The sequence below is a fragment of the Cheilinus undulatus genome, linkage group 18 (genome assembly GCF_018320785.1).
Source record: "Cheilinus undulatus linkage group 18, ASM1832078v1, whole genome shotgun sequence".
Taxonomy (NCBI): domain Eukaryota; kingdom Metazoa; phylum Chordata; class Actinopteri; order Labriformes; family Labridae; genus Cheilinus; species Cheilinus undulatus.
Window position 1 is genome coordinate 419,757 of NC_054882.1, and position 137,416 is coordinate 557,172.

The following is a 137,416-nucleotide window of genomic DNA, read 5'->3' on the forward strand; positions in this document are numbered from 1 at the left end:
CTTAAAATTTTGAGTTTTAATTTCATACCTCGAGCACTTCAACTCATAATTTTGACTTCTTATATATTTTGAGTTTTAAGATTCATAATTCTAATTTTTAAGTGATATTTTGTATTTTACCAACACCAAACTTTGACTTCATAATCCCATAGCTTGACCTTTTAGACTCACAATTAAAAATTTTGAATCATATTTGACTTTTAATTTCATGATTACAAATTTTATTTCATATTTTGACCTTTTAAACTCATGATTTTGACTTTCTCTATATTATATTTACCTTTAAAAAACATTATTTTTCAATTTCATGTTTTGAACTTTTTGAACTAGTAAATTTACTTTCCTCAGATTGTGAGACTTTAAACTTATCTTTATAACTTTTTAAATGTCAAAGTCATTTATCATCAGTGCTAAAAAAAATTTTCATATTTTATTTCCGGTGAAACAAGGTTGACAGTTTCTGGTTAAAAAGGTGGCCCTGTTAGGCCCTCAGGTTAGTCCTGAATCCAGAATCCGGCCCCTGCTGTGACTGAGTTTGACACCCCTGGTCTACAGGCTGCTGTATCTCATTCATGTTTTAAGCCAGTAACTGTGATGAACCACAACTATTCTCTGACACCAGCCACACATTCTGTCACCAAAACTCTGCCCCCCCCCCCTGGGTGCCGTGATGTGGTGGCTCAGGTTGAGTGGAGATTAAACGTCTTGCTCATGTTTGATAAGTAGTTCCTGGAAGGTTGATCAGCGAGTGAAATGAAGTCAAAGAAAAGGATTTGATGATACTGATCTCTGATTATTCAAATGCTGCTCTGCTCCATCGGTGTGGTCTGAAACCGTGACGCAGAGCTAGGAAACAGTCTCAGAGAGCTGCTTCAGTCAGAGACACTGTTAAAAACACAACGAAATCTGCAGTGCATGTACAAAATGACTCGGTGTCGTCCACTGATCCTGGTTAATGTGAGGGCATTTCAAAGTCTCAGACGTAAACTATAATCATAACCCATGTTTAGCTACTTCCTTTAAGTAAACGTGTAAACATTCAAGACCAGAGATTGTAACCAAACACTGCTCTTTGGTACCAAATCACACCCTTGTTCTTACACTGTATTATAATAAAGGTAAGGCAGTACAGAACCCTTACAGCGGGTTGGTCCTGTCCCAAACCACACTGCTGTTCTGCCCCAACCGGAAGTGATGATGGTTTAACTGCCCTGGTCTTCTTTTTTACCAGCAAGTAACGAACAAACTTTTGGGGAATAAAATCTGAAATTGCTGATAATGTTATCCTCACTATTAGATTCATGTAACTTATATGACAAGTTAACGTTGTTAGCATACAGACAATTCACTTAATTTGCCTTAAATGCCCTTATTTTTATTAAAATCTGTTGCCATATCTAATGGCACCTTAGACAGCTAGCGGATGCTAACATTAGCTTGCACACTAGCCTGCTAACAGTACAACATCTGCTACGTTACTACTGTGGAGTTCATTGAGGGATGTAAATGTCCATCTCTGGCGTTTATAAATGTGTTAGTAGACTACATTAGAGAATACTTCTCAGTCTGAATGCAAACTGTTTAGGATTTAGGACAGAAATCAACGATTTGGGATACCGTTTTAAGAAAAGGATGCTTTACTTCCTGTTTGGATAAAAGCGGGCTTTTATTTTGGAAGAAAATGAGGAACTTGTGGGAGTAAAAAGTGCTACAGATACTCTGAAAGTGTATTTGACTAGGGTTTACTTAGACTGTTCTATTATTTATCCGGTAGAGGGCGCTGTCGCATGCTCCATATGTACCTCCTTACAGCAGAAAGACTAGAACTCAGAGCAGCTTGGCTGAGGAACCAGAAAGAAGACTTAAAGTTCATAACTAGTCAGTGAAATAATACACCATGAGTTTCCTGTTTCTCGTCCATGAGTCATGACGTACCTCGGTCACGTTTATCGGTTTATGCTAGTGAGCTAAAGTTAGGATTACCTCTCTAAACATTAGCTAACTATCAACTTTAGCTGAGTCAGCAACCACACAGTGAACATAATGGTGGAATATCTCACAGTAATATTAATACTGCTATATTTCTGGTCTGGGTTTGACTCATAATGGATTCATGGTTCTGAAAGAGGAGACCAGACTTATGACGTACTGTTCCACTAACCTTTGACCTACAGATCATTAATCCTCTCATTCATCAGACACACTGTGCACGCTAAAACACAACAGACATCTCTACCATGAATTCTACTGCAACAAATGTCTGACTGTGTAAATGTTGCTGACTCTGTCAGAGATAATTCATTCTTCTTTACTGAGGTTATAGCTGGTGTTGCTGTTGTTAGAGGTGTTCCTAATATTTCGACCCTCTGATGTGTGTGAGTGGGTTGGTAAAATCTCCCAGACTCCTCAGTATGATGTTCCCTTAAACCAACAGCACTACCACCTCAATACGAAGCACACAGAAGAATTATCCGCTGTCTGACAGTCTGGCTATTTGTTTAATTAATAATTTTTTAAAAATGGAATTGGCTGATCGATCAGTCAGCTGAATTTTTTATTCTCTAGTATCGGGGTCTGAGCAGCAGAAACAGGCCAAATACTAGAGCAATCTGATTTTTACAGGGCTGTTAAATATCAGCAGGGTCTTTCCACTTGTCCTGGTAGGGCTGGGCAACATGGATCAGTGACAGATTATATTTAAACCTATATACGGGGGTTACATTGGTACAGAAACATCACGTCTAATGAAACAGGATGATAAACTCCACAGCAACTGTCTAGAAATTGTTCAAAAACATGAACTTGTCCGTATATTAAGGTTGTAAAAGGTTCTTATATTTAATGATCACATCTTCTATTTTAATGCTCAGTGGATCAACATGGACACAAACTCCATGGTCTTCAGTCAGACTTTAGCTTTTTAACGGTTTAAATTGTACACGTGTGTTAGCAACATTTTGGAGAGAGGGTGAAACTGGTGAAAGCAGCTCCAAACGGGTTTCAAAAGTTGCCAACATATTTCTGCAATCTTGACATCAAACAGTAAATAATCAAATATTGGGACTAGTGTTTCTGCTGCTGTAGGATCAAATGAGTATTAATTTGGTTTTCACTGATACTGAACAAAATAATTCCCTAAGTCTAGACATTTGTTTGTGATCAATAGTTATGCACCTTTTTACTGAGGCTGGGGCCTGACAGACGGTTTTAATATCAACATAATCTACACTCAAACAATGACTATTCCTTTACCTCCTTTTACATTTATTGGTGGGTCTTACAAACTCCATATATTGCCCACCCCTAGCTCCAGCTATATTTATGATTTCATGGACAAACACAGATTAAATCAGGCTATGAAAATACCAGTGACTCTAATAAAACACCTTAGCAGGACTTTATTGATCTCAGGACGTTACCTGTGCAGCATCACCTGTCCCACCGCTGTGCTGCCTGTTAGCTCACCATGACAGAGAGCCCCCCCCCCCCCCGCCGGGCCCATCAGGAGGAAGTCAGAGGGAGACTCGGTCAGGGAGACTCCGAGAGATGGTTGTGGGAAATAGACAAAACATCATATCACTACAGACGAACAAACATGTTCATTTACTCAGATCTTAGATGTAATGTAAATAACAGACAACTCCAGCCAATCAGAACACAGCAGCTGCCACGGATGTCAGTAAGCTAATGTAGAGCCTAAATGATCCCTGAACCTCCTCTAAAAAAAACAGAAAAAAAGACTTAAAAAAGACTGAATTAAATGAATGAATACATAAATTAATGATCCAAAGTGATTTTAGGAGTGGTATGGCTGATCTTTCATGGACAGCAGGGTCTCTTCTATGGGGGTCTCCTTATGAGGACCCCTTTTAAAGGGTCCTTAGCAGAGTCTGGGGGAACCCTGTCTCTCTGTTAGCCCAGAGCTAAGTCTGAACGGCCCTATAGATGGCGCTGTTGCACGTTTCAAACTAACTCTAGTCCCATCTGAATTAAAGCTGTGGGATGCCATCATTTGGCCGTGTCCCGGTCGCGCATGCGCTTTGGTGAACATTATATTAACGCATTTTGACGTGGTTATGGTTAAAATCCGTTTAATATGAGCAGTAAGACGGATATTATCCTTTCATAACTGTTAAATAAAGAGTTCCGTTTTACAGTTAGACACAGAGGCCGGGCTTACTGCAGTGATATCAGACTGTTTTAAAACTCTGGGAGAAAAACACGAGAATAAAAGTATAACACAGAAAGGATCATGAGTCAGCTCATCGCTAAACATCGATGTCTGATAGGATTACAGGGTTACTGACGACTGCTGAGGGGTACTGAGGACTGTGGGGGGATATTCGAGTCTACATGAAGAATCTTCTACTAGGATCCAAGATGGCGGCTCCTCTGTTATATTCTCGGCTGTTTGTTCGTTAAATCCTCCGCCAGTTTCACACCTACCCGTCTCCCGGTGGCTGTAAAGTAAATAAAATCATCTATAAGGGTCTACAATGAACGCTTCCGTTGTCTAATAACGGACATTAACGGTTACCGACATCCCCGACATCAGCAGACATCTGACCGTCTCTGAGCACTCACAGCCCGGGCTGCTGCCTCACGAAGCCCGGCCACAAGACGACCTATCCACCGCTGATTGTCCCGGTCCGACCCGGGCCAGAGGCCAACGGTGACGCGGAGATACCGACAGACTGCCGTTATTCTGTTTAACCAGCTTGGGTCGGTGCGGTACCGTGACGTTACAGAGTATGAAGCCGATCTGGGTCTATGAGTGAATCTGCCTGCTGTTAAACGGAGATTGTCTCTATAGTCTCTTTATCAGCAGTTTGGCGGGCTCAGGCTCCGGTCCCATTGTTTTCCTCTCTGTTTGTCGGTGCCGGTGTCTTCCGTCCAGGTGTTCGGTCCAAACATGGAGAATATTCCAGACACGGGCCCGCAGGTGGAGCTGGTCCTTCGCGCTCCTTCGTAGCTCTTCCCGGGCAGCAGTGCCCGGGTGTCGCCGTCCGTGATGAGACCCGCCGGGGCAAGTTTTGAACCAGGTGGCGGCAGTAAGATGGCGTCGGAGGCTGCGCAGTAGGAAAACGGGCGCTGACGTCACAGTGCAGGAGACCGCATGCAGTTTTTCCAGAGTAAAGAGCCACGATGTCGACGATTTTTGGTCGACGGAACCACCGACACTACCGCTGGGATTAACGGAGAAACGGAGGAAAAAACACGTGATCTACCGGCTGAAGGTAAAAAGAGCACGAGCCCCGGTGTGTCAGGGAGAACCGAGCAAGAGGGACAGGTTTGATGGAGGCCACGAGGCTGAGCACGAGGCCTACTTTTAGCTCCATGTTACACCATATTTATCCTGATATACGTGGATTGATACGGATTACTCCTCATATGAAGCCCGAAACACGGCGAAATGACGGTAGACATAAATACTATACAGCTAAAAATCAATATTATTGATAAATGGATGATAACATGATTGGTTAAGTACAGCTAACATGGCGGCGCCATGTTACACTATAATCAACCCGATATATGTGGATTAATCCAGATAACTGCTCATATAAAGCCTGAAACACAACAATATGATGGTAGACATTAATACTGTATACATTTAGATTAATATTATTAATAAATGCCTGATAACCTGATTGGTTAGGTAAAGCTAAAATGGCGCCTACGTGTATTATGTTATTTATCTGCATGTAAAGACTTAACAAGACTAAAATTGACCGGTGTAAATCAAGAGTACGTTACAGTTTAAGATTAATGCAAGTGATATGTGATTTTTTGCATATTAGATAAAGTTAAGCTGACACCACAGCTTCGTCTGTTTATCCTCCTATATACTAAACCAGAATACCAACTACTGTATGTAATGTCTATTATCACTTTGTTCTATGGTGGCCAAGGGGGCTCAGATCACAGGTACAAAACAATTTACAGAGAAAAAAAAAACAGTTTTGATTGAAATCCAAGAAGCTGCAACACATCCATAAGGCACTGAGGACCTAAATACTAGTCGTTGAGGACCTAAACACTAGTCGCTGAGGACCTAAACACTAGTCGCTGAGGACCTAAACACTAGTCGCTGAGGACCTAAACACTAGTCGCTGAGGACCTGAACACTAGTCACTGAGGACCTAAACACTAGTCGCTGAGGACCTGAACACTAGTCACTGAGGACCTAAACACTAGTCGCTGAGGACCTAAACACTAGTCGCTGAGGACCTAAACACTAGTCACTGAGGACCTGAACACTAGTCACTGAGGACCTGAACACTAGTCACTGAGGACCTAAACACTAGTCACTGAGGACCTAAACACTAGTCACTGAGGACCTAAACACTAGTCACTGAGGACCTAAACACCAGTCACTGAGGACAAAAACACCAGTCACTGAGGACCAACCACACTAGTCACTGAGGACCAAAACACCAGTCACTGAGGACCTAAACACTAGTCGCTGAGGACCTAAACACTAGTCACTGAGGACCTAAACACTAGTCACTGAGGACCTAAACACCAGTCACTGAGGACCTAAACACCAGTCACTGAGGACAAATACTCTAGTCACTGAGGACCAAAACACTAGTCACTGAGGACCTAAACACCAGTCACTGAGGACAAAAACACCAGTCACTGAGGACCAACCACACTAGTCACTGAGGACCAAAACACCAGTCACTGAGGACCTAAACACTAGTCGCTGAGGACCTAAACACTAGTCACTGAGGACCTAAACACTAGTCACTGAGGACCTAAACACTAGTCACTGAGGACCTAAACACCAGTCACTGAGGACAAAAACACCAGTCACTGAGGACCAACCACACTAGTCACTGAGGACCAAAACACTAGTCACTGAGGACCTAAACACCAGTCACTGAGGACCTAAACACTAGTCGCTGAGGACCTAAACACTAGTCACTGAGGACCTAAACACTAGTCGCTGAGGACCTAAACACTAGTCACTGAGGACCTAAACACTAGTCACTGAGGACCAAAACACCAGTCACTGAGGACCTAAACACTAGTCGCTGAGGACCTAAACACTAGTCACTGAGGACCTAAACACTAGTCACTGAGGACCTAAACACTAGTCACTGAGGACCTAAACACCAGTCACTGAGGACCTAAACACCAGTCACTGAGGACCAACCACACTAGTCACTGAGGACCAAAACACTAGTCACTGAGGACCTAAACACCAGTCACTGAGGACCTAAACACTAGTCGCTGAGGACCTAAACACTAGTCACTGAGGACCTAAACACTAGTCACTGAGGACCTAAACACCAGTCACTGAGGACCTAAACACCAGTCACTGAGGACAAAAACACCAGTCACTGAGGACCAAAAACACTAGTCTCTGATGACCTAAACACTAGTCACTGAGGACCAAAAACACTAGTCACTGAGGACGAATACACCAGTCACTGAGGACAAATACAATAATCATTGAAGAGCAAATACTCTAGTCACTGAGGACCAAAACACTAGTCACTGAGGACAAATACTCTAGTCACTGAGGACCTAAACACTAGTCACTGAGGACCTAAACACCAGTCACTGAGGACCTAAACACCAGTCACTGAGGACAAAAACACCAGTCACTGAGGACCAAAAACACTAGTCACTGAGGACAAATACTCTAGTCACTGAGGACCTGAACACTAGTCACTGAGGACGAATACACCAGTCACTGAGGACAAATACAATAATCATTGAAGAGCAAATACTCTAGTCACTGAGGACCAAAACACTAGTCACTGAGGACAAATACTCTAGTCACTGAGGACCTGAACACTAGTCACTGAGGACGAATACACCAGTCACTGAGGACAAATACTCTAGTCACTGATGACCAAAACACTAGTCACTGAGGACAAATACTCTAGTCACTGAGGACCAAAACACTAGTCACTGAGGACAAATACTCTAGTCACTGAGGACCAAAACACTAGTCACTGAGGACAAATACTCTAGTCACTGAGGACCAAAACACTAGTCACTGAGGACCAACCACACTAGTCACTGAGGACCAAAAACACTAGTCACTGAGGACCTGAACACTAGTCACTGAGGACAAATACTCTAGTCACTGAGGACCAAAACACTAGTCACTGAGGACCAACCACACTAGTCACTGAGGACCAAAAACACTAGTCACTGAGGACCAAAAACACTAGTCACTGAGGACCAACCACACTAGTCACTGAGGACCAAAAACACTAGTCTCCGATGACCTAAACACTAGTCACTGAGGACCAAAAACACTAGTCACTGAGGACCTGAACACTAGTCACTGAGGACGAATACACCAGTCACTGAGGACAAATAGAATAATCATTGAAGAGCAAATACTCTAGTCACTGAGGACCAAAACACTAGTCACTGAGGACAAATACTCTAGTCACTGAGGACCAAAACACTAGTCACTGAGGACAAATACACTAGTCACTGAGGACAAAAACACTAGTCACTGAGGACAAATACACTAGTCACTGAGGACCAAAACACTAGTTTCTGCGGACCTAAACACTATTCACTGAGGACCTAAACGCTAGTCACTGGGGACCAAAACACTAGTCACTGAGGACAAATACACCAGTCACTGAGGACCTAAACACTAGTCACTGAGGACCTAAACACTAGTCACTGAGGACCAAAACGCTAGTCACTGAAGACCAAAACACTAGTCACTGAGGACAAATACACCAGTCACTGAGGACAAATACACTAGTCACTGAGGACCAAAACACTAGTCACTGAGGACCAAAAACACTAGTCATTCAGGACCAAAAAGCACTAGTCATTAAGGACCAAAACACTAGTCACTGAGAACAAGAACACCAGTCACTGAGGACCAACCACACTAGTCACTGAGGACCAAAAATGCTAGTCTCTGATGACCTAAACACTAGTCACTGAGGACCAAAAACACTAGTCACTGAGGACCTGAACACTAGTCGCTGAGGACGAATACAATAATCATTGAAGAGCAAATACTCTAGTCACTGAGGACCAAAACACCAGTCACTGAGGACAAATACACCAGTCACTGAGGACAAATACACTAGTCACTGAGGACCAAAACACTAGTCACTGAGGACAAATACACCAGTCACTGAGGACAAATACACTAGTCACTGAGGACCAAAACACTAGTCACTGAGGACCAAATACACTAGTCATTCAGGACCAAAAATCACTAGTCATTAAGGACCAAAACACTAGTCACTGAGAACAAAAACACCAGTCACTGAGGACCAAAAACACCAGTCACTGAGGACCAAAAGCATTAGTCACTGAGGACAAAAACACTAGCCACTGTGGACAACAACATTAGCTACTGAGGAAAAAAACAGTCGTTACTGTGGGCAAAAACACTACACACTGTGGACAGTGGTGTTTTTGTCCACAGTAGCTAGTATTATTTTCACAGTGGCTAGTGTTTTTGTCCACAGTGGCTTGTATTTTTGTTCTCAGTAACTAGTGTTTTTGTCCTCAGTTGCTAGTGTTGTTGTCAACAGTGACTGGTGTTTTTGTTGACAGTGGCTAGTGATTTTGACCACAATGACTTGTGTTTTTTTCCACAGAGACTTGTGTTTTTTTCCACAGGGGCTAGTGATTTTGTCCACAGAGACTTGTGTTTTTTTCCACAGAGACTTGTGTTTTTTTCCACAGTGGCTAGTGATTTTGTCCACAGAGACTTGTGTTTTTTTCCACAGTGACTTGTATTTTTTTCCACAGTGGTTAGTGGTTTTTTCCATAGTGGCTAGTGTTTTTGTCCACAGTGGCTAGTGATTTTATCCGCAGTGGCTAGTGTTGTTGTCCACAGGGACTAGTGATTTTGTCCACAGGGACTAGTGTTTTTGTCCACAGGGACTAGTGTTTTTGTCCACAGTGGCTAGTGATTTTGTCCACAGAGACTTGTGTTTTTTTCCACAGTGACTTGTGTTTTTTCCACAGTGGTTAGTGTTTTTTTCCACAGTGGTTAGTGTTTTTTTCCACAGTGACTTGTGTTTTTGTCCACAGGGACTAGTGTTTTTGTCCATTGTGACTAGTGTTGATGTCCACAGTGGCTAGTGATTTTGTCCACAGTGGCTAGTGATTTTGTCTGCAGTGGTTAGTGTATTTTTCCACAGGGACTAGTGTTGTTGTCCACAGGGACTAGTGATTTTGTCCACAGGGACTAGTGATTTTGTCCACAGTGGCTAGTGATTTTGTCCACAGGGACTAGTGTTTTTGTCCACAGGGACTAGTGTTTTTGTCCACAGGGACTTGTGTTTTTGTCCACAGGGACTAGTGTTTTTGTCCACAGTGCCTTGTGTTTTTATCCACAGGGACTAGTGTTTTTGTCCACAGTGCCTTGTGTTTTTTTCCACAGGGACTAGTGTTTTTGTCCACAGTGCCTTGTGTTTTTTTCCACAGGGACTAGTGTTTTTGTCGACAGGGACTAGTGTTTTTGTCCACAGTGACTTGTGTTTTTTTCCACAGGGACTAGTGTTTTTGTCCACAGTGACTTGTGTTTTTTTCCACAGGGACTAGTGTTTTTGTCCACAGGGACTAGTGTTTTTGTCCACAGTGACTTGTGTTTTTTCCACAGTGGTTAGTGGTTTTTTCCACAGTGGCTAGTGATTTTGTCCACAGAGACTTGTGTTTTTGTCCACAGGGACTAGTGTTTTTTTCCACAGTGGTTAGTGGTTTTTTCCACAGTGGCTAGTGATTTTATCCGCAGTGGCTAGTGTTGTTGTCCACAGGGACTAGTGATTTTGTCCACAGGGACTAGTGTTTTTGTCCACAGGGACTAGTGTTTTTGTCCACAGTGGCTAGTGATTTTGTCCACAGAGACTTGTGTTTTTTTCCACAGTGACTTGTGTTTTTTCCACAGTGGTTAGTGTTTTTTTCCACAGTGACTTGTGTTTTTGTCCACAGGGACTAGTGTTTTTGTCCATTGTGACTAGTGTTGATGTCCACAGTGGCTAGTGATTTTGTCCACAGTGGCTAGTGATTTTGTCTGCAGTGGTTAGTGTATTTTTCCACAGGGACTAGTGTTGTTGTCCACAGGGACTAGTGATTTTGTCCACAGTGGCTAGTGATTTTGTCCACAGGGACTAGTGTTTTTGTCCACAGGGACTAGTGTTTTTGTCCACAGGGACTAGTGTTTTTGTCCACAGGGACTAGTGTTTTTGTCCACAGTGACTTGTGTTTTTTTCCACAGGGACTAGTGTTTTTGTCCACAGGGACTAGCGTTTTTGTCCACAGGGACTAGTGTTTTTGTCCACAGTGGTTAGTGGTTTTTTCCACAGTGGCTAGTGATTTTGTCCACAGAGACTTGTGTTTTTGTCCACAGGGACTAGTGTTTTTGTCCACACTGGCTAGTGATTTTGTCCACAGAGACTTGTGTTTTTTTCCACAGTGACTTGTGTTTTTTCCACAGTGGTTAGTGGTTTTTTCCACAGGGACTAGTGTTTTTGTCCACAGTGACTAGTGTTTTTGTCCACAGGGACTAGTGATTTTGTCCACAGGGACCAGTGTTTTTGTCCACACTGGCTAGTGATTTTGTCCACAGAGACTTGTGTTTTTTTCCACAGTGACTTGTGTTTTTTCCACAGTGGTTAGTGTTTTTTTCCACAGTGACTTGTGTTTTTGTCCACAGGGACTAGTGTTTTTGTCCATTGTGACTAGTGTTGATGTCCACAGTGGCTAGTGATTTTGTCCACAGTGGCTAGTGATTTTATCCGCAGTGGCTAGTGTTGTTGTCCACAGTGACTAGTGTTTTTTCCACAGTGGCTAGTGTTGTTGTCCTCAGTGACTAGTGATTTTATCTGCAGTGGCTAGTGTTGTTGTCCACAGGGACTAGTGTTTTTGTCCATTGTGGCTAGTGTTGATGTCCACAGTGGCTAGTGATTTTGTCCACAGGGACTAGTGTTTTTGTCCACAGTGACTAGTGTTTTGTCCACAGGGACTAGTGTTTTTGTCCACAGGGGCTAGTGTTTTTGTCCACAGGGACTAGTGTTTTTGTCTACAGTGACTAGTGTTTTGTCCACAGTGACTAGTGTTTTTGTCCACAAGGACTAGTGTTTTTGTCCACAGTGCCTTGTGTTGTTGTCCACAGGGACTAGTGTTTTTGTCCACAGTGCCTTGTGTCTTTTTTCCACAGGGACTAGTGTTTTTGTCCACAGTGCCTTGTGTCTTTTTTCCACAGGGACTAGTGTTTTTGTCCACAGGGATTAGAGTTTTTGTCCACAGGGACTAGTGTTTTTGTCCACAGGGACTAGTGTTTTTGTCCACAGGGACTAGTGTTTTTGTCCACAGGGACTAGTGTTTTTGTCCACAGTGCCTTGTGTCTTTTTTCCACAGGGACTAGTGTTTTTGTCCACAGGGACTAGTGTTTTTGTCCACAGTGCCTTGTGTCTTTTTTCCACAGGGACTAGTGTTTTTGTCCACAGGGACTAGTGTTTTTGTCCACAGGGACTAGTGTTTTTTTCTCTCTGTAGTAATTGTCTCATCTTGTTCTTATTTCAGGTTGTCTTTAAACTGACAAGTGCCTTTTCCTGGAATGATTCATGAGTAGAAACTAAAGGTTTTACGATTATAAATTTAATTTCATGTTTTTTTTCAATGGTTTTATTTGGAGCAGAAATGCACCATTTTGGCTTTAATTTCAGCCTCCACGTAAGAACAAACGCTGAGAGTTTGTCGTTTGTTTTTCAGGATGCTGTCCTGAAGCCGGTCTCAAACTGCAGGATCATCCTGCGCTGTAGATGTCCATCACCTGTACATGGCTTCAAAGAAGAAGCAGAGAGGGATGGGGTGTCATGAAGAGGGGGGGTCCACACCTGTGGGAGAACGCCCACCTGCGTGCTTTGCTGCTCTCAGACCTTGTAGGACCTATGAAGGCAGAAAACACTGCTCTGGTGTGACCAATGAAGAGGCAGCTACGATGGCTAAACCCAACACAAAGCCATCAGAGGAAACTGCACCTGTCAGACTTTCTGACGGGAAGCTTCTAGCCACTTCAGACGGCCTGTCAGCCGCCTGCGTCTGCAAAGGAATCAGAGTGACGCTGGACAACAACAGCATGTGGAACGAGTTCTTCAACTGCAGAACGGAGATGATTCTGACCAAACAAGGCAGCAGGATGTTCCCCTACTGTCGTTTCCGTCTCTCGGGCCTGCAGCCGTCCAGGAGGTACTCGTTGCTGATGGACATTCAACTGCTGGATAATAATCGATATGAGTGGACAGGCAGCAGCTGGCAGGTTGCTGGGAAGGCGGGGCCTCAGGTGAAGAATGCCCCATTTGCACATCCAGAGTCCCCATCAACAGGCCAACACTGGATGCAGAGCCCAGTGTCCTTTTACAAACTGAAACTGACAAACAACCCGACGGACCAGGAGGGCAACACCATCCTCAGTCCCATGCACCGTTACCTCCCCCGCCTTCACGTGGTCCAAACAGACAAACCCACTAAAGACATAAACCTGAACAGCACTGCTGTCTGCACCTTCACCTTCCCTCAGACGGAGTTCATGGCGGTCACAGCGTATCAGAACCGTCACTTTGCTCAGCTCAAAGTGGATTGTAACCCGTTCGCCAAAGGACTGAAGGAGGACGTCTCCACGCTGAAAGGTTCAAAGCTAAAACTGAACACTAAAAAAGATGCAGACACAACGGCCAACAAGCTGCTACCTGTGAAGAAGAGCTTAAAGTCCTTGCTGGAAAACCACAAACCTAGGACCTCAAAAACAACAGGGTGGAAGCCCTCGGTGTCAGGTGACCCACACGCCACAAACAGCACTGAGTCAGTGTTAAAGATCTCAGAGGAGCATTCACGGTAAGATGGCACCCTCTGTGGGGGATTTACTAATGTCTGTAGAGAACACAAATGAAAAACAGCCCCTTATAAGTAAAGTCACTGTGTAAATGCTCTGATATTCAGTTATGGTAGACTCTAGGGGTGTAAATAACTGGTTTCATCCTGATACGATTCAATATTGATATTTTGGACAACGATACAATATTTTCCTATAACAAAGTCTGCCACGGTATGATTTTGTTTTGATATGGGGCCTACGATCGATAAAAGGAGATTTTATGCCCAATAACACAGTTACAGAGAAAAACAGTTTCTACAATTAAATTACTGACAGGTCTCTCTGTTTAATAAAAACATCTGCTTTAACAGAAAGAAGAAAGACCTGCATTTTACCACAGTAACATGTTTTCTCATTTCTTTATACTACGACCCCTGATATATTATGAAGAACATAACTGTGAACATTTGTGTTTAAAAACATGTTGATTTAAAAACATTTTTATTTGCTCACATCCTCAGATCACTCTAAGGCACCAATGGGGACGTTTGCTGCAACCCTTTATAATAATGATCAACATTTTTGGCCTGTTTTCCTATTTTAGATTTTTTTCTTTAACTTAATTACACAGATGTGGACTTGAACAGATATTTCTGCTCTAGATCACATACTTTCCACAGGGGCCTGTTAATGTGGCAGATAGTTCATTGGTCTTTTTCTGTGTTCATCCTATTTACTGAAATGGTAATGTGTTCTAGAGACTCAGGACTGTTGCTGTGTTCATGCTTAAACTGTGTTTGAAGGACTGAAGTGTTTGGTCTGAACTATATTTATATATTGGTATTGATATTGGCTAAAATGATTTATAAATTTCACCATATTGAATAAACCGCAATATTGAGCATTCCTCGTCAGGCTAAGAAACAAAATAAATGATAAGTTTTATGTTCTTATGTGGGCCTTTTTTATGGATTTGTTGCAGGCCAACTTATAAAGACCAAGGACCACAGTTGGCCCACGGCCCATAGTTTGGACACCTCTTACAATGCCATGAAAAAATGATTTGCCCACTTTCTGATCTTGACTTTTTTGTATGTTTATCACACTTAAATGTTTTGGATCATCAAACCAGTTTTAGTACCTCACAGAGACAACCCAAGTAAACAGAAAAGTCAGTTTCTAAAAGATGATTTTATTTATTAAGGGAATAAAATCCAATCCTCTCTGCCCCTGTGTGGAACAGTAATCTCCCCCTAACCTAATAACTGGTTGTTCCATCCTTGGCAGCAATAACTGAAATCAAGCGTTTGTGAAACTGCTGATGAGTGTTTCTCATCGCTGTGGAGGAACGTTGTCCCACTCTTCTTCACAGAGTTGTTTGAACTCAGCCATATTGGAGGGTTTTCCAGCATGAACTGCCCGTTTAAGGTCACACCACAGCATCTCAGTTGGATTTAAGTCCAGACCCTGACGAGACCACTCCAGAACCTGAATTTAGTTTATTCTGATCCACTCAGAGGTGGAGTTGCTGGTGTGTTTGGGGTCGTAGTCCTGCTGCATAACCCAAGACTGCAATTTTTAGAGGTGTCCCAATCCGATATTGATATCGGATATCGTTCCGATATCAGCAAAAAAAAAAAAAAAAACGACTATCGGATTATATTGGATTACATCTAAAATCTCCGATTTAAGCACTCCGATACAAGCAGTCCATTCCAGACTCCGCTCCAGCATTTCTATCCAGCGGCGCCGCAGGATCACAACAACAGCCTGCTTGAGTGCTAACCGGTGCTAACCGCTAATACAGTAGCAAGGAGTAGGAGTGATATCGGCCATGTCGCAGTATTTTCGTTAAAGTCAGTTAAAGTCGTTGCAGCTGGGTGCAAAACTTGTCATGCACAAGTTCCCCGTGGTGGCAAAGAACTGGGGAAGTTTAATACGACCAACCTCATCGGGCATTTGAAGAAGCATCACAAAAAACAGCATGAGGATTTTCACAAGACCACGAAGAAACAACAAGGCTCTGGCTCCTTCAAACGACCGACGCTGTCCGAAACATTTGGAAAGCGTGATAAACTCCCACGGGACGGCAAAAAGGCATTAGCTATAACAGAAAAGATCCATGACCAGCCCCTGTCAGTGGTGAGTAATGTCGGGTTTAAACGCTTGATTGAACCTCGAGCCGATTTTTAACCAATGGGTCACATAAACTTTGACCTTAAACATGAGCACATTCTACAGTTGAATAGAAAACAGCAAACATAAATTAGACAAGCCTGAAAAATGACCTCAGTAAATCCAAGAAAAACAAATCAGACTTTTAAAGTGCAAAATAACAAATGAAGTTCACCTCAGTTATTTTTTACTGCCAGTATCTGGTGGGAACAACTGAGGGCAGAGAGAAAAAAAACCCACAATATTGTCTATTGTCCAACTGCTCAGAGTTAAGAGTCCACAGCTCCAATTTCAAAATCAACATCTCACTCTAACAACAAGAGCAGAAAACGAATAATAATCAGTCAGTGAACTAAATTCCTAACTAAACCCTTCCTACTCCTCCATCTCCACTGTCTGCAGTCCCAGCATGATGTGGAGATTCTTTTTTAAGAAGATAAGCATTTTGGCTTTTCACACCCTGTCCCCACACGTTCATGCTCACAGAAACAAACACAGTAAAGACAGGCTTTTCTAATTTATTTTTGATTTATTCTATTTAACTGTAGAATGTGCTTATATTTAAGGTCAAAATGAACGTAACCCATTGGTTAATAATAAATGGGTCAGTTTTTCTCGTACCTACTGTTGCTGACTTGTTCTCTGAGTAATATCATGCGATCAAGCCTTTTCTAACATTCCATACTACAAAATAAGCAGTAAAAGTACGTATGATTGGTGCTGATATCGTATCAGCCAACATCGGTATTGGCCGATACTCAAGTCTAAAATATCGGTATCGTATCAGAAGTGAAAAAATCTGATCAGGACATCCCTAGCAATTTTGGCTCAGTGTCTCTCTGATGGTTGAGTCATGACCTCTGACCTTAACTGAGTCAGTGAGGCCCACAGGTCTTTGGATGTGGTTCTGGGTTCTTCTGGGACCTCCTGGATGAGTCGTCATTTTTCTCTTGGAGTCATGTTGGTTGGCCGACCACTCCTGGGAAGGTTCACCACTGTTCCCAGTTTTCTCCGTTTGTGGATAATGGCTCTGACCGTGGTTCTCTGGAGTCTTGTAAATGTCTTTGTAGCCTTTTCCAGACTGATAGATTTCAGTCTCTTTGTTTCTCATTAGTTCTTGAATTTCTGTGGATGGTGGCCTGATGCGTTTCTTTCTGAGATCTTGGAGCCTACTTCACTTTGTCTGACAGCTTCTATTTAAGGGATTTCTACATTAAACAGATCTGGAGGTAATCAGGCCTGGGTGTGGCAGAGAAACTGAACTCAGCTTTACAAGAACTGTGGTTAATCACAGTTAACTAGAGGTGTGACAGGATCTCGCGAGATCAAAATGCCACGAGATGTCTCGTCAAGGTGAAAAATCATCTTGCGAGATCAATATTGCCCAGACGCCAGGAGCAGCAGCTCTCCTGACAGGAAACAGTACCTGACAGGAAGTTATAAAAGCTCATTTAGATCTAGCAGACTCGCTCATAGTGCTGCTGTCTGTGACTGTATAACTTTGATTCAGTCTCTGCTCCTCTCACCGTCTGTCAGCCACACATCCATCAGCTGTTGGCTGTGCTATCATCAGAGGGTTAACATGTTTAGTAGGGGTGGGGGAAAAACTCAATACAGCATAGTATCGCGATATTTTTTCTGGTGATATATTGTATCGTCCACCAAGTATTGATTTTTATCAAGTTGCTAATATGAACTGAAGTCTATGATAATGGAAAAAAAATCATTTGTTTGTCCAGTGAAGTCTGCAGAGGTGACGGTCATAGAGCAGGAGAAATTTAGAACAACAAACACGGCAGCACCAGGAGAAGGACATTAGGGATGCAAGCAGGGCAGGAAATAGACGGACATGACACATGAGGTTAGCAAGAAGTGCTACATGAAAAAAATACTGCAGGAATACGACAAACATGAGGGCAAGACTAATGCTGGATCAGCTAAACTGTTGAAAAAAATGGTATATATTGCAATATATGGCATCGCGATACTCAGTGTCTTGCAAAATGTTTAAAATCACAATATCAAATAATGACCCGAGTATGGTGATAATATCGTATGGTGGGGCCGCTAGTGAGTCCCACCCCTAATCTGTAGCGCAGTGGGCCGTTGTCTACTGCAGGAGTAAACTTAGCTAAACAAACTCTGTTTGAGCGCCACAGAGTCCACTATTAGCTCCAGTTTAACACGCCACACCCGCTCACCAACGCACATTAACACACACTCTCGTCTATGAGGACAAAAGACCACAAAACTATGAAATAATCTATTTCTCTAAATAATGGTAAAAAAACAAATGTGTTATTGACAGATGTATTTATTTTGAGTCTTTTAAATATGGATGTCCTTAAAGAGGATGAGAAATAGTTTGATCTTACTGGTGCAGCTCTTTATATTTCAGTCTGTTGTAAACAGTGTTGAAAGTAGTGATGCATGATAAGTATTTTTTTGAACCGATACCAGTAACCGATAATTTCCTACTCCTGATGGCCGCTAACCGATAATAACTGATTTTTTTTATTTTATTTTATTTTATTTTTTTTCAATTCTGTGATTTTGAAAAATAAGTTTATTCCATGTATTTATGCACATCTGGGGGTAAGAAGGGGTTAATATGTCGTGAGCAAAGATGTTTAAAACTAATTCTAACCGACATTATCCCCTTTTCCCTTGGAATAAATTCTTGAAAAGTGGTCAAATCTGACATTTCAATTAACTAAACAAGGATTCAGCCGACTCATTTCAAATCAGACATAAAAACAGATGACAACAGGCTGTCAGGATTAACAAATGGAGATGTTTGGGGTCTTTTTTTATGTTTTTGCTGCATAAGTCAGAAATAGAGCTGATGTTTTACATAAAGATTAAAAATATGCATTGACATAAGTCATATCAGAGATAGGTTAAAATGTAAAGTCCACCGTGGTCTGTAACTTCTGTTCCTAACGTGGATCAGACTGAATGAAAGCACATCAATCACGTGAAAGCAGCGGTGGATCAGGAGACTGTCAGAATGATTTGTCATTATTAGCGTTGCCTTTTGGCTCTGATGAACTTTCTGCAGTTTCCAGTGTCTGCTCAATCAGCGCTCTGCCTCGTCTTAACTTTTGTCTAGGTCCTAATGCCCACGGCTACGCCGCTTCATTTTAACGTCGTTAGGATGATGACTTTAAGTGACTTGAAAGACCAGTCGAAGACTTCTTTCCACTCTTCAGGACCTTTGCAGGGCAAATTTTACACACACTGTCATGTTATCCTCCCAGTAAATACTGGATAACTTCGCCGTGTCGTCAGCTCTTAGCACAGAGGCCGCTTCTCTTCTTCTCTGGTGGTTAACAGTGGGTTGTGTACTGCTGCGCCACCTACTGTTTTGGAATGTGTAGTCTCATGAGAAAGAAAACAAACGCCTTTATTATCGGTGGATTTTATCGGCAAAATTAAAATATTTAAAATACATGCGTTATCAGCCGATAATTTATCGGTGCTGATAATTATCATGCATCCCTAGTTTAAAGTCCTTTCAAAATAATCTAAATGCTTTTATTATTATTATTATTATTATTATTGTAGCAATGACTGCATGGTGTAGTTTAATAAAGATGTGGTAGACTATTAAAATGAAAGGTTTGATTTGAAGAGCTTTAAAACTTTAAAAGAGTTTAACTCAGAGTTAGACAAACTGTCTGATAGCCTGTTCAGTAGAAGAGGAGTTAGTTTAAACATGGAGCTGGGCAATTAATCGAAAAATAATCTAGACCCACATTTAGAGCCCCCAACTGACGTAAAACTGCTGTGTTGATTGTTTCAATTTTTTCCCCTTTTCTTGGAAAACTGTGACTTTTTACGAAAAATATTTCCATTTCAGCTAATATGTGTTTTGATTTCAAATATTTCAATAAATAACCATAAATTGTTAATCTGTGCCTGTTCCTTTCAGTTGTTTGTTATAAAATTATACAAATATTTACAGAGCAAACAGAGTCGGAAGTTGGGGTGGAATAATCGTTCATCAATCATAATCGAGGTAAAAAGTTCAATTAATCGTGATTTTGATTTTTGCCGTAATCGCCCAACCCTATTCTGAATTGACCCGAATGTGTTGCAGCTATGACTTTCAGCCATATAAATGACATATTTTCCACTCATCTAATTTTTTCCAAAATTAAAAAAAAAAAAAGTGTAAAATCCCGTCAGGTGAGATAAGCATCCCGTCACACCGCTGCAGTTAACGCATGATTTAACAAGGGACAATTACTTTTTCACACCGAGCCAGGTATGTGTGGATTTTTTCCCTTAATAGAAAACTACATTTTTATGAGTTCTTAAATAATTTGAACATGCCACAGAATAAACACAAAAAAATAATAAATGATTTTAGAAAAATGAAAATATGTTCAACGTTTCTACCGTGCCTCCCTCCTTACAAACAGACATGAACACTTTAAGATCATACTAATGACAGCAGCCTGGGGATGAATGAACTCTTTCAGTGGGAGACTTTTATTATCTACTCAGTTTTTCCACTAATCATCAGATCACAATCAGAGAAGTACTAAACTAGGCGAAAGTAAAGTTGGTCAGCCGTCTGTGTGTGACACTAACAGCTCCACGCCAAGTGACGCCATAATCGCCTGAAACAACAAATCGATACATAAATTCTAGGAATGCATGATATTGGATTTTTTACAGGAGGATTTTGAACTCTATTCTGAACTTTTATTCAGAGGGCTCTGTCCTCTACTGATTGTTCTCACTGTGACCATCCATGTGTAACTGGAGAGGTCAAGGAGAGCGGAGTAGCTAAAATAAAATAAAGCACACTGTATGGAGCGACATAGACGGGGGTTCAAAAAATAGTCGGGTTTTGCTGCTCTTGAACGTAGCATCCCAGACGAATGTACCGGGTCTGTAGCAGCAGCAGCTTAAGCACTCTCCACCTGCTCGTGCTGCACCAGCGGAGGTTTACGTTTGAGGAAGAGATAATCAGCTCATATAAATAACACCCAGATGATTAGGCATTAGATTTAAACCTTGAATCAGAGTCTAACGCTTTTAGAAGTGAGTGTAGGTCAGCTTTCAGGCTGCGCGAGTGACATAAATCAGAGACTGGTAGTGCAAGGAGCCGACAGAAGAGGGAAAAGGCATACATTAAAAGATCGATCTTTGGATTTTATGGAGATATCAGATATTAAAAATAAAAAAGAATGGATCTGAATCAGAGAATTGATTTTTTGAACCTAGGCGTAGTCAGAAGTTTTTGCGGCTACAAGTTAAACTGAAAGTCACATCCGCACACCTGGCATACGGTGCCATATTTTGGTACCCTTGGATTTTAACACATCCTTGTGACTGGACGAGTGTGGAAGAGAAGTCAATTTTCCATGCAGGATGTGAAGGGGGTTAGCTAATGCTGCTGGAAGTCTTGCCATCAATGTTTGAAAGTGTAGTGGAAGTGTACGGATGGATAGCTTTGACCTGCGGTGTGAAAGCACTTTGAGTAGTCAGACGACTAGAAAAGTGTTCAACAAGCTCAAGTCCATTTACCATGAATGTGTTGGGTTGAACACAGGTTCTGTAGCTTGGTCTACCGTGAAATCATGCTGATGTTTCTGGTGTTTTCTGGTTTTCTTTAGTTCTCCTCCAGCTCAGAAGTTAATCTCCGAGCTGATCCGCGAGGCACACGTTTCTCTACAAAGATGCAGCCTGGACCAGCTAAGCATCCACAACAACATCCTTCACACAACCGAGCAGAGAAACACTAACACAACAACTCTGAAACACAACGGACACAAGAGCAGTAAATCTGCCACAAAACCCAGTGAGACACCGCCGGCAAATCAAGGAGAAGATGGTGTAAAAACCAGGAGGTTCAGGCAGGACTCTGGGAGGTCACTTAGCTGCAGGAACAACACCCGCACCAGCCACATTGCTTCATCAGCTCCAACACCTTCATCAGCTCCTTCACCTGCTCCATCAGCATCTCTAAACTCCTCTGTGGACTCTGACCTCCATCCAAAGCCTTCACCTCTGTCAGAGGACAAGGTTAAACTGCACAAACGTCCGGCCCCGCTGCCTTTGCCAGCTCTAGCTCTTTTTTTAAAGCAGCACTCCACAAAAACTAAAAAAGTCAAGAGCACGCAGGATTCTCTTACCAAAGCAACTCCATCTCAACCTGCAGCTGAACCTCCATCTCAACCTGCAGCTGAACCTCCATCTCAACCTGCAGCTGAACCTCCATCCCCGTCTGAGCCTCCCTCTGAGCTCTTGTCTAAACCTGTCAGCTTGGATCCTGGTCCCATAAAGGACCTCTCCCGTGAGCTCATGAACACAGTGTCCTCTCCTGCTGATGAGCATGTCTCTCCTGATGCAGCAGTCCTTAAAGTTCACGTTCAGGCTGATGAACCCTGTCAGTCAGGTGTGGAAGCACCAGCCACTTCAGACTCAAATGAACAACAACCTGTGGAGGCCTCTGTTTCAGATCCTGAAGGTGACTGTCCAACACCAGATGATAGTTCACTGGTATTATCCAATTCAGGTGATCCTTTATGTCCTTTCTCCATGTCCTCATCTCTTATCCACTCGTCGTCCTGTGAACCGGCGTTACCCGTTCACATTTCACCTCCATTAGACCAGCCCGCCCTGAAGGCCGACTCTCTGCTCCCTGATCCAGAATGTTCTTTTGTCTTTGAGTCATTATCTCCTGTGAGTTCTCCCTCGCTGTTACCTTCCCTGCCTGTTTCTTTAACATTAGATCTGGACTCTCAGACATCTGAACATGAAGCGTTACACAGTGAAGACGACTCTGCGTCTGTGTTTAAATGGCACACAGTATTACCTCAACCTGAGCCCTATGTCGGCTCATCATTCACTACATTTCAGCCCACGCCCCAAACACTACCTCTAGCCTCCGATAGCTCACCTATGCTGCCTTCAGAGACCACCTCCCTCCCTGAACCACAGTCTCTGCACCCGGCCACACCCCAACCTGAAATGACACCACCCTTTCAGGTGAATGAACAGTCGCTGCCTTTCCCTGCAGAGCTGTCCCCCCTGGCTCTCCAGCTGCCCCTTTCTCCAACCTTCTCCTCTTTAGATGGAGATGCTTTGTCACCCACTCCTTCACTTGCAGACCTAGTCCACTTTTTCTCCATCGATGATGACCTTGGAATTGGGGTGGAGTTTTCAAACTCGGAGGTGGTGTCTGCAAACTACCCACCTCCAGTTACAGGGGAAGCAGTTACACAGGAGTCGCCTCAGCAACTGCAGACAGTGCAAGCAGGCAAACCTGGAAAGCGTAAGAAAAAGTCGAGGCGGAAAAAGGTCTCTAAGACCTTAACAGATCAGGAGACGGACATCTCCACCTACACCTGCATGCAGCCAAACCTGGAGAAGGTGGAGGAGCAGCTGTTCATCTCCTTTACATCAAAGGTAAAGCCTGCTAGAGCCACCGCTGGTAAACGTGACAAAATAATCTGAGACACACTAAGAATGCCACTAACAGCCTTAGACCTACCAAGAAAGACACTTGGACAACCAAGAACAGCCTTAGACCTACCAAGAAAGACACTTAGACAACCAAGAACAGCCTTAGACATACCAAGAAAGACACTTAGACAACCAAGAACAGCCTTAGACCTACCAAGAAAGACACTTAGACAACCAAGAACAGCCTTAGACATACCAAGAAAGACACTTAGACAACCAAGAACAGCCTTAGACATACCAAGAAAGACACTTAGACAACCAAGAACAGCCTTAGACCTACCAAGAAAGACACTTAGACAACCAAGAACAGCCTTAGACATACCAAGAAAGACACTTAGACAACCAAGAACAGCCTTAGACCTACCAAGAAAGACACTTAGACAACCAAGAACAGCCTTAGACCTACCAAGAAAGACACTTAGACAACCAAGAACAGCCTTAGACATACCAAGAAAGACACTTAGACAACCAAGAACAGCCTTAGACATACCAAGAAAGACACTTAGACAACCAAAAACAGCCTTAGACCTACCAAGAAAGACACTTAGACAACCAAGAACAGCCTTAGACCTACCAAGAAAGACACTTAGACAACCAAGAACAGCCTTAGACCTACCAAGAAAGACACTTAGACAACCAAGAACAGCCTTAGACCTACCAAGAAAGACACTTAGACAACCAAGAACAGCCTTAGACATACCAAGAAAGACACTTAGACAACCAAGAACAGCCTTAGACATAACAAGAAGGACCCTGGTGATACAGCGTATGATCAAAGCAATACCAGTAATATAATTACAGTACCAAAACAGACCACCAAGACTGAGACCAACTTCAGTGATACAAAGATGTGTAGTCAGGCCCCCTCATCCTGCTTGTCTTGGTAAATCCCTTATCCTCCCACCCCATTGATTCAAACTTTCCCTGCTCTGGCCCTTTGCCATAATAAAATATACAACCGCAATGATAGATTTGGCTGACACAGCACAGCTGGTGTCACATTGTTTTGGTTCTGTGCGGGTCTCGCCAGAACTAGCGTTCCATCTCCGCATTTGCATACAACAACAGCAAACAGGGTGTAGAGGAGGCTTCAGGATTAATAAACTGTGACGTTTTTAACTGCAGTTAACCGTGACACTGTATAAATGTCTCATCCCTTGATGTAATACAACCTGCAGCCTGTAGGGGGCACTGATATATTGGAACGTAGATCAACATGTTGATATTTTAATGTCTAAAAACTAAAGAATGGCTTTTAATTTTTCAGGAGGCCCTCAAACTTCACATCACAGACTCAACTAGAGGATCTGTCTCTCAGACAACACCTCAAGATCACCTAAGGACACCTGAAAGTCAAACAAGGACACCTGAAGGTCAAACAAAGGCACCTGAAGGTCAAGCAAGGACACCTGGAGGTCAAACAAGGACACCTGAAGGTCAAACAAAGGCACCTGAAGGTCAAACAAGGACACCTGGAGGTCAAACAAAGATACCTCAAGATCGAATAAGGATACCTGAAGGTCATTTGATCACACCTGAAGCTCACCTGCAGACACCTGAGTACTCCGCTGAGCATGGTAAGCTCTGATTTTCAGTCAGGGGTTTTAAATGTATATTTAGCATTAGCTTAGCTTGCACCAGTTCTATCTAAAATTACTAAACCCTACAGATGAGCTAGCCATGCTGTTGCTGAAGTTGTGTTGATGTTTGGTTACCATGACGATGTTTATCTTGTTTGGTACAGCACAATGACCAAAATAACAGGTCAGAATGAGGTTTGAGCAGACCAATCAGAGGTCAGTGTTCACAGTCAGACAGGAGAAGCAGATAAAAATAACTTTGGATCACTGACCTTAATCACATAGGGAAATGTTGGTGGTATGTCAGAGCATTCTGATCAGCTGATAACTGAAGCCTGCAGTCAGAGCAGTTAAACATGAGGTAATGGTACGTCATGATTGGACGGCACCGTGAGTCCACAGGAAGGCATCCATTGGTGAGGGATCTAACTCATTAACTCAACGCTAACACCAAACAGCCACTGAAACTACTACTGCTCATCCTGGTTTCAGACAAAAACATTTAGCATGTTTCATATTCCAGCAGACGGTCTGGAGGAGGAGGTGGCTTCCTCCCAGAAGATTCTTCTCAGAGACCTCAAGGTGATGAGACACCGACAGGTGATACATCCTGTGCTGCAGGCAGGTATGTTCAGCCGGAGTGGAGCTAATGTTAGCATGCTAGCTGCTTTAACATGAAGTCCAAAGGCCTTCTCAGCTGGTGGGTCAGGACCCAAAAAGGTCACAAGTCTATTTTCAGTGGGTCCTGAATGTGTTCCAGAGTCCCTGAAATTATTTCAAAACATCCTCAACATATGCTCTACTCCTGATCATCTGATAACTAGCGGTTGAACGTTCTGTCTCTGCTGAGTCCGTCTAGTTTCCCTGGACTCGGTCTTGATACTTTTTTAATGTTTCTGTTTTTAGTTGGTTTGAAGATGAACCTGCTGGATCCAGCTCAGGCCGTAGACCTCCAATACCTTGGAGTTCGTCTGCCCCTCCCCCTGCCTGGACTCTCAGAGAATCCACCAAACCCAGGTCTGTACCCCCCTCAAGACCTGATTTAGGGGTGTACTCCCCTTCTGGAACTGAGCCAGTTCTGAAACCCTTATAACAGCCTGATCCAAGTCCACCAGGTCTGAAACCCCCATCAGGACCTGATGGGGCCTCTCACTCCGCTATCAGGAACTGCCCCCCTCCCCCCAGTTAGGGGATCTGTGTAATCTTTACCTGAGACCATCACGCCCCCACTCTCATTCTAAGGACCTGTTTACCCGTGTTTGTCCTACAGGTGTCTGCAGTGCCTTTGTGTCTCGAACAGGAAAAACCACAGATGTGACCCAGATCAAAGGCTGGAGAGAAAAGTTCAGTCCATCGGAGACTCCGGTCCCTCCTGTTCTACCTGAAGGTGATCAGACTCAGTCACGTTGATCAGATAGATGCCAGACTCCACCTGTAGTCAGTTATCTCATCATGAATGTATCTCATTCCTGATTAAACCATCTAACAGATCAGCTACATCATTATTAACATGTCATTAGGTTGTCTGATAGATGCCACCTTAATGCAGGTGGATCAGTCTTTAACCAGAACCTAGCCAGAATGTTCTAAACCACATTGATGTTTCTGTCCCACAGCTGGGCCCAGTTCTGACCTGCAGAAGAAGAACCTGTCAGCGTTCTGCAGTGACATGTTGGATGAGTACCTCGAGAATGAGGGGAAGCTGATTGATGAGCGGGCTGACAGCTTTGCTCAGCCCCAGCTGGACCCCCCGGTCTACCAGTTGCCCACTACCAGCACCAGCTACGTCCGAACCCTGGACAGCGTCCTGAAGAAGCAGACCACTTCAGAACTGATTTCTGGATTCATTCCCCCCTCCAAGAGACCCAAATTCACTCTAAAGGAGTCCCGAACCTCCAGAAGAGAAACTCCCAAGCCAAGGGGTCCAAAACCACACAAACCCAGATTAGAATCTACCCCTGTTGGATCCAGTCTAGCTGAGTCAAACCTGGACTCTAAACAGCACACAGTCCCAGTTCCAGATGCCTCCCCTCCTTCAGCAGCCCCGCCTATGTCAACAGCCCCCTCTCCATCAGGGCCCTTGGTCCTCTTCAGCAAACCTAAGAGACTGAAACCCCACCCGAGGGACCCCTTTGGATTACCTCAGACCCCCATGGTAAAGAAGAGGAGGAAGCTCAAATCCATGTCCCAGTCCCCCTTCCACACAGGCTCCTCTGACCCATCTCTCCTTAACAAAGAGGGTCTGGATCCTCTGGAGTCAGACTCTGAACTGACAGAACAGGGTCGTCTTCCACTGATGACAAGGGCGCTGCTGAGACAGAAGGACCTGGAGGAAGGGGCGGTCTGGGAGGGAAATCCAAGAACCAGAATCACTAAAGACAGGGCTGCCATCGCTCTGACGTCACTGTTTACTCTAAAGGTAAGATACGTCTACCTGTACCCGTCAGATCCACAGTACTCCAAGTCCGGGGCAGGAAAAGAACCAGAGCTGGTGGAGGGTTATGGTCAGCATGCAGAAAGCATGCAGGACCTGATACAGAACCAAAACTTGGAGTATTTGAGAACTGTTAGTTAATATGACAAGTTCCATCAAGATCCTGAGTTTAATGTGGTGCTGTGGTTGCCATGGTTCTGTGGTTGATGTGGTTCCATGTTTGGTGTATCCTGTGGTTGACATGCGTCACCCTATTAAAATAATGGCCTAAGTCATATTTTCAAGTTTTTTGGGAAAACACAGAAAACTTAACCAAATGCAGAGCATGTGATATTTATGAATCATTTCAAACAAAAAGGCCTTGACAGTGGATGACTGTTGACATACATAGAACGTTGTGTGTCAATTATGTAACATTAAAGAATAAAGTGACTTAGGCCAATTTTCGAACATTCTAGTGTGACTTAGGCAACTTTAAACCTGGCTTAAACTGCCCTTTTATTTGATAGTGCAAACTCAAAACTGAAATTACCCTGAGTTAAATTAGACAAATGTCAGGTAAATCAAATTGGTCAGGAGGCAGTCCCTTTCCTCACTTCTCCAGCTCTTCTTTGCTGGTTTTTATTGAACTTAACCCAACATCCAGTTTTGACAACTTTTTGAAACCTGACTATTAACTGTCCTTTAATTCCATAAAGCAAACTCAAAAAGTAAATAACTCTAACCTAAATTGAACAAATGTCAGGTAAGTCAAACGCTGAGGAGGCATGTCCCTCTCCTCACTTGTCTAGCTCTTCTTTGCTGGGTTTTTGTACCTGTCCCAGTTCTATTCAGTTTATCCCCTGAATCTTCGTTCTTGGTCGTCTTGATTTGCCTATGTGGCAAATTGTCAAAGAAGTGATGACACTCAACGGGCATCACATGTTTCATGGACTGAAGTTCCTGGAACTTCCTCTCTTTGATTGGCGGAGCATGCTGGAACACTCTGATTCATGCCATCGGCTCACTTGGCACCTGTACCCTCTGTGGCAGTGCATCCCACTCAGAGCTCTCAGAGAAGGATAGCTTGTACTGCACCTTGCCATCAGGGCTAAATTGAAGAGCCCGCAAATCATGTACAGTTGGGTCTCCTGGTTTTTTGCCTGGTCTGATACTTGAGAAGTAAGATCCATTGAGTTTCATGATTTCATCATGTTTGACCACCTTCACTTGGTAGGGTTTTGGTTTGAGTCTTGCAGTCTGGAGGATGATCGTGTAGTCTCTCGGGGTGATGATGTCCGCTGTCATTTTGCACTCGATGGTACTGTGCATGCTGTCGCATTCCATTTGTGTATGACCAGCGACAAGGTACTTTTGTGTTGTAAGAACCCCATGTTTTCTGGAGAGCTCAGAATATGCGTTTGCCACACTTACATTCCGGTTCTGATAACCGCAGCCATCACTCCATACTACTATCTCCTTGATTTCAGGATTTTCTTTGATCACTCTTTCAAAATGGTGGTACCGAAGGTGTGCAAAAACATCGCTGCTGAGGTCCCCCTCTGACTCATCCCAGATGTAGCATTACCCTTCCTTTGAATGCAAATCGAAGAGGGTAAAGTTGTGGACCTGCAGTTTTGTTTTGTAATACAGGCAGCTGGCTTGGGTTTTTGGACACAGCTTGCAAGTCCATTGTCTATACAGATTTCTCTTTGTTTGCAGACTCCTTGTCATGGGATTTCTCTTGCCTTGCTTCATCTTTTTTGTTCACATGTGCATCATATTCAGCCCTACTGATATTCCCATGCTTGAATGACACACAAACGTCACACTGATCCTTTCTCGGAATGAATACAGAATATTTTCGGCATGGAACACATTTCTGAAGTGATACTCACTCACAGCCCTCATTCCAGCAGTTGCAGCTGCCTGTTGGTATTCCCGGTGTAGCTGAGCGATGGTTGTGCCTGGGTATAGGAACTTCTTGTCTTTGTAGGTCGCTATGTTTCTGCAGTAGTGTGAATCAACAGTAGGCAGCTCCTTCAACCAGTCCTTAAGAAAACCAGTGACATTGGTTTCCACTTTAGAATGCTTGCCACTTTTTGGTCCAGATTTGGTTGACGGGGCTGCTGCTTGTTTGTCAGGGCCTTCGTCAGGATCTTTGTCAGAGTCTTTGTTCAGCCAATGTGTGATGGTTCTTTCAGGGAGACCAGGTGTAGATGCAAAAAGTGCCTTGCACACTTTAAGACTTAATACATCCTGAAGTTTCAGCTGGTAGCTAAATGATGAATTGCGCCTGGATCCCTCAGCAACTTTCTTTTGCTTAATGGCAACCTTTGTGACCAGAGTGGTAACATATAACTTCCGTTCTTCCCACGTTTCCATTGACCACACTCTCTCAAATATCCACTGCCTCTGCTCTTCTGTAATGGCTTGGCAGCCTCGAGCCTTGATTCTTTGACAGAACTTCGAATTGCAGGGAGGACCCTGAGCCTTCGCAGTCATTTCTTTGTCACCTTTGGACTTGTATGGCATTCTTTGAGACGTTTTCCCTTGGATTCATTTTGCTTCCATGTACCTGGGCTGAGGTGTTTCTGTCATTTTCTTTTGACCACATTGTTTTCTTTAACATCCTCACCATGCTGTTCTGGTGTTGCTGCCCCCACGGCTTGGCTGTCTTCATGTTCAGGGGCAGATGACTCATCAGAGGATGGGTTATAGTCTGGATCTCTGATATTATCATCTGTGTCCTCGTCAGTGGGAGTGTTTAAGCTGTTGTCTGCTCCAGCTGAAAGAGGGTCTTGACTTGATACATGCATCTCAATCTCTTCAACGATGGGCTCAATTTCAAGGATGATATCATTTTCAGTGAATAAGGAGGTGTCAGAATAGTCAAATACTTCTCCTACCAAAAAGCAAAAAACATTTCTTTAATTTTAAAACTTTGAGGGGTATTATTGCCTTGTGCTCATTTATATTTGGAAAGAAGTGGGCTAGGAATACATAGCTAGCTAGAAGTAGCTAGCTTTGTAATTAAACTATAACTTGTGAAATTTAGACATTTAGACAACATTATAGCCTAGCCTTTATGAAAGTAAACCTTATCACTCACCAGAAGTAACTGATTCAAGAATCATGTTTAGAGCTTCTTCTGCACTATAGATTCTGTTGCTTCTTGAAGCAGCCGCCATCATGAAAGCTTGTTAATTGCCCAAGTCAGACATTTTATCCTTAAGAATGAAAAATGTTGACTTAAGCAAAAAATAAAATGGCCTAAGCCACCCTCTTGACATAGGCCATTGTCCTATAGGGCATAAAGAGCATGATCCTTTCAACGAAGGATCTAGGCGATTTTACCAGAGATGGCCAGCATTATCAAGAGATGATTTAGGCCAAAAACTCATTTTTGTCAAAAAATGATTTAGGCCATTATTTTAATAGGGTGACGCATGGTTGGTGTGGTTCCATGGTTGATGTGGTCCTGTGGTTAATGTGGTCCTGTGGTTGACATGGTTCTGTGATTCCTCCACAGGGTTTTGTGGTTGAGAACCCGACCACACCGGTCCAGGTCTCTGGCCGCCCCCCTCCTCCCTGCCTGAATGAGTTCTGCCGGCTGGGTTGCGTGTGTGTCAGCCTCTCCTACTGCTACAGGATCAGCCACTGTGGACGGCCCGCCTGCATGCTGGGCTGCAGCTGCCTTAAACAGAAGGTGGTTCTGCTCAAAAACCTGGAACCAGACTCCAGCCCATCCCACCAAGGAGCCAGGAGGAGGAGGAAGAGGAGGATGAAGATGGCCTATGGTAGGTCCAGCCAGTCAGAGAGCTTCAGGCTCTGATGTCACCAAAGGAAGGGAACGAAGTTGATTTTTTTAAAACAATCAATGTTTTAGTAGTTTTATATATAATCAGAATTTATAACTTTAGTGTTTCCTGTGTTTATAATGCAGTTAGAATGTGTATTATAATCATGGTAATAATTGTGACTGGTGGTGACTCTCTGTGAGTCACACCTGTAGACCAACCAAGGTCACGTGACTTCCTCCTCGCCTTTGTAGTTTTAAAGGAGGCCGACAGCGTTTCCCAGCCTGCAGAGCGGGTCCGGACTCTGTGGAAGAGGTCTGCAGAAGACTCAGAACCGATCCACACCCCTAAACCCGGTCATCGGCCCCACCCCCCATCTGTAAGACACACCTTTACCTGCAGACATTTCAAATTAAAGTTTCAGACTTTCCGTTCTTCTAAACCCGTTTGTCTGTCGGCAGGAGAGGAGCGAGGCAGGCGGCTGTGCCAGGGTCAGAGTGTACCATCTTAAGAGGCGGAGCCACAAGTTGAAGGTAAGCACCTGATTGGCTAGTTTTGTGCTATTACTACAGCAACAGACGAGTACCTGGTCTGGTGGTAAAAGTACATAGGGCCCGAGCACCGAGTGGCCATGAAAATTTTTTATTTGCCATGTGACATGATGTAGAATTATCTGATGCCCAGTAGCAAAACGAGATGATTGATAGGATGATTATTGGTGGGCGTGGCTTTTTGGCCCAGTGGCGCCCCCTACAATATTTAAAAAATTCAGCCCCTGCAGCAGGTTTAATCTGATATTTTGAAAATTATTGAGCTTATACATTATTTTAAGAGCTACAAAAAAGCCTCTTGGACCTATGCCGTAAAACAAACAGGAAGTCCACCATTTTGATTTTAGTGTTCAAAAATCAGCATATTGCAGACATCACAATTTTCAAAATTCCTCTTGGGAGATTCATCCAAACACCTCCATGTCAGGTATATTGTAAGAAGACATGTCAAAGTTGAAAATTTTATTGGAACTTTTTTATTACTCAAAGGGGTGTGGCCATGGTGAATTTTTCGTTGCCATGAGCAGGAAGTAGAATTATCCTGGGATTATAATTTTGTAGAGTCATGAAACCTTGAACAAAAATTTACAGTGGGAATCGGAATGACTGCCTTTTTTGTTTTTGGGTGGGCATGGAATACTGGCTCATTGGCACCCATACAATATTTTTAAAGGATCAGCCCCCGCAGTGCATATTTCCTAGGCGTTTGAAATGCTTAAGCATATCTGTCATCTCAGGACCTTTTAAGAAGCCTCTTGGACCCAAATTGTAAAACAAAAGCAAGTCTGTTTTTGTTATTTTCCATGTTGAAATGTTCTAAACTCTGTCCTCTTAACAGAACCAAAATCACCTGATGTTGTGGTAATTAAGGCATTGAGACTTGGATAGGCTTAAAATGATGGGAAGAATCACTTACAAGTGGGTTTATTTGACTGGGACTACCTGTAATTAAAAAAATCAGCAAAGTTAGAATGGAATTTATTGTTCTGATTGGGGAATGGGATTTTTGCTTGGGACCAGCCTCCTTGTTGCTGGCACCCAATGGTTGCTAAACATACGCGGTCGTGACACATCCCAACATGCAACAGGTTATCGCAGCTTTAATTGGTTTATTGATTTTAAAATGTTATTGTGAAAGTTGACCTGACAGGAAGCCATTTTTCTCCCAGAAAGCACCTGAAGAAAGACGGCCTGAGCATGCTCGTTTAAAATGTGTAAAACTGAAGGAAGCTCACAGCCCCACCCCTTCAGCAGGTAGGCACAAAACTGTTTCACAAACCGGCTTTTATTGTGAAAATCTGTATCTGTGACATGGCTCTTATTGTGAAGAATAAACATATGCTGCACATACAGATACAGGTACGCTTCAGGCTCTGGGTCCTGGCTCCGAGTTGGCCCCGAAGCCATCGAAGCGTCTGATCATCTTGGCGGAGGGAAAGTGGGGCAGTGCTGCGGACAGGAGCCAGGTGTTGACTCACCTGTGTGAGCGGATGGCTCGTGACCAGCTCAATCAGCCGTTCATGGTCAGAGGTTACCGCATCACTCCCATCAGCCAAACTGCCGAGGGAACCGGAGCAGACAGCTGCGTCCAGTACAGAGTCCACATCTCCAGATTAGAGCGAGAGAGAGATAACACACCTGGACAGGTGAGGAAAAATCTTAATCACGTCATCAAAATCAGAATCAGTTTTATTGGCCAAGTATACTTAAATTATAGTTTATATATGAACAAGCAGTATTTTATTTTCCTATATTAAAACCTGTGAGCAGGGATAGTATGGTTGCATTAATCTTACTGTTGAGGGGTTGTCAGAGTGACTGTGCGACTGTTGAGGGGTCATCAGAGTGACTCTGTGACTGTTGAGGGGTCATCAGAGTGACTCTGCGACTGTTGAGGGGTCATCAGAGTGACTCTGCGACTGTTGAGGGGTCATCAGAGTGACTCTGTGACTGTTGAGGGATCATCAGAGTGACTCTGTGACTGTTGAGGGGTCAGCAGAGTGACTCTGTGACTGTTGAGGGGTCAGCAGAGTGACTCTGTGACTGTTGAGGGGTCATCAGAGTGACTCTGTGACTGTTGAGGGATCATCAGAGTGACTCTGTGACTGTTGAGGGGTCATCAGAGTGACTCTGTGACTGTTGAGGGGTCATCAGAGTGACTCTGTGACTGTTGAGGGATCATCAGTGTGACTCTGCGACTGTTGAGGGGTCATCAGAGTGACTCTGTGACTGTTGAGGGGTCATCAGAGCGACTCTGCGACTGTTGAGGGGTCAGCAGAGTGACTCTGTGACTGTTGAGGGGTCATCAGAGTGACTCTGCGACTGTTGAGGGGTCAGCAGAGTGACTCTGACTGTTGAGGGGTCAGCAGAGTGACTCTGCGACTGTTGAGGGGTCATCAGAGTGACTCTGTGACTGTTGAGGGGTCATCAGAGTGACTCTGCGACTGTTGAGGGGTCATCAGAGTGACTCTGCGACTGTTGAGGGGTCATCAGAGTGACTCTGTGACTGTTGAGGGATCATCAGAGTGACTCTGTGACTGTTGAGGGGTCAGCAGAGTGACTCTGTGACTGTTGAGGGGTCAGCAGAGTGACTCTGTGACTGTTGAGGGGTCGTCAGAGTGACTCTGTGACTGTTGAGGGATCATCAGAGTGACTCTGTGACTGTTGAGGGGTCATCAGAGTGACTCTGTGACTGTTGACGGGTCATCAGAGTGACTCTGTGACTGTTGAGGGATCATCAGTGTGACTCTGCGACTGTTGAGGGGTCATCAGAGTGACTCTGTGACTGTTGAGGGATCAGCAGAGCGACTCTGCGACTGTTGAGGGGTCATCAGAGTGACTCTGTGACTGTTGAGGGGTCATCAGAGTGACTCTGCGACTGTTGAGGGGTCATCAGAGTGACTCTGTGACTGTTGAGGGGTCATCAGAGTGACTCTGCGACTGTTGAGGGGTCATCAGAGTGACTCTACGACTGTTGAGGGGTCTTCAGAGTGACTGTGTCTGTTGAGGGGTCATCAGAGTGACTCTGTGACTGTTGACGGGTCATCAGAGTGACTCTGTGACTGTTGAGGGATCATCAGTGTGACTCTGTGACTGTTGAGGGGTCATCAGAGTGACTCTGTGACTGTTGAGGGGTCATCAGAGTGACTCTGTGACTGTTGACGGGTCATCAGAGTGACTCTGTGACTGTTGAGGGATCATCAGTGTGACTCTGCGACTGTTGAGGGGTCATCAGAGTGACTCTGTGACTGTTGAGGGATCATCAGAGCGACTCTGCGACTGTTGAGGGGTCATCAGAGTGACTCTGTGACTGTTGAGGGGTCATCAGAGTGACTCTGCGACTGTTGAGGGGTCAGCAGAGTGACTCTGTGACTGTTGAGGGGTCATCAGAGTGACTCTGCGACTGTTGAGGGGTCAGCAGAGTGACTCTGACTGTTGAGGGGTCAGCAGAGTGACTCTGCGACTGTTGAGGGGTCATCAGAGTGACTCTGTGACTGTTGAGGGGTCATCAGAGTGACTCTGTGACTGTTGAGGGATCATCAGTGTGACTCTGCGACTGTTGAGGGGTCATCAGAGTGACTCTGTGACTGTTGAGGGATCATCAGAGCGACTCTGCGACTGTTGAGGGGTCATCAGAGTGACTCTGTGACTGTTGAGGGGTCATCAGAGTGACTCTGCGACTGTTGAGGGGTCAGCAGAGTGACTCTGTGACTGTTGAGGGGTCATCAGAGTGACTCTGCGACTGTTGAGGGGTCAGCAGAGTGACTCTGACTGTTGAGGGGTCAGCAGAGTGACTCTGCGACTGTTGAGGGGTCATCAGAGTGACTCTGTGACTGTTGAGGGGTCATCAGAGTGACTCTGCGACTGTTGAGGGGTCATCAGAGTGACTCTACGACTGTTGAGGGGTCTTCAGAGTGACTGTGTCTGTTGAGGGGTTGTCAGAGTGACTGTGTCTGTTGAGGGGTCGTCAGAGTGACTCTACGACTGTTGAGGGGTCATCAGAGTGACTGTGTCTGTTGAGGGGTTGTCAGAGTGACTGTGTCTGTTGAGGGGTCGTCACTGGGCATGTCCGATAACATTAATGAATGTGATGGTGTAACTTTGTTCTTTTTTTTATTTCAGAATCAAAGGAAACAAAAAGAGGTGAAGGAAGGTTGGAAGCAAAACGTTGAAAAGGAAGAAGCTAATCCTATGGAAGACTTCCAGCAAGAGGTGGAACAGGATGACGCAGAGCCTATGGAAGATTGGCAGCGAGAGGTAGAACAGGATGAGGCGGAGCCTATTGAAGATTGGCAGCGAGAGGTGGAACAGGAAGAGGCAGAGACTATGGAGGATTGGCAGCGAGAGGTGGAGGAAGAAGAGGTGGAGCCTATGGAAGATTGGCAAAGAAAAGTACAGGAAGAAGAGGCTGAGCGACAGGAAGTTACCCGTGGGGGGGAGGTGGAGTCTGAAGGTATCAAGGCGGATGGTTGGAGCATCAGAGAGGAGGAAATAACATCAGAGAAGGAGAGGATGGTCAGTCTTGGTCTGCCGTTCCTTACTGGAGTCTCACCTGCAGGCTTCCTGTCCACCAACAGGAAACAGCCTGGAGGAACAGACCACCTGATCCAGGTAAGAACACGTGACCCCATACATCTATAGTAGGTCTATGGACCTTGAACACTGTCCACTGATTAACTCATTCAGTCACATGCCATTTATTTAGAGTGATTCTCGGGGATGCTAAATTCCTCTTTCAGGCCCTGCCCCTTTTTCCCCACCTTACCTGTGAGTTAACAAGTTCAGGTGCTGTGGTTAAAACTCACCTGTTACAGACATTAATAATCGATTACCTATAAGGGATCATTGACTCTGACCACAGACACAGATATTGATATACTAAAAACTAAAGAGGGTGCTAAAGGCCTGCTCAGGTGCAGGAGATGAGATGTTTTAATGATGCTGACCTTCATCGTTCACCTGTCCGTTACCTGTGTGTCGGTAGGTAAATGGGAAGCCGTATCCACTGGCTAAGATCCAGCTGGGACTGATGGGGGCGCTCCATCCTGCTAACAGGTTAGCAGCATACCTGACGGGGCGGGTTGGTTCAGCCAGGAAGCAGCCAGGCTCCACCCCCACACCTCCACAGAATTTAAGACTGCCCCCAAACCCCACGGCCTCCTCTTCTTCTATGGCGCTCATCCCCTCACCCAAACCTCAGTCATCAGTCACAGTTCTTGCCATCCAGGCTGCACCCACAGGTGAGCTATCCCCTTTGTATACAGCTGTATGACCTAAAATAAGCTGATGAACTGCTCCAGGGGTTTTCACCTGCACAGGTATGGTATGGGTATGTTATGGTTGGCTTGACAACACAGAGGTAGCTAATTATCAGTTTCTATGGAGCTTTTTAGCATTAGCATGCTAGCATTAAGAAAAACAGAAGGTTAAGTCTGTAATCATGGTTCTATGAATCCAGGGTGACAGCCAGAGGTGGAGCTTAACTGGATAACAAATCACACATGTGCAGGTTGAGAAGTTATACCGACCTAAATCAACTGGATGCCACCTCAGTCATGTAGGGCTGACAGACAAGGCGTGAAGCTTCCTGACTCCCTTTGATGTCATAATGGTGACGAGGACAGAAGCTTTTACAGATGGTCACCTCAGCAATGCCTGTGCCAAAGGCTAAACAGGAGACACAGAAGGTCCAGTACGCGGGTTAGGGTTAGGGTTAGTTGAGGGTTAGGGTTAGGGCAGCCCCTAAGCTAGCACTCTCAAATCCCTCATAGCTCTCCTCAGGAAAAGTTTGACCAACCTGTGGCAACAGATTGTGCTGTTGTCAATTATGATGAGAGGAAATGGCAGAACCGTGAACCCTGGGGTAAACTGGGAACCGGCAGAATCTTAGAAGAGTTGTAAGAACTAAAGGATAGATGGCACAGAGCAGCGCTCTGGGTCCACATGCCTGTCTGCACTCTACTTCAAGAACAACCGCCACCTGTTCTCATACTGTAAACGAGCAGACAGAGCTCTGGCCTTACAGACTGTCTTGTGGACAGCAATGGAGAAGTGTCAGTATTGGCCTGGGCCCTGCAGCGGCCAGACCCACAGCTGAAGGCAACAAGGGCTGGGTTGCTTTCAGGGTCCAAAACTAACACTCGCCACTCGCCAGTTACGGGTAGATTTTGTCTCTGGCTGGTAAATTTTAAGACCACTCGCCACTCTGGCAAATTATTTTTTTACTAGCGAAAATTCTTTTTTTTTTTTTTTTTTGTTACTGGAGAATGAAGCTGGTATCGGCTTGTTTCCTGGCAGAGTAATGTGTATTTCAGGCCGAGACGATCTTTGGTCACGTAAGTGCGTTAGCCATGACGTCATTCACAGCAAGCCAAGGTGGACAGCTGCAGTGCCAATGGCTTTTTCGCTATATTAGCGAGTTTTCAGACCCCTGTAGCGACTCCTCAAAAAAAAAAAAAAAGAAACTAGCAACAAAACTAGTGACTTTTTCTGGTGTTACTGGAGACTTTTAGAGACTTTTGGAAACTTTTGGAGACTTTTAGAGACTTTGACGTGATGTACATATCGTTTTTGCTCCTCTAGCAGCGGGTGCCGCCGTCTGCCCCTCCCCGTCTCAGGGCTCTCTCAGGCGGGCTAGTCCTCCTCAGCAGTCTGTCTCAGCTTCAGTCAGAGCAGGAAATGTTCACCCCTCCAGGTCCAGGCTGCAGATTAACCGCACTGTGAAGGCGCCTTCACAGTTTTCTCCATCGTCTCTTTGTTCCATTTAGATTGTTAATGAAGACTGTATACAAAAAAAACAAATTATTAATCTTATGGATAAAATGTAAGTGTTTCACTGGGATTTGGTGTTGGCTTTTAAGTGGACCATAAGGTTAAAAACTAAACCAAACATAAGAAAACTAAACTTCTAAGAAAAACAGAATAAAAAATAGAAAAATAAACCAAAAATCAAAATTAGAGTAACTCTGCCAGAGTATTTCTTGAGTCATTTTTACCGGTCCCAATCCCAGAAAAAGGAGGAGTGTTAGAATTGTGACGTTATAAAATAAGAATCAAAAGAAGGAAGTTCATTTGTAGTTCTACACATATTTAGGGTTTTTTTAACTGACATTATGTCTCTCTCATGACATTGTTCCTCTCTCCTACAGCGTCCTTTAGTCTGAATTTTGTCGACTGAAACTTTGACTAAAAATGTTCATCAACAGCCGGTTTTTCCATGACAAAAACTAGACTTAGACTAACAAAAGTAGATCTGTGATGACTAAAATTGACAAAAACTAAGTTTAGTTTTCATCAAGATGACTAAAACTAGACTAAAATGTAATGTCGTGTCATGTTTATATAGGGCTGTTGCCGTCTGATCGAGCTAAAATCTCATGTCTCAACTGTCCAAAGGAGACTGAAGTCAGTGATTCAGCTAAAATTCCTTACTGAAAGATTCTTTTGCACTGTAGTAAGAATACTACAGTGCAAAAGAACCTGCAGAAGAATCTATCTAGAATTTATTAACCCAAATAATACACTTAACTTTTGAAACAGTTATTCATAATTTAGCATACATTATTTCTAGTATTAGTGCATACTATTAAAATATTGATTGAGAATTGCATACAAGACCCAGATGACGTGTTAAATAATACTGATAGAAAATCTGGTTGGCTGGTAAAAAAAAAAGTTAGTTTTGGACCCTGGGTGCTTATATCTGACCCCACATCTATGACAGGCGGCCCTTCCTCTCCGGTAGGTGGGCTGCAGCAGTCTTTGCACTAGTGGAAGCCATGACCCCCCTGGCCAGAGGGGACCACAGGAGCAGCCTGCGGGCCTCTATGTGATCCCTGTGTATTACAGCCTGAATCAAAGGGAGTGGAAGAAAGGTGTAGAGAAGACCTTCTTGCCAATCGTGTTTCAGGGCATCCCGCCCCAGAGGATTGGAATCTATTAGATTAATTTTGGCCTCTGAAATGAAAAGTTTTACTTCTGCCCTGCTGAAGAAACCCCAGATGGTGAGCACCACCTGTGGGGGAAGCTACCACTCCCCTGAGCAAGGTTTATTCCATGACAGGAAGTGGGTTAACCCTAACCCTGCTCCCTTGTTCGACTCTCCTGGCAGGTACATTGCCCTTTGGCTGGTTAGGCATGCTGCTGCCCAAGTCAGAAGGTCCCGGGTCACCTGCAGTAATCATGGGCACCTGGTGCCTGATGTGAGACACCTCAGTGACATTGTCCAGGCGCACAAGGACATACTTCTTGCTGAGGAACATAAGGAAGCATCTTAATGTCAGATGTAAGGCCAGCAGCTCCAGTACCTTGACATGGTCTAAACAGGCTCAAAATGGCCACAGTCCCTGAGCTGTTTGATTTTGACAAACTGCGCCTCAGCCTGCAAAGGAACTGTCGGTGATGGTTTTGCACTGGGACAGAAGTAAGCCCGTGGTTACACCTCTTTTCAAGATTGAACTCCTCCTCCATGAGGCCAGAGCAAGGAGGCACTGCTGAGACTCAGTGATTGACCTGTGTCTGTTTACCTGTGTGTCTACATGAAAACTGTTGAGTCACCTTTGTAGGGGGTGCAGAAACTGCAAAACCAAAGCTGGTGCAGTTACTGTCAACTTCCCCAGAAGTCAAAGGAATTTGACATATGGGAGGTCGTTTGCAAAAAGGGGAGCAATGACTTGCCTGTTAACTTATCAATAAAAGTCCATGGTAAAGATGGCAGTCAGACCTGAGAATCTGAGGCACTCTGATGTAATAAAAATCAGAGTCGAAACGTGTAGATATCCCCGTTTAATAAAGGATTTTTACTACATCAGTGCCTCGGATTCTCAGTTCTGACTGCTGTCTATACTATGGACTTTGATAAGTTAACAGGCAAGTCATTGGTCCCTTTTTTGCAAACGATTTTCTCGTCCATTTCCTGAAGAGCACCTGATCTTGACAACACAGTGTTGGATACTTTGACCATGTAGCACTCACCCACCTTTTTTCTGCGTTGACATATGGGAGCTTCCCCCCTTGAAAGTCACCTAAATCTATATGTGAAGGGCCAGATGAACCCTCAATCTGTAGACCTGTCCATGTCTTAAGGTGTCATGTGACCTTGTTTTTATAGCTGCTTGACCTGCACATGTTCGATATTATCCAGTGCTTTAAGCTCCACCTCTAGCAATCAGGAAGGAAGAAACAGAAACTGATTTCTAAACCCACACCTGACACAGACTCTCACCTGCCCGTCACTCTGCACCAATCAGCAGCCTCATCTCACCAGCCAGCTACTGAGAAGGCGGGGCCTCGGCTAATGACAGTGAAGCTGTACCCTCATCAAATCGCTGCAGCCAGTCAGCTAAAAGCTTTACCTACAGCATCTTTAGGCTCCACCCACCAAACAGGTAGGCTTCTTCTGGACCTGGAGGACCCTGTCCTTGCTGGTCTACATTCAAACTGTCTCTGCTGGTCTACACTCAGACCCTGTCCCTCCAGGTCTACATTTAGACTCTGTCTCTGCCAGGATCTGCTCAAACCCTGTTCCTACATGTCTACATCCAGACCCTGTCCCTGCTGGCCTACATTCAGACCCTGTCCCTGCTGGCCTACATTCGGACCCTTTCCTTGTTGATTTCTGATGTGTTTCAGGTTCAGGGTCACCAAAGGTTACTCAGCTGGTCATGGTTCCAGCTCCTGGTCTTGTCCCGTGTTCTGTTCCAAATACTCATGGTCCGGCCCCCCCTTCCCCTGGTCCGAAGATGATCCTTAAGCCTGTCCAGACTACTTCACGTGACCAGATCTACCGTAGACCAGATGGGAAACTGGTCCGTCTGGTCCCCATCAGTCAGCTGAGACCAGTTCCCCGGGACCAGCCTATGATCCAGGGCCAGCCCAAGGTCCAGTACCAGTCAGTGACCCAGTCTGTGCAGAAAGGTGAGTGAAACTCTAAAGCTGACCAAAGTTCTCATCTGGTAGGGTTATCTTGGTTCACTAATCTAGACTTTTTTCACCCTTTGACCATGTGACTACCTCAGTATCCTGTCAGACCCCAGTTCTAACTGTTGGATTGATGCCCCATCAGACAGTCCCTCTGGCTCCTCTTCCCATCAGGCCACACTCCCCCTCTCTAGGTCCTGTCCCAGCCAAGGCCCAGCCCCCTGTGGTTGGAGCCCAGGCCCAGAAGGGGACCTGCAGCTTTAAAATCGTTCCCTCTGACACCTCAAAGGAACCAGTGATAGTTACCTGTGTAAAAGTCCCGCCCCCTCCCCCCACCAAGGTGGTGACAGGCCCTGCCCCCTTTACCCTACTCCAGTCCCACCCCTCCGAGGCCCCCACAAACCTCCTCTCCCTCAGTCAAGCCACAGGTGGAGGGGCGGGCCTTGGGGTGAAAACTGTGAGTGTGGCCCCGGGGGGGGTCGTGGTCCATTCTAAACCTCAAACCATAATTCAGGCCCCTGCCATGACCTCCCCTCCCCCTTCAGGACTACTAGGGGTCCAGGTTCCTCCCAGACCCTCACCCCCAACTTCAGAGCTGCCAGTGGTCCAGGTTCGCTCCAGAACCCAGCCCCACCCTCTGGGTGTTCCAGGCTCAGAGGTGACATCCCTGCCAGACAGGACCAGACAGGAGCAGAAAAGCAACCTGGTTGACCTCGATGCCACGTGCACGGAGACGGAAGTGGTCACCACGGGTATGGTAGACAGGGCCAGGCCGGGGTCAGTAACGGTGGATCTGGAAGGGTCAGAGACAACCGAGACAGAAAACTCCTCAGACCTGGAGGATGAAACAGATGAAGAGCTGGAGCCGGTCAGGACTCAGATGTCATCAGATCAGGTATGATGGGGGATCAGGTTACTGTTCCTGATGGTTTATATTCTTACTGTTAATATTCAGATTATGTATCATTATCGTTTATATAATTCAGATTATTGTTGGTATCATGGATCATTATTATCATTGGCTTGTTGTGGTGCTAACATGTTTGTTTGCTGTACTTCCTGTTTGTTTTTCAGCGTCTCACACACAACCTGATGGAGCGGGAGCGTCGAGGAAAATTGAGGAACCTGTTTAAAAGACTGAGGAGTGAACTGGGGCAGGAGGAGAAGACTCCCAAAGTCCACATCCTTAAAAAGGTAATTTTCTTATTTTCTGGTCAGTCACTGGTTAGTGCCCCTTCTGCTTATCGGTCTGGTAGTTGTTTGTTTGCTTATTTGTTGTTTATGTTGTTGTTCAGTTTGCTGATGTGCTGGTTTGGTATTAGTTCTGGTTCTGGTTGGTGTATTTGGCTGATGGGTTAGTTTATTGGTTAAGTGTAGTTTTCACTGTGTCGCGGTAAAGTTTAGTCGTTGGTTGCTCTAATATGGGGTTCCTATCTGCTGTCCTTTGGGTTGCTGCTTCAGGCGGCTGAGGTGATCCAGAATCTGAGGACCACAGAAACCAGTCTGACAAGGCTGAAGAGGATTCTGACAAAGAGGAGGGATGACTATCTCTGCACCATCGCTCCATCCACAGGTTTGACCTCTGACCTCCGTATGTGACCTCTGACCTCCCCTTGTCACCTTAAACGGTGATCTCTGACCTCCCTCTTTGATCTCTGACCTTTTTCTGTGAACCCTGACCTCTGTCCGTGACTTCTGACCTCCCTCTGTGACCCCTGACCTTCTTCACTGACCCCAGACCTCTCCCTGTCAGGGTCAAAGGAGGCGGAGCCTCTGACAGACACAGAGGACGAGCGGACAGAGAACTCATCTGATGAGGATGTAGCCGTCACATCGATGACCAATAAGATGACCTCTCACCTGAATCCGGGTCGGACCGGTCTGTCAGACTCCAAGTAAGAACTGAGTCACTTCCTGGTTTCAGATGAGATCATGGTGACATTACCTTAGTAGTTAACCTCTTAGAACTGTATTCAGCATCAACTCAGAAAACTTTACTAATCTCAAAGGCTGATTCAGTTTTGGCACTCCATCCAGACCATAATAGCAAACAATTAAATACAGGAAACAGGAAATGTCAGAGACAGTGATAGTACGGCTGTATGTGGAGACCAGAGACGGTGATAGTACGGCTGTATGTGGAGACCAGAGACAGTGATAGTACGGCTGTATGTGGAGACCAGAGACAGTGATAGTACGGCTGTATGTGGAGACCAGAGACAGTGATAGTACGGCTGTATGTGAGGACCAGAGACAGTGATAGTACGGCTGTATGTAAAGACCAGAGACAGTGATAGTACGGCTGTATGTGGAGACCAGAGACAGTGATAGTACGGCTGTATGTGAGGACCAGTGACAGTGATAGTACGGCTGTATGTAAAGACCAGAGACAGTGATAGTACGGCTGTATGTGGAGACCAGAGACAGTGATAGTACTGCTGTATGTGGAGACCAGAGACAGTGATAGTACGGCTGTATGTGGAGACCAGAGACAGTGATAGTACGGCTGTATGTGAAGACCAGAGACAGTGATAGTGCGGCTGTATGTGGAGACCAGAGACAGTGATAGTACGGCTGTATGTGGAGACCAGAGACAGTGATAGTACGGCTGTATGTGGAGACCAGAGACAGTGATAATACGGCTGTATGTGAGGACCAGAGACAGTGATAGTACGGCTGTATGTGGAGACCAGAGACAGTGATAGAATGCGGCTGTATGTGGAGACCAGAGACAGTGATAGTACGGCTGTATGTGAGGACCAGAGACAGTGATAGTACGGCTGTATGTGGAGACCAGAGACAGTGATAGTACGGCTGTATGTGGAGACCAGAGACAGTGATAGTACGGCTGTATGTGGAGACCAGAGACAGTGATAGTACGGCTGTATGTGAGGACCAGAGACAGTGATAGTACGGCTGTATGTGAGGACCAGTGACAGTGATAGTACGGCTGTATGTAAAGACCAGAGACAGTGATAGTACGGCTGTATGTGGAGACCAGAGACAGTGATAGTACGGCTGTATGTGGAGACCAGAGACAGTGATAGTACGGCTGTATGTGGAGACCAGAGACAGTGATAGTACGGCTGTATGTGGAGACCAGAGACAGTGATAGTACGGCTGTATGTGAGGACCAGAGACAGTGATAGTACGGCTGTATGTGAGGACCAGAGACAGTGATAGTACGGCTGTATGTGGAGACCAGAGACAGTGATAGTACGGCTGTATGTGGAGACCAGAGACAGTGATAGTACGGCTGTATGTGAGGACCAGAGACAGTGATAGTACGGCTGTATGTGGAGACCAGAGACAGTGATAGTACGGCTGTATGTGAGGACCAGTGACAGTGATAGTACGGCTGTATGTAAAGACCAGAGACAGTGATAGTACGGCTGTATGTGGAGACCAGAGACAGTGATAGTACGGCTGTATGTGGAGACCAGAGACAGTGATAGTACGGCTGTATGTGGAGACCAGAGACAGTGATAGTACGGCTGTATGTGGAGACCAGAGACAGTGATAGTACGGCTGTATGTGAGGAACAGAGACAGTGATAGTACGGCTGTATGTGAGGACCAGAGACAGTGATAGTACGGCTGTATGTGGAGACCAGAGACAGTGATAGTGCGGCTGTATGTGGAGACCAGAGACAGTGATAGTACGGCTGTATGTGGAGACCAGAGACAGTGATAGTACGGCTGTATGTGAGGACCAGAGACAGTGATAGTACGGCTGTATGTGAGGACCAGAGACAGTGATAGTACGGCTGTATGTGGAGACCAGAGACAGTGATAGTACGGCTGTATGTGGAGACCAGAGACAGTGATAGTACGGCTGTATGTGGAGACCAGAGACAGTGATAGTACGGCTGTATGTGGAGACCAGAGACAGTGGCTGAGGGAAACCAGTTTAGTCTTACATGTATGTCGTCCACAGAGAAGGTTTCAGTGACAGGAAGTCCCCGAGTGACCAGAGAGTCCATGCCGCCTTCACTGCCCTCCGCTCAGTCCTGAACGATCACCACTCTGCTGAGACGCAGCTGCTGAGACAGGTGAGAACAGGAGACGCAACTATAGCAACAAAACAACCGTAGACGTTCATACAGAGTTAGCGTGTTCTAACCAGCAGACGTAGCGTTAGCGTGTTCTAACCAGCAGACGTAGCGTTAGCGTGTTCTAACCAGCAGACATAGCGTTAGCGTGTTCTAAGCAGCAGACGTAGCGTTAGTGTGTTCTAACCAGCAGATGTAGAGTTAGCGTGTTTCTACTTCCTGTTTCAGGCTCGCCGTGAGATCCGGACGCTGGAGTGTGAGATGAATTTGCTGAAGAGTCTGAAGATTTGTCTGAAGCAGCAGAGAGATGCCTACAGGAGGAAGATCTCAGGTGAAGATGAAGACGTCATATTAGATGTTCGGCAGGTTTTTACTAGAGAGTTTGTTTTACGTTGTTTTTCTGCTCACGGCGCTCTCGGTTTAAACACAAAGACTTGTTCACTCTTGGCAGTCCTCTGGACGGTTGTCCTCCTGTCCACTGCTGAACTTTGAATACCCAGAGTAACAGAAGAAAGCTCTGCTAGCATTAGAATTAGTTAGTATGAGGTAATGATCAGGTGATGGTCACATCAGCCGCAGTTCTTTCACTGGCCTGCAGGTGGCGCTCTAACCCATCTGTTTCCTCCTGTCAGCAGGTCAGATAAACCTCAGGATCTCCAGGAAGCAGCTGCCATCCAATCAGCTGCCAGTTGCACACATTGGTGGGGTTTTCTCATCAGCTGATGATGACATCACATCACAATCCTCCGATCAGCAGCAACTTTCAGAAGCTCCACCCGCTATGGCCCCGCCTACAGATTCACTCTCAGTGAAATCTGAGCCTGTTTCTGTACCTGTCCTAGCTCCGCCCACCGTCACACCTGCGCAGACACCCGAACCTTTACCTGTACCTCTCCTGGCCCCACCCTCAGTCTCCCAAAATGCACCTGTGCTAAGGGACAGAGCGAGGACGATCCCAAACATCCTGAGTCGCAGTAAGAAGACGATGACAGGTGAGACATCAGAAACTCCTCCCACAGACTTTTAATTATTAATTATTATTATAATTACTATTCTCTTGCTGGTCTCATATCTGGCTGATCTTTAAACCAAACCACGGACAGTACCATAAATCATACTTCTTCCTTGTCTTATCCTGGGTCGATTCGAGGTGGCAGCAAGCTAAGCATTCAGCCCAGAAATCTATCACCACAGTGGGTCTCCTCCCAGTTGGGCGCACTGAGAAAACCTTGACAAGGAGACAACCAGGAGGCCCCATGATCAGATGCCCGAACCATCTCAGCTGGCTCCTTATGATGTGTCATTACCCAGAGTTCATGACTATAGGTGAGGGTTGGAATGAAGATCAACTGGTAAACCAGTAGCTTTTCCTTCCAGCTCAGCTCCCTCTTCACCACAGCAGTCTGGTACAGTGTCGGCCAAACTTCTGCTGCTGCACCAGTCCACCTCTCAATCTAATGGTCCATTCTATCTTCACTATGAACAAGACCCCGAGATACTTGAACTCCTTCAGTTGGGGCAAAGACTCGCTCCTCACCTGGAGGAAGCAATCCGCTGTTGTCCAGCAGAGACCTATGGCCTTGAACTCTGAGGTGTTGACTTTCATCTGGACCACTTTGCACTCAGCATCAAGCTGTCCCAAAGCCTGCTGGAGGTCCCCAGTTAAGGAAGTCAACAGAACCATTTCATCTTCAAAGCAGAGAATGAATACTGAGGTCCCCAAATCAGAAACCCACCTCCCCCTGACTGCACCTCGAGATCCTGTCCATGAAAAAGACAGAATAATAGATAAGGGGCAGGCCTGGTGGAGGCCAGCACGCACCAGGAACGTGTCAGTCTTTGTGCTCAGGAGGCAAACACAACTCTCACAGTTGTACAGAGACCTGATGGCTTGCTGCAGCGGCCCCCGTATTCCTGCAGTACCACCCACATGACCCCCCCATGGGACATCGTCATAAGCCTCCTCCAAGTCTGCAAAGCATAGGTAGACTGGATAAAGAAACTCCAGTGTTTTCTCAAGAAGCCCTGCAAGGGTAGAGCTTGTCCACTGTCTCACGACCAGGACAGAATTCACGTTGTCCCTCCCGTACCCCATGTTGGACAATAGTCCCGAGCCTCCTTTCCAGTAGAGTTAACTTTACCAGGGAGGCTGAGTAGTATGATATCGCAATAATTCCAGCACACCCTCCAGTCCCCAGATTTCCTCCAGACTTGGAAAAGGCGTGTCAGCCCCACAACACCCAGGTCCGTCAGCTTCTCACTGAACCTCTGCGCCTGTCACCTTACCACTAAGAAACTTTTTAAACTATCTCAGATGGTCTTAAAAACATCTGATTTATCATATTGTCTGTGAGTTGTTTTGTTAGCTACCTGTAGAATATTCTGGATAAACATTACAATGATTTCTGATTGGTCAGATGATGTTTTCTTCCTCCAGGGTCACCTTCCTTTCAGGCACTGGTTCCCTCAGAGGTTTTATCGTTTGTCCCGGTTCAGCCCATCCTGACCATGAATCCGATGATGTCACAGCCTGCAGTTCTGCAGACATCGACTCAGCCTGGTACTGACTCAATCCCGTCACTTTCTGCCTTAGAATGCTTTATTTTTAAATTAAACCTTTCTATTTCCTCTCAACAGGCGTGGCCACAGTCACCCTCAACATCACTGGTCTGACCAATCAGCAGATCCACCTCACACCATTGTCCTGCCCACAAACTGGTAAGATTCACTGCAGCTCTGTCACTATCACTCACCTCACAGGTAACTAAGCCAGGTCGCTCAGTCTCTAACAACTTAACTAGATTTAACATGACCTAATTAGATATAAACCAATGTACTAACTAGACTACCTTTGCCTCAGGAGCATCTGGGTCTGGGTTTGCACCCCACACCCTTAAACTACATTGCATATAGACTCCTCTGAATGAAAGATCCATGCAGGGGTAGTCCTCCTGACGCTGCAGTCGTTAGATGAGCTGCATGTCAATAGAGGCAGCAGGGCAAAGACCTTGGGACCTTTGCGGCAAGATACAGCGGAAATCCCTGCACAGCAAGCTTCAACCAGGTGGTTTAAACATTGCTAGGCAATCTTAGATATCGGCGACCGGTTCTCACCTATTTTGGCTAAACCTGAGGCAGTCTTTCCAGGTTGGAGCCTTGAACGGGACTTCTCTTCAGGAGGACCCTCTCATACCAGTGGTATTGAGGGAGCTGGCTCGGCCTGGGATTGCTGTTGCTGCCTTGTCTGAGGTGAGGCACCCTGGCACTGGCAGGAGTAGTGTGGGTTGATGAACCTACTACTGGTTCGGGCCATGCTAATCTACAGTCTGTGACAAACTACAAAAGAAGTGCTCTACACCAGTGTCCTCTTGGTGGCAGAAGAGGTGATGCCTTGGTCGTTATTGGTGACTTAAGTGCTACTGCTGGTACTAACGGGGCTATGAGTGTTGGTCCACGCAGTTCTGGAGGTAAAGGCTCCTCAGTGCTTCTTGACTTTGCCAGCAGTCGGAGCTTGAGGATGGCTGGACCTGATTCACAGTGCTGGACTTAGTATTCTGATGACAGCATCACAAAGAAGGAGACTGACCATGTACTTGTAGGTGGATGCTGGAGGTTGCTCAGAGACTGCAGGAAGGCTGACTCTGGTCCAATCAGATTGGACGTTGGTCGCCTTAGGGAGCCAGATGTTGCTCATGTGCATGCAACTGGGATCAAGGCCACTCTTGGGACACCAGATGCCTCTCGAGATCCTAGGTCTCTCTGGGCAGACTTTATGTCCGGTACCCTGGCTGCTGTCAGTGAATGCATCCCAAGGTTACTGAGGAGGAAGGGGCTCATCTCTGAGTTAAAAACTAGGGATACACCGGTCCACTTTTTTTCAGTTCCGATCAGATTTCGATAAGTATGTGCCAACACCGATACTGATTACGATATATTTATACAGTTGTAAGAAAAGGTATGTGAGCCCTTTGGGATTTCTTGGATTTCTGCATAAATTGGTCATCAAATGTGTTCTGATCTTCATCTGAGTCACAACAATAGACAAACACAGTCTGCTTAAACTAATACTGCACAAAAATGACGTGTTTTCATGTTTTTATTGAACAAACCATGTAAACATTCACAGTGCAGGGTGGAAAAAGTATGTTAACCCCTAGGCTAATGACTGGTTGACCCTCCTCTGGCAGCAATAACCTCAACCAAACGTTTCCTGTAGTTCAGATCAGACCTGCACAACGGTCAGGAGGAATTTTGGACCATTCCTCTTTATTAAACTGTTTCAGTTCAGCAATATTTTTGGGATGTCTGGTGTGAATCGCTCTCTTGAGGTCATGCCACAGCATCTCAATGGGGTTGAGGTCAGGACTCTGACTGGGCCACTCCAGAAGGCGTATTTTCTTCTGTTGAAGCCATTCTGTTGTTGGTTTACTTCTATGCTTTGGGTCGTTGTCCTGTTGCATCACCCATCCTCTGTTGAGCTTCAGTTGGTGGACAGATGGTCTTAAGTTTTCATGCAGGATGTCTTGATAAACTTGGGAATTAATTTTTCCGTCAATGACAGCAATCCATCCAGGCCCTGAGGCAGCAAAGCAGCCCCAAACCATGATGGCCCCTCCACCATATTTCACAGTTGGGATGAGGTTTTGATGTTGGTGTGCTGTGCCTTTTTTTCTCCACACATAGCGTTGTGTGTTCCTTCCAAACAACTCAATTTTGGTTTCATCTGTCCACAGAATATTTTGCCAGTAGTGCTGTGGAACATCCAGGTGCTCTTTTGTAAACTTCAAACATACAGCAATGGTTTTTTGGACAGCAGTGGCTTCCTCCGTGGTGTCCTCCCATGAACTCCATTCTTGTTTAATGTTTTACTTATTGTAGATTTGTCAACACAAATGTTAGCATGTGCCAGAGACTTCTGTAAGTCTTTAGCTGACACTCTAGGATTCTTCTTCACCTCATTGAGCATTCTGCGCTGTGTTCTTGCAGCCATCTTTACAGGACGACCATGCCTAGGGAGAGTAGCAACAGTGCTGAACCTTCTCCATTTGTAGACAGTCTGTCTTACAGTGGACACATGAACATCAAGGCTTTAGAGATACTTTTGGAACCCTTTCCAGCTTCATGCAAGTCAACAATTCTTGATCGTAGGTCTTCTGAGAGCTCTTTTGTGCCAGGCATGGTTCACATCAGGCAATGCTTCTTGAGAACAGCAAATTCAACACTGGTGTGTGTTTTTTATAGAGCAGGGCAGCTTTAACCAACACATCCAATCTCATCACATTGATTGGACTCCAGGTTGGCTGACTCCTGGCTCCAATTAGCTCTTGGAGAAGTCATTAGCCTAGGGGTTCACATACTTTTCCACCCTGCACTGTGAATGTTTACATGTTTTGTTCAATAAAAACATGAAAACATATCATTTTTGTGTGGTATTAGTGTAAGCAGACTGTGTTTGTCTATTGTTGTGACTCAGATGAAGATCAGAACACATTTGATGACCAATTTATGCAGAAATCCAAGAAATCTCAAAGGGTTCACAGACTTTTTCTTGCAACTATATATATATATATATATATATGGTTTTTTTTTACAATTATTATTATTGTTGGTATGTGTGAGGTTACATGAGGCTGTTGTAAACAACACAGCTCCTCTTATTAAAGTACTAAAAAAAAAAATATTTATTAGTAACTAATTACCTATCATTTTTTATGAACGCGGGCTTGAAATCCCTGTTTATACTGTCTTTAATGAACCTCCCACCACTAGAGGCCGCTGTAGCTTCAGTTAGTGGCCGCAGTCTTCCTCTCTGACCCTTCACCAGATGTCAACAATGAGAAGCTCGGTGGTGGCTAAGCTGTTAGCATGTAGTAGGAAGACCACGGTACGACAGTTTTCCAAAGTGGTAAATGGAAATAAAGTGGTGTGTGGGCTGTCGAGGGTTAAGCTCACCTATGACTACTCACCTGAAGTGAAAAGAGGCCAAATATCAAAGCAGGATATTAATCTGCAAAGAGGAACGATGGCGGGCGGCGCTAGCTTTCAATGCTAGCCACGCTGTAAAGAGTATATCTTTATTCTTCTCTCTCATCTTTAGACTAGTTTTGACTATTCTAAATATAGATTTACGTTTAATCGACTAGGTAATTATACCGCTAAGAACATCCTAACTAATACTAGCTCAGACTGTCTCCTGTTAGACTGCGGTGCGTTCATGGTCTACCGCAAACTGTAGGATGGATTTGGATCGATCACTTGGATCGGCGCCGTCTGTCGGATATCCGATCTTTTAACTACCTCCATATCGGACCCGACACAGACATTGGCTCGGATCGGTCCCATCCCTACTAAAAACACTGACATCACTGAGGCAAGTCACAAGACGAGACTTGATGACAAACCAACTGGGCAGGAGACTGAAGCATGAGGCTGCAAGGGTGATGTGAAGAGATGCCGAGGCCAGCGTCCTGGGTGTGTGAGGCAGTAAAATGGCCACTTGGGCGCCAGTAAAGCCCGTCCGGCTTAATGGACCACACAGAGCCTCAGGTCAGCTGAATCCTCTCCATGCTGCTCTGCAGTGAAGGTGCCTGTTGGCACAATCCTGACAGGGGAGTCAGATATCAAGAAACCATAATCTGGCTACTTGAGGAGGTGTATCAGGCAGATCTTCATAGTCACGAGCTCAAATGGATGCTACAGACGCAGTGAGTGTGGACCCACCTGTAAGCTGTGACTCACCAACTGTTGAGGAGAATTGACAGGGGGGTCAACAAGCTGAAGGTAGGAAAAGCACTAGATTTATGTGGCATCCAGGCTGAAATGCTCCAGGCAGGTGGTGAAACCTCCCTGCTGTGGTTCCATTCTCTCATCTGCTTCATATGGAGATCAGGCATCATCCCTGCTGAAGGGGCCTTGTTGTTCCAGTCTGGAAGAGAAAGGATGATGTGGAGAGGGTAACAACTACAGGAGTATCACACTTTTCTCAGTGTCAGGTTAGGTCCTTGGAGCAGGTCACAGGTCCTGTTCAACAGTATCAGTCCAACAGCAGTAGCCTGAACAGTCAGGCTTTATACCTAAGAGGTCTACGGTAGACCGCATCCTGGCACTTCAGGTCCTCAGTGAGCAGTTGTGGAAATTCAATAGAGGGTTGATTGCAGCCTATGTTGACTGCCAGAAGGCGTTCGACTCATTGAGAAGAGATGCCCTCTGGAGAATTCTTCCAGACTTCTTCCTTGTTGATTCTGTGGTGAGGCAGGGGTGCATCTTAACCCCTACACTCTTAAGTACCTGTATGGTCTAGAAAACGGGGTGGGTAATAGGGGCGGGAAACATGTCTACTGGTCTTAAAAAAAGATCCAGGCATGGTGATGTCTGAGATGCTGCCATCTAAGCTTGGTAAATGCTGAGAGCATTGAAGTTGTAGAGCACTTCACCTATCTTGGCAGAGTAATCCATGGATCCGCAGACTAAGGCTGAGATCAACCTCAAACTTGGACTCACACATTGGGTGATGGGTTTGCTCTCTTTTGGTCCTTGGTCCTCCTGGTCTTATAATACTCTTGTGAGGCCTGGAGGTTGGCTGGTGACGAGAGGCGCAGGCTGGACTCCTTTGCAACAACTTCTCTTTGGTGCTGATACGTACACTGTGGGTGCCAGCGTGGAGGGGTCAGCTGGGACGATACCTAGAGAGATGGGGCGCAGGCCTGGAGGATGGCCATCAGGTCAGAACAGTACAGGACTGAGGCTGACGCAGCAAAGGCTGACAAATGCTCCCATACCTGACCTGGCCTACCAACATGACTAACTGCCTAATGATCCAAAAGAATTCAATCTAATCACTGAAACAACCAACTGCATTCATTAAAGAGAACCAGCTCCCTCCAGAACTGCTGACCAATTAACCTCTTTGTTCTGCTTTCTTTACAGCTACAAATGTCAACAACTTAATGCAACTTGTTCAACCATCAACACAACTGGCAAGTGAGCAGCAACAAGCAGATCAGCAACCACCAAACCAACATCAACAACTAGCAGCCCACCAACCACTGACCCAGCTTCAGTCTGTTCAGCAACCAGCAATTCGGCAGTGTGATGAGTCACAACCCACAGGACAACAGCAACAACCAACAGGACAACAGCAACAACCAACAGGACAACAGCCCATGGGACAACAGCAACAACCAACAGGACAACAGCCCATGGGACAACAGCAACAACCAACAGGACAACAGCGCATGGGACAACAGCAACAACCAACAGGACAACAGCGCATGGGACAACAGCAACAACCAACAGGACAACAACCCATGGGACAACAGCAACAACCAACAGGACAACAACCCAAGGGACAACAGCTAACCCCACCTCCTCAGGAGTGTCCCACAGAGTCCTCCCCCATTCTCGGTTCAGGTCTGAGGGCAGCCACCTTGGGGGGCGGGGCTGATGGTCTGACATCACTCCTGGATGAGATCCACTTCCTGAACCAGCAGCCTATTATCTCAGAGACTACACAAGACGAGGCGGAGCTACAGGAGGAGTGTGGTACCTTGGGTGGGGAACCTGAACAGGGTGGACCATGGCTCCTGGAGCTGGACTCTGACTCTGATGATGCTGTTCCCATGGAGAAGGCGGAGACTGCAGACAGCCAATCAGAGCTCAGACATGTTGTGAAGACTCCACCCCCTCTTCTTCAGATGAAGGTGGGCGGGGCCAGAGAGGCAGAGCTATCAAGCAGTGAGGGGGGTGGGGACAGGGGGAGAGAAGAGGGCGTGTCCTGGAGGCCAATGCCAAGGCTGGTCCCTTTGGGGCTTAGAGGACATGCCACCAACTAATATCACAGCTGGCTCAGGACCTGATTGGGTAATGGACTTGAAGCTCACTGATTGGCTGAATTCTGAGTCAACATTTCTGTGGCATCATTTCCTGTTGGTAATGAGATCAGTCGAACTATCAGCGTACGCCATTGGTCAATCTTTAATACATTAACTTAATGCAGTGCTCAGCAACTTGAGCAACCATAAGCAAGAGCAACTGGTAACTAGAGCAACTGGCCAGTGACTAGGGCAACTGGTGACTAAAGCAACCTACAACCACAGCGACCAATGACTAGAGCAACTGGTAACTAAAGCAACCAACAACCACAGCAACCAATGACTAGAGCAACTGTTAACTAAAGCAACCAACAACCACAGCAACCAATGACTAGAGCAACTGGTAACTAAAGCAACAGACAACCACACCAACCAATGACTAGAGCAACTGGTGACTAAAGCAACCAACAACCACAGCAACCAATGACTAGAGCAACTGGTAACTATAGCAACAGACAACCACACCAACCAATGACTAGAGCAACTGGTGACTAAAGCAACCAACAACCACAGCAACCAATGACTAGAGCAACTGGTGACTAAAGCAACCAACAACCACAATGACTAGAGCAACTGGTGACTAAAGCAACCAACAACCACAATGACTAGAGCAACTGTTGACTAAAGCAACCAACAACCACAGTAACCAATGACTAGAGCAACTGGTAACCAGAACCACAGCAACCAACCTGGTTAAGCATAGGAAATGGCAACTAGAGCAAAAAGCTCTAAGAGGAGTAGATTAACCGTTGACCAGAGCAATGTCCCATTCGTCTGATGTGGCTGAATCTGATCAGTCTGTGCCTCTGACCTCCAAAGACTCGTGTATGTTTGAGTTTGTCGGTGGTGAGGGATTTGTGCCACGAACCACTGAAGTCTAAGTCTGTGGCCCAAATCCCTCTCAGTGTGTTTGTTGATGAGAATGGGAAGCAGCAGAAATGTTTAAAATCTTTGTTTTTTATTAAAGAAACTGTTAACGACCAGGACTCACCTGTACCTTATCAGTGTTCGTTAAAATGTTTATAGTTTGTACAGTGTACAGCGGTTTGTTTTTTATTTGTATTTTTTACAGAGTTTGAAGCTGAGAGGAAACAGCGCCTCAGAAACAAAAATAAAGTTTAATAATGAACAACTGACTCATGAAATAATTCTGATTAAGCACATTATTTAAAATAAAAGCAGAGTTCAGTCTGACCATCCACACCCAGACCTGATCACTGCCAGACCTGTAGAATGAATAAACCCCTGAATAGAACCTGTCTGACAGTGAAGGAGGCTAAAAGATCTCCAACACGTCATGGAACCATCTAGAGAAGATCAGATGAGGAACCAAGTCTCTGACATCTATCAGTCTGAAAGGTTACAGAGACATTTCTAAGACTTTGAGACTCCAGAGAACCACGCTGAGAGCCATTACCCACAAATAGAGAAAACTGTGAGCAGTGGAGAACCTTCCCAGGAGTGGCCGGCCTACCGACATGACCCCAAGAGAACATGGACGACTCATCCAGGAGGTCCCAGAAGAACCCATAACCACATCTAAAGACCTGCAGGCCTCACTGACTCAGTTAAGGTCAGAGTTCATGATACACCAACCAGAGACTGGGCAACAATGGCATCATGGGAGATTTCCAAGACCAAAACCACTGCTGACCAACAAGAACACAAAGACTCGTCTCACATTTGATGAAAAACATCCTGATGATCCCAAAGACTTCTGGGAAATATTCTGAGGACTGACCAGACAGAGGAGGAACTTTCTGGAAGGTGTGGTCCCGTTACATCTGGTGTCAGACTAACCGAGCATTTCATCAGAACAACATCAGACCAACAGTCAGACATGGTGGTGGTAGTGTGATGGTCTGGACCAGGACCTGGACCACTAGAACCATGAATTCTGCTCTCTAACAGAAAATCCTGAAGGAGAATGTCCAGCCATCAGGTCATGACCTCAAGATGAAGACCACTTGGGTTATGGATCATTAATAAAATTAAATAATTTACAAATGTAAAGATTTCTCACAGACTTAAATACCAGTTTATTCTCTTATTGGACCAAATCCATTCTTTCTCTTTCATGAACGCCAAGTATTGAACATGTTAATAAATACAGAAGGATCATTATGGAGACCTCAACTACAGTCCCTATAAAAAGTACTGACCTCCTTGGATGTTTGATCCTTTTATTGAGTTTGTAAATCAGTCATGGTCAGTATAATTTGGCTTTTCAACCAAAAAACAAAGAAAAAAACCCTCTTTAATGTCGAAGTGTAAACAGATTTCTACAAAGTAAGGTCATAAAATAAAAATCTGTAATATAAGATAAGTGACTGTATAAATGTTCACCCGGTCCATCAGTATTCCTGGCTACCATTACACCATGGAGACAAAAGAACACTCAGAGAAAATGTTACTGAAAAGTCTAAGTCAGAAACATCTCCAAGTCTCTGAACATCCCCCAGAGTTCAGTTATATCCATCCTGAAGAAATGAAGGAATATGTCACGTGTAAATCTGCCTAGATCAGACCGTCCTCACAAACTGAGTGGGCGTGCAAGAAGGAGACTAGTGAGAGAGGACACCAAGACACCTATGACAACTCTGAAGGAGCTCCAAGCTTCAGCAGCTGAGATGGAGAGACTCTGCAGACAACAACTGTTGGCCAGGTTCTTCACCAGTCAGAGCTTTATGGGAGAGTGGCAAAGAGAAAGACACTGTTGAAGAAAACTCAGATTCAATCTGGACAAGAGTTCACCAGAAGGACTGTGGGAGACTCCATGGTCAAGAGGAAGAAAGTTCTTTGGTCTGATGAGACCAGAATGGAGCTTTGAGACCATCAGACAAGACGCCAAACACTGACATCACCACAAACACACCATCCCCACTGTGGAGCACGCTGGTGGCAGCATCATGCTGTGGGGATGCTTCTCAGCAGCATCATGCTGTGGGGATGCTTCTCAGCAGCATCACGCTGTGGGGATGCTTCTCAGCAGCATCATGCTGTGGGGATGCTTCTCAGCCACAGAGAAAGCTCCAATGAAATGGTTTAAAGACAACAAGGAGAATGTTCTGGAGTGGCCGAGTCAACACCCAGACCTCAATCCACTAGAGGACTAGGACTAGGTCTGGACTTTAAAGGTCTGTTCAGTCCTTATCCCTGATCATCCTGACAGAGCTTGAGCAGTTTATCAAAGAAGAATAGAGTAAACTTCCAGAGTCCACATGTTTGATCCTGACTGAGACCTATCCACACAGACTCAGAGAGACTGAGACCTATCCACACAGACTCAGAGAGACTGAGACCTATCCACACAGACTCAGAGACTGAGACCTATCCACACAGACTCAGAGACTGAGACCTATCCACACAGACTCAGAGAGACTGAGACCTATCCACACGGACTCAGAGACTGAGACCTATCCACACAGACTCAGAGAGACTGAGACCTATCCACACGGACTCAGAGAGACTGAGACCTATCCACACGGACTCAGAGAGACTGCTGAAAAAGGAGACTCTACTAAAGACTGACTAGAAGGAGGAATATTTATGCAGACACTTATTTTTTGTTACAGATTAGTTTTTATTTAAGTGATGTGACTTTGTAGGAATCTGTTTTCTCTTTTATATTAAAGAAGATTTTTTTTTGTCAAAAAGCCAAATTGTATTGACCATGATTGATTATTAAAATCAATAAAAGGGTAAAACATCTGTTGGGGGGTATAGACACTGTTTATTACATGTTTATTAATACAGAGGGATCACCATTGTGGCCTTCAGACTGTTTTAAAGGTCTACAGATGGATTGTAGCCTCATGATAGCTCTATTAAAGGGTTTCCACTTTATATCTTCATGTAAAAACAAAGGAGATGATTGTGAGTCATTTTCAGACTTGCACTGAAATAATAATTGTATATTTATACCAAATAGGCTATAAGCTGTGATTGTTGAGGAACATCAGACAACTAGATATAAATCAGATATTTAGCTTTCACATTTAACCCTCTCATGGCTGTAAAGGGGTTATCCCTGTTCATCCTGACACAACAGTGAGAAAAGTGAGTGAATATTTAAGAATTATTCCGCCAAAAACCATTAGGACTATAAAAATAACATTTATGCGTTATAAAGAGGAGCTGGTCAGTTTTCATGGTTGTTAAACCAGAATCTCTAGTTCGAATTAAAACATTTTATTTTCTAGATCTCATTTAAACACCATTTTACAGACAAGACAGAGTTAGATATTTATATAAAACTCAGGCTTTATGAAAAGAAAAACGATTTAAACGACTAAAACAGAAATAAAAACAATGAAACCGGAAGTAGAACAGTTCAAGAACATTTGAATATAAAATAATTTTTTTCAATCAGGAAGACATCAGATAAAAGTAAAATAAATATGTAAATTAAAACTTTAAAATAATAATAAAAAACAGGAAATCAGGTTAGATTTCCGACCTTTCCTTTCAAAATAGAATAATCTGCTAATTATTAGACCTGCGTTTTTCTAGATCTTTTATACTGAAAATCTTTTCCGGAAGTGTCTGTGTTATTGCCGCCCGGTACTTTGACGCTGCGGTGCGTCAGTCCGCTGTTGCTCGTGCAGGATCCGCTTCGTGTCTCCGCGGAGGCTCGGACTCAGACCGTTACCGAAACCAGGACCCGGGACCAGGACCAGGACCAGACCCTGGGCAGCATGACGTCATCAACAGAGAGGGGCAGCCTGACGTCATTAGCAGCGGGACCGGAGAGACTCAGGATCTGCTGAGAGTAGCAGCTAGCCGGGCAGCTAACGGCGCGATGACCGCGGAGCAGAGCGGAACGATCCGCAGCCGCATCCGGAAGCTGCTGCGCTCCCCCACTATCACGCTGCGCCGCGGCAGCGGCACCGCGCGGCAGCGACAGGAGCGGAGCGGCAAGGTGAGTGAGACTCACGCGACAGTCACGAGAAAGCAAATGAATGCTAATCAGTACCGTAATTAATAGTATCGACACTCTAACCAACACAGGTAGGAGCTTCAGGCTGCTCGCTCTGTTTGTCCGTCCACGGACACCGTACAGCAGAAATGCTCCCAGCATGCTTTGTGTCTGTCTGAAATCCCTGATGGATACTGATCCTAGATCCGTGCCGCTGCACACCTGGTCAGAATCGCCCCTAAAGATGTTTTTATTGATCCCCGTCTCTACTGATCAGCGCTGCCCACCGCTGCGTGAACGTAAATGATAGTCTGAATGAATATACACCCGTGTATGAGAGACCCTCAGTGGTCCCTGAAATACCTGAAACGGACTCAAGTAACAATACGTAAAAGTGTTCTGAAAATTAACTCATGAAAATCGGAGGTTGTTTTTGAATTGTGGTTGATCAGAATCATTAAAAAACGAATTAAACTGGAATGGACTGGTTTGGTCCCATTAACTTCATATTTTGTTGAAAACCTTTTGAGGCAATCGCTGCAATCAGGAGAGTTTTATAACAGTCAGGCTTCTGCACCTGTCCCAGGTATTTTGGCCTGTCCTGGTGTTCAGACTGCTCCAGCTGTCCCAGGTATTTTGGCCTGTCCTGGTGTTCAGACTGCTCCAGCTGTCCCAGGTATTTTGGCCTGTCCTGGTGTTCAGACTGCTCCAGCTGTCCCAGGTATTTTGGCCTGTCCTGGTGTTCAGACTGCTCCAGCTGTCCCAGGGTTAAAGGGTTCCTTCTCCAGACTGCATGTTTCAGCTCATCTCACAGATGTGCTCTAGGATTTAGATCAGGGCTCCTAGAAGACCTTAGGACAGTCTAGTGTTTGGTTCTTAGGGTTCTTAGCTGTTCTAGGCTGTTTTTAGCTATGGACACACCTGAGTTTAACACGTCCCTATGGACACACCTGAGTTTAACACGTCCCTATGAACACACCTGAGTTTAACACGTCCCTATGGACACACCTGAGTTTAACACGTCCCTATGAACACACCTGAGTTTAACACGTCCCTATGAACACACCTGAGTTTAACACGTCCCTATGAACACACCTGAGTTTAACACGTCCCTATGAACACACCTGAGTTTAACACGTCCCTATGAACACACCTGAGTTTAACACGTCCCTATGAACACACCTGAGTTTAACACGTCCCTATGAACACACCTGAGTTTAACACGTCCCTATGGACACACCTGAGTTTAACACGTCCCTATGGACACACCTGAGTTTAACACGTCCCTATGAACACACCTGAGTTGAACAGGTCTTAAATGCAAAGACATAGCTATAGTTGAGAGCTTTATTATGTCTTGTTGTTGTTTAAAGCTCTTTGTCAGGAGTATCTCAGGGAGCCATCCTGTAAACTGGCTGAGTAATCAGGAGTCAGTCTAATGTAGAAGCTATTTCTCCATGTGGAGCTCAGAGTCATCAGGTTATTCTGCTGCTGTTTATTCCCCTCAAAGATGCAGATGGCTTTGGCTGTCCTGTTAACTACACGTAGCATGTAATGCCCATGCAACCCAAAGACATTATCATATGTTTTTCACTGGTGTAAGGCTGTATTTAAAAAAAAAAAAAATCCTCCATTTATGATGAAAATCAAATATTTTTTTTTCTGCTTCTAAAAAAAAATTGACGACCAATATCTAAAAAAATCTTTGTAGTACAGGATGGAATTGGTGTTTTTTACAGTACAAAACATATAATTAAGTATCAGATATCTGCAAAAATCCGATATCATTCATTCCTAGAATTCATAGTTCCTGTGGTGGTCTCAGTGGATCTGGTCTGATCCTGTCTGAGGTATTCATAGTTCCTGTGGTGGTCTCAGTGGATCTGGTCTGACCCTGTCTGAGGTATTCATAGTTCCTGTGGTGGTCTCAGTGGATCTGGTCTGACCATGTCTGAGGTATTCATAGTTCCTGTGGTGGTCTCAGTGGATCTGGTCTGACCCTGTCTGAGGTATTCATAGTTCCTGTGGTGGTCTCAGTGGATCTGGTCTGACCCTGTCTGAGGTATTCATAGTTCCTGTGGTGGTCTCAGTGGATCTGGTCTGACCCTGTCTGAGGTATTCATAGTTCCTGTGGTGGTCTCAGTGGATCTGGTCTGATCCTGTCTGAGGTATTCATAGTTCCTGTGGTGGTCTCAGTGGATCTGGTCTGACCCTGTCTGAGGTATTCATAGTTCCTGTGGTGGTCTCAGTGGATCTGGTCTGACCATGTCTGAGGTATTCATAGTTCCTGTGGTGGTCTCAGTGGATCTGGCCTGAGCCTGTCTGAGGTATTCATAGTTCCTGTGGTGGTCTCAGTGGATCTGGTCTGACCCTGTCTGAGGTATTCATAGTTCCTGTGGTGGTCTCAGTGGATCTGGTCTGACCCTGTCTGAGGTATTCATAGTTCCTGTGGTGGTCTCAGTGGATCTGGTCTGACCATGTCTGAGGTATTCATAGTTCCTGTGGTGGTCTCAGTGGATCTGGTCTGACCATGTCTGAGGTATTCATAGTTCCTGTGGTGGTCTCAGTGGATCTGGTCTGATCCTGTCTGAGGTATTCATAGTTCCTGTGGTGGTCTCAGTGGATCTGGTCTGACCCTGTCTGAGGTATTCATAGTTCCTGTGGTGGTCTCAGTGGATCTGGTCTGACCCTGTCTGAGGTATTCATAGTTCCTGTGGTGGTCTCAGTGGATCTGGTCTGACCATGTCTGAGGTATTCATAGTTCCTGTGGTGGTCTCAGTGGATCTGGTCTGACCATGTCTGAGGTATTCATAGTTCCTGTGGTGGTCTCAGTGGATCTGGTCTGACCCTGTCTGAGGTATTCATAGTTCCTGTGGTGGTCTCAGTGGATCTGGTCTGATCCTGTCTGAGGTATTCATAGTTCCTGTGGTGGTCTCAGTGGATCTGGTCTGACCCTGTCTGAGGTATTCATAGTTCCTGTGGTGGTCTCAGTGGATCTGGTCTGACCCTGTCTGAGGTATTTCAGTCTCGTGTGAACCAGCCCAGGCTCTGAGTCGTCTCACATAAACACAGTCAGCTGATCAGCTGATTCACCTCTCTGTTTGTTTGGAGACGGACTCGTCAGACAGAGCTGAACAACGGGAACCATGACCACGTTTAGACCGGAGGGGGTCATGTGACGGACAGACACTACAGTCGGCTGTTAGCCTAGCATCCAGCTACAGCTAAGAGCTTCTCAGCTGTAGCTCCTCTTTGCTCCTCCTCTACCAAATCAAATGAGAGTGAATGCATTTGTTCATGTTAGGTTTATTTTATGTACAGGCATAAAGAATCAGAGGATAAATGTAGGATATGAACCATGAACATTTCCACCTCTAACCAAAATGTGACCACAAATATGCCGACTACGCACAGATATAATGTACTGCATTTTTGAGATATGATATATTCTTACCTATTGATGAAAGGACCCGTGCATCCTCATGCTTGTTAATCCACTTGCTATGAAGTGAGGGCAAAGTTGAAATTGTCCAAATGTCCCTCTTTCTTAGTCCCAGACTGCAGAATCCACAGGTAACATATCCTACTGTAAACACTCCACTTACGGCATGTCCGCTTGTAAACATAGACGCAGAGTCAAACCCGAGCACACCAACCTTTCCTTACACATGTAGCCCACTCTCAGACATCCATATCTAATGGCATGAATCGGTTCATTTCATTCTGATGATGTTTAGTGGGTGAAATAGTGCTCCGAACAGTCTGAGCACATGGAAGGACAACCATGTCTGCGCTGCTGAAAGGGTTAAAATGGTGCGCTGCACTATCCGCTGGATCACTGTTTAATGGTGAAATTTCGATCCCTGGTGATCGATTGACTGCAAAAAAAACAGTTGCTAAAAGTTTTTTTGGTGCCGTAGACACACAGTGAAAAAACCTGTTTTTAATGGAAGTCTGTGTGTCTGAATTCGGACAAACAAGGATGGATGCAGCTATTTCTCGTCATGGGCGTTCTACGGGAGACACGGTTTTCATTTTTTTATTTTTTTAATATGAAGAAAAATAATAACTTTGGCCAAATTTGATGCCTCAGTCTATAAAAATGTGACTATTAACTCAATAAAACAATGATAAAAATGATGAATGTCCTCAAAACGGACATAGTAGGGACTGAGGGTTGAACACAGAACCAGCCAAAGGTTTGGACACACCTTCTTATTCAGGGTTTTCTCTATTTTTATCACTTTCTAGGTTATAGATTATCGGCAGACACCAAAACCATGAAAGACCACTTTCAGGATTCTGTAGTAAACCCTTTCCAGGGGACGACCTCATGAGTCTGAGAGAATGGCAGAAGTGTGCCAGGCTGTCATCAGAGCTAAAGCTGGCTCTATAAAGAATCTATAATATCAAAGCTCATACACAGACGGAACATGATTTAAGATCTTTTCATTATAACACTGGTGCTCTGGTTTTGTGAATCAAATTAATTCTACCTTCAACGGTCGTATACATATACATACATGTATACATATTTATATATCTATGTGTATACATATATATATATATATATATATATATATATTTAAGTGTGTATGTGTATATTAGATATACATGTATATGTGTATATACAGTTGAAACCAGAAGTTTACATACACTATATAAAAAGGCACATAAACTTTTTTTTTCTCACCATCTAACATTAAATCAGATTAAACCTTTCCTGTTTTTGGTCAGTTAGGATTACCAAAATTATTTCTATTTGCTAAATGCCAGAATAATGAGAAAAGGATTTTTTTAGACATTTTTTTATTATTTTCTTGAGAGTCAGAAGTTTACATACATTTCATTAGTATTTGGTAGCATTGCCTTTAAACTGTATGACTTGGGTCAAATGTTTTGGATATGCTTCCACAAGCTTCTCAAAATAGTTTGCAGGAATTTTGGCCCATTCCTCCTGGCAGAGCTGGTGTAACTGAGCCAAGTTTGTAGGCCGCCTTGCTCACACATGCCTTTTCAGCTGTGCCCATAAATTTTCAGTGGGATTGAGATCAGGGCTTTGTGATGGCCACTCCAAAACATTGACTTTGTTATCCTTAAGCCACTTTGTAACCAGTTTGGCAGTATGCTTAGGGTCATTGTCCATTTGGAAAACCCATTTGCGCCCAAGCTTTAACTTCCTGGCTGATGTCTTGAGATGTTGCTTCAGTATTTCCACATAATGTTCTTTCCTCATGATGCCATCTATTTTGTGAAGTGCACCAGTCCCTCCTGCAGCAAAACAACCCCACAACATGATGCTGCCACCCCCATGTTTCACATTTGGGATGGTTTTCTCAGGCTTGCAAGCTTCCCCCTTTTTTCTCCAAATGTAACGATGGTCATTATGGCCAAAGAGTTCAATTTTAGTTTGGTCAGACCACAGAACATGTCTCCAAAAATGAAGGTCTTTGTCCCTGTGTGCATTTGCAAACTGTAATCTGGCTTTTTATGTTTCTTTTGGAGTAATGGCTTCTTCCTGGGAGAGTGGCCTTTCAGCCCATGTGGGTACAGGACTCGTTTGACTGTTGATAATGACACACTCTCACCAGCTTCAGCCAGCATCTTCACAAGGTCTTTAGCTTTTGTTCTTGGGTTGAGATGCACTTTTCAGACCAAAGCACGTTCATCTCTGGGACACAGAACCCGTCTCCTTCCTGAGCGGTATGATGGCTGGACATTCTCATGGTGTTTATACTTGCGTATAATTGTTTGAACAGATGAACGTGGCACCTTCAGGCATCTGGAAATTGCACCCAAGGAGGAACCAGACTTGTGCAAGTCCACAATTCTCTTCCTGATATCTTGGCTGATTTCTTTTGATTTTCCCATGATGTTACACAAAGAAGCAGTGTGTTTCAGGTGTGCCTCTGATTAACTCAAATGTTGTCAATAAACCTATCAGAGGCTTCCAAAGACATGACATCATCATCTGGGCTTTAAGTAATTTTAGTGTATGTAAACTTCTGACTCTCAAGAAAATAATAAAAAAATGTCTAAAAAAATCCTTTTCTCATTATTCTGGCATTTAGCAAATAGAAATAATTTTGGTAATCCTAACTGACCAAAAACAGGAAAGGTTTAATCTGATTTAATGTTAGACGGTGAGAAAAAAAAGTTTATGTGCCTTTTTATATAGTGTATGTAAACTTCTGGTTTCAACTGTATATGTTTGAGAGATCGATCCATCTCTACATCTCTAGTGATTAATCTGAATTAACTGCTTTAACTGGTTTCTTGGACTAACAGCTGATTGTTCTACAGGTGACGTTAGAGAAGGTTCTGGGGATTTCGGCTCCAGGTAATCGCGCGTTGGCCTGTGACCCGAAGACTGGTCTGCTGGCTTATCCTGCTGGGTGAGTCCCCCTCTGTGTACCTGAATGATTCTACTTCCTGTTCTACTTCCTGTATGAAGCTCCAGTGTTGGTGTTTCAGGAGGTTTAAATTCTACTTCCTGTTGTCAGAGTGGTCTAATCCTCTCAGGACTTTAAAGACTTAAAAACATGACGGGATTACCAGATTAGAAACGTGTTTAAACAGACCCACACGTGGTCTCTGGTGGTCTTTGAGTAACATAGTTGATGTTCTTTGTGGTTCTAGAGGGCTCCATGAGTTTTCATATTGAATAAAGGTTCACAGACTGACAGATGTGTGATGTCACATGGTCATCTTGTTTTATTCTCCACCCATCCACAGCGAGACAGAGAGTGAGCAAAACAACCTTCTAACATCTGTCCCTACCAGGATTTTAGTATCACATGAATTACGGTACCAGATTTAATCCAAGACATACACTTTAATGCCAAAAGTATTTGCTCACCTGCCTTAACTCTCATATGAACTTCAGTGACATCCTATTCTTAATCCATAGGGTTTAATCTGACGTGGGTCCACCCTTTGCAGCTATAACAGCTTCAACTCTTCTGGGAAGGCTTTCCACAAGGTTTAGGAGTGTGTTTATGGGAATTTTTGACCATTCTCCCAGAAGCACATTTGTGAGGTCACAGTCATGTTGGAACAGGAAGGGGCCATCCCCAAACTGTTTCCACAAAGTTGGGAGCATGGAATTGTCCAGAATCTCTTGGTATGCTGAAGCATTCAGAGTTCCTTTGACTGGAACTAAGGGGCCAAGCCCAGCTCCTGAAGAACAAGCCCACACCATAATCCCCCCTCCACCAAACTTTACACTTGGCACAATGCAGTCAGACAAGTACCGTTCTCCTGGCAACCACCAAACCCAGACTGGTCCATCAGATTGCCAGATGGAGAAGCGTGATTGGTCACTCCAGAGTAGAGCTGGGCAATATGGCCTAAAATTAATATCCCAATATATTTTTTCTATATCCTGATACACAATATATATCGCAATATTTTGAAATGTCCTCTCAGCAGCTGTCTGTTTAATTCAGCCCTAAATGACACTGGTTTGGTGATTAAAACAGACTGTTCTGTTGGATTTAAATAGAATTGTTTGCAGAAAGGGTAAAAACCAATATAAAAACAAATTTAGCAGTTTTATTTTGAGAAGGGCTTCATTCAACCTTCAACTGATAAATCAAAAATACATAAATCATGAAATACTCATCTTTTACAGTGTATGGAAAGTCCTGGAATGTTTTCTGTGTTATGTTTACTGTTGATGATTATAAAATGATTATTTTCCTCATTAAGGGAGAAGAAAACCCACAAAACTCACCAATTCTGCATGAAGACCAAAACGCCACAGTCTAGTCCTCCATTCAGACCAAAACCCTGCAGTCTAGTCCTCCATTCAGACCAAAACCCTGCAGTCTAGTCCTCTATTCAGACCAAAACCCTGCAGTCTAGTCCTCCATTCAGACCAAAACCCTGCAGTCTAGTCCTCCATTCAGACCAAAACCCTGCAGTCTAGTCCTCCATTCAGACCAAAACTCTGCAGTCTAGTCCTCTATTCAGGCCAAAACCCTGCAGTCTAGTCCCCCATTCAGGCCAAAACCCTGAATGGGGGACTAGACTGCACCTAATCTGAAGGCCACATGAGGTTTGGAGGTCTGTAGCCATTGACTCTGCAGAAGGTTGGTGACCTCTGCGCACTATGACCTCAGCATCCTCTGACCCCGCCCCGTCATTTTACGTGGCCTACCACTTGGTGGCTGAGTTGCTGTGATTCCCAATGGCTTCCACTTTGTTCTAATACCACTGACAGCTGACTGTGGAATATTTAGGAGCCAGGAAATTTCACCACTGGACTTGTTGCCCAGGTGGCATCCTATCACAGTACCACGCTGGAATTCACTGAGCTCCTGAGAGCGAGCCATTCTTTCACTAATGTTTGTAGAAACAGTCTGCATGCCTAGGTGATGATTTTATACACCTGTGGACATGGAAGTGACTGGAACACCTGATTTACATTAATTGATGGGTGAGTGAATACTTTTGGCAATATAGTGTACTAGTCTCTGTGAACACCAGCTTCTGATTGGCCATTGCCCACTGAGGCTGGCTTCACCCTAGAAAATTTTAAAACCTGTTTTCTATCAGGTCCACCCTTTGTTAAGGGTAAGGGTATAAGTTAGATGGTTCCTGGATGGTTCCTGTTGTTAGATGGTTCCTGGATGGTTCCTGGTGTTAGATGGTTCCTTGTGTTGGATGGTTCCTGGTGTTGGATGGTTCCTGGTGTTAGATGGTTCCTTGTGTTGGATGGTTCCTGGTGTTGGATGGTTCCTGGTGTAAGATGGTTCCTGGCTTTGGATGGTTCCTGGTGTTAGATTCTTCCTGCTGTTAGATGGTTCCTGGATGGTTCCTGGTGTTAGATGGTTCCTTGTGTTAGATGGTTCCTTGTGTTGGATGATTCCTAGTGTTAGATGGTTCCTTGTGTTGGATGGTTCCTGGTGTTGGATGGTTCCTGGTGTTAGATTCTTCCTGCTGTTAGATGGTTCCTGGATGGTTCCTGGTGTTAGATGGTTCCTTGTGTTAGATGGTTCCTTGTGTTGGATGATTCCTGGTGTTAGATGGTTCCTTGTGTTGGATGGTTCCTGGTGTTGGATGGTTCCTGGTGTTAGATGGTTCCTTGTGTTGGATGGTTCCTGGTGTTGGATGGTTCCTGGTGTTAGATTCTTCCTGCTGTTAGATGGTTCCTGGTGTTAGATGCTTCCTGGTGTTGGATGTTCCTGTTGTTAGATGGTTCCTGGTGTTAGATGGTTCCTGGTGTTGGATGTTCCTGTTGTTAGATGGTTCCTGGTGTTAGATGGTTCCTGGTGTTGGATGGTTCCTGGTGTTAGATAGTTCCTGGTGTTGGATGGTTCCTGTTGTTAGATGGTTACTGGTGTTAGATGGTTCCTGATGTTTGATGGTTCCTGGTGTTAGATGGTTCCTGGTGTTGGATGGTTCCTGTTGTTAGATGGTTCCTGGTGTTAGATGGTTCCTAGTTTTAGATGGTTACTGGTGTTAGATGGTTCCTTGTGTTGGATGGTTCCTGGTGTTAGATGGTTCCTGATGTTAGATGGGTCCTGGTGTTAGATGGTTCCTGGCTTTGGATGGTTCCTGGTGTTAGATTCTTCCTGCTGTTAGATGGTTCCTTGTGTTAGATGGTTCCTGGTGTTAGATGTTTCTATTGTTAGATGGTTCCTGGTGTTGGATGTTTCTATTGTTAGATGGTTCCTGGTGTTAGATGGTTCCTGGTGTTGGATGGTTCCTGTTGTTAGATGGTTCCTGGTGTTGGATGGTTCCTGTTGTTAGATGGTTCCTGGTGTTGGATGGTTCCTGTTGTTAGATAGTTACTGGTGTTGGATGGTTACTGTTGTTAGATGGTTCCTGGTGTTAGATGGTTCCTGGTGTTAGATGGTTCCTGATGTTGGATGTTCCTGTTGTTAGATGGTTCCTGGTGTTAGATGGTTCCTGGTGTTGGATGTTCCTGTTGTTAGATGGTTCCTGGTGTTAGATGGTTCCTGGTGTTGGATGGTTCCTGGTGTTAGATAGTTCCTGGTGTTTGATGGTTCCTGTTGTTAGATGGTTCCTGGTGTTAGATGGTTCCTAGTTTTAGATGGTTCCTGGTGTTAGATGGTTCCTGGTGTTGGATGGTTCCTGTTGTTAGATGGTTCCTGGTGTTAGATGGTTCCTAGTTTTAGATGGTTACTGGTGTTAGATGGTTCTTTGTGTTGGATGGTTCCTGGTGTTAGATGGTTCCTGATGTTAGATGGGTCCTGGTGTTAGACGGTTCCTGGCTTTGGATGGTTCCTGGTGTTAGATGTTTCTATTGTTGGATGGTTCCTGTTGTTAGATGGTTCCTGGTGTTGGATGGTTCCTGTTGTTAGATGGTTCCTGGTGTTGGATGGTTCCTGTTGTTAGATGGTTCCTGGTGTTAGATGGTTCCTGGTGTTAGATGGTTCCTGATGTTGGATGTTCCTGTTGTTAGATGGTTCCTGGTGTTGGATGTTCCTGTTGTTAGATGGTTCCTGGTGTTAGATGGTTCCTGGTGTTGGATGGTTCCTGGTGTTAGATAGTTCCTGGTGTTTGATGGTTCCTGTTGTTAGATGGTTCCTGGTGTAAGATGGTTCCTAGTTTTAGATGGTTCCTGGTGTTAGATGGTTCCTGGTGTTGGATGGTTCCTGTTGTTAGATGGTTCCTGGTGTTAGATGGTTCCTAGTTTTAGATGGTTACTGGTGTTAGATGGTTCTTTGTGTTGGATGGTTCCTGGTGTTAGATGGTTCCTGATGTTAGATGGGTCCTGGTGTTAGACGGTTCCTGGCTTTGGATGGTTCCTGGTGTTAGATTCTTCCTGGTGTTAGATGGTTACTGGTGTTAGATGGTTCCTGGTGTTGGATGTTTCTATTGTTAGATGGTTCCTGGTGTTGGATGTTTCTATTGTTAGATGGTTCCTGGTGTTGGATGTTTCTATTGTTAGATGGTTCCTGGTGTTAGATGGTTCCTGGTGTTGGATGGTTCCTGTTGTTAGATGGTTCCTGGTGTTGGATGGTTCCTGTTGTTAGATGGTTCCTGGTGTTGGATGGTTCCTGTTGTTAGATAGTTACTGGTGTTGGATGGTTCCTGTTGTTAGATGGTTCCTGGTGTTAGATGGTTCCTGTTGTTAGATGGTTCCTGGTGTTAGATGGTTCCTTGTGTTAGATGGTTCCTGGTGTTGGATGGTTCCTGGTGTTAGATGGTTCCTGGTTTTGGATGGTTCCTGGTGTTTGATGGTCCCTAGTTTTAGATGGTTACTGGTGTTAGATGGTTCCTGGTGTTAGATGGTTCCTGGTTTTGGATGGTTCCTGGTGTTGGATGGTCCCTAGTTTTAGATGGTCACTGGTGTTAGATGGTTCCTGGTGTTAGATGGTTCCTGGTGTTAGATGGTTCCTAGTTTTAGATGGTTCCTGGTGTTAGATGGTTCCTTGTGTTAGATGGTTCCTGGTGTTGGATGTCTCTATTGTTAGATGGTTCCTGGTGTTAGATGGTTCCTGGTGTTAGATGGGTCCTGGTGTTAGATGGTTCCTGGCTTTGGATGGTTCCTGGTGTTAGATGGTTCCTGGCTTTGGATGGTTCCTGGTTTTAGATTCTTCCTGGTGTTAGATGGTTCCTTGTGTTAGATGGTTCCTGGTGTTGGATGTCTCTATTGTTAGATGGTTCCTGGTGTTAGATGGGTCCTGGTGTTAGATGGTTCCTGGCTTTGGATGGTTCCTGGTGTTAGATTCTTCCTGGTGTTAGATGGTTCCTTGTGTTAGATGGTTCCTGGTGTTGGATGTCTCTATTGTTAGATGGTTCCTGGTGTTGGATGTTTCTATTGTTAGATGGTTCCTGGTGTTAGATGGTTCCTGGTGTTGGATGGTTTCTGTTGTTAGATGGTTCCTGGTGTTGGATGGTTCCTGTTGTTAGATAGTTACTGGTGTTGGATGGATACTGTTGTTAGATGGTCACTGGTGTTAGATGGTTCCTGGTGTTAGATGGTTCCTGGTGTTAGATGGTTCCTAGTTTTAGATGGTTCCTGGTGTTAGATGGTTCCTTGTGTTAGATGGTTCCTGGTGTTGGATGGTTCCTGGCGTTGAATGGTTCCTGGTGTTTGATGGTTCCTGGTGTTAGATGGTTCCTGGTGTTAGATGGTTCCTGGTGTTGGATAGTCCCTAGTTTTGGATGGTTACTGGTGTTAGATGGTTCCTAGTGTTTGATGGTTCCTAGTTTTAGATGGTTCCTGGTTTTGGATGGTTCCTGGTGTTGGATGGTCCCTAGTTTTAGATGGTCACTGGTGTTAGATGGTTACTGGTGTTGGATGGTTCCTGTTGTTAGATGGTTCCTGGTGTTGGATGGTTCCTGGTGTTAGATGGTTCCTGGTTTTGGATGGTTCCTGGTGTTGGATGGTCCCTAGTTTTAGATGGTCACTGGTGTTAGATGGTTACTGGTGTTAGATGGTTCCTGGTGTTTGATGGTTCCTGGTGTTAGATGGTTCCTGGTGTTGGATGGTTACTGGTGTTTGATGGTTCCTGGTGTTGGATGGTTACTGGTGTTAGATGGTTCCTTGTGTTGGATGGTTCCTGGTGTTAGATGGTTCCTGGTGTTGGATGGTTCCTGGTGTTTGATGGTTCCTGGTGTTAGATGGTTCCTGGTGTTTGATGGTTCCTTTGTGTTACCTATTTGGTTCTTCCTCTTGCTCAGATATTCTTCAAAGCTCACCTGTCTGACAGTGTTCAGGTGATATTGTGACATCATTAGAAACCAGTATAACCAGTTCAGACCAGTCTGATGTTTAAACAGTCAACACTCTGAGGTCTACCTGCTGATCCGTATCAGGGGGTCCCTGGTCTGGACTAGCTGTTATTATGTGTTTATACAGTAGACAGCTGATGTCACATGACTGACTCAGCTGGGGTCACATGACTGTTACATCACAGGTCAAAGATACAACATGTTTGTAATCAAAAGGAGTGATCTGATTGGCTGGTCAGTCATCAAACAGACCAATCAGTCACCTCTCTCTATGTCTGCAGGTGTGTGGTTGTCCTGCTGAATCCTCGGAAGAACAAACAACATCACATTTTCAATAGCTCCAGGTAAGTGTCCACTGTTACCATGGTAACCTGCGGGTGATGTCATACATCTGGTAGACCATCAGAGAAGGTTTCTGTGACAGTGTTTTGTTTTTGTTTTTGTTTTTTTTCTTTTTTTCAGAAAGGCCATCACGACGTTGGCATTTTCTCCTGATGGGAAATATGTGGTCACGGGAGAGGTGAGTCTGGGTCTGAGAGTCAGGACTCAGGGCAGTAGAGAGCCTGACAGTCAGGGCTCAGGGCGGACAGAGAGCCTGACAGTCAGGACTCAGGGCAGTAGAGAGCCTGACAGTCAGGGCTCAGGGCAGAGGGTCTCACACAGGATCAGTGTTCTTCATCGTCACCCATCAGGCTGGTTTTTACGTATTTCATGATGTTAAATCTATTAATTAAACATGGTTATTTCTCAATTTTAACTCCTCCCCCAGAGCGGTCACATGCCGGCGGTGCGGGTGTGGGATGTGTCTGAGCATGTGCAGGTGGCAGAGCTGCAGGAGCACAAATATGGCGTTGCCTGTGTTTCATTTTCTCCAAACGGGAAGTTTATCGTCAGCATCGGATTTCAGCACGACATGATGGTCAACGTGTGGAACTGGAAGGTAGCACGCCACTCGCTCCATTAGCCTCCGCCCTCCTCATGGTCACAGACTTTGTTCTTCATCTGTGGTCTGTCATCAATGCTGACAGCTTTTCGTCTTCGTCTGTTTCTGGTATTTACGGTGAAATGTTTTTCTTCTTTCTCCGTTGTCAGAAAAACGTCCTTGTTGCGGCCAATAAGGTGTCTAGTAAGGTGACGGCGGTCTCCTTCTCTGACGACAGCTCCTACTTTGTTACAGCTGGTAACCGTCACGTGAAGTTCTGGTACCTGGACCATTCGAAGACCTCTAAGGTAGACCTGCTGTCCAACCAGGACCATGCTCACATGGCCCTGGTTGGTCTCTGACACGCCCCCTCTCTCTCTGTCTCAGGTAAACGCCACCGTCCCTCTGATGGGGCGTTCAGGGTTACTCGGAGAGCTCAGGAACAACTTCTTTAGTGATGTGGCGTGTGGACGGGGCCGCCAGGCATCCTCCACCTTCTGCATCACTTCCTCCGGTCTGCTCTGTGAGTTCAATGACCGCCGCCTCCTCGACAAGTGGGTGGAGCTAAGGGTGAGTCTGTTCACAGGTTTCCATGACAACAGTTGAGTGTTGGCGTGTTATACAGTCAGACATTTCTGAATGATAGTGAGCTGCTCTACAGCGGCGCCACCAGGACAGACTCATAGGGCGCGCTCACACTAGGCCACCTGTAGCGTGCTGTAACTGCTGTGAGAGGTTTTTAGTTAGTGAAATAAAACTTCTTCTCTTGATGGAGCCACAGGATCACACACACCTTCCATCCTCCGTTCGTAAAGGAGAGTCTGCCACATACACCAAATAAGTCTGTTAATCTCACGGCTGATATTACCTCTCTGACCCTCTAATGCCAAACTATCATCCACTGAATTAATTTACCTATGATTTTATTTCATGTTATCAAGAAGTGAAATTCTGATCTTGATCACTGACATTTGAATGGAACATCTTTCATTAATCCCATGGCGTTTTCACCTCCAGCTCTCATCAGATGGTTAAAAAATCTTTTAACTGGACATTTAGGCTGAATCCCAATTCTCCTCTTAACCCTCAGTCTAAAAAAGCGCGTTCCTGTGAAGTGCGAGGGCTGTCCCAATCTTTCTGAGAGTTGAGTTGAGGGCGAGTTTAAGGATTTTTCTCCCTCCGTTCTGAGATGTTCCTGGAGCTCCCTTGGTATTGAGGGTTATCATTCAAAGAAAGATGGCGGCGAATGCGAGGAAGAAATCTAGTTTAATTTTATTTCATGATTATTTGCCTTTTTGAAGTCTAACATTTACTTTTATTTTATGCTCGTAAGATGGTAACCATGCCATCCCCTTCTTCTTCTTCTTCCTCTGACTCAACAGACTACGAAATTTTGGCACATTACTGCCCTCTACAGTCTGAAATCCTAACTGCTGTTAAGGGCTGTCCCATTTCTAAGTCTGAGATGGCCTTAGACTTGGTTTAGAGGTGCACCAAAAGATCGGCTCGGCGCCGATTTCCTTAATTTTGGGGGATCGGGGATCGGCCGATCCTTACGATCTTATCTGCCTCTACCTACTAAAATGTGAAAAATGAATGACTAAAGGAACTGATATAATTTAGTAGTTTGGACAGCAATGCTCTACACTTTTCAGTTATATTTGAGAGAACTACCTCATGTGCGGTTAAAACAACAAGTTTGTATTGTTTCACGGGTATTGTTCAATGTTTTTCAGTAAAATAAGTTTGGAACATTGAGGGTGTATGCTGTCAGTTATAAAAAATAAATCAGTATCGGCCAAAATTGGAATCGGCTTTTTAAAGATCGGTGATTGGTGATCGGCCAGAAAATTGCAATCGGTGCAGCCCTACTTGGTTTAGAGGGGCGAGTTCAGACTGAGGGTTGAGCTGGAGGGTAAGATTGAGGGTTAAGGGGAGAATTGGGATTCAGCCTTAATCCTGCTCTGGACACAGGCCGTCCTAGGACATGAGAGCTTGTTTGGTGCAGCACTGAAAGGAATCCAAAATTACGCAGAGAGATGGCACAGTTCATGGAACATAAAGGAATGCCAGGGGGATTCAGATAGAACACGGACACGCAGAGGAACGCCTAAAAATCACCTATGCATATCACGTATAAATCCATCAACAGTGGAGGCTTCGTGTGATGACGTTGGTGTGAGTGCGGGCTGAAGGGGGTGGGTTAGGGTGGTCAGATTGGCTTTAGCACGGTTAGAATATGGCACAATACGGATGGCCTAGTGTGAGTGCGCCCATACATTCATACTGTAATTATACATTTATACGTCAGAACAGAGATCTAATTCCTGTTTCAGCTGCATCTCCTCGTTTGAACCTTTAATGCAAAGCAGTGTTCAAATTCTACCTTTTAGGGTGTTCAACAGCTGAGATGACTACAACATAAGTTCCCCCTGTAATCTTAGAGCAACCTTAAGTCTAAGTGCCACCTTAAATATGAGCTGCATCTTAAGTCTTAGCTCCACCTTAAATCTTAGCTCCACCTTAAATTCAACGCCACCTTGAATCTTAGCTCCACCTTAAATAATAGCTCCACCTTAAATCTAAACTCCACCTTAAATCCTAGCTCCACCTTTAATCTCAGCTCCACCTTAAATCTCAGCTCCACCTTAAATCTTAGCTCCACCTTAAGTCTCATCTCCAACTTAAATCCTAGCTCCACCTTAATTCTCAGCTCCTCCCTAAATCTCAGCTCCACCTTAAATCTTAGCTCCACCTTAATTCTCAGCTCCAACCTAAATCTCAGCTCCACCTTAAATCTTAGCTCCACCTTAAGTCTCAGCTCCACCTTAAATCTTAGCTCCACCTTAATTCTCAGCTCCACCCTAAATCTCAGCTCCACCTTAAATCTTAGCTCCACCTTAAATCTCAGCTCCACCTTAAGTCTCATATCCACCTTAAATCTTAGCTCCACCTTAAATCTCAGCTCCACCTTAAGTCTCATCTCCACCTTAAATCTCAGCTCCACCTTAAATCTCAGCTCCACCTTAAATCTCAGCTCCACCTTAAATCTCAGCTCCACCTTAAATCTCAGCTCCACCTTAAATCTTAGCTCCATCTAAAGTGTAAGTTTCACCTTGAATCTCAGCTCCACCTTAAATCTCAGCTCCACCTTAAATCTTAGCTCCACCTTAAATCTTAGCTCCACCTTAAGTCTCATGTCCACCTTAAATCTCAGCTCCACCTTAAATCTTAGCTCCACCTTAAATCTTAGCTCCACCTTAAGTCTCATGTCCACCTTAAATCTCAGCTCCACCTTAAATCTCAGCTCCACCTTAAGTCTCAGCTCCACCCTAAATCTCAGCTCCACCTTAAATCTCAGCTCCACCTTAAATCTCAGCTCCACCTTAGATCCTAGCTCCACCTTAAATCTCAGCTCCACCTTAAATCTCAGCTCCACCTTAAGTCTCATCTCCACCTTAAATCTTAGCTCCATCTAAAGTGTAAGTTTCACCTTGAATCTCAGCTCCACCTTAAATCTCAGCTCCACCTTAAGTCTCAGCTCCACCTTAAGTCTCATCTCCACCTTAAATCTTAGCTCCACCTTAAATCTCATCTCCACCTTAAGTCTCATCTCCACCTTAAATCTCAGCTCCACCTTAAGTCTCAGCTCCACCTTAAGTCTCATCTCCACCTTAAGTCTCAGCTCCACCTTAAATCTCAGCTCAACCTTAAGTCTCAGCTCCACCTTAAATCTCAGCTCCACCTTAAATCTTAGCTCCACCTTAAATCTCAGCTCCACCCTAAATCTCATCTCCACCTTAAATCTCAGCTCCACCTTAAATCTCAGCTCCACCTTAAGTCTCATCTCCACCTTAAGTCTCATCTCCACCTTAAATCTCAGCTCAACCTTAAATCTCAGCTCCACCTTAAATCTTAGCTCCATCTAAAGTGTTAGCTCCACCTGAAATCTCAGCTCCACCCTAAATCTCAGCTCCACCTTAAATCTCAGCTCCACCTTAAATCTCAGCTCCACCTTAAGTCTCATCTCCACCTTAAATCTCAGCTCCACCTTAAGTCTCATCTCCACCTTAAATCTCAGCTCCACCTTAAATCTCAGCTCCACCTTAAGTCTCATATCCACCTTAAATCTTAGCTCCACCTTAAATCTCAGCTCCACCCTAAATCTCAGCTCCACCTTAAATCTCAGCTCCACCTTAAGTCTCATCTCCACCTTAAATCTCAGCTCCACCTTAAATCTCAGCTCCACCTTAAGTCTCATATCCACCTTAAATCTTAGCTCCACCTGAAATCTCAGCTCCACCTTAAGTCTCATATCCACCTTAAATCTTAGCTCCACCTTAATTCTCAGCTCCACCCTAAATCTCATCTCCACCTTAAATCTCAGCTCCACCTTAAGTCTCATCTCCACCTTAAATCTTAGCTCCACCTTAAATCTCAGCTCCACCTTAAATCTCAGCTCCACCTTAAGTCTCATATCCACCTTAAATCTTAGCTCCACCTTAATTCTCAGCTCCACCCTAAATCTCATCTCCACCTTAAATCTCAGCTCCACCTTAAATCTCAGCTCCACCTTAAGTCTCATATCCACCTTAAATCTTAGCTCCACCTTAAATCTCAGCTCCACCTTAAGTCTCATCTCCACCTTAAATCTCAGCTCCACCTTAAATCTCAGCTCCACCTTAAGTCTCATCTCCACCTTAAATCTCATCTCCACCTTAAATCTCAGCTCCACCTTAAATCTTAGCTCCATCTAAAGTGTAAGTTTCACCTTGAATCTCAGCTCCACCTTAAATCTCAGCTCCACCTTAAATCTTAGCTCCACCTTAAATCTTAGCTCCACCTTAAGTCTCATGTCCACCTTAAATCTTAGCTCCACCTTAAATCTTAGCTCCACCTTAAGTCTCATCTCCACCTTAAATCTCAGCTCCACCTTAAATCTCAGCTCCACCTTAAGTCTCAGCTCCACCCTAAATCTCAGCTCCACCTTAAATCTCAGCTCCACCTTAAATCTCAGCTCCACCTTAGATCCTAGCTCCACCTTAAATCTCAGCTCCACCTTAAGTCTCATCTCCACCTTAAATCTTAGCTCCATCTAAAGTGTAAGTTTCACCTTGAATCTCATCTCCACCTTAAATCTTAGCTCCACCTTAAGTCTCATCTCCACCTTAAGTCTCATCTCCACCTTAAATCTCAGCTCCACCTTAAATCTCAGCTCCACCTTAAGTCTCATCTCCACCTTAAATCTCATCTCCACCTTAAATCTCAGCTCCACCTTAAATCTCAGCTCCACCTTAAATCTCATCTCCACCTTAAGTCTCATCTCCACCTTAAGTCTCATCTCCACCTTAAGTCTCATCTCCACCTTAAATCTCAGCTCAACCTTAAATCTCAGCTCCACCTTAAGTCTCATATCCACCTTAAATCTCAGCTCCACCTTAAGTCTCATATCCACCTTAAATCTCAGCTCCACCTTAAGTCTCATATCCACCTTAAATCTTAGCTCCACCTTAATTCTCAGCTCCACCCTAAATCTCATCTCCACCTTAAATCTCAGCTCCACCTTAAATCTCAGCTCCACCTTAAGTCTCATCTCCACCTTAAATCTCAGCTCCACCTTAAATCTCAGCTCCACCTTAAGTCTCATCTCCACCTTAAATCTTAGCTCCACCTTAAATCTCATCTCCACCTTAAGTCTCATCTCCACCTTAAATCTCAGCTCCACCTTAAGTCTCAGCTCCACCTTAAGTCTCATCTCCACCTTAAGTCTCAGCTCCACCTTAAATCTCAGCTCAACCTTAAGTCTCAGCTCCACCTTAAATCTCAGCTCCACCTTAAATCTTAGCTCCACCTTAAATCTCAGCTCCACCCTAAATCTCATCTCCACCTTAAATCTCAGCTCCACCTTAAATCTCAGCTCCACCTTAAGTCTCATATCCACCTTAAATCTTAGCTCCACCTTAAATCTTAGCTCCACCTTAATTCTCAGCTCCACCCTAAATCTCATCTCCACCTTAAATCTCAGCTCCACCTTAAATCTCAGCTCCACCTTAAGTCTCATATCCACCTTAAATCTCAGCTCCACCTTAAATCTTAGCTCCACCTTAAATCTTAGCTCCACCTTAAGTCTCAGCTCCACCTTAAATCTTAGCTCCACCTTAAGTCTCAGCTCCACCCTAAATCTCAGCTCCACCTTAAATCTCAGCTCCACCTTAGATCCTAGCTCCACCTTAAATCTCAGCTCCACCTTAAATCTCAGCTCCACCTTAAGTCTCATCTCCACCTTAAATCTTAGCTCCATCTAAAGCGTAAGTTTCACCTTGAATCTCAGCTCCACCTTAAATCTCAGCTCCACCTTAAGTCTCAGCTCCACCTTAAGTCTCATCTCCACCTTAAATCTCAGCTCCACCTTAAATCTTAGCTCCACCTTAATTCTCAGCTCCACCTTAAGTCTCATCTCCACCTTAAATCTCAGCTCCACCTTAAATCTTAGCTCCACCTTAAATCTCAGCTCCACCTTAAGTCTCAAATCCACCATAAATCTTAGCTCCACCTTAAGTCTCAGCTCCACCTTAAGTCTCATATCCACCTTAAATCTCAGCTCCACCTTAAATCTCAGCTCCACCTTAAGTCTCAGCTCCACCCTAAATCTCAGCTCCACCTTAAATCTCAGCTCCACCTTAAATCTCAGCTCCACCTTAGATCCTAGCTCCACCTTAAATCTCAGCTCCACCTTAAATCTCAGCTCCACCTTAAGTCTCATCTCCACCTTAAATCTTAGCTCCATCTAAAGTGTAAGTTTCACCTTGAATCTCAGCTCCACCTTAAATCTCAGCTCCACCTTAAGTCTCAGCTCCACCTTAAGTCTCATCTCCACCTTAAATCTTAGCTCCACCTTAAATCTCATCTCGACCTTAAGTCTCATCTCCACCTTAAATCTCAGCTCCACCTTAAGTCTCAGCTCCACCTTAAGTCTCATCTCCACCTTAAGTCTCAGCTCCACCTTAAATCTCAGCTCAACCTTAAGTCTCAGCTCCACCTTAAATCTCAGCTCCACCTTAAATCTTAGCTCCACCTTAAATCTCAGCTCCACCCTAAATCTCATCTCCACCTTAAATCTCAGCTCCACCTTAAATCTCAGCTCCACCTTAAGTCTCATCTCCACCTTAAGTCTTATCTCCACCTTAAATCTCAGCTCAACCTTAAATCTCAGCTCCACCTTAAGTCTCATATCCACCTTAAATCTTAGCTCCACCTGAAATCTCAGCTCCACCCTAAATCTCAGCTCCACCTTAAATCTCAGCTCCACCTTAAATCTCAGCTCCACCTTAAGTCTCATCTCCACCTTAAATCTCAGCTCCACCTTAAGTCTCATCTCCACCTTAAATCTTAGCTCCATCTAAAGTGTAAGTTTCACCTTGAATCTCAGCTCCACCTTAAATCTCAGCTCCACCTTAAGTCTCAGCTCCACCTTAAGTCTCATCTCCACCTTAAATCTTAGCTCCACCTTAAATCTTAGCTCCACCTTAATTCTCAGCTCCACCTTAAGTCTCATCTCCACCTTAAATCTCAGCTCCACCTTAAATCTTAGCTCCACCTTAAATCTCAGCTCCACCTTAAGTCTCAAATCCACCATAAATCTTAGCTCCACCTTAAGTCTCAGCTCCACCTTAAGTCTCATATCCACCTTAAATCTCAGCTCCACCTTAAATCTCAGCTCCACCTTAAGTCTCAGCTCCACCCTAAATCTCAGCTCCACCTTAAATCTCAGCTCCACCTTAAATCTCAGCTCCACCTTAGATCCTAGCTCCACCTTAAATCTCAGCTCCACCTTAAATCTCAGCTCCACCTTAAGTCTCATCTCCACCTTAAATCTTAGCTCCATCTAAAGTGTAAGTTTCACCTTGAATCTCAGCTCCACCTTAAATCTCAGCTCCACCTTAAGTCTCAGCTCCACCTTAAGTCTCATCTCCACCTTAAATCTTAGCTCCACCTTAAATCTCATCTCCACCTTAAGTCTCATCTCCACCTTAAATCTCAGCTCCACCTTAAGTCTCAGCTCCACCTTAAGTCTCATCTCCACCTTAAGTCTCAGCTCCACCTTAAATCTCAGCTCAACCTTAAGTCTCAGCTCCACCTTAAATCTCAGCTCCACCTTAAATCTTAGCTCCACCTTAAATCTCAGCTCCACCCTAAATCTCATCTCCACCTTAAATCTCAGCTCCACCTTAAATCTCAGCTCCACCTTAAGTCTCATCTCCACCTTAAGTCTCATCTCCACCTTAAATCTCAGCTCAACCTTAAATCTCAGCTCCACCTTAAGTCTCATATCCACCTTAAATCTTAGCTCCACCTGAAATCTCAGCTCCACCCTAAATCTCAGCTCCACCTTAAATCTCAGCTCCACCTTAAATCTCAGCTCCACCTTAAGTCTCATCTCCACCTTAAATCTCAGCTCCACCTTAAGTCTCATCTCCACCTTAAATCTTAGCTCCATCTAAAGTGTAAGTTTCACCTTGAATCTCAGCTCCACCTTAAATCTCAGCTCCACCTTAAGTCTCAGCTCCACCTTAAGTCTCATCTCCACCTTAAATCTTAGCTCCACCTTAAATCTTAGCTCCACCTTAATTCTCAGCTCCACCTTAAGTCTCATCTCCACCTTAAATCTCAGCTCCACCTTAAATCTTAGCTCCACCTTAAATCTCAGCTCCACCTTAAGTCTCAAATCCACCATAAATCTTAGCTCCACCTTAAATCTTAGCTCCACCTTAATTCTCAGCTCCACCTTAAGTCTCATCTCCACCTTAAATCTTAGCTCCATCTAAAGTGTAAGTTTCACCTTGAATCTCAGCTCCACCTTAAATCTCAGCTCCACCTTAAGTCTCAGCTCCACCTTAAGTCTCATCTCCACCTTAAATCTTAGCTCCACCTTAAATCTTAGCTCCACCTTAATTCTCAGCTCCACCTTAAGTCTCATCTCCACCTTAAATCTCAGCTCCACCTTAAATCTTAGCTCCACCTTAAATCTCAGCTCCACCTTAAGTCTCAAATCCACCATAAATCTTAGCTCCACCTTAAGTCTCAGCTCCACCTTAAGTCTCAGCTCTTCCTGTCTAAACTTTTACTGTGATTTTATTTTGTAAACGTTTTTAATGTGAAGTTCCTCTGCTTCCTTTGTGCTTCCTGTGTAGAGAGTTGACTCCGCCCCTGTAAGTTGCCGTCTCACCTGGTCGCCAGTTCAGCCTGCTCAGAAACAGGAAATAAACAGGAAATAGCAGTTATTCTACACCACTAGCATGCGAGGAAGCTAACAAGTGCTAATTTGGCCAGTTAGCTTGGCGTGCTCTGTTTTGACTCATGGTCACTCCTGATTGGCTGATGCGAGAGATGACGATACAGTCTCTAATTGTTCACCTGGCTTCAGGTGTAGCTGCTAATGCTAACCAGTAAAGCTCTGGTTAACTCGGTATCTCCTCGGGCTGAACTGACCGACTCAACCACGCCCACTTCTTCTCATTGGCCGATTCACAGCCCTGCCCAGTCACCTCCCACCACATCATGATGTAAATCCACCTGATTGGCTGAGAGACATTCCACCGTGATTCACTCAGACATCAACAACCATCAACGAACGCCGTCTGACGTAAACGCCCAGGCTTTAACCCACACCTGTCTCTCTCTCTCTCTCTCGCCCGCCCAGGTGTCTCAGGCCACCTGCCTGTCCGTCACAGAGGAGCTGATTTTCTGTGGTTGCTCAGACGGGGTCGTTAGGGCGTTTAGTCCTGTTAACCTTCACTTCCTGTGCACTTTGCCCCGCCCACACAGTCTGGGAGTGGACATCGCCAAAATGGTGGATGCCAGGTAACCCACTAATTAACATCCTTTAAACCAGATCCCCTTAGACCTCCTGGATCATCCACAGTCCAGTAGAATCCAGGAGAGGCCAGGAGAATCCAGTAGAATCCAGTAGAGTCGAGGAGAATCCAGGAGAGTCCAGGAGAATCCAGTAGAGTCCAGGAGAATCCAGGAGAGTCCAGGAGAGTCCAGGAGAGTCCATTAGAGTCCAGGAGAGTCCAGTAGAGTCCGGATGAGTCCAGGCGAGTCCAGTAGAGTAAAGTAGAGTCAAGTCGAGTCCAGGACAGTCCAGGAGAGTTCAGGAGAGTCCAGGGGTTTCAAGTAAAGTCCAGGAGAGTCCAGTAGAATCCAATAGAGTGCAGGAGTGTAGGAGAGTCCAGTAGAATCCAGGAGAGTCCAGTCAAGTCCAGTAGAGTCCGGGAGAGTTAAGTAGAGTCCAGGAGTGTAGGAGAATCCAGTAGAATCCAGGAGAGTCCAGGAGAATCCAGTAGAGTCCAGTAGAATCCAGGAGAGGCCAGGAGAGTCCGAGAGAGTCCAGTAGAATCCAATAGAGTCCAGGAGTGTAGGAGAGTCCAGTAGAATCCAGGAGAGTCCAGTCAAGTCCAGTAGAGTCCGGGAGAGTTAAGTAGAGTCCAGGAGTGTAGGAGAATCCAGTAGAATCCAGGAGGGTCCAGGAGAATCCAGTAGAATCCAGGAGAGTCCAGGAGAATCCAGTAGAATCCAGGAGAATCCAGGAGGGTCCAGGAGAATCCAGTAGAATCCAGTAGAGTCCAGGAGAATCCAGGAGAGTCCAGGAGAATCCAGTAGAATCCAGGAGAGTCCAGGAGAGTCAAGTAAAGTCAAGTAGAATCCAGGAGAGTCTAGTAGAATCCAGTAGAGTCTAGTAGAATCCAGTAGAGTCTAGTAGAATCCATTAGAGTCCAGGATAGTCCAGTCGAGTCCAGTAGAGTCCATGAGAGTCGAGTAGAGTCCAGGAGTGTAGGAGAGTCCAGTAGAGTCCAGGAGAATCCAGGAGAGTCCAGGAGAATCCAGTAGAATCCAGGAGAGTCCAGGAGAGTCAAGTAAAGTCAAGTAGAATCCAGTAAAGTCTAGTAGAATCCAGTAGAGTCTAGTAGAATCCAGTAGAGTCTAGTAGAATCCAGTAGAGTCCAGGATAGTCCAGTCGAGTCCAGTAGAGTCCAGTAGAGTCCAGTAGAGTCCAGGAGAGTCCAGGAGATCCCAGTAGAGTCCAGTAGAATGCAGGAGAGTTAAGTAAAATCCAGGAGAATCCAGGAGAGTCCAGGAGAATCCAGGAGAGACAAGTAGAGTCCAGTAGAATCCAGGAGAGTCCAGTAGAATCCAGGAGAGTCCAGGAGAGTCCAGTAGAATCCAGGAGAGTCCAGGAGTGTAGGAGAGTCCAGTAGAATCCAGGAGAGGCCAGGAGAGTCTGAGAGAGTCCAGGAGAATCCAGTAGAGTCCAGGAGAGTCCAGGAGATCCCAGTAGAGTCCAGGAGATCCCAGTAGAGTCCAGTAGAATGCAGGAGAGTTAAGTAAAATCCAGGAGAGTCCGAAAGAGTCCAGTAGAATCCAGTAGAATCCAGGAGAGTCAAGTAGAGTCGAATAGAATCCAGGAGAGTCAAGGAGAATCTAGGAGAGTTGAGTAGAGTCCAGTAGAATCCAGGAGAGGCCAGGAGAGTCCGAGAGAGTCCAGTAGAATCCGGTAGAGTCCAGGAGAATCCAGGAGAATCCAGGAGAATCCAGTAGAATCCAGTAGAGTCCAGGAGAATCCAGGAGAGTCCGGGAGAATCCAGTAGAATCCAGTAGAGTCCAGTAGAATCCAGGAGAGGCCAGGAGAGTCCGAGAGAGTCCAGTAGAATCCAGTAGAGTCCAGGAGAATCCAGGAGAATCCAGTAGAATCCAGTAGAGACCGAGAGAATCCAGGAGAGTCCAGGAGAATCCAGTAGAGTCCAGTAGAATCCAGGAGAGGCCAGGAGAGTCCAGGAGAATCCAGGAGAATCCAGTAGAGTCCAGGAGAATCCAGGAGAGGCCAGGAGAGTCCGAGAGAGTCCAGTAGAATCCAGGACAGTCCAGGAGAATCCAGGAGAGTCCAGAAGAATCCAGTAGAGTCCAGTAGAATCCAGGAGAGGCCAGGAGAGTCCGAGAGAGTCCAGTAGAATCCAGTAGAGTCCAGGAGAGTCCGAGAGAGTCCAGTAGAATTCAGTAGAGTCCAGGAGAATCCAGGAGGGTCCAGGAGAATCCAGTAGAAACCAGGAGAATCCAGGAGGGTCCAGGAGAATCCAGTAGAATCCAGTAGAACCCAGTAGAGTCCAGGAGTGTAGGAGAGTCCAGTAGAATCCAGGAGAGTCCAGTCAAGTCTAGTAGAGTCCGGGAGAGTTAAGTAGAGTCCAGGAGTGTAGGAGAATCCAGTAGAGTCCAGTAGAATCCAGTAGAATCCAGTAGAGTACAGTAGAGTCCAGTAGAGTCCAGTAGAGTCCGGGAGGGTCGAGTAGAATCCAGGCGAGTACAGGAGAGTCCAGTAGAGTCCAGAAGAGTACTATAAGTGAACCAGGATGCTGATGAGAACCCAGACCAGAGGGGGATCATTCTCTAAACCCTCTCCTCTCTGTTCCTCTCTTCTCCAGTCAGCTGTTCTCCTGCAGGTCTGAGGCTCGTTACCCCGACACCGTGGCCTTGACCTTTGACCCCAGTAGTCATTGGCTGTCATGTGTGTATAATGATCACAGTGTTTATGTTTGGGACGTCAGAGACCTGCGAGACCCCCGCAAGGCAGGAAAACTGTACTCTGCGCTCTATCACTCGTCCTGCGTCTGGAGCCTGGAGGTGAGTCATCAGGTCGAGGTTTCTGATTGGTCCTCATTTACAGGTTAGAGGAAGAAGGAACAGAGGGGGAGGAGCTAAACTTGTTCACTGACAGACTTTAAATGTTGAGGTGTGATGAAGGCTAAATCACAGGTGAGTCTGCTGCGGTCTGTCCTGCAGGTGTACCCTGAGGGAGGAGGGGGAGGCAGGGGTGGTGAGGGAGGTCTCCCCCCTGGGTCGTTCCTGTCCTGCTCCTCAGACAACACCATCCGCCTGTGGAACCTGGACGGGGCCAGCGTCCTGAACAGGAACATCCTGAGTCAGGTAAGGAGCACCTGTCCCATGGATGAGCTAATTTTCCGCCCCTTTGATGATGTCACCCTAAAGGGACTGATGATGTCACATGGTACCGGCTCATGCAATAGAATAACTCACTTGCAGTAGCTGGGTTTCTGCCCGTAGAGGGCAGTCACTATGCACATTGTCAAGAGGGGTCTGGAGGTTTAGTGAAACATATTTGACCTCTGACCTTTTTAGGACCTGCAGAAGGTGATCTACCTGGACGACATCGGCTACCTGCTGGACACAGAGAGCTCCGCCTCCATCACTGGGGGCAGTGCAGAGAAGGCTGGGCTATCAGAGGGTCAGCAGGGTGATCTGAGTCGGGCAGGGATCAGGACTCTGAGGGTCAGCCCAGATGGACTACACCTGGCCTCTGGAGACCGCATGGGAGTCCTCAGGTGAGGGGGCGGAACTTGACTGTATGTAGGTGCAGCTGTAGAGATGAAGTGCACATGCTCAGTGACATCCACTTCCTGGTCTGTTCAGGATCCACGACTTGGAGAACATGGAGGAGATCTTAAACGTTCAGGCTCATGACTCTGAGATCCTCTGCCTCGAGTTCTCCAGACCTGACACAGGTGAGACACCTGCGACCAGGTATGACATCATCATACTGAAACACACCCGAGACTCTCTTTAATGATTTCATTTGAATTTCAGATGTTTGTTGTTAAAATCATGTCCCTCATGTTTCCAGATCATGACAGAATTCTGAACAATAATAAATTCAACAATGACCGTTTTAACGTTTACGTAAATGTGATCATTCTAAACCACACTTTTATAAACCAAGTCAAACGATCTTTTAATCAGTGAAGTCTGAGTGATAAATGACATTAACTTAGTCTAATCCACTTTAATCCTGTTTAACTGCAATGCCTCTGTCTCAGGTCTCCAGTTATTAGCCACGGCCGGCCGGGACCGTCTGATCCACGTCTTGGATGCGGGTACAGACTATCGCCTGGTCCAGACTCTGGACGAACACTCGTCCTCGATCACTGCTGTCAGATTTGCTGGTAGGTAATGTGACCTCTGCTGTTTCCGTACATATTCATATGTAGATGTTTCCAGGACCGTCACCGAATGAATTCAGCTACACGGCGGCCATCTTGGAGAGGGGTAGATATGCAAGGGCTCATTATGGCTCTAGGAGGTTTACCCATGATTCAACGGGCATGTCATCAATGATGTCATCACCGTCTATGATCGGTTAACTTTGTTAACCACTGACATCATCGTCTTCATCCTGTTTACAGCCAATCAGGGGAAAGTGAGGATGATCAGCTGTGGAGCCGATAAGAGCATCTACTTCCGCACTGCTCAGCAGGTGAGACAGACACCTGAGTGATGTCATATCCTCTGTATGACTTCCTCTCAGTGTCCTTCAAAATAAAAGTTTAAACAGAGCAAAGAAAAGATTGTTTATTCAGAACCTTGCCTTTCTTTCTCCTCCTCATCTTCTCTTCCTCCTCTTCCTCTGTCAGGAGGACGAGGGACTGGAGTTCGTCCGGACTCATCACGTGGTGAGGAAGACGACTCTTTATGACATGGATGTGGAGGCAACCAGGAAGTACGCAGCAGTGGGCTGTCAGGACCGCAGCATCAGGTGAGAAACACCATCAGGAAACTCTGGTTAGTCCGGATTAACAATGACGCAGCAGGAAGAGAGAGCAGGATTAACAATGACTCAGCAGGAAGATAGAGCAGGATTAACAATGACGCAGCAGGAAGAGAGAGCAGGATTAACAATGACGCAGCAGGAAGAGAGAGCAGGATTAACAATGACTCAGCAGGAAGAGAGAGCAGGATTAACAATGACGCAGCAGGAAGAGAGAGCAGGATTAACAATGACGCAGCAGGAAGAGAGAGCAGGATTAACAATGACTCAGCAGGAAGAGAGAGCAGGATTAACAATGACTCAGCAGGAAGAGAGAGCAGGATTAACAATGACTCAGCAGGAAGATAGAGAGAGAGCAGGGTTAACAATGACTCAGCAGGAAGATAGAGAGAGAGCAGGATTAACAATGACTCAGCAGGAAGATAGAGAGAGAGCAGGGTTAACATGGAGATAACAGTGATGATGCTGCTGATGGTTACCATGGTGATAACAGTGATGATGCTGCTGATGGTTACCATGGAGATAACAGTGATGATGCTGCTGATGGTTACCATGGTGATAACAGTGATGATGCTGCTGATGGTTACCATGGTGATAACAGTGATGATGCTGCTGATGGTTACCATGGAGATAACAGTGATGATGCTGCTGATGGTTACCATGGTGATAACAGTGATGATGCTGCTGATGGTTACCATGGTGATAACAGTGATGTCTGTTCTGTTCTAGGATTTTTAACATCAGCAACGGTAAACAGAGGAAGGTCTTTAAAGGCTCTCAGGGAGAGGATGGGACTCTGATCAAGGTGTGTTATCTGTCTCTCTGCTGTAACCATGGATACGTTTACATGAAGCATGTCACTGACTCCTCCCCTCGCCAACCAGTCTATCCCAGTCTAACCAGTTTATCCCAGTCTAACCAGTTTATCCCAGTCTAACCAGTCTATCCCAGTCTAACCAGTTTATCCCAGTCTAACCAGTCCATCCCAGTCTAACCAGTTTATCCCATTCCAACCAGTCCATCCCAGTCTAACCAGTCTAATCAGCCTATCCCAGTCTAACCAGTATAACCAGTCCCTTCCAATCTTACCCATCCCTCCCAGTCTAACCAGACCTCCCAGTCTAACCCATCCCTCCCAGTCTAACCAGTCCCTCAAAGTCTAACCCATCCCTCCCAGTTTAACCAGTCCCTCAAAGTCTAACCCATCCCTCCCAGTCTAACCAGACCTCCCAGTCTAACCATTCCCTCCCATTCTAATCAGTCCCTCCCAGTCTAGATACAGATATGGAGTAGTGGATGTTAACGTCTGTTGATATTTCTCTCTCAGAGATCGTCACTGGTCTGAAGTTCAGTAGTGACTGCAGACACCTGATCACTGTGTCAGGTGACAGGTATGGCTCCACCCCCTTTTGTAGAAGAGGAATAGTGGTGATGCTGACCTTTGACCCCAGCTATAACTGTGTTTCTGTGTTTGTGTATATTTGTGTAGTTGCATCTTTGTGTGGTGTCTCCCTCCTGAGCTCACCATAAGGATGAGACAGCGTCTCTGTGACCTTCAACCTCCCAGCAGCCCTCAGAACTCCCAGAATGCACCTCAGCAACGGGCGGTGAAGTTTAGGTAATGTCACCGACCCTGTGCCTGAGTTTGTTTACAAACATTACTAAAGAAACAATGTAAACAATTAAAATTCAGGGTTTTATATATGTGTTTGTTTTTTGTTTATTGTTTGTTTTTTGTTTGTTTTTTTCATTTGTTTGTTTGTTTTTTCCATCCGTCCTGCAGAGGAGAGCCAGTGGCGTTGTCTCCTCAAGTCGTCATGATGTCGTCTGACAGTGAAAAGGAGGACGAGGAGGAAGAGGAGGAGCCTAACAGCCCTTATATGGTCGCGGCAGGAAAGCTGGAGGATAAATCAGGTCTGTTACCATGGTAACGCTGTGGGCTAAGAAATTGATTAAGCAATTGATGATGTCACAGACTTACAGCTAATTAATCGACGTGATGTTCCACAGATCAGTGTGACGAGACATTTGAGAGCAGGGAGGACGGCGAGACGGTGAGACGGATTAACCTTCACTTCCTGCCTCATTATAATGATATCAATCTAATAATTCATCTATACAATGGCTCATGATATTTATTAGCGAGATTATATTAATAATTATATTTATTTATTATATAATAATACAATGGTCCATGATGATATTTATTAAATAGATTATATTAATAATTATATTTATTTATTATATATAATTATACAATGGTCCATGATGATATTTATTAGCGAGATTATATTAATAATTATATTTATTTATTATATAATAATACAATGGTCCATGATGATATTTATTAAATAGATTATATTAATAATTATATTTATTTATTATATAATAATACAATGGTCCATGATGATATTTATTAGCGAGATTATATTAATAATTATATTTATTTATTATATAATAATACAATGGTCCATGATGATATTTATTAGCGAGATTATATTAATAATTATATTTATTTATGATATAATAATACAATGGCTCATGATATTTATTAGCGAGATAATATTAATAATTATATTTATTTATTATATAATAATACAATGGTCCATGATGATATTTATTAAATAGATTATATTAATAATTATATTTATTTATTATCTAATAATACAATGGTCCATGATGATATTTATTAAATAGATTATATTAATAATTATATTTATTTATTATATAATAAAACAATGGTCCATGATGATATTTATTAAATAGATAATATTAATAATTATATTTATTTATTATCTAATAATACAATGGTCCATGATGATATTTATTAAATAGATAATATTAATAATTATATTTATTTATTATATAATAATACAATGGTCCATGATGATATTTATTAAATAGATTATATTAATAATTATATTTATTTATTATATAATAATACAACGGTCCATGATGATATTTATTAAATAGATAATATTAATAATTATATTTATTTATTATATAATAATACAATGGTCCATGATGATATTTATTAAATAGATTATATTAATAATTATATTTATTTATTATATAATAAAACAATGGTCCATGATGATATTTATTAAATAGATTATATTAATAATTATATTTATTTATTATCTAATAATACAATGGTCCATGATGATATTTATTAAATAGATTATATTAATAATTATATTTATTTATTATATAATAAAACAATGGTCCATGATGATATTTATTAAATAGATTATATTAATAATTATATTTATTTATTATATATAATTATACAATGGTCCATGATGATATTTATTAGCGAGATTATATTAATAATTATATTTATTTATTATATAATAATACAATGGTCCATGATGATATTTATTAAATAGATTATATTAATAATTATATTTATTTATTATATAATAAAACAATGGTCCATGATGATATTTATTAAATTGATTATATTAATAATTATATTTATTTATTATATAATAATACAATGGTCCATGATGATATTTATTAAATAGATTATATTAATAATTATATTTATTTATTATATATAATTATACAATGGTCCATGATGATATTTATTAAATAGATTATATTAATAATTATATTTATTTATTATATATAATTATACAATGGTCCATGATGATATTTATTAGCGAGATAATATTAATAATTATATTTATTTATTATATAATAATACAATGGTCCATGATGATATTTATCAAATAGATTATATTAATAATTATATTTATTTATTATCTAATAATACAATGGTCCATGATGATATTTATTAGCGAGATTATATTAATAATTATATTTATTTATTATATAATAAAACAATGGTCCATGATGATATTTATTAAATAGATTATATTAATAATTATATTTATTTATTATCTAATAATACAATGGTCCATGATGATATTTATTAAATAGATTATATTAATAATTATATTTATTTATTATATATAATTATACAATGGTCCATGATGATATTTATTAAATAGATTATATTAATAATTATATTTATTTATTATATATAATTATACAATGGTCCATGATGATATTTATTAGCGAGATTATATTAATAATTATATTTATTTATTATATATAATTATACAATGGTCCATGATGATATTTATTAGCGAGATTATATTAATAATTATATTTATTTATTATCTAATAATACAATGGTCCATGATGATATTTATCAAATAGATTATATTAATAATTATATTTATTTATTATCTAATAATACAATGGTCCATGATGATATTTATTAAATAGATTATATTAATAATTATATTTATTTATTATCTAATAATACAATGGTCCATGATGATATTTATTAAATAGATTATATTAATAATTATATTTATTTATTATCTAATAATACAATGGTCCATGATGATATTTATTAAATAGATTATATTAATAATTATATTTATTTATTATCTAATAATACAATGTTCCATGATGATATTTATTAAATAGATTATATTAATAATTATATTTATTTATTATCTAATAATACAATGGTCCATGATGATATTTATTAAATAGATTATATTAATAATTATATTTATTTATTATCTAATAATACAATGTTCTATGATGATATTTATTAAATAGATTATATTAATAATTATATTTATTTATTATATAATAATACAATGGTCCATGATGATATTTATTAAATAGATTATATTAATAATTATATTTATTTATTATATAATAATACAATGGTCCATGATGATATTTATTAAATAGATTATATTAATAATTATATTTATTTATTATCTAATAATACAATGGTCCATGATGATATTTATTAAATAGATTATATTAATAATTATATTTATTTATTATCTAATAATACAATGTTCCATGATGATATTTATTAAATAGATTATATTAATAATTATATTTATTTATTATCTAATAATACAATGGTCCATGATGATATTTATTAAATAGATTATATTAATAATTATATTTATTTATTATCTAATAATACAATGGTCCATGATGATATTTATTAAATAGATTATATTAATAATTATATTTATTTATTATCTAATAATACAATGGTCCATGATGATATTTATTAAATTTTTATTTTCTAACCCCCTGTTTTCCAAGTCCGTCGATATCTTATTTGTTGATATTGTTTAATAGATTAAATTTAATTAAATTAAATTATCTTTTGATTTGTTATTTTCTTATCCCCCTTCCCTTCTTCCTCTCTCCAGACATCCGACTGCCGCCTTCCTCGCCGGCGCTGGTCTCGGAGGGCGGGTGGTGCCGACAGCGTCCTCATGGTGAAGTCCATGTTGGACCTTCGTCTGCTGGACTCCTTCAGTCTGCAGAGGGAGGAGGAGGCGGAGCTTCAGGAGCAGGAGGTCAGAATGATGTCAGACCATCACACTCTTATTTTAACGACCAGGTAAACTCACCTGTAACTGAACTAATTCTTGGCCCACCCAGGGGAAGGCCCGACCTCTGACCTCGCCCTGCAGCCAAAGGAGGCCAGGCCAAGCCGAAGAGAGAAGCCTTCGCCGGACCAATCAGGAGCTGGGGAGCACCGCCAGTCTGCAGGTCACCGCCCCCTGGGTGAGATTTCCCGCCCTTTTTTCACCTATTGATAATAGCTGATATGGAGACCAAGGCTCTCTGCTCTGATTGGTCGATGTGTCTGTCCAGGTGGAGGATGAGGAGCCAGGGACCAATCGGAGGCCGGATTTCATCCGACTGTCCAATCAGAGCCCAGACAGAGAGGAGGTGGTGCTTTATCCTGACCAATGGGAGGACAGAGTGAGCCTGGCAGGAAGGTAGGGCTGTTTCCTGTCGTCACCATGGAGACAGCAAGTTTGTGACACTAATATCCATCTCTGCACGTGCTCAGACGGGTTTTAATGTTACCATGGTGATGTCATTGTCACCACCCTCTGTAAACACCGCCCTCTCCTCTAAGTGAGTTCCAGGTAAAGGAGGCGTGTCCTGCTGCAGGTGGGCGTGAGGATAAACCAAGTCCAGACAGCGGCTGTTCCCTGGGCTTCAACTCCAGACTGTCGAGTCCTGCAAGACCAGGAAACGGTGAGTCCAGTACCAAGGGGACTAACTTCAAAACCAGGGCTAATCCTAAACCAGGGCTTAACCTAATCCAGGGCTAATCCTAAACCAGGGCTAATCCTAAACCAGGGTTTAACCTAATCCAGGGCTAATCCTAAACCAGGGCTAATCCTAAACCAGGGCTAATCCTAAACCAGGGCTTAACCTAATCCAGGGCTAATCCTAAACCAGGGTTTAACCTAATCCAGGGCTAATCCTAAACCAGGGCTAATCCTAAACCAGGGCTAATCCTAAACCAGGGCTAATCCTAAACCAGGGGTTAACCTAATCCAGGGCTAAACCTAAACCAGGGCTAATCCTAAACCAGTACTAAACCTAAACCAGGGCTAAACCTAAACCAGTACTAAACCTAAACCAGGGCTAAACCTAAACCAGGGCTAATCCAAAACAAGTACTAAACCTAAACCAGGGCTAATCCTAAACCAGGGTTTAACCTAATCCAGGGCTAATCCTAAACCAGGGCTAATCCTAAACCAGGGTTTAACCTAATCCAGGGCTAATCCTAAACAAGTACTAAACCTAAACCAGGGCTAAACCTAAACCAGCACTAAAGCTAATCCTAAACCAGGGCTAAACCTAAACCAGGGCTAAACCTAAACCAGAGCTAATCCTAAACCAGGGCTAAACCTAAACCAGGGCTAAACCTAAACCAGCACTAAAGCTAATCCAGGGCTAAACCTAAACCAGGGCTTATCCTAAACCAGTGCAAATCCTAAACCAGCACTTAACCTAATCCAGGGCTAAACCTAAACCAAGGCTTATCCTAAACCAGGGCTAATCCTAAACCAGTGCAAATCCTAAACCAGCACTTAACCTAATCCAGGGCTAAACCTAAACCAGGGCTTATCCTAAACTAGTGCAAAACCTAAACCAGGGCTAATCCTAAACCAGTACTAAACCTAATCCAGGGCTAATCCTAAATCAGGACTAATTTTAACTAGGGATGGGACCGATCCGATCTTATATCGGTGTCTGGTACGATATGCACGTAATTAATAGATCGGATATCCGACAGACGGCGCCGATCCAAGTGATCGATCCAAATCCATCCTACAGTTTGCGGTAGACTATGAACGCACCGCAGTCTAACAGGAGACAGTCTGAGCTAGTATTAGTTAGGATGTTCTTAGCGGTATAATTACCTAGTCGATTAAACGTAAATCTATATTTAGAATAGTCAAAACTAGTCTAAAGATGAGAGAGAAGAAAGAAGAGTGGGTGTGACGCTTTCATGATATACTCTTTACAGCGTGGCTAGCATTGAAAGCTAGCGCCGCCCGCCATCGTTCCTCTTTGCAGATTAATATCCTGCTTTGATATTTGGCCTCTTTTCACTTCAGGTGAGTAGTCATAGGTGAGCTTAACCCTCGACAGCCCACACACCACTTTATTTCCATTTACCACTTTGGAAAACTGTCGTACCGTGGTCTTCCTACTACATGCTAACAGCTTAGCCACCACCGAGCTTCTCATTGTTGACATCTGGTGAAGGGTCAGAGAGGAAGACTGCGGCCACTAACTGAAGCTACAGCGGCCTCTAGTGGCGGGAGGTTCATTAAAGACAGTATAAACAGGGATTTCAAGCCCGCGTTCATAAAAAATGATAGGTAATTAGTTACTAATAAATATTTTTTTTTTTAGTAGTAGTTCAAATAAATTTGTTTGGAATAAATTTAAATTCAATTCATTTTTGTATTTTTTTTTTGCTTTTTAATAAGAGGAGCTGGGTGGTTTACTACAGCCTCATGTAACCTCATACATACCAACAACAATAATAACTGTTGAAAAAAAAAAAAAAGATATATACATATATATATCTCGGAATCAGTGTCAGTATCGGCACATGTTTATCAGATCAGAACTGGACAAAAAGTGGATCGGTGCATCCCTAGTTTTAACCCAGGGATAGATCTGAAACAGGTGCTAAGTCTAAACCAGGGCTAAACTTAAAACGGGGCCAGATCCTAAACTGGGGCTGGATCCTTAACCAGGGCTTAACCTAAACTGGGGCTAACCCTAAATCAGGGCTAATTCTAACCCAGGGATAGATCCTAATCCAGACCAAGCTTATTGTAAACCTGGGCCTGATGGGGCACCACACAGTGATGGGTCTATCTCCATCATCTTGTTTCAATGACTGCTGGAAGATTAGATCAGGATTATCTCTACCAACAAACCGGTCCTTCTAACTGGGTCTCTTCTCCCTGGGTCTTGTCTGTCAGACTCGGAGCGTCTCAGTCTAGACGGGAACTCGTCTGAGCTGGAGGAGGACGATGAAGAGGAGGGAGGAGGAAGAGGAGGCAGAGTCAGTCATTCTCAGAACATCCCTCAGACTCCAGACCAGGAAGCTTTCCTGAAGGAACACTTTGTCACTTTGGCCGACCAATCAGGATCAGGTATGCCCACAGCCCTCCAGCTCCTCTGAGCTACAGTAGAAGGCATTTAGACCAGAAACTAGTGGGTGATGATGGTAACAGCAGTGACTAACTCAGCTAAAAGGGGGCCGGGATGATGACTTGGTTTGGAGGACTCCAGTTTAGTTCTGAAGGACTTGAGACATGATGAGGACTAGTCTTTAAGGACTTGTTTTTAGTCACACTAACAGAGAGCCTTACCACTCAGAGGGGGGGCGTGGCTTCATACATCCAAGGTCTTTGATCTACTTCCTTATCACTGGACATGTGCATGTGTTGACAGGAAGTCCAAGACGAACGTGTCACAGCTCGAGTGAGAGTCTCAGCATGTCATCCAGGTTCTTGTCTCAGAGCGCACCTGGAAGGTAACTCATGTACACCTGGACTATCTCACCTGGACTGTCTAACTCTAAATATCTCACCTGGACTGTGTAACTCAGACTGTCTAACTTGGACTGTCTCACTGAGACTACCTGACCTGGACTGTCTCACTGAGACTACCTGACCTGGACTGTCTCACTGAGACTATGTGATCTGGACTGTCTCACTGAGACTACCTGACCTGGACTGTCTGACTCAGACTACCTGACCTGGACTGTCTCACTGAGACTATGTGATCTGGACTGTCTGACTCAGACTACCTGACCTGGACTGTTTCACTCAGTCTAACTGACTTGCACTACTAACCCAGACTATCTCACCTGGACTAATCCACTTGGACTGCCCCCTTGAAGATCAGATGTCATAATTCTTTGTTTCTTCAGTCGCTTCGATCCTCGGCTTCCTTCACGGCACACCACTGGAGGGGACGGGGCAAGAGTCCCTCCCCCGGTCTCTGAGGTCCGCCCTCTGATGGAGAAAGACCAGGACAGTAGGCCATCATGGCAACAGGAGCAACCTGGCATGCCTGCTGAACTGGTGAGACCTCAACCAAGGACCAACCAGGACCAAACTGATCCACACCAGAACCAAGGACCAACTCAGGGAGCTGCCATCAAAATAAACCTGACCTCATCCCAGAGTAACCTAGTCTCCTCTGGACTCCGCAAGACTCAGTCAGTCCAGAGTCTTCTGACCAACACAGGTAAAAACACAAAGAGGTTAATCAAGGTACAATCGATAAGAAACGAAACACGACGATATTTAATATATTAATATGACATTCGTATGTGTAATGTGAGATCTGTCTTAAATACCGCCATGTTCTTTGAGTTTTCTCAGGAAATGTCACAAAACCCATAAATGACTGTTGATGAATCCTGTCCTAGTTTTGATGTCCCAGTGTTGATGTATTAGTGTTGATGTAATATTGTTGATGTCCTAGTGTTGATGTATTAATATTGATGTAATAGTGTAGATGTCCTAGTGTTGATGTATTAGTGTTGATGTCCTAGTGTTAATGTATTAGTGTTGATGTCCTGATGTTGATGTCCTAGTGTTGATGTAATAGTGTTGATGTCCTAGTGTTGATGTGTTAGTGTTGAAGTCCTAGTGTTGATGTCGTAGTGTTGCTGTGTTAGTGTTGATGTCCTGGTGTTGATGTCCTAGTGTTGATGTATTAGTGTTGATGTATTAGTGTTGATGTCCTAGTGTTGCTGTGTTAGTGTTGAAGTCCTAGTGTTGATGTATTAGTGTTGATGTGCTAGTGTTGCTGTGTTAGTGTTGATGTCCTAGTGTTGCTGTGTTAGTGTTGATGTCCTAGTGTTGCTGTGTTAGTGTTGATGTCCTAATGTTGATGTCCTAGTGTTGATGTATTAATGTTGATGTCCTAGTGTTGATGTCCTAGTGTTGATGTAATAGTGTTGATGTCCTAGTGTGGATGTCCTAGTGTTGATGTATTAGTGTTGATGTCCTAGTGTTGATGTAATAGAGTTGATGTATAAGTGTTGATGTCCTAGTGTCGATGTCCTAGTGTTGATGTCCTAGTGTTGATGTATTAGTGCTGATGTCCTAGTGTTGATGTCCTAGTGTTGATGTAATAGTGTTGATGTCCTAGTGTTGATGTATTAGTGTTGATGTCCTAGTGTTGATGTATTAGTGTTGATGTCCTAGTGTTGATGTATTAGTGTGGATGTCCTAGTGTTGATGTCCTAGTGTTGATGTAATAGTGTAGATGTCCTAGTTTTGATGTATTAGTGTTGATGTCCTAGTGATGATGTCCTAGTGTTGATGTCCTAGTGTTGATGTAATAGTGTTGATGTCCTAGTGTTGATGTATTAGTGTTGATGTCCTAGTGTTGATGTATTAGTGTGGATGTCCTGGTGTTGATGTCCTAGTGTTGATGTATTAGTGTTGATGTCCTAGTGTTGCTGTGTTAGTGTTGAAGTCCTAGTGTTGATGCATTAGTGTTGATGTGCTAGTGTTGCTGTGTTAGTGTTGATGTCCTAGTGTTGCTGTGTTAGTGTTGATGTCCTAGTGTTGCTGTGTTAGTGTTGATGTCCTAGTGTTGCTGTGTTGATGTTGATGTCCTAATATTGATGTCCTAGTGTTGATGTATTAGTGTCGATGTCCTAGTGTTGATGTATTAGTGTTGATGTCCTAGTGTTGATGTATTAGTGTGGATGTCCTAGTGTTGATGTAACAGTGTAGATGTCCTAGTTTTGATGTATTAGTGTTGATGTCCTAGTGATGATGTCCTAGTGTTGATGTCCTAGTGTTGATGTAATAGTGTTGATGTCCTAGTGTTGATGTATTAGTGTTGATGTCCTAGTGTTGATGTATTAGTGTGGATGTCCTGGTGTTGATGTCCTAGTGTTGATGTATTAGTGTTGATGTCCTAGTGTTGCTGTGTTAGTGTTGAAGTCCTAGTGTTGATGCATTAGTGTTGATGTGCTAGTGTTGCTGTGTTAGTGTTGATGTCCTAGTGTTGCTGTGTTAGTGTTGATGTCCTAGTGTTGCTGTGTTAGTGTTGATGTCCTAGTGTTGCTGTGTTGATGTTGATGTCCTAATATTGATGTCCTAGTGTTGATGTATTAGTGTTGATGTCCTAGTGTTGATGTATTAGTGTGGATGTCCTAGTGTTGATGTCCTAGTGTTGATGTATTAGTGTTGATGTCCTAGTGATGATGTCCTAGTGTTGATGTCCTAGTGTTGATGTAATAGTGTTGATGTCCTAGTGTTGATGTATTAGTGTGGATGTCCTGGTGTTGATGTCCTAGTGTTGATGTATTAGTGTTGATGTCCTAGTGTTGCTGTGTTAGTGTTGAAGTCCTAGTGTTGATGCATTAGTGTTGATGTGCTAGTGTTGCTGTGTTAGTGTTGATGTCCTAGTGTTGCTGTTAGTGTTGATGTCCTAATGTTGATGTCCTAGTGTTGTTGTATAAGTGTTGATGTCCTAGTGTTGATGTATTAGTGTTGATGTCCTAGTGTTGATATAATAGTGTTGATGTATTAGTGTTGATGTCCTAGTGTCGATGTCCTAGTGTTGATGTCCTAGTGTTGATGTCCTAGTGTTGATGTATTAGTGTTGATGTAATAGTGTTGATGTCCTAGTGTTGATGTATTAGTGTTGATGTCCTAGTGTTGATGTAATAGTGTTGATGTATTAGTGTTGATGTCCTAGTGTGGATGTCCTAGTGTTGATGTATTAGTGTTGATGTCCTAGTGTTGATGTAATAGTGTTGATGTCCTAGTGTTGATGTATTAGTGTTGATGTAATAGTGTTGATGTCCTAGTGTTGATGTATTAGTGTTGATGTCCTAGTGTTGATGTCCTAGTGTTGATGTATTAGTGTTGATGTAATAGTGTTGATGTCCTAGTGTTGATGTATTAGTGTGGATGTCCTAGTGTTGATGTATTAGTGTTGATGTCCTAGTGTTGATGTAATAGTGTTGATGTATTAGTGTTGATGTCCTAGTGTCGATGTCCTAGTGTCGATGTCCTAGTGTTGATGTCCTAGTGTTGATGTATTAGTGTTGATGTAATAGTGTTGATGTCCTAGTGTTGATGTCCTAGTGTTGATGTCCTAGTGATGATGTCCTAGTGTTGATTTAATAGTGTTGATGTCCTAGTGTTGATGTATTAGTGTTGATGTCCTAGTGTTGATGTCCTAGTGTTGATGTATTAGTGTTGATGTCTTAGTGTTGATGTAATAGTGTTGATGTAATAGTGTTGATGTCCTAGTGTTGATGTATTAGTGTTGATGTCCTAGTGTTGATGTGCTAGTGTTGATGTAATAGTGTTGATGTCCTAGTGTTGATGTATTAGTGTTGATGTCCTAGTGTTGATGTATTAGTGTGGAAGTCCTAGTGTTGATGTCCTAGTGTTGCTGTATTAGTGTTGATGTCCTAGTGTTGCTGTGTTAGTGTTGAAGTCCTAGTGTTGATGCATTAGTGTTGATGTGCTAGTGTTGCTGTGTTAGTGTTGATGTCCTAGTGTTGCTGTGTTAGTGTTGATGTCCTAGTGTTGATGTATTAGTGTTGATGTCCTAGTGTTGATGTAATAGTGTTGATGTCCTAGTGTTGATGTCCTAGTGTTGATGTAATAGTGTTGATGTCCTAGTGTGGATGTCCTAGTGTTGATGTATTAGTGTTGATGTCCTAGTGTTGATGTAATAGTGTTGATGTATTAGTGTTGATGTCCTAGTGTCGATGTCCTAGTGTCTATGTCCTAGTGTTGATGTATTAGTGTTGATGTAATAGTGTTGATGTCCTAGTGATGATGTCCTAGTGTTGATGTATTAGTGTTGATGTCCTAGTGTTGATGTAATAGTGTTGATGTAATAGTGTTGATGTCCTAGTGTTGATGTCCTAGTGTTGATGTATTAGTGTTGATGTCCTAGTGTTGATGTATTAGTGTTGATGTCCTAGTGTTGATGTGCTAGTGTTGATGTATTAGTGTTGATGTCCTAGTATTGCTGTGTTAGTGTTGATGTATTTGTGCTGTAAGCAGCTGTTGTAATTGTGTGGTTTCCATGGTAACATCTAAACCCCTCTTTCGTCCTCAGGTGACCCCTCTCTCACCACCCCGTCATCTCGTTTATCCAGAGATGTCCCCCCTCAGCTGCTCCTCCCCCCTCAGCGTCCCACTACCCTCCCATCCTCCCCTCGGCGTCCTCCAGCCATAGCCCCGCCCTTGCAGAGATCTGGCCCTGCCTCCCCAAAGTCCAGTGTCCCTGATACCACTGCAACGTCTAGTGCTGGCTCCACTCTCAGGAAGTCCTCCCCCTCCCCGTCTTGCCACTCCCCCCGCTCCTACATGAGTCCCACCGCCAGCTCCATGGCGAAGATGTCCCGCTCTGTCTCTGTGGGTGATGGCCTTAACGACTCATTAGAGGGCGTGTTAGTGACATCATCAACCCCATCCTCACACCCTAAAGAGACAACCACCCCTCTGGTGACTGTGGTGCCCTCTAATGCAGCTCAGGCCACGCCTCCTCAAGCTGCTGTCATTCCAGTGGTCGTCTCCTCCTCCTCATGTCACGGTAACTATGGTAACCAGACATCCCCCGGCCCACGCAGCCTGCAGGCACGTGTTGCTGCCAGTAACAGGCCCCTCCCAGATAAACTCTCCCTCGCCACCCTCTCCTCCTCGCCACGCCATCCCCCAGTTTCTGTCCTGCCTCTAAATCCCCCGCGCCAGGAGGAGGAGCCTCAGACTCCCACCAGAGAAGAACCTGGAGACCCCACAGGTAACTGACATCACCTCCTCTCCTCGTCTGTCCTTATCAAACTAGACTGTAATTTGACCCTCCTTCCCTCTCTTTCTACAGAGGAGCCAATCAGCATCGAGTCCTGCAGAAATCTGACCAATGAGCTTCAGAGTTGCTTCAGAAGAGCTACACACCTGTTCAGAAAGGTAAGTTTACAGGATCCTGTTTATTAGAAACACATCAGACAGACTTAGTCCTCTTCAGTCTGGGTCTAAGTCTAAACATGATCCTCTTCAGTCTGGGTCTAAATCTAAACATGATCCTCTTCAGTCTGGGTTTAGGTCTCAACATGGTCCTCTTCAGTCTGGGTCTAAGTCTAAACATGGTCCTCTTCAGTCTGGGTCTAAGTCTAAACATGGTCCTCTTCAGTCTGGGTTTAAGTCTAAACATGGTCCTCTTCAGTCTTGGTCTAAGTCTAAACATGGTCCTCTTCAGTCTGGGTCTAAGTCTAAACATGGTCCTCTTCAGTCTGGGTCTAAGTCTAAACATGGTCCTCTTCAGTCTGGGTCTAAGTCTAAACATGGTCCTCTTCAGTCTGGGTCTAAGTCTAAACATGGTCCTCTTCAGTCTGGGTCTAAGTCTAAACATGGTCCTCTTCAGTCTGGGTCTAAGTCTAAACATGGTCCTCTTCAGTCTGGTCTAAGTCTAAACATGGTCCTCTTCAGTCTGGGTCTAAGTCTAAACATGGTCCTCTTCAGTCTGGGTCTAAGTCTAAACATGGTCCTCTTCAGTCTGGGTCTAAGTCTAAACATGGTCCTGTTCAGTCTTGGTCTAAGTCTAAACATGGTCCTCTTCAGTCTTGGTCTAAGTCTAAACATGGTCCTCTTCAGTCTGGGTCTAAGTCTAAACATGGTCCTCTTCAGTCTGGGTCTAAGTCTAAACATGGTCCTCTTCAGTCTGGGTCTAAGTCTAAACATGGTCCTCTTCAGTCTGGGTCTAAGTCTAAACATGGTCCTCTTCAGTCTGGGTCTAAGTCTAAACATGGTCCTGTTCAGTCTTGGTCTAAGTCTAAACATGGTCCTCTTCAGTCTTGGTCTAAGTCTAAACATGGTCCTCTTCAGTCTGGGTCTAAGTCTAAACATGGTCCTCTTCAGTCTGGGTCTAAGTCTAAACATGGTCCTCTTCAGTCTGGGTCTAGGTCTAAATACATGGCATCCTCTGTCCGTGGCATCCTCCATCTGTGGCATTCTGTGTCTGTGGGTTCCTCTGTCCGTGGCGTCCTGTTTCTGTGGTGTCCTGTGTCCATTGCGTCCTCTGTCTGTGGCGTCCTGTGTCCGTGGCGTCCTCTGTCTGTGGCGTCCTGTGTCCATGGCGTCCTCTGTCTGTGGCGTCCTGTGTCCGTGGCGTCCTCTGTCTGTGGCGTCCTGTGTCTGTGGTGCGGGCATTTTCACTGAGTCTTTTTGTCTCTTGTCCAGGTGAGTGGTTCTTCTTCCAGTGACTCCGCCACTGACCAACACCAGATGGCTGTCGTCCTATCAGAGGCCTTCCAGGCGATGAGGGCGGAGCTGGACAGCCTTCCACTGAAGACGCCGAGCATGCTGGGAGGAGAGGGGGTGCTGGGAGGGCTGGGGGAGGTGAAGACGGCGGCTCTGCTGGAGGAGTACTCACTGCTCCTCCTACAGGCCGTCCACCGGAGGGCCAACGCCCACACTGAGTGACTCCTCCCCCCTCAGATGACCTGGTGCGGTTTTGTTCTGACCTCTGTCTCCTCATTGGAGGATCTTTGTCTTAAAGGAACAGTGTTCAGAAACAGTTGACTGTTTTTAAAAGTTTTTATCGATGTTTTTTAAAGACCTTTTCTGCACGTTTCTCTGAATGACTTTTTTCATTTCATTCCCAGAACGAGTAAAGGATCAATACTGATCTTAGATTATTGTTTATTGATCCTTTTAGACTGTAGAGACTTAAAGAACAGCAATAGGACATGTTTGTCACTGACTGTATGTAAATGTTTTCTCCTGATGTCACTTGAATGGAACACAGACGCTGCGTTCGGGTGTCAGTAGGTATTTATTGTGTTGAGCTGTTACAGACTTGAACTGTGAATTTTTCACAGCCATCTTAGATGAACACTACAGACCGTCTTTGGTATACACTTCAAAGGTCACCTCCAGATTTCTCCACAGTTTTTCAGATTTAATAAACTTCAGACTTGTTCTACCTCTTCTCTTTGTTTGATGACTCTAAAGATCGACTGCTCTGGTCTGATCTCCCTCCCAGAAAGCCAGTGTGTTTACATGAACCTGATTAGATGTTTACATTCAGACAGTATTCAGAGCTTTCCAACAACACTGTAAGACTGCAATCACATCATTTTAGACCAACTCATGTCCACTTTAGACCAACTCTGGTCCTCTTTAGACCAACTCTGGTCCTCTTTAGACCAACTCTGGTTTGCCTAGACCAACTCTGGTCCACTTTAGACCAACTCTGGTCCAATTAACAACAACTCTGGTCCACTTTAGACCAACTCTGGGCCACTTCAGACCAACTCTGGTCTGCTTAGACCAATGCTGGTCCACTTTAGACCAACTCTGGTCCTCTTTAGACCAACTCTGGTCCACTTTAGACCAACCCTGGCCCACTAAAGACCAACGCTGGTCTGCTTTAGACCAACCCTGGCCCACTTTAGACCAATGCTGGTCCACTGTAGACTGACTCTGGTCCACTTAAGACCAACCCTGGCCCGCTTTAGACCAATGCTGGTCCTCTTTAGACCAACGCTGGTCCACTTTAGACCAACTCTGGTCTGCTTAGACCAGGGGTGCCCAAATTTTTTTTCAGTGAAGTGTCAAAAATGAATCGGTGTGGAGGGTCACAGGCCAAAAGTAAACATTCATGTTGCAGTGCATGAAATTAAATATGCATATAGCATAATTATGCAAAATAAAAAACTTATACAAAGTAATTTTGAAAATGAATAACACTATTCTTTATTGTGTTTTACTGCATGAAATTACTGAACATCTATATGGCACAAATACTATGCAGGCATACTGCCTTGAAATCAATTTTAATAAAAAAAGTACTCATGTTCCCAACTATTTTTAAATTTTCTCATATCATTGTGTACCACTGCCTCACATGCTCCATCTCTGCCATGACCCCAGCTTGACCCCAGCGTCTTCTCACATGACTCTCTGGTCATGGGCTTCTGAGCTGATTGGAGCTCAACAGCGCCACCCTACCCCCAATGTAACACAATGATAATTTATGGTCAGGAGAGGAAGTGCAACAATAAATAAATATTGAAAGAAATATTTAGACTGCTGGCAGTGGGAAAATAATAATAAAGAACAAAAAAAAAATCAAAAATTCAAACATGGGCAGCGGGCCAAAAATAATCGCTCATGGGCCAAAGTTGGCCCACAGGTCACAAACTGTGCCATGTGAAAGCAAACCAAACCACGTGAGTGTGCACCAGTGATGCAATATGAGCGCAAACTGTCCCTCGGACTACCAGATGTGAAAAAGACCTGAATGTCTCTGGTCTTTGTTGAGATGCTTCTACACCTTGATTGGAGTCCACCTATGCTAAATTAACCTGATTGGACATGATTCTAAAGCCACGCCCCTCTCTATAGAAGGCCTCACAGCTGACAATGATATCAGAGCAGAAACCAAGGGTCAAAGGTCAGAGGAGCTGCAGAGACAGGATTGTTGACAGGCACAGATCTGGGGAAGACTACAGAAACATTTCTGCTGCTCTGAAGGTTCCAGAGAGAACAGTGGCCTCCAGAATTCTCACATGAAGAAGTCTGGACCAACCAGGACTCTTCTAGAGCTGGTCACCATCGGGGGAGAAGGACCTTAGAGAGAGAGGAGACCAAGAACCTGATGGTCCCTCTGACTGAGCTCCAGAGATCTTGGAGGAGATGGGACAAAGTTTTGGAAGGACAACCATCACTGCAGCCCAATTCAGGAGTGAAACCTGTTGGTCACATCCTGAGACCTCTGCTGGAGCTTTAGCTGATGGTTGTCATGGTAACCGTGTGTCATGATGGGGTACTGAGTGTATGAGGATAAATTTAAAGGACTGCAGCATCAGGATGAAGGAGGTCTGAATACTGTCTGAAAGAGCTCAGTCTTCGTGTCATGTTTGTTTCACATCAGAGGAAAGTGAGTCTGTGGTGGATCATGGGGAGTTTGGGACCGTTTAAAAGCACCAGGGTGTTTCAGATCAACCTCTAGTGGCAGGAGAGAGAAAGAGCAAAAATCAAACATGGCCTCACCTTAGACTGTCCCCACAACCTCAGAGGAGAGGCTGATGATGCTGGTACTCATATTCAATCATAGTTAACTCTTTCACCACCAATCAAACTGTGTCATTAGAGATCTCTCGTATCCTCCATGTTTGTTTGTTGCCGATTCATCTCTTGGTCGAGGCAGCGCTGGGGTTAGGGGTATTCAGGATTAGGGGTTCACCGGCCACAGTATCAGGGAATTTTGGCTTTTTCTAGAAGAACAGAGATCAGGGTTTATTCTGGTTTCTGGATCAGGATCTGGTGTTAACAGAATCAACATTTGAAATCAGGATACTTCAGATCCACGTAAACACTCTGGCATCATTTAATCATCCCTAAAATCAACTTTTCTTGGTTCTCCTGGAGCTGCTTCATGTTCTCTTTAATCAATATCAAACCTCACATTGTCAAGTTTCAGGAAGTCACTCATCCTACCAAAATAAAAGGCCTCCTCTCCAGTTTCTGCTTTAACTGAAGGGATAGTTTATTGCTTACAGGAGGTCTCACTCACCCCCTGATCTGTGGACTGTCCCTTCAGACCGGGAACAGCAGGAAGCCCGAGAACACGCTGAAGTTTCTGACGTCGTCGTAGAGCCGGTAGCTGGCCGGCAGACTGAGGCGGACCTCGTCATCCGCTTCCAGCTGCAAGACCACGCCGTTAGATGTGGAGGCATAGCCGCCATGGTCATTAAGGTCCAGGTTAAAGATGATTGGCTGGTTGTTCCTATACAGGTGAAGACCCATGTAACCTTTCTGGTAATCAGCCGCCGTGAAGAGGAAGAAATACAATCCTGTGACGGGAGCCGTGAACACGCCTGTGAGACAGAGCGAAGGAAAAAAAAAAACGTAAGACAGAGCGTGACATGCCTGTCAGACAGCAAAGAGGGCTACAATACACCTATGAGACAGAGCTGAGGGGAAAATAGATACATGCCTGTGAGGCAGAGAGGAGGGAAAAGGGTTTACTTTACCTGTAGTCTGGTTAACCTGTAGTCTGGTTGTAGTCTGGTTTACCTGTAGTCTGGTTGTAGTCTGGTTTACCTGTAGTCTGGTTGTAGTCTGGTTTACCTGTAGTCTGGTTGTAGTCGGGTTTACCTGTAGTCTGGTTAACCTGTAGTCTGGTTGTAATCTGGTTTACCTGTAGTCTGGTTGTAGTCTGGTTTACCTGTAGTCTGGTTGTAGTCTGGTTTACCTGTAGTCTGGTTGTAGTCTGGTTTACCTGTAGTCTGGTTTACCTGTAGTCTGGTTTACTGGTAGTCCGGTTGTAGTCTGGTTGACCTGTAGTCTGGTGTACCTGTAGTCTGGTTTACCTGAATTCTGGTTAACCTGTAGTCCGGTTGTAGTCTGGTTTACCTGTAGTCTGGTTTACCTGTAGTCTGGTTGTAGTCTGGTTTACCTGTAGTCTGGTTTACCTGTAGTCTGGTTGTAGTCTGGTTTACTGGTAGTCTGGTTTACCTGTAGTCCGGTTGTAGTCTGGTTTACCTGTAGTCTGGTTTACCTGTAGTCTGGTTAACCTGTAGTCCGGTTGTAGTCTGGTTTACCTGTAGTCTGGTGTACCTGTAGTCTGGTTGTAGTCTGGTTTACCTGTAGTCTGGTTTACCTGTAGTCTGGTTAACCTGTAGTCCGGTTGTAGTCTGGTTTACCTGTAGTCTGGTTTACCTGTAGTCTGGTTTACCTGTAGTCTGGTTGTAGTCTGGTTTACTGGTAGTCTGGTTTACCTGTAGTCTGGTTGTAGTCTGGTTTACCTGTAGTCTGGTTGTAGTCTGGTTTACCTGTAGTCTGGTTAACCTGTAGTCTGGTTAACCTGTAGTCTGGTTGTAGTCTGGTTTACCTGTAGTCTGGTTGTAGTCTGGCTTATCTGTAGTCTGGTTGTAGTCTGGTTTACCGGTAGTCTGGTTTACCCGTAGTCTGGCTGTAGTCTGGTTTACCTGTAGTCTGGTTTACCTGTAGTCTGGTTGTAGTCTGGTTTACCTGTAGTCTGGTTTACCTGTTGTCTGGTTTACCTGTAGTCTGGTTGTAGTCTAGTTTACCTGTAGTCTGGTTGTAGTCTGGTATACCTGTAGTCTGGTTGCAGTCTGGTTTACCTTAGTCTGGTTGTAGTCTGGTTTACCTGTAGTCTACCTGTAGTCTGGTTTACCTGTAGTCTGGTTAACCTGTAGTCCGGTTGTAGTCTGGTTTACCTGTAGTCTGGTTAACCTGTAGTCCGGTTGTAGTCTGGTTTACCTGTAGTCTGGTTTACCTGTAGTCTGGTTTACCTGTAGTCTGGTTGTAGTCTGGTTTACTGGTAGTCTGGTTTACCTGTAGTCCGGTTGTAGTCTGGTTTACCTGTAGTCTGGTTGTAGTCTGGTTTACCTGTAGTCTGGTTAACCTGTAGTCTGGTTAACCTGTAGTCTGGTTGTAGTCTGGTTTACCTGTAGTCTGGTTGTAGTCTGGCTTATCTGTAGTCTGGTTGTAGTCTGGTTTACCGGTAGTCTGGTTTACCCGTAGTCTGGCTGTAGTCTGGTTTACCTGTAGTCTGGTTTACCTGTAGTCTGGTTGTAGTCTGGTTTACCTGTAGTCTGGTTTACCTGTTGTCTGGTTTACCTGTAGTCTGGTTGTAGTCTAGTTTACCTGTAGTCTGGTTGTAGTCTGGTATACCTGTAGTCTGGTTGCAGTCTGGTTTACCTTAGTCTGGTTGTAGTCTGGTTTACCTGTAGTCTACCTGTAGTCTGGTTTACCTGTAGTCTGGTTAACCTGTAGTCCGGTTGTAGTCTGGTTTACCTGTAGTCTGCCTGTAGTCTGGTTTACCTGTAGTCTGGTTGTAGTCTGGTTTACCTGTAGTCTGGTTGTAGTCTGGTTGACCTGTAGTCTGGTTGTAGTCTGGTTTACCTGTAGTCTGGTTGTAGTCTGGTTTACCTGTAGTCTGGTTTACCTGTTCTCTGGTTTACTGGTAGTCCGGTTGTAGTCTGGTTGACCTGTAGTCTGGTGTACCTGTAGTCTGGTTGTAGTCGGGTTTACCTGTAGTCTGGTTAACCTGTAGTCTGGTTGTAATCTGGTTTTCCTGTAGTCTGGTTGTAGTCTGGTTTACCTGTAGTCTGCCTGTAGTCTGGTTTACCTGTAGTCTGGTTTACCTGTAGTCTGGTTGTAGTCGGGTTTACCTGTAGTCTGGTTTACCTGTAGTCTGGTTGTAGTCTGGTTTACCTGTAGTCTGGTTGTAGTCTGGTTTACCTGTAGTCTGGTTTACCTGTAGTCTGGTTAACCTGTAGTCCGGTTGTAGTCTGGTTTACCTGTAGTCTGGTGTACCTGTAGTCTGGTTGTAGTCTGGTTTACCTGTAGTCTGGTTTACCTGTAGTCTGGTTAACCTGTAGTCCGGTTGTAGTCTGGTTTACCTGTAGTCTGGTTTACCTGTAGTCTGGTTTACCTGTAGTCTGGTTGTAGTCTGGTTTACTGGTAGTCTGGTTTACCTGTAGTCCGGTTGTAGTCTGGTTTACCTGTAGTCTGGTTGTAGTCTGGTTTACCTGTAGTCTGGTTTACCTGTAGTCTGGTTAGCCTGTAGTCTGGTTGTAGTCTGGTTTACCCGTAGTCTGGTTGTAGTCTGGTTTACCTGTAGTCTGGTTTACCTGTAGTCTGGTTGTAGTCTGGTTTACCTGTAGTCTGGTTTACCTGTTGTCTGGTTTACCTGTAGTCTGGTTGTAGTCTAGTTTACCTGTAGTCGGTTGTAGTCTGGTATACCTGTAGTCTGGTTGTAGTCTGGTTTACCTTAGTCTGGTTGTAGTCTGGTTTACCTGTAGTCTACCTGTAGTCTGGTTTACCTGTAGTCTGGTTAACCTGTAGTCCGGTTGTAGTCTGGTTTACCTGTAGTCTGCCTGTAGTCTGGTTTACCTGTAGTCTGGTTGTAGTCTGGTTTACCTGTAGTCTGGTTGTAGTCTGGTTTACCTGTAGTCTGGTTGTAGTCTGGTTTACCTGTAGTCTGGTTGTAGTCTGGTTTACCTATAGTCTGGTTTACCTGTAGTCTGGTTTACCTGTAGTCTGCCTGTAGTCTGGTTTACCTGTAGTCTGGTTGTAGTCTGGTTTACCTGTAGTCTGGTTGTAGTCTGGTTTACCTGTAGTCTGGTTTACCTGTAGTCTGGTTGTAGTCTGGTTTACCTATAGTCTGGTTTACCTGTAGTCTGGTTTACCTGTAGTCTGCCTGTAGTCTGGTTTACCTGTAGTCTGATTGTAGTCTGGTTTACCTGTAGTCCGGTTGTAGTCTGGTTTACCTGTAGTCTGGTTTACCTGTAGTCTGATTGTAGGCTGGTTTACCTGTAGTCTGGTTTACCTGTAGTCTGGCTTACCTGTAGTCTGCCTGTAGTCTGGTTTACATGTAGTCTGATTGTAGTCTGGTTTACCTGTAGTCTGGTTTACCTGTAGTCTGCCTGTAGTCTGGTTTACCTGTAGTCTGGTTTACCTGTAGTTTGGTTTACCTGTAGTCTGGTTTACCTGTAGTCCGGTTGTAGTCTGGTTTACCTGTAGTCTGGTTTACCTGTAGTCTGGTTTACCTGTAGTCCGGTTGTAGTCTGGTTTTCCTGTAGTCTGATTGTAGTCTGGTTTACCTGTAGTCTGATTGTAGTCTGGTTTACCTGTAGTCCGGTTGTAGTCTGGTTTACCTGTAGTCTGATTGTAGTCTGGTTTACCTGTAGTCTGATTGTAGTCTGGTTTACCTGTAGTCTGCCTGTAGTCTGGTTTACCTGTAGTCCGGTTGTAGTCTGGTTTACCTGTAGTCTGCCTGTAGTCTGGTTTACCTGTAGTCTGCCTGTAGTCTGGTTTACCTGTAGTCTGATTGTAGTCTGGTTTACCTGTAGTCTGGTTTACCTGTAGTCTGCCTGTAGTCTGGTTTACCTGTAGTCCGCTTGTAGTCTGGTTTACCTGTAGTCTGCCTGTAGTCTGGTTTACCTGTAGTCTGCCTGTAGTCTGGTTTACCTGTAGTCTGATTGTAGTCTGGTTTACCTGTAGTCTGGTTTACCTGTAGTCTGGCTTACCTGTAGTCTGCCTGTAGTCTGGTTTACCTGTAGTCTGCCTGTAGTCTGGTTTACCTGTAGTCTGGTTTACCTGTAGTTTGGTTTACCTGTAGTCTGGTTTACCTGTAGTCCGGTTGTAGTCTGGTTTACCTGTAGTCTGGTTTACCTGTAGTCTGGTTTACCTGTAGTCCGGTTGTAGTCTGGTTTACCTGTAGTCTGATTGTAGTCTGGTTTACCTGTAGTCTGATTGTAATCTGGTTTACCAGTAGTCTGCCTGTAGTCTGGTTTTCCTGTAGTCTGATTGTAGTCTGGTTTACCTGTAGTCTGATTGTAATCTGGTTTACCAGTAGTCTGCCTGTAGTCTGGTTTACCTGTAGTCTGATTGTAGTCTGGTTTACCTGTAGTCTGGTTGTAGTCTGGTTTACCTGTAGTCTGGTTTACCTGTAGTCTGGTTTACCTGTAGTCCGGTTGTAGTCTGGTTTACCTGTAGTCTGATTGTAGTCTGGTTTACCTGTAGTCTGGTTTACCTGTAGTCTGCCTGTAGTCTGGTTTACATGTAGTCTGATTGTAGTCTGGTTTACCTGTAGTCTGGTTTACCTGTAGTCTGCCTGTAGTCTGGTTTACCTGTAGTCTGGTTTACCTGGTTTCCCTGAAGTCTGGTTTACCTGTAGTCCGGTTGTAGTCTGGTTTACCTGTAGTCTGGTTTACCTGTAGTCTGGTTTACCTGTAGTCCGGTTGTAGTCTGGTTTACCTGTAGTCTGGTTTACCTGTAGTCTGGTTTACCTGTAGTCCGGTTGTAGTCTGGTTTACCTGTAGTCTGGTGTACCTGTAGTCTGGTTGTAGTCTGGTTTACCTGTAGTCTGGTTTACCTGTAGTCTGGTTAACCTGTAGTCCGGTTGTAGTCTGGTTTACCTGTAGTCTGGTTTACCTGTAGTCTGGTTTACCTGTAGTCTGGTTGTAGTCTGGTTTACTGGTAGTCTGGTTTACCTGTAGTCCGGTTGTAGTCTGGTTTACCTGTAGTCTGGTTGTAGTCTGGTTTACCTGTAGTCTGGTTAACCTGTAGTCTGGTTGTAGTCTGGTTTACCTGTAGTCTGGTTGTAGTCTGGTTTACCTGTAGTCTGGTTTACCTGTAGTCTGGTTGTAGTCTGGTTTACCTGTAGTCTGGTTTACCTGTAGTCTGGTTTACCTGTAGTCTGGTTGTAGTCTAGTTTACCTGTAGTCGGTTGTAGTCTGGTATACCTGTAGTCTGGTTGTAGTCTGGTTTACCTTAGTCTGGTTGTAGTCTGGTTTACCTGTAGTCTACCTGTAGTCTGGTTTACCTGTAGTCTGGTTAACCTGTAGTCCGGTTGTAGTCTGGTTTACCTGTAGTCTGCCTGTAGTCTGGTTTACCTGTAGTCTGGTTGTAGTCTGGTTTACCTGTAGTCTGGTTGTAGTCTGGTTTACCTGTAGTCTGGTTGTAGTCTGGTTTACCTGTAGTCTGGTTTACCTGTAGTCTGGTTGTAGTCTGGTTTACCTATAGTCTGGTTTACCTGTAGTCTGGTTTACCTGTAGTCTGCCTGTAGTCTGGTTTACCTGTAGTCTGATTGTAGTCTGGTTTACCTGTAGTCCGGTTGTAGTCTGGTTTACCTGTAGTCTGGTTTACCTGTACTCCGGTTGTAGTCTGGTTTACCTGTAGTCTGGTTTACCTGTAGTCTGGTTTACCTGTAGTCAGGTTGTAGTCTGGTTTTCCTGTAGTCTGATTGTAGTCTGGTTTACCTGTAGTCTGATTGTAATCTGGTTTACCAGTAGTCTGCCTGTAGTCTGGTTTTCCTGTAGTCTGATTGTAGTCTGGTTTACCTGTAGTCTGATTGTAATCTGGTTTACCAGTAGTCTGCCTGTAGTCTGGTTTACCTGTAGTCTGATTGTAGTCTGGTTTACCTGTAGTCTGGTTGTAGTCTGTTTTACCTGTAGTCTGGTTTACCTGTAGTCTGGTTAACCTGTAGTCCGGTTGTAGTCTGGTTTACCTGTAGTCTGATTGTAGTCTGGTTTACCTGTAGTCTGCCTGTAGTCTGGTTTACATGTAGTCTGATTGTAGTCTGGTTTACCTGTAGTCTGGTTTACCTGTAGTCTGCCTGTAGTCTGGTTTACCTGTAGTCTGGTTTACCTGTAGTTTGGTTTACCTGTAGTCTGGTTTACCTGTAGTCCGGTTGTAGTCTGGTTTACCTGTAGTCTGATTGTAGTCTGGTTTACCTGTAGTCTGATTGTAGTCTGGTTTACCTGTAGTCTGGTTGTAGTCTGGTTTACCTATAGTCTGGTTTACCTGTAGTCTGGTTTACCTGTAGTCTGCCTGTAGTCTGGTTTACCTGTAGTCTGATTGTAGTCTGGTTTACCTGTAGTCCGGTTGTAGTCTGGTTTACCTGTAGTCTGGTTTACCTGTAGTCTGATTGTAGGCTGGTTTACCTGTAGTCTGGTTTACCTGTAGTCTGGCTTACCTGTAGTCTGCCTGTAGTCTGGTTTACATGTAGTCTGATTGTAGTCTGGTTTACCTGTAGTCTGGTTTACCTGTAGTCTGCCTGTAGTCTGGTTTACCTGTAGTCTGGTTTACCTGTAGTTTGGTTTACCTGTAGTCTGGTTTACCTGTAGTCCGGTTGTAGTCTGGTTTACCTGTATTCTGGTTTACCTGTAGTCTGGTTTACCTGTAGTCCGGTTGTAGTCTGGTTTTCCTGTAGTCTGATTGTAGTCTGGTTTACCTGTAGTCTGATTGTAGTCTGGTTTACCTGTAGTCCGGTTGTAGTCTGGTTTACCTGTAGTCTGATTGTAGTCTGGTTTACCTGTAGTCTGATTGTAGTCTGGTTTACCTGTAGTCTGCCTGTAGTCTGGTTTACCTGTAGTCCGGTTGTAGTCTGGTTTACCTGTAGTCTGCCTGTAGTCTGGTTTACCTGTAGTCTGCCTGTAGTCTGGTTTACCTGTAGTCTGATTGTAGTCTGGTTTACCTGTAGTCTGGTTTACCTGTAGTCTGCCTGTAGTCTGGTTTACCTGTAGTCCGCTTGTAGTCTGGTTTACCTGTAGTCTGCCTGTAGTCTGGTTTACCTGTAGTCTGCCTGTAGTCTGGTTTACCTGTAGTCTGATTGTAGTCTGGTTTACCTGTAGTCTGGTTTACCTGTAGTCTGGCTTACCTGTAGTCTGCCTGTAGTCTGGTTTACCTGTAGTCTGCCTGTAGTCTGGTTTACCTGTAGTCTGGTTTACCTGTAGTTTGGTTTACCTGTAGTCTGGTTTACCTGTAGTCTTGTTGTAGTCTGGTTTACCTGTAGTCTGGTTTACCTGTAGTCTGGTTTACCTGTAGTCCGGTTGTAGTCTGGTTTACCTGTAGTCTGATTGTAGTCTGGTTTACCTGTAGTCTGATTGTAATCTGGTTTACCAGTAGTCTGCCTGTAGTCTGGTTTTCCTGTAGTCTGATTGTAGTCTGGTTTACCTGTAGTCTGATTGTAATCTGGTTTACCAGTAGTCTGCCTGTAGTCTGGTTTACCTGTAGTCTGATTGTAGTCTGGTTTACCTGTAGTCTGGTTGTAGTCTGGTTTACCTGTAGTCTGGTTTACCTGTAGTCTGGTTTACCTGTAGTCCGGTTGTAGTCTGGTTTACCTGTAGTCTGATTGTAGTCTGGTTTACCTGTAGTCTGGTTTACCTGTAGTCTGCCTGTAGTCTGGTTTACATGTAGTCTGATTGTAGTCTGGTTTACCTGTAGTCTGGTTTACCTGTAGTCTGCCTGTAGTCTGGTTTACCTGTAGTCTGGTTTACCTGTAGTTTGGTTTACCTGTAGTCTGGTTTACCTGTAGTCCGGTTGTAGTCTGGTTTACCTGTAGTCTGGTTTACCTGTAGTCTGGTTTACCTGTAGTCCGGTTGTAGTCTGGTTTACCTGTAGTCTGGTTTACCTGTAGTCTGGTTAACCTGTAGTCCGGTTGTAGTCTGGTTTACCTGTAGTCTGGTGTACCTGTAGTCTGGTTGTAGTCTGGTTTACCTGTAGTCTGGTTTACCTGTAGTCTGGTTAACCTGTAGTCCGGTTGTAGTCTGGTTTACCTGTAGTCTGGTTTACCTGTAGTCTGGTTTACCTGTAGTCTGGTTGTAGTCTGGTTTACTGGTAGTCTGGTTTACCTGTAGTCCGGTTGTAGTCTGGTTTACCTGTAGTCTGGTTGTAGTCTGGTTTACCTGTAGTCTGGTTAACCTGTAGTCTGGTTGTAGTCTGGTTTACCCGTAGTCTGGTTGTAGTCTGGTTTACCTGTAGTCTGGTTTACCTGTAGTCTGGTTGTAGTCTGGTTTACCTGTAGTCTGGTTTACCTGTAGTCTGGTTTACCTGTAGTCTGGTTGTAGTCTAGTTTACCTGTAGTCGGTTGTAGTCTGGTATACCTGTAGTCTGGTTGTAGTCTGGTTTACCTTAGTCTGGTTGTAGTCTGGTTTACCTGTAGTCTACCTGTAGTCTGGTTTACCTGTAGTCTGGTTAACCTGTAGTCCGGTTGTAGTCTGGTTTACCTGTAGTCTGCCTGTAGTCTGGTTTACCTGTAGTCTGGTTGTAGTCTGGTTTACCTGTAGTCTGGTTGTAGTCTGGTTTACCTGTAGTCTGGTTGTAGTCTGGTTTACCTGTAGTCTGGTTTACCTGTAGTCTGGTTGTAGTCTGGTTTACCTATAGTCTGGTTTACCTGTAGTCTGGTTTACCTGTAGTCTGCCTGTAGTCTGGTTTACCTGTAGTCTGATTGTAGTCTGGTTTACCTGTAGTCCGGTTGTAGTCTGGTTTACCTGTAGTCTGGTTTACCTGTAATCCGGTTGTAGTCTGGTTTACCTGTAGTCTGGTTTACCTGTAGTCTGGTTTACCTGTAGTCAGGTTGTAGTCTGGTTTTCCTGTAGTCTGATTGTAGTCTGGTTTACCTGTAGTCTGATTGTAATCTGGTTTACCAGTAGTCTGCCTGTAGTCTGGTTTTCCTGTAGTCTGATTGTAGTCTGGTTTACCTGTAGTCTGATTGTAATCTGGTTTACCAGTAGTCTGCCTGTAGTCTGGTTTACCTGTAGTCTGATTGTAGTCTGGTTTACCTGTAGTCTGGTTGTAGTCTGTTTTACCTGTAGTCTGGTTTACCTGTAGTCTGGTTAACCTGTAGTCCGGTTGTAGTCTGGTTTACCTGTAGTCTGATTGTAGTCTGGTTTACCTGTAGTCTGCCTGTAGTCTGGTTTACATGTAGTCTGATTGTAGTCTGGTTTACCTGTAGTCTGGTTTACCTGTAGTCTGCCTGTAGTCTGGTTTACCTGTAGTCTGGTTTACCTGTAGTTTGGTTTACCTGTAGTCTGGTTTACCTGTAGTCCGGTTGTAGTCTGGTTTACCTGTAGTCTGATTGTAGTCTGGTTTACCTGTAGTCTGATTGTAGTCTGGTTTACCTGTAGTCTGCCTGTAGTCTGGTTTACCTGTAGTCCGGTTGTAGTCTGGTTTACCTGTAGTCTGCCTGTAGTCTGGTTTACCTGTAGTCTGCCTGTAGTCTGGTTTACCTGTAGTCTGATTGTAGTCTGGTTTACCTGTAGTCTGGTTTACCTGTAGTCTGCCTGTAGTCTGGTTTACCTGTAGTCCGCTTGTAGTCTGGTTTACCTGTAGTCTGCCTGTAGTCTGGTTTACCTGTAGTCTGCCTGTAGTCTGGTTTACCTGTAGTCTGATTGTAGTCTGGTTTACCTGTAGTCTGGTTTACCTGTAGTCTGGCTTACCTGTAGTCCGGTTGTAGGCGTTGCCAATGTTGGTGATGGTCTTGGAAAAGATCAGTGTGGTCTCCTGGTCAAATGGACCCACTGGTCCTGAATCAGTCAGACCGGCTGAGAACGCCACCTTGTGGTCAGCTACAGGAACAGCGTTAGTAAAGACTCAGTCTAATCTAATCCTCTGTGTTCTTAACCTTATTTCTCAGGTTAAAGGTCACACCTGTGTTTGTGTTTGTAGATGGCCAAAGCTGATTGGACGGTTCGGTCAGTCTGAAGGCTGAAATCAGAACATAAAGTGTGATCAATGAAACTCTAACCTTTGTCCAACAGCAGGGGGCAGCAGAGAGCAGCCAGGTCGTTTTTACCTGCATAGTCATTCTGGAGGACGTCCAGCTGTCGCTCACTGATGTTCAGTCTGACCGCCTGCTCTGAAAAAACAGACCGTTATTCATGGCGTTGGTCAGGCAGCCATGTTGGATCGTCTTCTCTTTGAGACAGACGCTGACTGTGCTGAATGTCAGAGCTAAGAATAATTCATGAAATCATTTTTTAAAGTTTAATCTATTTACACTTACCTTTGTTTTCTGTCTCCAGGTGTTCCAGCTGTTTCTCAGCCCCGCCCACTCTCACCTCCAGATCTGACACCAAATAAAATCAGACTTTATTTTTATTTTTTTACCAAAAGGGTAAAGAAAAATACCCTTAAATGATCAAGTACTGATCACAAAAGCTGGCTTATAAGGGGTTAAACTTTTGAAACAGAATGAATATTCATTAAACATGAAAGGATAAATACTGACAAAAAACTGGAAGAAAACATTCATACATATATTTTTATAGCAGAGGGTATTTTTTACCCTTAGGGACATTGGTGTCACACTTCTTGCAGGATGCAGGACAGATAATTCACTCACTGGTCACTTCATTAGGTACACCTGTTTATTAATCCAGGTATCTGATCAGCCAATCACACGCTGAAGAGCACGAGCTGAGGGTCCAATCAGAAAGCTTCAGCATGTCTGCGTGTGATTGGCTGACCGGTACAGGTGATGAGCAGTGGTTTCAGAGGTGTACCTAATGAAGTGGCTGAGGGTGACAAACATTTGAAGTGTTCTCAGTTACCGTTGTTTTCGGTCTTCAGCTCTTCCAGCTCTTTCTGACCCGCGCTCAGTCTGAGCTCCAGCTCTGAGAAACATTACACACATGATAAACAAACAAACAAAGAAGTAAACAAACAAACACGTGTGTAGATCCAGCACTATAGAGCAGATTTATCCAGAGTCCCTCAGGAAGCACGCCGGATCCTCTCTCTACTTCTTGAACTGACCTGGACCTGAGTTTCAAACCTCTAAATGTCTGAAATCAATCAAGAAGGAGCCAATCAGGATCAAGGTCACAGCTTCTGATGCTCACTGACCTCTGTGTTCTGTCCTCAGGTCAGTCAGCTGTTTCTCAGCCCCGCCCACTCTCACCTCCACACCTGAAACCAGAAAACTTTTCAGTTTTTATTCAGGATGATGGAGGACCTCCTCAGGTGGCCATGTTAGATCCTCTCTCATGTATGTAGATGTTTATGATTCCATTCATAAGAAGAGAGGTTATAGATGCATGAATGTGTGTGAATATGATTACCTTTGTTTTCTGTCTCCAGGTGTTCCAGCTGTTTCTCAGCCCCGCCCACTCTCACCTGTAGATCTGAAGTTAAAAATAAACATTTCACATTTATCGATGATGAAGGAGTTTCTACGTGTGTTCTTCTAGAACCATGATTGGACAGAATGTAGAGGGCGTGTTAGGGCCACCCAAAAATAAACAGCCATGTCAGAAACAGGTTCTAGTCTCTGTTCTATTTGATTCTATTTTTATAGACATTTTTAAATCTTAATTTTAGGGTTTTTAGGCTTTTATTTCACTCTAGTTATGACCATCTATGTTTTAATTTCCAGTTTTATGGGCTTTGAATTATTTGGAATGTTAAATCTTTTATCATTGTTTTATTTGAACCTTTACTGTTTTTATGCAAATTCTAATGTTTCTTATCAGGGGCTCAAGGCAACGACACAAGCCACTCTCCTCCTCGTAGCAAAGCTATGGTGTGACAGGACCAACTGTCCCAAGAAAACGGACATCTCTCTCATCTGCTGTAATGTTACACAATCTGATGATTTTACCTTCAGAGTCAGAAAGATTCCCGTTTTTAGCTCGTCCTCCTGGCCTCATTTCTCGCACAATCAACACCAAAATAACATCACTGCTAGTTCCAACCCTGCAGATGCTCACGCATGATGATAGCATGCACGGTGTTCACACACTGAGAGGAGAAAGAGACTGTGTTTACAAGCAAAATCACCCAAAACTGCTCTCTTCTCTCACAGGTGTAACTGCTCTCTGTGATCACTGATGATGATGTCATCACTGATTAACACACATACAGCCCTCAATGAGCTCTGATCACGCACACACATGGAGCTGTTCCAATAAAGCAGCCCATTTAAACAATGCTGTAACAGGATGGTGGGACTGTGGGTGGCTTCTCAACCACATAGAGTCCCCCATAAAGTCTTTGGCGACGTCAGTCTCCAAAGACAGCCACACATATAACCCATATGAAGTGAATGGGAGAGACTGTGCATTTGTGTTAGCGCGCGAAGCGCGCATGCGTGTGTGTTTGTGTGTTGTCTTGACTTTGGTGATGTCAATCAAAATAACAACACACAATCCTTTGTCAATAAAAGTTTTTAATGTGTTCAAATGGAGCTGGAAATGACCAAATTCATCTCTTCTGCACCTGCTCTCATCAAGACCTTGACAGGAACTGCATGTCTGTATAAAATTCAAATAAAGGACTCTATTTCATAGGGAGGGCCAACACCACCAGGTATACCAAGAAGACAGCTGAAGCTCAGTTGCCAGGTGATCAGCATCAGCTAATCAGGCCACATGACTAAAACACATGAATGAAGTCTCCTGTCATGTACAGTGTTTCTCAATCATTTCACCGTGTCATTGTCCAGCTACATGCTGCTTCAGCCTGGACTTGGACATGACCTTGTATTGACAAGTCAGGTCTTTTGTCAGGAATGACCTTGTGATGGAACCCCCCCGCCCCCCCCCCCCCCCCCCCTTGCGATTTCCGCTGGTGGAAATTGTCTAGTTTCATAAATTCTTCCCTTTTCTGATCTGTCTTTGATTTCTGTCTCTTTTCTCATGATTCATCTTTGTCATTGTATTAGTAAACTACCTTTGTGTGCATTAGTCTCTAAACCTTTTTACCATTTTACCTTGTTGTCAGTCACTTTTGTAAACCCTGGAAAGCACTTCGAACTGCAACTGAATATGTTTGAAAGGTGCTATTTAAATAAAGTTTGATTGATTGATTTATAGTCATTTGGCACAGTCAAGCAGGTCTTATTCTGAAACTGAGATGAAGCTGGTGGACTTCCTGTTGGGATTTGGGCTTGGGTCCAGGAGGCTTTTCTGAAGGTCTGATGATGACCCATATGCAGAGCAGAAATCCTAAGCCTAGGCTGAATGGGGAGTGAAGGCTGAATATTCAAGGGAAATTCTACAAAATCAGAGGTGGATATGTTGAACTGGCAGAAAGGGGCGCTAACTAATGATACTGATGTATGAATGTTCAGGATCAGTTTGTGGTCATCCCTGTGAAGTTTGGGGAGGATTGACAAGAGCATTAAAAAGTTATCAGGTATTCTTGGTGACTGTTCACTGTAAAAATGTAGAAAAGTGGTTGAATTTTGGGCCATGGTCACGGCCCCACCCTATGGTGAACACTCAGCACAGCTTTAGATCTGCAGGGTGTGTAGAATGAGCAGAAACATTCTGGAGCCAATCAGATGAAATCTCTCTCACTAGTTCGTCCAAATATGAAACTTGTCAGTGGTCCTACAGAATTGGACAGTTAGTTGTTTGTAGTGTGTGTCCTGTACGTTTTAGAGGGTGGCCCTAATGGACTTTTTTTCGAGTCTAATCATTATACACGTGTACCGATTTTCACACGCATAGATTTATCCAGTCCCCTGACTCAGGTATCAGGCCCCTGTGGGGCCCCTGCTTGTTGGACCCTCATGATTCTACCAAACACTAAGATTTCTACTGGGGGCCAATTTTCTGTAAAGGTTGTTGAGTTTTTGAGGATTTAAGCCCCAAATTAGAGATTCTACTGATAGAAAAATGACAAAGATACAACGGAGTCCTGGCTGACCCAGGTCTCTCTGGCCCAGGTCTCTCTGACCCAGGTCTCTCTTACCTAGGTCTCTCTGACCCAGGTCTCTCTGGCCCAGGTCTCTCTGACCCAGGTCTCTCTGACCCAGGTCTTTCTGATCTAGGTCTCTCTGACCCAGGTCTCTCTGGCCCAGGTCTCTCTGACCCAGTTCTCTCTGGCCCAGGTCTCTCTGGCCCAGGTCTCTCTGACCCAGGACTCTCTGGCCCAGGTCTCTCTGGCCCAGGACTCTCTGGCCCAGGTCTCTCTGGCCCAGGTCTCTCTGACCCAGTTCTCTCTGGCCCAGGTCTCTCTGACCCAGGACTCTCTGGCCCAGGACTCTCTGGCCCAGGACTCTCTGGCCCAGGTCTCTCTGACCCAGGTCTCTCTGACCCAGTTCTCTCTGGCCCAGGTCTCTCTGACCCAGGACTCTCTGGCCCAGGTCTCTCTGGCCCAGGTCTCTCTGGCCCAGGACTCTCTGGCCCAGGTTGGTGTTCAGGCTCTAATGATTGGATTCATAAGAAGAGAGGTTATAGATGCATGAATGTGTGTGAATATGATTACCTTTGTTTTCTGTCTCCAGTTGTTCCAGCTGTTTCTCAGCCCCGCCCACTCTCACCTCCAGATCTGAAGTTAAAAATAAACATTTCACATTTATCGATGGTGGAGGACTTCCTCAGGCGGCCATGTTGGATGGTCTGGTCTTTAAAAAGAGGTGACTCTGATTCAAACTCTCTACCAATCAGAGGAGAAAGTGGTGTCCATCATTCTAACGGCTGTTTAAAGAAGAATCAGTGTTGTAAAGGTCAAGTGTTACCTGTGTGTTCAGTCTGAAGCGCTGTCAGCTGTTCCTCAGCCCCGCCCACTCTCACCTCCAGACCTGAAATGAAATCAAATCAGACTTTATTCCTGATGAAGGTGTTCCTCAGGATCTCTGTCAGATCCTCCATCTTCATTCTAGTTGATGGCTCTGTTTGGAAATAGAAACCAAAGAATCATTATCTTTAATTCACTCACTGGTCACTTCATTAGGTACACCTGTTTATTAATCCAGGTATCTGATCAGCCAATCACACGCTGAAGAGCACGAGCTGAGGGTCCAATCAGAAAGCTTCAGCATGTCTGCGTGTGATTGGCTGACCGGTACAGGTGATGAGCAGTGGTTTCAGAGGTGTACCTAATGAAGTGGCTGAGGGTGACAAACATTTGAAGTGTTCTCAGTTACCGTTGTTTTCGGTCTTCAGCTCTTCCAGCTCTTTCTGACCCGCGCTCAGTCTGAGCTCCAGCTCTGAGAAACATTACACACATGATAAACAAACAAACAAAGAAGTAAACAAACAAACACGTGTGTAGATCCAGCACTATAGAGCAGATTTATCCAAAGTCCCTCAGGAAGCACGCCGGATCCTCTCTCTACTTCTTGAACTGACCTGGACCTGAGTTTCAAACCTCTAAATGTCTGAAATCAATCAAGAAGGAGCCAATCAGGATCAAGGTCACAGCTTCTGATGCTCACTTACCTCTGTGTTCTGTCCTCAGGTCAGTCAGCTGTTTCTCAGCCCCGCCCACTCTCACCTCCACACCTGAAACCAGAAAACTTTTCAGTTTTTATTCAGGATGATGGAGGACCTCCTCAGGTGACCATGTTAGATCCTCTCTCATGTATGTAGATGTTTATGATTCCATTCATAAGAAGAGAGGTTATAGATGCATGAATGTGTGTGAATATGATTACCTTTGTTTTCTGTCTCCAGGTGTTCCAGCTGTTTCTCAGCCCCGCCCACTCTCACCTGTAGATCTGAAGTTAAAAATAAACATTTCACATTTATCAATGGTGGAGGACTTCCTCAGGCGGCCATGTTGGATGGTCTGGTCTTTAAAAAGAGGTGACTCTGATTCAAACTCTCTACCAATCAGAGGAGAAAGTGGTGTCCATCATTCTAACGGCTGTTTAAAGAAGAATCAGTGTTGTAAAGGTCAAGTGTTACCTGTGTGTTCAGTCTGAAGCTCTGTCAGCTGTTTCTCAGCCCCGCCCACTCTCACCTCCAGACCTGAAATGAAATCAAATCAGACTTTATGGGTCTGAAGGCGGCCATGTTGGATGGTCCGCTGTTGTAGGATTCTTTAACTCTGCTGATTATTAAAGCTATGAATCATCATTTCTTCATGTCAGAGATCCTGGGGACAGTTTGGACCATCCACTGGTTGATTTCCAAGGCTGTGTCTAATGACTAGAGCTCACACTGACCACTGGAGATTCATTTTCATTCAACTTTTAGATTTGAGGTGCCATGAGCCTAAAAGGGCTAAGCTAGAGAAAAAGCCACACATTTAATCGTCAGGACCAGAAACGGCCCGTTAGAACCCTGATGACATTTTAGAGCCCGATTCTTCTGAACAGAAACTCTGCTTTCATTCTAGACTGCTGGATTTTTACCTTCATCTTTCTTCAGTAACTTAGTGTGCAGAGCGTCATGTTTTTTTTTTTTTTTTTTGAAAAATATTTTTATTGACAATTAAGCACCACAACTTAATCAAACAGTGCGTAGATTTTACATTAACACCCTATCCCCTCCAAAACTAAACAAAACAAGCACAATTTCCAACTACTACACAGAGCACAGCACAGTCCTGCATTGCAACGTAGGATATCAAATTGTTGAAACATTGTTACAACATATAAACATACAGTGAATGAAGTCATACAGACAACAGAGCCTCCCCCTTGTCCACTAGCCATCTTTTCTTGGTTTGGGAAGAGCCCTCCAGAATATAGTGCATATTCTCGGGCCTACATAATCAAGGAATGGAGTCCATATATGATAGAATTGTCCTATTGTCCCTCTGGACCAATATGTCAAATATTCCATAGGTAGCAAATCAAATATGACCTTGTGCCAATCAGAAACAGTTGGTGGTTTATGTGAAATCCATTTCAATAATACACTTTTACGTGCAGCATAGGTTAGCACTCTAAGCAGTTTTTGATTGTGGACATCATTAATTTGAGGATGAGGCATTCCCAAGAGAAAACATACTGGATCCACCTTTAAATTCTTACCGAATACCAGATTTAGCTTTGTGATAATTCTCACCCAAAAATCCTTAATATGCACACATGACCATATTGTATGTATAAAACTGCCAACCTCCTGTCTACATTTGATACACAAAGCAGACTTTTCAGGGTCCATCCTATGTCTAAGTTGTGAAGAGATCTGAAGACGGTGTAGCAGCCTAAATTGTAATTCTTTTGCTCTGTTACACACAGATATTTTATTGGCATGTTCCCATATACCTATCCCTGTAGTCTCATCGATGTCAACCCCAAGATCTTGGGCCCACACTTGCAAAGTAGCTTCACTTACTTTACTGGATCTGTAGAGGGCCTTGTAGCATTGTCCTATTATGAGCCTTTTGCTACGTATTGTTGAGAGTAATTCTTCAATTGGTGACATTTCTAAGCTAAAGTTGTATTTAGTTTGGTTGTGTATAAAGCTTCTTACTTGCAGAAATCTAAAGAAATGTGTTTGAGGTAATTTATATTTTTGTCTTAGCTGATCAAATGACATCATTTGATCTCCTTCATATAAATCTTTCAAAACTTTAATACCTGCATCTTCCCACAGAGAAAACCCAACATCACCCATGCTCGGAGGAAAGTCTGTATTTTTTTGTATTGGAGTGATTGCTGATATAAAGTCTGTTCTTTTCTCCCATATCCTAATCAGATCCCAAACCTTAAGTGTGCATCTAACAATGATGTTATCATCTGTAATCTTCAATGCTTTCCGATCCCGGATAAATGGAAGACTAGTCAGTGTTAGTGGTTTGCCCAAATTGAAAGATTCAATATCTAACCAGACAGAATCTGGATCATTTTGTATCCAGTCAACCAAATATCGAAATTGAGAAGCAAGCTGATACAATCTGATATTAGGGACTGCCAAACCTCCCTGGTCCGCTGGTAATTGCAGTTTTAGCAATTTCAGTCGTGGTTTTTTGTGACTCCAAATAAAATTCCTGAGCCAGCTATTTATTGTTTTGATAGTACTATTATTTAAGAGTATTGGGATCATTTGAAATTGGTACAGTAACCTGGGCAAAATATTCATCTTGACCAGTGCGACCCTTCCAAGCATTGAAAGTGGAAGAGGTGCCCACCTTTCTAGATCATCATGAATATGTTTAAGAAGGGGTTGAAAATTTGCTTTATACATCTTCTGAAGTATTGGGGTGACAGATATACCAAGATTGGTAAAACCTTGGGTTGCCCATCTGAATGGTGATACTCCAGGTGAGAGTGTGTGTTGTACTTGTCCAAATGGCATTGCTTCAGATTTATTGAAACTGATCTTATATCCAGAGAACTTACTAAACTGATTGATGACACTCAGGATTGAAGCAACGGAAACTTCTGGCTGTGTTACATATAACAGAACATCATCTGCATACAGTGAAATCTTGTGTTGTGTGTGGTTAATAGATATACCATGAATATTGGGGTGTGTTCTGATGGCTTCAGCTAAAGGCTCTATGGCTATTGCGAAAAGCAAAGGCGAAAGGGGGCAACCTTGCCTCGTGCCTCTTCGTAGGGTGAAATATGGAGAGCATTTGCCATTTGTAATAACAGCCCCTAATGGTCTGTCGTATAATAGCTTAACCCAATCAATAAAATTTTTGCCTAAACCAAATTCCTTGAGTGTGAAAAACAAAAAATCCCATTCTAAGCGGTCAAACGCTTTTTCCGCATCCAATGAAACCACTAGGCTTTTAATATCTTTTTGTTGACATAGTTGAATGACATTGAGCAGCCTTCTAACATTATTACATGAGTTCCTTCCTGTTATAAACCCTGTTTGATCTCTGTTAATGATATGTGGTAGTATTTTTTCCAGCCTTAAAGCCAATATTTTAGACAAAAGCTTAACATCAACATTTAATAAGCTAATTGGCCTATAGGAAGAACATTCCTCCTCTGGCCTGCCCTTCTTCAGAATCAAGCATATACTTGCTTCGGTAAGTGTTTTTGGCAAAGATCCTGAGTTCAGTGAGTTATTAAACATATTCAGTAAGGGTTTTACTAACAAATGCTTAAACTTTTTATAAAAATCTACGCTGAAGCCATCGGGCCCTGGCGCTTTCCCTGACTGTAACGCCTGTATAGATTTAGATATTTCCTCTAATACTATAGGCCTGTTCAAATCCTCTATTTGTCCGTCGTTTGGCTTAGAGAGAGTTATTTTAGAGAAAAAAGTCTCCATTAGGCCCGAGACCCCAGCTGGCTGTTCACTGGCATACAACCCTTCATAATACTTTGCAAAAATCTCGTTTATACTATTATTATCCTGTTTAAGCTGGCCAGCAGCGTCCTTGATTGTGGAAATATGCTGAGACTCAGTATGTTTTTTCACCAAGTTTGCCAAATACTTGCTGGGTTTGTTCCCAAATTCATATAATTTTTGCTTTGCTAATGTTATATTGTATTCTGCTTTTTGAGTTAATAATGAGTTGAGTGCTGCTCTAGTAGCCAGCGTTGTTTTTAGGTTAGCCTCAGATGGGTCCTGGTTGTACTGACTTTCACACTCATGTAACTGCAGTTCTAGTTTCCGTTGTTCTTCCTGACTCTTCTTTTTTCTACTTTTTTCATAAGATATAATTAAACCCCGGGAGTATGCCTTACATGTTTCCCATAAAATGGAGGGAGATATCCCTTGCGTGTCATTTATAGAATAAAATGACTTAAACTCTGTTTGAAAGTAAGAAATAAAATTTGGATCATTTAGAAGGTTTGTATTAAATCTCCACCTCCTTGAGCGCTGTTGGGTCCCTCCATGCGAAAGCTTCAAGTACACCGGAGCATGATCTGAAACTGTGATGCTACCTATATCACATGACTGAACAGAAAACAGCATTGTTTTAGGAATGAATATATAGTCAATTCTGGAGCTACTTTTATGAACCCCGGAGAAGAATGTAAATTCTTTGACATCAGGGTTAAGCGCTCGCCATATGTCCAGATAATCTAGCTCCTTACATATATCAACTACTGTCCTAGCCTGTTTAGTAGGAGTTGTTTTTTCTCCTGGTAATTTGTCTATATTCGGATCTAGTACACAGTTAAAGTCTCCGCCAACTACTGACAGAGCACAATCCATCTCTGCTAATTCTGAGAAAGCCTTTGTTACAATGTCAGGGGGATTACCTGGTGGGATGTACAAATTTAATATTGAGATATTTTCATTTTTAAGACGCCCCTTTATTATAATATATCGTCCTGCATTATCCTTGGTACTAGATTCTAGTGTAAATGAGAGATGTTTATTAATGAGGATACATACTCCTCTGCTATTAGATGTAAATGATGAAAAAAAAACCTGTCCCACCCATTCTCGTTTCAGTTTTTCATGTTCTTTATCTTTTAAATGTGTTTCCTGAAGCAGTGCTATATCAATCTCCTCTTTTTTGAGATATGAAAGTATTTTCTTCCTTTTTACAGGATGATGTATGCCCCTTATGTTCCATGTACAGATTTTTAGACTGGAATTATTCATAATGACAGCTGTAGCATATTGTAGTGGCAAGGAGAGGATGCTGTCTTGAACCTGCATATATATTACTATCCATATCCTAGTTTACCCCACATGCCAAGTCCACTGATAAATAAACAAAAGTACTGTGCCGTTATATCAACCCTCATAACCAAACCCTGAACATAACTATATACACACATTTTTACTTTACGGATAAGCATACCAACAAATGATTTTGAAAAAAAAAACAAAAAGAGAAGGAAAAAAAAGAAAAAAAAAGTGAGAACCCCCACTTCAGAAGAGACGCCCTTAAAATTCGGTTCTCTTAACCTTACTCTGGATGCGACTATGTTGTACCAGAGACCGCAAAAACAGGTGCAACAAAATATTTAGTCAGCCCATTTTGTAGGAGATAATGACCCTACATAAATGTGACATTTCCCCTCCCTCTAATGTAGATGTAATTATTAGGATATTCACAAAATAAAAACAAAAATAACTCAGCAGTCCAGTCAAAATAGGTGACATTCCTGTTAGCAAAAAAGAATCTTATAAAAATAATGACTATAGAATAACAGTGTGTGGCCACAAGATTAAACCCTTTACAAGAACCCAGCTGAGAGATTTAGCCTCAACAGGTTAGTCTATACTGCCCCCTGTGGGTATAATCTGAGAAGTATATAGGGCAGTAAAAGGATCCAACATTTATGACGTAGAAGACCGCCCTCGGCTTCATCCGTTCCCCTTCGTTTAACTTCGGCAGTCATGTCCCGTTTGTTTATGTCCAATAAAGTAATTTACGTCGTGAAAGACCGCTGTCGACTCCCTCCCGAAATAAACGTACAGTTTTGACATGTCATATTCGGTAACAGGGGTGAACATTAGCGAAAGAAAAAACAGAAAACTTAGTTCTTCACACTGAACTGTTAAGCAACATAAATGATTTCGGCAATCAGCTGCTGGTATACCAGTAGTAGTACCATCAGTCCCCTGGCCGTTGGCCAGTGATTAGCTATTTACTCCAGCATCTATGGATGCTACAGCATCATTAGTTTAGCCTTCCGCCACAAAACATTTGGGTCGGATCATATTTCAACTGCTCACGCTTAGCCGTTAGTCGTGTTGTCCTTTTCTCCCAGTTTGTTAATGAATGCCATTGCATCCTCCGGCTTATCAAACGACTTTGTAGCGTTGTTTGTGGTGATCCTTAAGGTAGCAGGATAGCTTAGGCCATAGCTGTGTATTCCGATTAATTGAAGCTTCTTCCTGGCCTCGTCAAAAGCCCGACGTTTCCTCTGAGTTCCACTGGAGAAGTCTTGGAAAAAGAAGATTCGGTTTCCCTCAAACTGGACCTTTTTTCGCCTTTCTGGCTGCCTCCAGCACTCGAGCTCGGTGGCCGAAATTATGGAACCTCACAATCATGACCCGTGGATAAGGCGTCCGGGACCCGGCTCCTCTTGACGAAGGCCCCGCCATTCGGTGTGCCCTCTCCAGTTTAATTTTCCCTGCCTTGGTAGGGAGCGCCAGGATTTGGGGGATCCATGACTCCATGAAGTTCAGCGCTGACGTGCCCTCCGAGGACTCTGGCAAGCCAACAATCCTAAGATTTTTTCGTCTTCCTCGATCCTCTTGATCATCCAGCCGTTCCTGTAGCGATGCCACGGCTTTTTCCAGGTATGAAACACGCTTCTCTGTCTCGACATTGGTGTCCTCCACTGCTGAAATGCGTTGCTCAGCTTCGTCGACACGCTTGGACATATCTTGCAACTCTTTCACTATATCTCCGATATTTTGAAGAAAGGAGTCAAACTTTGTTTCCATTATCCCTGAGATGTTCTCCGTGATTGTGGTCATGGCTTTGGCCAAAGTAGGACTTAGCGGTTCTGTTTCCACGGCTTCCGCCTCGTCATCAGGTGTTTCGGTAGCAGAGCTAGCAAAAGCTTGCCGCTGGGTCTTTCTAGTAGCTTTAGATGCCATTTTGTCGTTTGACTTGCTCCAAAAATACTCCAAGGACATCACATAAATCTCTACCACTGTTAAATACCGTCTTGGGCTGCATCAGAGGTAAAAAGTCAGGATTTTTGCACCGAAAATGCGGGAGCTCACGCCGAACGCTGCTACTCGGTCCGCATCACCGGAAGTCCCCCCAGAGCGTCATGTTTGTCAAACTCTGGAACATTCTGGATCACTGGACCTCACTGCGCCATTTTGTACATGCACTCCTGTTTATTTCAGTTTGGGCCAAAGTTTGGATGAATCAAATTTATTTCAGTTCACTTACAAGAAATAAAAAAAGATTTATAATGTCAAAGTGAAATGTCTGAATTCCCCAGCTGAGTGAAAAGGTGTAGGTTTGGGGTGAAGCTGAAGCTTATTAAAAACCTTCCCCTCTTAACGTACACAAACAGAACATCACAGAAATACGTGCATAGAACAGCGCTGATGCTTTAACCTTCATTAGAAATAAATGCAGAATTATATTTCCATTATATTTGTAAAGCAGCTGATTCTTCTACAGTCTTTTCGGCCGTACCAGTGTGCTGCATGTTTTTATATTTCCAGAAGAACTCCACAGATTTACCCTCTGACATCTGTTCTTACCTTTGCTTTCTGAGAAAAAATCGCTCCTCTCAGACTCTACTCTCAGATCATTGTCCACTTTTAGCTTTATACATTTATTTTATTTATTTATTTATGTGTTTTTTAATACTATATTTTTTATTAAAATTTTAGTTTTTTCAACAAAACAGAACAATTAAAACAGACAGGTCATCAGTGGTAGTACAATACAGTTCATTCTTCAAAAGGAACCATTACATTTGAGTTAGTCACCAAAAAGACAAGAGGCACAAACTAAAATTACACAGGTAGTTATACAGACAACAGTGCATACCAATCATCTGTTGTAATACATTTGTGTTCAGAAATGTCATCCATTTGGACCAATATCTACTGAATTTATCAAAACACAGTCTTAATGAAAAAGTCAGCCTCTCCATGTCGTACAATTCCTTTACAATTATCATCCATTCTGCTTTAGTGGGCGGTTCCTTGACAAGCCACTTCCTGGTTATTGCTTTTTTGCTTGCAACTAGTAATATTTTAACTAGGCATTTGTCCTGGGCATTAAGCGTGTAGGGTAAATTCCCTAAATATATAGTTCTGACACTATCATCCAGTTCAAGACCTAGCACTGATCTAATGGTTTCTATCACATCTGACCAATATGGTTGAATCATTTGGCAGTCCCAGAATATATGAAAGTGATCAGGTTACTACAATGCCTCCAGCAGCGACCAGATTCTGGTCCGCCATTTTGAAGATATTTTATTTTGGGAGAAATAAAATATCTTATTATATTCTTCCAGGAGAATTCTCTCCATAAATCAGAACTGGGTTTTACAAATGTTTGACCACTCATCAGTCAGTGATATGTTTGCTTCTCTCTCCCATTTAGTTTCACATACTCAGTAGACAGAGTCTTAGACAACTCCAGGCATGAATGTATTCTTCAAACAACTTTCTTGTGAATGTTACCCTTATATGCATCAATAAAAATATTGATGAGGCCCACATCAGTTCTGAGTTTTAATATTTCTGTTAAAGTGGTTCCAAAGTTGTAAGTATCTATAAAAGTCCCTCTTCTCCAAATTATAGATATCTGCAAGATTCTGGAAACTTTTCAGGCCTGTACTGCACGAAATTCAGCAAAATGACGTAATACCCTTCCAGGCCCACTGCTTGAACCTAGAATCTGGCTGAGCAGGTCTAAAATCCTCATCGTATGCCACCCATCTTAACAGTCTTGCACCCCTCTCTTCCTGTAGCTGTTTACATTCTTTAAACCAAATATTTAGAGGAATCTTTGTCCAGCTACTTCATTTATCTGAGTGTAGTTACTTCAGATTTTTATCTTCTAATACGGATGGAAGAGGGATTTCCAACTGGCTGAACTCTAGGTCCTTCCATTTAGCAGAATAGTCCTCAACGCACCAGCAGACTAAATACTTTAATTGCGCGGCTTTATAATAATCCTCCAAGCAGGGAGGTGACATTCCTCCTTTATCTTTTGCTAGCTGTAATGTTTTGAGTCGTACCCTAGGTCTCCGACCTTTCCATATGAATCTGGAGATCATGCTTTTCCATTCATTAAATTGTTTCGTTGGGATCTCTATAGATAATGATTGGAAAACGCACAACAACCGAGGCAGGACAATCATCTTTATAATTTCAATTCTGTTGTGCAAAGTAAGAGTCAGAGGAGCCCATCTGTCCCAGTCAGCTTTTATATCCTTAGTGATAGTGCCATGATTCATGTCATAAATGTAAGCCAAGTTCTTCAGGATATTAACCCCAACATACTTAATGCTTTTAGTATTCCAATGAAAATTTTATTTTTTATACATGTCTTCTCGAGGTGAAAAATTATAGGTAAGAGTTTGAGTTTTGTGTGTGTGTAATTTATATCCTAATAAAAACCGTATTGCTCTAGGCATGACTAGAGTTTGGGCAGGCTAGAATCGGGTTGTGAGAGAGTCACTAAAATTTCGTCTGCGTAAAAACATATTTTATGCTCTACTCCTTTTATTTGAATTCCTGTTAAACAATTATCTTCTCTAATTAATTGAGCAAGAGGCTCTATAAAAAATGCAAAAAGGGTGGGGCTTAGGGGGCAGCCCTGGCGACATCCCGTTCCAGAATAACAGTCCTAGAGACTTCCATTTATTTTAATCTGGGCTGCAGGAGATAGGTAGAGGGATTTGAGACAATTTATAACCATATCATGAAAACCAAAACGTTGCAGCACCAAATACAGAAATTCCATCTTACAGAATCAAATGCCTTTTCAGCATCAAGGCTCATTACTAGAGATTTTAAATTACTTCTACTCATATTCTTGGCCAGATACAATACTCGTCTTACATTATCTTGTGTCTGTCTGTCTTTTACAAAGCCTGTTTGGTCTTTGTCAATCAAATCAGGCAATATGATTTCAACTCTTTCAGCAATTATTGAGGCAAATAATCTGTAATCGATATTTAAGACTGAGAAAGGTCTGTACGAACTGCAATCTGTCCTGTCTGTTCCTGTTTTTAGAATAACAGATATAATAGCCTGTTTCCAAGATGCTGAGGTTTCCCCTCCTCTGAGAACATAGTTAAAACATTTTATGAGTAAGGGAGTCAGAATATCTCTAAATTTCTTCTACCAACCAGCTGGGAAGCCATCTCCCCCGGTACCTTGCCCGTTTTAAGTCTTGATATAGCGCTATCAACCTCTTCCTTTGTAATTTCCTGTGTTATTCATTTATTCTGTTCAGCACCAATTGACGGTAAATCGAGGGAATCTAAAAACTGTTTTATGACTGAGGCCTCTGCCGCTTTTGGCTGAGAGTATAACTCTTTATAATATTTTTCAAAGGACTGTTGTATTTCCTGTGGTTTATGACATATGATGTTAGTAAAGGGATCTCTGATTTTAAAAAGTGATCTTTCCATTTGTTGTTTCTGCAGCTTCCATGCAAGTTCTGGGACCGCTCTCATAATAATTTTGCTTGATATATTCAAGTTTAATCTCCACTTGTTCATCAAGTATCTTATTTAAAATTTGTTTGTGTTTATTTGTTTGAGTATATGAGGATCGTTTGACACTATACGTTGTTGTTCAAGTGTTTTAATCTTGTCAGTTAGTTCATTTAACTGTTTCTGTTTTTCTCTTTTCTTCCTGGAAGACCACATTATTCATTTTCCTCTCAAAAAAGTCTTTGCTGCATCCCATATCACACTCTGTGATGTTTGTTCATCGGTATTAAATTCCTTATATTCAGTAGTTCATTCTTAACATAATCTTCAAATTTTGGGTCATTTAGGAAGCTGGTATTAAGTCTCCAGGTAGTGTTTTTGGGTTGGACATCAAGGTGAAGCTTCAAATCCACGGCTGCATGGTCAGATACATCTCTAATCCCTATATTGCAGTCTATAATTCTGTGTCTATCTGAGTGAAACATGAAGAAGTAGTCAATCCCTGAATAAACAGCATGCGGGTGGGAGAAGAAAGTGAACTGTTTCATAGATGGATGGAGTTCCCTCCATACATCAGCCAAACCTGTCTCCTTCAGCATGGTCTAAATATACATTGTTTCAGCATGAATCTTTTTCGTTGGGTTGGTGGAATCAAGAGGAGGGTGCAGCTGGACATTCCAGTCTCCTCCACCATCAGTATACCTCGAGTTTCTGTAGTATTCAACTCAAATATTCTTTTCATTAGTAGTTTATCCTGTGCCGGTGGTTTATAGACATTGAGTAATGTTACTGCTATAGAGTCCAGAATCCCTTTAACCAGGATGTAACGTCCCTCCTTATCAGATATCTGTGAGAGGAGCTGGAAAGACACTTTGTTTGAAATTAATATTGCAACTCCCCTAGCATGCCCCTTTACACAGGAGGAGTAAAATGCATTTTTAAATCCTAGTTTTTTAAGTTTTTCATGTTCGTTTTGCATCAGATGAGTTTCCTGCCAAAATATTATATGCAAGCTCTCCCTTTTCATCTTGCTGATGAGTTTTACCCTTTTCACTGGATTACATTGTATACTTGTGACACTTTTTTCATCAAGAACATGTAACTTGTCCATATTGCAAACCTGAGATGACCTTAACACTTTAACATAAATAACAAAATGCATCTTCATGCAGAACGTATCAAATGTGAACTTAAAAGTGACTTCCATAGTCGAAGTTTCTTCCAAAGTAACTCCTTAAGTGGGAGGAAAAACCTTCAGGTTTAAGAAGGGCCTCCCCAGTACAACCTGGTTTAGTTCTCTGATAGAAAACAACTAAGTGCACAAATCCACCAACATATTATTGACTCCCAGACTAAAGGTCCATTTGTTTGGAGTGAGTTGTAGGCAAAATACCCCTCTAAAATAAAATTATCAGTTAGACTGAACCAATTTTGCTGTAGATAAACATAAACTGACTCATAGTCTTTTCACTTTTACCCCTCAAGTTCCATATTATAAAGCAGTGTTTCTTTATTACTTGTCTGGGGCTTACTCGTTAAGGTGTGTTTTTCCCTGAACAAAAGAAAAAGTTACCTATCCTGATAGTCACGGCGGAAACCCTGCAGTAATCTCTGTAGCCTCTCCCGGTGTGCACCCCGGCTCTGTCGCCTTTCTTTGTCTACCGTCTGCCGGGAGGTTTTCATCAGCTTCTCTGGTGCTGCATCGGTGGGGCTGTTGTCTCCAGTGTCATCCACGGTCAGTCCTCTCCTCTTTAAATCTGTCATTGCTTCCGCCGTGTTGCTATATGTGACTGTGCCGTTGTCAAAAAACACCCCAAGTTTTGCAAGTGGTGGCGTCTGGAAGCGGAGACCCTTTTCCTTTAGTAGTTTTCTGATCGGAGTGTAAACTTTCCTTTTCCTCTGAATCTCCGCGGGGTAGTCGTGGTCGAAATACACTCAGTATCCGTCGAGACGTATTTCTCTCTTTCTCCATGCCGAGCGGAGTACTGATTCCTTAACTCTGTACTCCAAAAAGCAGATCACCATTGACCCGGGGTTCGCACTTGGCGGTGGCTTCGGTCCCAGCTCGCCCCGGGGCAGCGACAGTTCAGTCTTGATAAAACTTTCAACAAACTCCAGCACATTTTCTCCCTCGGAGCCTTCGGGAATCCCGTACAGGCGTATATTATTTCTTTGTGATTGTGATTCAAGGTCTGTTAACTTTTCTTGTATCGTTTCTTGTGTGTTCAGGACTTGGCTTATGGCCTCCTTAGCTAAGGAGCTCCACTCTTCAGTGTCCGCCACACGTTGCTCCGCCTCCTCTACTCTGCCAACTGTGTCTTTCAGATCCGTAGCAATTTTGTTAAGCTTGCAACCAATTTCCTCCTGGAATTCTGCCAAATTTTCTTCCATGTCTTTGGAAAAGTTGTCGTGAAAGTTGTTCAGACGAATGGCCTTTAGCTCAGCATGTATGGCTCCGATGCTAGCGTGCAGGGTGTGCATAGCCTCGTGTTCGTCGCTATCTCCGTCTGTTTCCGTCGACTGTCAGATTTTTCAGTTCTTTGGGATATTTTGCTTGTCAGTTGTCTGCATTTCCCCTCCATGTTTGCTCTCGACCTGTCTGGGAGCTCTCTCTTTACGCTGCTGCTCGTATCGGTGCCGTACCGGAAGTCCATTTATTTATGTGTTTGTTTGTGAAGGACCAAGTACAATAAAAAACATCAATGTTTCCATTTGATGCATTGTAGAGTTAGCTTAAAGCTAATTTACATCTGCAGTCCCTTGGCAGGTCACAATTAAAACATTAGCTGAAAGCTGCAGAGTTAGGTCATCCACACACACACACTCACACACACACACTCACACTCATATTTAAAATGATGTTATTAAATCAGTGCTTACAGAGGGGAGTGTCCTCCAGTAGATTTTGAGTTATTTCTGGAAGCTTCTGATAGAAGCTCAGATCTGAATGCTGTCAGGGAGAGAACGCTGTGGCACAGAACAATCTCTAATGAAGATATTCTGGTGGATTTTATGGACTGCTCAGGACCAACATTAACAAATCGACACAGTGGGGGAGGAGCCAAGCCATGTCAAGTCTTAAACACAAATTAGAAACAGTTTAAATTTAAAGCTCAGCAGAAGCTTTTCCAGAATCCTGCAGTGGGGATGTTGCCCAGATGTTTATCTGGATTTGAAGGTTGTTTAAACAGAGATTCCAGTGGTTTAGTGGCTGTTTCTCCGGCTTATCCCCAGCGTGTGATACAATATGACAAATGAGAAAGCATGAAAGTCTGAGCACCATCCATCCAGAGACAACCTCTAATGTGTCTAAATGTGTCACATCCTATCTGATGGTTTTGGTCATTTTTGAGATTTGAACTCATTATTACACCACGATATTTAAACTCCTCACAGTTTCAATCCTCTCAGCTTTAATAAAAATGTCAGCAGGCTGGTTGGTTTTAGAGAAGAACACACCTTTAGAGTTGCTCATGCTAAGGCTGAGACTCTGTGATTGTTTCCACAGCAGCTGTCAGCATCCTAGCTGCTAGTTCAGCAGTTTTTCACGTGTCTGTAAAACAGTATCGTCAGCATACCTGTGGCAGATCATTGCTGTAGAGACTGAACAGAAGGGGGCCTCAGACAGAACCTTGTGGCACACCCATTGTCCACTTAATATTATCAGAAAATACATGGTTAACTTTAACACACTGCATCCTATCAGACAGATAAGAAGACATCCACTGCAGTGTTTCTGAGGAAAAAATGAATTTTGAAAGTTTTGAGATCAGAACATTATGATTTAGCGTGTCAAATGCACCAACAACCCCTCCTTCGTCTAGTTTAGATTTGATCTGCTCCATCAGATGTAGAGCAGCTGTTCATGAAAATGTTGGTATATTTGGTTTCAGAAATAGAAGATTAGTTGGTTCATGGTGGGTTTTTTTACTTTTGGCTTTCTCTGGAACAGAAAAATCAAGTTTGTGTTTGTTTTAGAAGTGTTTCCCAAAACCTCTACAGTAGGTCGTGGACGGGACCATGAGGTCAGGGGTCATAGAGGCTGGACTAAGATTTCATCTTCAGCTTCTTACAGGACTGTGATCTAGATGGTTTACGTGACATTTCCATTCTGTCGTTCACAGAGCATGTTATGTTTGGAAATAAAGCCATTTAACCTTTTCACAAAGACTTGTTCCAAC

General features: G+C 43.7%; 3 protein-coding genes and 1 long non-coding RNA gene across 13 annotated transcripts; 3 read left to right on the plus strand and 1 right to left on the minus strand.

Annotated features, from left to right (window-relative positions):
• Positions 1 to 3,580: 3,580 nt before the first annotated feature.
• LOC121526760 lies at positions 3,581 to 4,637 on the minus strand. Its single transcript, XR_005993339.1, has 2 exons — positions 4,542 to 4,637; positions 3,581 to 4,460 (listed from the first exon to the last, which is right to left on the minus strand). It is a non-coding gene; the product is annotated as an uncharacterized LOC121526760 (long non-coding RNA).
• mgaa (MAX dimerization protein MGA a) lies at positions 4,455 to 55,642 on the plus strand. Of its 10 annotated transcripts, XM_041813473.1 has the most exons (28): positions 4,455 to 5,237; positions 12,535 to 12,592; positions 12,724 to 13,845; positions 21,631 to 23,425; positions 24,750 to 25,059; positions 25,586 to 25,687; positions 25,969 to 26,079; positions 26,333 to 26,449; positions 26,679 to 27,481; positions 31,008 to 31,275; positions 31,530 to 31,654; positions 31,737 to 31,808; positions 32,996 to 33,080; positions 33,180 to 33,472; positions 35,949 to 36,437; positions 36,811 to 37,066; positions 41,042 to 41,212; positions 41,457 to 41,741; positions 41,843 to 42,639; positions 42,819 to 42,938; positions 43,206 to 43,317; positions 43,483 to 43,639; positions 45,681 to 45,795; positions 46,024 to 46,126; positions 46,428 to 46,787; positions 48,233 to 48,355; positions 48,433 to 48,513; positions 53,722 to 55,642. In XM_041813473.1, the coding sequence occupies exons 3-28, from the start codon at positions 12,791 to 12,793 to the stop codon at positions 54,624 to 54,626; spliced, it is 9,210 nt and encodes a 3,069-aa protein (XP_041669407.1). In that variant the 5' UTR covers positions 4,455 to 5,237; positions 12,535 to 12,592; positions 12,724 to 12,790; the 3' UTR covers positions 54,627 to 55,642. The 10 variants fall into 10 exon arrangements, with proteins under 10 accessions (XP_041669407.1, XP_041669406.1, XP_041669409.1 ...); XM_041813472.1 differs by lacking the exon at positions 12,535 to 12,592; XM_041813475.1 differs by lacking the exon at positions 12,535 to 12,592 and having other exon boundaries at positions 46,431 to 46,787.
• Positions 55,643 to 58,441: 2,799 nt separating this feature from the next.
• Positions 58,442 to 88,974, plus strand: LOC121526509 (mitogen-activated protein kinase-binding protein 1-like). Its single transcript, XM_041813158.1, has 17 exons — positions 58,442 to 59,586; positions 65,887 to 65,978; positions 72,576 to 72,638; positions 72,757 to 72,814; positions 73,064 to 73,234; positions 73,387 to 73,524; positions 73,604 to 73,786; positions 82,917 to 83,077; positions 85,693 to 85,891; positions 86,051 to 86,194; positions 86,408 to 86,610; positions 86,699 to 86,790; positions 87,103 to 87,228; positions 87,469 to 87,539; positions 87,697 to 87,818; positions 88,560 to 88,635; positions 88,933 to 88,974. The coding sequence occupies exons 1-17, from the start codon at positions 59,467 to 59,469 to the stop codon at positions 88,972 to 88,974; spliced, it is 2,061 nt and encodes a 686-aa protein (XP_041669092.1). The 5' UTR covers positions 58,442 to 59,466.
• On the plus strand, positions 88,757 to 105,214 carry LOC121526097 (mitogen-activated protein kinase-binding protein 1-like). The gene is made up of 14 exons (XM_041812445.1): positions 88,757 to 89,221; positions 89,320 to 89,448; positions 89,614 to 89,744; positions 89,841 to 89,884; positions 93,092 to 93,241; positions 93,327 to 93,452; positions 93,543 to 93,670; positions 93,814 to 93,935; positions 96,194 to 96,367; positions 96,669 to 96,750; positions 97,150 to 97,469; positions 101,331 to 102,014; positions 102,096 to 102,181; positions 103,451 to 105,214. Exons 1-14 carry the CDS (start codon positions 89,127 to 89,129, stop codon positions 103,691 to 103,693), a joined length of 2,514 nt encoding a protein of 837 aa, XP_041668379.1. The 5' UTR covers positions 88,757 to 89,126; the 3' UTR covers positions 103,694 to 105,214.
• Positions 105,215 to 137,416: the final 32,202 nt, after the last annotated feature.

Excerpts from the sequence above, each read along its gene's own strand:
- mgaa (XM_041813473.1), top strand. The coding sequence starts at position 12,791 with ATGGCTTCAAAGAAGAAGCAGAGAGGGATGGGGTGTCATGAAGAGGGG. Across the intron at positions 31,276-31,529 it reads GAGGATGAAGATGGCCTATG|TTTTAAAGGAGGCCGACAGC; the intron begins GTAGGTCCAGCC and ends TCGCCTTTGTAG. Across the intron at positions 46,788-48,232 it reads CAGTAAGAAGACGATGACAG|GGTCACCTTCCTTTCAGGCA; the intron begins GTGAGACATCAG and ends TTCTTCCTCCAG.
- LOC121526509 (XM_041813158.1), top strand. The coding sequence starts at position 59,467 with ATGACCGCGGAGCAGAGCGGAACGATCCGCAGCCGCATCCGGAAGCTG. Across the intron at positions 59,587-65,886 it reads GACAGGAGCGGAGCGGCAAG|GTGACGTTAGAGAAGGTTCT; the intron begins GTGAGTGAGACT and ends ATTGTTCTACAG. Across the intron at positions 83,078-85,692 it reads GCCAAAATGGTGGATGCCAG|TCAGCTGTTCTCCTGCAGGT; the intron begins GTAACCCACTAA and ends TCTCTTCTCCAG.
- LOC121526097 (XM_041812445.1), top strand. The coding sequence starts at position 89,127 with ATGTTAACGTCTGTTGATATTTCTCTCTCAGAGATCGTCACTGGTCTG. Across the intron at positions 89,449-89,613 it reads CAACGGGCGGTGAAGTTTAG|AGGAGAGCCAGTGGCGTTGT; the intron begins GTAATGTCACCG and ends TCCGTCCTGCAG. Across the intron at positions 96,751-97,149 it reads TCTCAGAGCGCACCTGGAAG|TCGCTTCGATCCTCGGCTTC; the intron begins GTAACTCATGTA and ends TTGTTTCTTCAG.